Below are 144,179 nucleotides of genomic sequence, written 5' to 3'. Positions count from 1 at the left end.
CTGGGTGTCTTCATTTGAGGACTAACCTTCCTATATGGACTTGTATTAGCTCTCCACCTTCATTCCTTACTTAAAATTTACATGTTCTTTTCTCCTTTGTAATTTTTATGTTTGTGTCCTTGATCTTCTCTCTTGCTTTGGCTCTCTTTCTCCACTCCTGCTTTTTCCAAAAGTACTATCCCTTCCCGTTCCTTCTCCCTATTTTTTATCACTCCTGTTTGCCTATGGTGTAACAGTCATTATGATAAGAAACACACAACTGAAGAGCATATAGCGTAAATGCCGCTTGTTGTTAGCATTGTTTACTGTATCAGGCTAACACTAAATTCTTTGAATAAAGAAAATTATTTTTTAAAAATAAAAGTACTTGATGAGAAACCTACCTATTCTGGACTATTGTCCAATTCCTTTCTCTTTCCTCATCCCTCTCTCACAAGTCATGAAACCTATTATGTGCTCAATACCTCTAAGCTCTTCTAAGCATCTAATAATGAAAACATGAATAGTAAAAAAATCTAGCTCTTGCAAGATACTGTGTACTTGCAAGGTATTGTGGGAACTGGTGGGGCTTAATTTCTTTAATTTCTTACAGCATTATGTAGAGCAATAATAAAATTATCTCTTATGTTATAAACAAATACTTTCTAGTATAATTTTGCTATGCTGCAGAATTCAGATATATTTCTTAGAAGTTATTGTTTATTAGTTTTCCATTATTTTTTTTTTAGTTTCCTATCCAAAATCTGAGATCCAAGTACTAAGAAATGTATAATAAAAGATCAGATTATTTTTTTTCTTTTTATCTGGATTTACAAGGGCTACCTGAAGCAGACAGTAGATGCTCAGAATTTATTTGACATCATGAAAAATCATGGATGTTAAATTTGCCTGATCACTGAATAGGAATTATAATAGTTGTATTCTCCTGGAAATGTTCTAGACATTGGTGTATTTTTAAAGAAGTACAGTGACTGTTGACTTCAGAAGTAATGACCATTTATCTTAAGGAATACTTGTAACAGTGCTCGAATTGCATTGCCTTTGCATTCTGAAAGTATGTGACAGCATGCTTTTAAGAAATTCTTGTGTGCTGCTGGCCTTAGATCTCTATAATTGATTGAGTGGGTCACTGACATGTATCCACAAGTGTTTTTTTTAAAAAAGTATACTGATTGTACTAGTCTGACTAATTTTCATCAGCACTTGTTAAGCTCCTGTATTCCAAGTGTCTGATTATCTATTGAGAACAAGACCATTTTCTCATAGTATATTTTCCATTTCCAGTATGCATGCTTTTCACAAACTGTATCCATATATATCTGCTCTAGAAGTGACATAGAGATTAGAACAGAACAGAGGAAAATTGTGTAAAATTGTACATAGTAGGTATTTCCCTATGTGTATTCAAGCATATAAATTAAATTTTGATCTTCCAGTGACTTCTGCAGCTTTGAACAATGAATGTCTCTTTATGTTCTACTTCTAAATGCTTTGTAGAAGCTGTCCCTTTCCAAGGAAAGGTAGCTCCCATCAAAAAAAAAACACAAAACAACTAAATGCAAGGAAGTTTCTTTTTTCATTTTTTCTTAAAAAGGAGTCACACATATTCTATTTTCATATAAATTATTTTAAGGCTTGTATACTTTTGAAATACATAGTGAAAGCAGAAAGCATCAAGTTAAGGTTGTCCTTCATTAAGGTTCAGAAACTCAATCAAATTTTGCCTTTTAGAGAGCTAACTACCTGTTTTATATCACTAAAAAAAAAAAAAAAAAAAGGAGACAGAGCAACAGAAACAAAATTTTCACTGCATATAAATATATTATTTCTAAGAAACATTAAACAAGCTTCAGGTTTTGTGATGTAAAGCTTTATTGAATTGGATACTTCCCAAAGTTTCCAGTACTTTGGACGCAGTCTCCAGTCTTAATTGAGGCCTGTGTAAACATTTCACACTTTCTTGACAATTAGCTACCGCACACCTTGAGTTTATGTTAATAATATCCAAATTCAAGACACTCACTACCACTTAGATTGTAATACTTAACTTTTTTTTGTGTGATAACCTAACAGCTCTTTCAGGACATTGACATATATAGTAGAAATATTTCAACCTAGTCACTGTGGAACTTTTGATCCCAAGGCTTTTCACCCAGTCTATATTCAGATGTACAGGAAGATATTAATTAAGTTAGAGTTTTGGTCTAAAGTTCAGTCAATTTTGAGTACAGTTTTGATTGTATGCTGCGATGGAGAGACGGGACGCAGCTTGATGCAAGCAAATGTCAATTTATTATACAGAAGCACGAGTTTATATATACTTTCAGAAGCTGCACGTTTTAAACAGATTGGTTCTTTTAAGCTAAGCACTGCATACTAGGCAATCCCTGACTGGTGTTAACTACCAGCAATTAACAGCAAGGTGTTACCTTTCCTTGGCGCCATCCTTGGCGCCATCCGTCCCCCACTCCCCTATGCTCTCTCAGCGTGACTCATCGTGTTAATTGTTGTGTCTATTCACACTCCTTGTCCTCCCAGGGTTCGTGACCTACAAACTCCAGCACATTCCCCTCAGCTAACTGATTGCCATGCATGGTCCTAATTTCCAGCCCGCTCCTGCAATTGCACAGCTTGGTCAGCATCAGGCGGCATAGTAAATTCCTGTTACATTAGATCTATCACACATTGACTTTGTATCATGTCCTGAAATAATTAAATATATTTGGGACATACCAGATTCACTCTTGTATGTGTACTAATGTTCTGTGCATGGGCCGTGCTCATTCCCAGGGCTGTAGTAGTGCTGTAGCCCAAACAGCCAGAGCCTCAGTAGATCACTGTTAAAAGAAGCAGGCCTGTGACTAGTATTTTGCACAAGGGCAAGATAAGAAGGTATCATACTATCTTTCTCTCTTTTCCCTTACCACCATCCACCAGCATGCTAGGTTTTTGGTAATTTTGAAAGAAGTAGTAAAAATCTTGGTTTAGGCTTTGCCTGAAAACCAGTCACCACTTTATCACTCATAACTGCCTGTTCCTCCCTGGAGTAGGGTTGTGCAAGACAGCTTTTGCCTAGTGCAAACCTGAACAATTCTGCTATAGTAAATATTCAAACAATAGCTATTCTTTCAAGAGCTCCTAAAAGCTTCGTTTTACTCTTTTGTGCCTTGCCTGTGATTCTTCTGGCAGCAAACAAGTGTTGGTCTGCAATTTTTTATGTGCTCTGAGGTGACCTTCCCTCTGAGAAGACTTGGATATGGGAGGAAATTCTGTCCTCTAGAATATGCTTCTGTGCTGCTACTTTAACTCCAGAGAGCAATGGTATAATAGTGATAATAACTCATTTTGGAGTTGTGTCTTCTCAGTAATTAAGCAAACATCCCTAATTGACATTATAACCAACAGTGCCATAAATATTAATCCCTAGGAAAGGGGGAACACAAGGACTCCAAATAACTTGTCTATGATCTCACAGCAATTAAAAGAAAGATGCTAGACTAGAACTGCTGTTTTGCCTTACAGGTCACTGACAGCATTGTATCTTCAGCCTAGAGGAGAAGTCCCATTATCTAGAACCTGTGCTGTCAAATCAAGTCTGAAAATGAGTCCTGAGTGTTGCAGTGGACAAAGGAGGTCAGGTTAGCCATACATTTAACTTGAATTATATGACAATATACCTAATCGCAGCAACACCTAAATTCATGGATTAAATTCTGAAATTTAATCTCTATTCCCTGGCCATATAATCTAGGTGTGTTTCAGGAAACTGCTCCTTTTCTGGATAAATGCAAAATACTTCTTAGAAATCATAATGGCTTTCAACAGGCTAGTAGAGGAATGTTTTCTCTAAGTAAATAAGTTAATAGTTGAGGCTGCAGTCTAATCAGCTAGATGATGACTTCAAGACCTTGACTCTAGTTAACTTCTACAAAATTAGACCAGGCCTCTGTCCTTTAATATAGAAAGAATTCTATTACCTGTTACTTGCAGAAGCACACAGATGTATTTTCTAAGAATGTAAGATGCCCACTGCAGGTTATACCTAAGCCCCAGCTAAGTGTCCCCTCTGTTAATGCAAATGCCCCAGGAAAAAATATACAAATCTGTGCAAGTATGTAGTGATACTCCCTGAGTGCATTCCCAATAACCAGTTATCTGAAATCCAGGGGCTCCTGGTGACAGAAGCAGGATATTCCATTGTTTACATAAAAGGCCATGGATCCTCTTTGGTGAAACTGTCCGACCCCTTTTTGAATCCTTTAGCACTGGAGAAGTTTTGTGACACAGGAGTTCCACAAGTCATCTATGCAGAGTGTATGGACAAGTTTTCTGTAGTTTCTTTTGTATCTGCTGATTTGTTTGATGCCCTCTTGCTCTTGGACTAGAAAAAGCAGTGAAAAATATTTATTTTCCCCTTCTTTGCATCAGTCACGGCTTTATTATCTGAGAAACAGCCAGTCAGAACACGAAAGGAAACAAGACATTAAACACTAAACCCTTGAAACTTCCGTAATACTTAATTTATATCAGATATGGATATTTTTTTTTTGGACTTACAAAATTTGTTTTCAGTCTCATCTAACACAACAATTTCATATAGTCTAGCTAAATTTCCAAGACCAAATCAAGAGCTGAAAACACTGCTTTAAAATGGGCTGCAATATTTCTAGCACACAGCAAAAAATACTGAGAAGGCAGTTTGGTTTTACTCTGTGAAGACATCTGACAAGGTTTCTGGTATTTTTTTAGAAGGTTGACATTTGCATCAAATGGAGAAATCTAGAAAAAAAACATTTATACAAAAAGTGAACATAATAAAAGACAGACCATTTATACAAAAAGTGAACATAATAAAAGACAGACACGAATTGATTGGAAAGAAAACAGTTTAAGCCACCCTTTACTTCACCTTTTACTAGTGTTTTGTTTTATGATGATTTGGGAAAAATATACTTAAGCAGATGGTGTCATTAACTGAGATGTAAATCTTCATGAAACTAGTAATGAAGCCTGACATTTTCCTACAAGGTTAAAACAATGTTACATTGCTGTTTGTCCACTTCTGTGAAAGAAAATGCATTTAAGAAGAATTTGCTGAACACTAGAAGCCACTTTCTTGAGATTACTGAGAGAATGACTTATCATTTTGATTATCAAGGACTTCAGGTCTGCAGTTGTGTAGCAGCAGCAGCAACATTTTGCCTAGACCAATGGACTTTAAAAACTCTGTAGTCACTATGTGGGTGCCTTTTGCTCTCTGTCAGACCTTGCAGCACTTAGCAGCTTTGCAAGAGTTTACTCAGAACACTTGTGAGCATCACGTTTTGGAAGCATTTGGGAAATACCACAAGTCTTAGTTTGCAGGAACTCTACAACAGATAATGAGCAAGATTGATTGGTGTTCAGTGGGAAAAATGACATTTTGACCACTGCATAAGGGGCATTTGCCACACAGGGTTGATGTTACATCTCAGCTTCCACTGACAATTAAGCTACTTCTGCAATAAAAGTCTCATTTAAGGCCAGATGGTGGCATGTTTATCTTTCCAGGTAATGAAATGTAACAATACCTAAGGTGAGAGAGCATGATCTCTTTCCCTTACTGTAATGTCCCATGCCTTGTTTTGATTCCAGCCAAAAGGCACAGAGCACTTCTGACCATGACAGCTAATAGTCTCCTTTAATTTTATCTTTCCTTGTGAACTATACTGTAGAGGTTAACTAAAGTATACTTTTTATTTTCTTAAATTTTCTGCATAATGTTCTGCACCTTTAATGCAATATTCATCAAGTTGATACATTCCAAAGGTGCCACTCTGTATAATTTTCTGTGCCATTTCTTTTTCCTATGGTAGCATTTATTTCTATTAGCCAGTAAAATGGAATATTTTGATATAGCAACACTGTGGACTGTGGAATTTTTTTGCTGAGTTCAAATATAGTAATTTGTTAACAATCTATGTCAATAAAATTGATCAATAAAAAAAGACAATTCAGTAGAAGATACCTCAACAACAAATTGAAATATGTTTCATACATTCACTGTTATTTAAATTCTCCTTTCCTAACAGTGTTTTACAAGGTGTAGCAATTTTGTTGGAGCAGAAATTTAATTCTCTAGAATACTGAACTTTCAAAATATCCTTATGTACCTGGAAAATTAAAAACATTTAGTCTAAAATCTGGATTACTGGTATGAATCTGTCACACTGGATACAAATCACAATTCTGTGTAATATTACTGTGGGGCAGTTTCTAAGTTACTCGTGCTTCTTGGTCATTAGATTCAGACTAAAATTAAAACCAGGGACTAAGTCCATTTAATCTGTGATGTAAGGAACAATGTTTCTCTTTATTCCTACTCCTGGCTTTAAAATAGCTTTTATTTTTAACATCTTCTAAAATGTTACATCGTTTATTACTGTTTTTCCCTTTGCAAAAATTATTAGTCTCATATTCACTTTAAGTTTTGGGGAATTTTGTTTATCAGCCTGGAAAACATCACCTTCTTTGAGTAGCTGTCCAGCTTATTTTGGCAAGAGTTTACCTATTTCTGGCAAATCTAGTATCCTCCCAGTGAAACAAGTCTGACCACAGAAATTGTATGTGCCATTGTATCCTCTTCAGTTTGTGACTGTAGCTCATTTCATTTCTCTCTAGATGTAATCCATCTTCCCATTTGTAACTGACTTGACATGAATCTCTAATTTTATCTGTTCCACTTTATTTGTTGTTATAAATGCCCATTTCGTCTTCTGGTATCAGTGTATAATTGGGATCACTGTCTTTTTGCTGGCACTTGCAGAAAAATGCTTTGGTATTTAATTCCATTATCTTTTATGTTCATGGTATTCTATGAGTCAAAATTGTCTTCTCAGTAATACTGGGGAAAGAAATGTGCCACCATCTTTGCACTGCCCATGTGCTCTCTGACCTGTCTTGTGTCTCTTCTGGAGCCTGTCTTTCAAGTGCTGAGATTTTTTAGAGAGCTGGAGTACAACAGTAAATCAGTCAATAGGACAGCACAATTTTTTCCCAAGAGTATCTTGAACAGCTTGCTTCACTTAACCCTTTGCTGCCAGACAGTGTCCAGGATGGCAGAAGCCATCATTCCTCTTGTCTTTACCATCTGAATAATTAGGTGGTTGAAACATAAAATATTAAAGGAACTTGGATCTCACTACCACTGATTTTCTGGTCTTCACTTGTCTTTGAAGGTATATGTCTAATTGCTGAGGTAGAACCAAACCTCTTTGAAAGTTTCCAACATGAATGTATTCAGTTTATCTCACTAGATCTTGGTGTTCAATGTGTGTTCTTCTTAGAAACATAGATTTCCTAACAAACTTGTTTCTGGAGCATTTTTTCAGGTTGTTCATCTTAGAAGTACTTTTGACCTTATGTAATGTTAAACTTCAGAATTTAGTTTTAGGATCCTGTCACTACTGCATTTTGAGCTGCAGAAATTAAACAATGTAATAGCAAATTGAATGTCCATATCCTTGAAGTTTGAGAGTATTTCTCTGGCATTTTTGTGGCACTTCAACAATGTTCTGGGTTTTTTCAGTAGGGGACATGGTGAGTGGCAGAGGTGGTGGTGGTGTGGGTGGGAAGGGTATTTGTTTTTGTTAAAATGCTGTTTTGTTTTGTTGAAAAATGCTTTTAACATAGTTGGATGACTGGTCTTATATGCTACTGAGTTTCATCAGAAAATCTGTTACTGATGATATATGGTCCATGTTTTGATAGATACTATAATTTTGTTTTACTTCACTATGATTCTGATTCCCAGACTGATTCCCCCCACAGGGAGGGAAAGGAGGAAAGAAATAGGAGCACTGAGATGACTTTTTAAGGGTTTTTTTCAGATCACCTGGAAAAATCTTCTACTGGAAGCACTGGCATTAGCATTGGACGAAATGTAAGCTATTTAGTTTTATCTCATAGTGTATCAAGGATGTACCTAGCTTTCGACACTTCTTCTTGTATGTACAACCCTCTTCCTGTACGGCTATTGCACACTGCAGAATGTGTGCATGACACTTTGTGTTTTTCTGATATAGGGGTCATTTATGTCTCTTTTGCATCCTTTCCCATGTGTAAATGATAATGTTGGATAATGATGGTTTGGTGTGCTCTTCTGACTTTCTCCTGTCAGGAAGTGAATGAGTTCCTTTTCCAGGACAGACTGCAGACACTCACTCAGATATATAATATAGCAAAGCATAAAAACAAGGTTTCATCTCAAGCAATCTTTGTTTTTCTCTAATAATTTATTGTGATAGAAGGCTTTTAGAGTTGTCTTAGTTTTAGTAATGAATAATGGATGGTGTAATTACACAGAAAGAGCATTTAATTATGTTTTTTTCTTTGCACATTATGACCTATTGGCTACAGTTATTGAGGCTCATTAAACTACAAGAGACAATAGCACTCGCATAGTGTGTCTTGGACATGCCAGAAACATTTTATACCATTCTGTACTGCTTGACATTGCCTTATTATGTTTGAGTGACTGCAAGAAAATATGAACTCTGTTATAGTTAAAATTAAAAATTCAAAACTAGTTAATATTTGAAATAAATCTTACTTCACAATCCTAGCATTGTTCCTGAATGCTAGCACTTTATGCTCTTTCAGTATAACTTTCTAAGGAAGAAATTCCTTTCTAAAAGGAATAATTATTTCTTAATGGGAAAACATATGAAATGTTAAACACATTTAGCTAATACTACTCATAAGCCATAAACCACCTTTTGCCCCAAATTAACACAACCCTCGAAAAACGTATAGGATAGCAAACAGTTAAAGAAATGTGAAAATGTAAATATGTGAATCAAGGACGATTCAGAGTGACAGGTATCAAAATTGGAAAATTAAAAGGATTTTTTTGTAGAGGGAACAACCATGTGGATATCATTACCACTGTTTCATTTTCACTAATACAGTAAGATTTTGGGAAGTGCATGCATACACACAGGAAGGTGGTTTATCTACTTGTCAAATTATTTAACCCACTAGTTATCAAGGGACCTGATCAAATATAATTAAGAGTTGGTTATATGGTCACATCCAAAAGGTAGTGGTCAATGGCTCAATGTCCAAATGGAGATGAATGATGAGTGGTGTCCCTCAGGGCTATGCATTGGGACCAGTACTGTTTTATATCTTTATCAGTGTCATAGACAGTGGGATTGAGTACACCCTCAGTAAGCTTGCAAAGAACACCATGGTGAGTGGGGCAGTTGACACACCTGAGGGACAGGATACCACCCAGAGGGACCTGGACAAACTCCAGAAGTAGGCCCATTTGAAGCTCATGAAGTTCAACAAGGCCAAGTGCAAGGTCCTGCACCTGGGTCAGGGCACCCTTGTTATCAACACAGGCTGGGGGATGAAGAGATTGAGAGCAGCCCTGACGAGAAGGACTTGGGGGTACTGGTGGATGAGAAAATGGATATGAGCCAAAAATGTGTGCTTGCAGCTCAGAAACCCAACTGTATAGTGGGTTGCCTCAAAAGAATCATGGCCAGCAGATTGAGGAAAGTGATTCTCCCTCTACTCTGCTCTAGTAAGACCTCACCTGGAGTACTGCATCCAGCTCTGGAGTCCTCAGTGTGTTGGAGCAGGTCCAGGGGAGGCCCAAAAAATAATCAAAGTGATGGAACACTTCTCCTCTAAGGAAGGGTTGAAAGTTGGGGTTGTTCAGCCTCAAGAAGAGAAGGCTCTGGGGACACCTGATTGTAGTTTTTCAATACTTAAAGGGGGCTTAGAAGAAAGATGGGGACAAGCTTTTTAGTAGGGCCTTTGGTGGTAGGACAAGGCATAATGGTTTTAAACTAAAAGACAGTAGATTTAGCCTAGATATAAGGAAGAAATTTTTACAACAAGGGTGGTAAAACACTGGAACAGGTTGCCCAAAGAGGTGGTAGATGCCCTGAGAGGTGGTAGATGCCCCATCCCTGGAAATGTTCAAGGTCAAGCTGGCCTGTGCTCCGAGCAACCTGATATAGCAGAAGATGTCCCTGCTTATTGTGCAAAGGGTTAGATTAGATGACTATTAAATGTCCCTTCCAACCCAAACTGTTCTATGATTCTATGGCATGAAGAATGAGAGGGGTGGGAGGAACATTCTTGTACTGGTAAATAATAATTCATTCACTCATATCAGTGAAAGTGCTGAAGGACTGATAAAAAAATAAAAAGCCTTGCGGTGAACTGAGGACCTGAAATATAATAAATGGCAAAACTATAGAAAGTCAATGACAATGAAGTGCTATGAGTAATACTCTTCACTGTCTGCCTGAGAGAATCTGATTTGATTTCTGGATTTGTTCTTTTTCCTTATCAAGCCACCAAGTGACTGCAGGATTCTAGCCAACATTCCCTTTCCCTAAAATAAGCCTGTGTCTTTGGATGTTGTCCAGCCTTTGCTGAAAGCATAGTGACAGCTTTATTTTTTAACACAGTTGGTGCCCCTTTAGTATTTAACCCATACATGATAAAATACTGAGTACCTTGAGTGTGAGAAGAGCTACACAGGAACTAAACTATGATTTTTCAGTTACTTATTGGAAAGGATGCTGGAAAAAGAAATTCCATTATCAGTTAAGTTTTTATCTAATTTCTATTCTTACATTGTAAAACAAACAAACAAGAAAAAAAAAAAAAAGGTGTAAATATCTTGGAGTCTAATCTTCAAATTAGACAACACAGACTGAAATCTTTCATTTGCCACTTGAATTTTTTTCATTACATACCACAGTAGTGATGGGGATAAAACAGACCATTTAGTAGGAAATGCCATTTATGTTAATATGAAACAGTAGTTTAAAGTAGTTGCTTCTAGCACTGCATGTAGATTGCATGGAGAACTACTGTTCTCTAATGTAGTGCTAAGGATATGAAGGCTGAACGAGGATAAGAATTTCCTCCATTTCCACAAATTTGCAGATATCGAATCAGATAATTATTTTTTTTTACTTCAACATGTTCTCCTTGAGAAATAATGGTTTAAAAGAGCAAGATAGTTGTACTTACTAGTTAATTTTAGGAAAAAGCACTTTAAAAAGCCTAGGAGAATGTCTCATCTGATCACCTTTCTATTTGAAGAGCAACAAACCAAAGTCACTTGTACAAATATTTGGCAGTGATACTGGCTAAGATCATTAGAAGCTTTAAAATCCCAATGAATTCTTGGGGCTTGGCAAGCTGCCAATGTGACTTTCCAAACTCACAAGCCTAATACAGGTTATGTAAGACAAGATACAGACAGAAGACTAGATAATTCCAACTGCTTGACACAATTTACTCATACATTATTCAACTATACTGTCTAAGACACAGTTACTATTTGGGATGCGTTTAGTATGCTGCAGGTGCTTTAGTGCTAAACCACAACCTTCAAGTAATGACAGATATGATGCAATCTGGGATGCAGCAGCTGCTAATAAGTATTAATGTTGCATAGGAAAAGCAGTTCTTTTTCTTGGCCTTTCAGGCTGGATTTCATTAGAGAAATGCAGCAGAAATATTCAATTAAACAGTTCTTTCAGAAAAATGACCTGGTGCACCTTATTCTTTGAGTGTTTCCAGTGTGCAACTGGACCTGTATAATCTCCTGTCAGTCTTGCCAACTCCTGTTGAGTTTTAGCTTTTGTCTTGCTTTCTTTAAATATTTTTCTTTTGCAGGCTTTTTAACAAACTGGATTAATGTGCCATCACCATCAGCGGTGAGTGAATATCCCAGCCACACCACAAGAACCACAGCAGAAGGTAAGGAGACCACACTGGGAGCTGTTGCAGGGATCTACGTACTTTCAGTCAAATTAGTGTTGTCTTCACAGTGTGTACTTGTCTTTCAGTTTTGTGTAATTTTATAAGCAGTGGATGAAATGCCTTGTTATATTGAAGATGTAGCAATGATGACTTATAAATCTCCCCTTCTCCCATCAAGCCTTCACTATATGACTGTATTGCATTTCCTATAAATGAAGAAGGTCTTTTCTAAGGGTCTGAGACATGATGACTGACCTTAGGAACCCAGACTCCTAGTCCAGACACAACAGCTACTGTCAGGCACATTAAGCAGTCCTTTGCCAGTCCCTGCTTGCCAACTCGCTTGGGAAAAGTTCTGAAAGTGCAATTCCAGAGTGACAATACTTCAGAAATTTCTGTTATTGGGTCTTGTGAGTCTATGAGAAGCCTGTCATTTCCTCAGAGGTTTTAAACACATTTAACTCACAGCTTAGTGTCTTGGTTAAAGGAAGATTTCAGGTCAGAGACAAAACAAAACTCAGATCCTTCCTTTCTTCCTTTCTCCATTCAAAATGGAAATAGCTTCCATGTGTGGCATTCTGAAAAAAAATCCTCTGTCAATTAGCATGGCTATTCCTTTTGGAGTCTGAATTTTGTATAATATGTGTATATAACTTGTTTATTTCCTAAATAATATCTTTATCAAAATCACATGAATTATGGAATCATCTATTTTGTTCAGTTTTGCTAGCTTTGCTGAGCATGGTGGGGTGGGTGAAGGATGCTAATTTTAGCAGAGATCAGCTGATGTACATTGTTTGTTACTCCTGGATAAATCTGGTCATGTGCCTAAGTCCTTTCAAGTACTAAACATGATAAGTGATGGTAAAAAACTTGTTCCTTGTGATTTTGTGGCTGTAGAACTACTCTTTTGCTGTGTCTTTCTGCTAAATATTTTTTCTGAATCCTTTACTTACCAGTCTTCTCAGTCAAGGAAGAAAATCTAAAAAGTTGAAAAAAGTGTTCATACCTGTATTGTTTAAGTCCCCCCATATTCAACTGATACAGAGCACAACCTTGTCCAAAGCACTGCAATATATCTATATATACAAGCAGCATTGTGCATATGGGATGGGCAGAACTAAAGTATCTCACTTTTTTTGCTTCTCTTGTAATTGAAGAGTGCCAAATAGAACACAAATTTTTGGACAGCAATTGTTCGTACCCTTTTCTAGCCAATATATTATAAAATTGGAAAATATTCTTTTTCATTTCTCAGTTACCAAGAGGCTCAGTTACCTGTAGGAGGGGAAAATAGTAACTTAGAGTGAATCCTTTAGACAGAAGTGTATCCTAGAGGGCCATAAAAATTGGAGACTTGATGTCTTGCCATTAAAAGGTGTCAAGCCTTTTTATCTGAAAACTTTGTTTAATACAAAGTCCAAATTCTTGAATTAAAAAATAAAAAAAATAAAAATCTGTCCTTCCTTAAACCTTTTAAATGCAGCTGTCTGTCATGAGATTCATTTGCTGCTAAAACTGGAAACACTTTGAGCCTGAACAGATACCCAGGATGCTCTTTCTTTCAAATGGTCTCTGTAGAGTCCTTAACTGTAGATCAATGTTTCTGAATTTTTATACAGGCTTTAAGGGAAGTATTGAAAGGAAATGCTCTGTTTCCTAGGGCTGGTCATGAGCCGTTCCATTTGGAGAGATTTTAAAAAGTAGTTTCCTTACTGGTTTGTCAGTGTCATTACCTGAATGACCTGTTAGGCTTAAGTTGATGTATCTCATTCTTTCCCCTCTGTCCACACTGCTGGACAGGGATAATATCCCCAAATGCTTTGTAAATATGAAAAGAACTCCCAGTGCTAGAAAAACTGCTAGAGAGAGCAAGCAGAGCAGATACAGGTCACCAAAAATGAGGGGATTCTCAATAAAAAACGAGGAGTGTTACAGAATAGGAGGGAGTGTTCTTCATATCATTTAAGACCACATTTGAAGGGCTTTCTTAAATCAAGGTTGAACCTCATTAGGTATAGAAATGCAAGATTTCATTGAAACTGTCATTTTCATTTTGCTTCTGGCCTGATAATTTCAGGCAAGCAACCTGAAAAAAGGGAATTGGGCAAAATACTTATTTTAGATTTTTCAAGGATTCTGAAAGTCTTAATGCTCCCAATTGTTCAACTATGATCTCATCAACCTGGTTACCAAGAGATTTATTTTCTCTTCCAGTTCTAAGAAATAAACCCTCATTCTTGTAATTTTCTTTGATGTTCTTGGAATGCTAGCATTCCAAAATGTTATTCTAGTAGCACATTACATCTTTCCTTACTGGTTCATACAATCAATTTCTGTAAAATATTTACATAGGAAATCCATAGGATGTATACAGCCAGTTTCTGAAATCACACATCAGGTTTCAGTTAGCAACATAAATCACTGAGGAAGTTACACAGAATTAAAAACAAAAGCCTGTGTAAATACAAATTTAAAACAGGATTCTTGAGTACACACCAGTTAAATCAGAGATTCATGCCCACTGACAGCACTGTGTAAATCTTTACCACTGTACTCCCTGATAATTAGTACTAAATTGTAGAAATTAATCTGAATTAAATCATTGTTACAGCATCCTGTCTACAGTTTAAAGTACCTGGGGTTTTGTGTGGGTTTGGCTTTTTTGTTTGTTTGTTTGTGGGTTTTTGTGGATTTTGTTTTGGATTGCTTTTTTCTGTGTTTGGTTTTTTTTTTTTGTAGGTTTGGGTTGGTTATTTTGAGGGGTTTTGTTGGTGCTTCTTTTTTTTTTTTTTTTTTTTTTTTTTTTTTGTAATATAGGCAACTTTATATTTAGGGTGTACTGAAGTAGAAGTTGATACCCAGACCTTTCTGAACTTCAGTCTTTTGCATACTTACAGCTCTGGGTGTGAATGTAACGGCTTGGGCTGATTTCTATGGCATTGAAATTTGTGAACTAGTAGAATGATTTAATTTCTTTTTATCTTGCATTTTCTTCATCTTTCCTCTCTTTTTCATCCACCTCTCCCAGCAGAAATAGAAAGAAGAAAATGTAGAAAAATATGACAATAACACTTGTGAGTACCTGTTTTTGATGGGGTTTTGCACAGTTTAAACTTCTAGAGGAGGCGTGATCAGTATCCAAAACAGAAATCTGTGTGAAATGGGAACTACAGTGAAATATCACATTACAAATAGGAAGAAATATGGTGAAGTTACTCAAAATTTTATGAGCATGTAGTCTGCTTCATGATGCGATACTTGCTACCAATCTCCAGTGAGCTCCACAGGAGAAAAAATATTTTATTTCCTCTCAAGTCTCAGTATTAACAGACCAATACCCTAATAAAGGAACAACATTCAGTGCTTGTTGTTAAGGGAGCAAGAGAAAATCTGATATGTCCTGCTGTATTGTCGCAACTGAAATCTTCATAAATAATTGCATTTGATCATTAAGAGAAATTAGCTTTGAGATAAGATCAGAGAAGTACAATGTATTTAACTTGTGCTTTAAATGCAAGCACAAATTAGTCAATTGATATTTGTTCATACAAGAAGCTTGGTGCTGACAGTTTTGTTCTGTATGACAAATACAACTGCAGATAAATGACCTTGTTTTACAGCAAAATTAACTGCAATTAAAGAACAACAAAATGTAGAAGTGTGGATCACAGCTCTCTGTTGAGTTATACTGAATAATCTGAATATATCATTACCACTGTTTCATTTTCACTAATACAGTAAGATTTTGGGAAGTGCATGCATACACACAGGAAGGTGGTTTATCTACTTGTCAAATTATTTAACCCACTAGTTATCAAGGAACTTGATCAAATATAATTAAGAAAGAAATCTCATTAGTTGCAACAGACAAACAGATACACACATAAGGATGACTAAGAGGGAAATAGTTTTGACCAAGATCTCAGGGAGTTGTTAAAAAGAAAGAGAAAAATTATTTATTCTTTTTTTCTTTTCTTATTTTTGTTCCACAAAGAAGGACATGGAGATTCACTGTGGTGTTCCCAGGCTCAAATTTCCCTTCTACCTGAGCCACACACAGAACTTCAAATCTGTTCTCCCGAATTCCAACAAATGCTCTCTCTAACTTCTACATCTTGGGCTGTTCTGCTTGAATATCTCTAAATAATTAGTCTGAACAAATGGGCAAGAGTTATGTTTTCCAGTCAATTCTTTCCAGTTTAATGAATCAGCTATACACCATTTCTGAGTCTTGTCTTGTCAGCTTCCCTTAATTCTGCCCTGGAAGTATATGAAAGAACAGTTTATTCTTCTTAACTGTTAGTAACTTTTGCTAAGTGATCTCACAGGATGCTTAATATGAACAACAGTCATATTTTTTCAGCCTTGATTTACTCTCTAGGTAGATCAGTGAAACACATTGCTGAACATATTTTCACAGAAGAACAACTTCTAATTGTAATCAGTCTGGATAAGCTTTGAACCAGGTTCTTCAAAAAGGTGAGAAACAGTTGTTCATGACCCGTTGACTGTCTTCACAAAGGGTATCCAAAGATGTCGCGAAGTTACTGTGGATTAGCCTTTCAAGTGGACTAATTAAATTACGTTAAACCTCTGTGTGGTGATGCTTAATCAGAATTACAGGATTTCAGTTCTGTTCAGTTTAGTTTAATGTATTCTGAAGTGAATTACACGAAATCAATTATTCCATTTAAATTTTGAATGAACATGTTTATATGAGTAGTAGATGAGGTTAAGTAATCTATTTCAGACTCTCACCTTTAGTTAAGTAAGTTTTTGACAATGCCCAGGTAGCCTCAGTCAATTTCAGAATTTATGTAGGCAAAAGAAAATTTAGCTCCTTTCTTTTACCTTTCTTTATTTTAGAATATTTTAGAATAACTACAGAGAATGTAGAACTCCTTTTTTTCTGAAATTACTTTCTCCCTCTGACTGCTTCATTAAATCAGATCAAGGAGTTACTGAACATATTTCACAAATTAAGAATTACAGTAATGATGTCTTAGGTGCTTGATTTTAAAATAACTAAAGAAATATGCTTCTTACTTAGGTAAGTAACATTCACCAAAGTTGATACTCAAGGAAAAAAAACCCACCACCTTATTATTTTCTTTTTTTCCTTGCAGAAGAACTAAGTGTAGAATATTCTCTCAGGAATTTTCTCTTAGCCAAAACCAGTTTTGATTCAGGGAAATGAAATCAGTTTAATTTATTTCTAATTAGCCAACTTTTCATTACTGATTCCTGTGTTGAAAAATAAAAACAAACAAATAAACACTTAGGGTAAACAGCTTCCATCTGGACACATCTCCTCCCTGCTTCCTGGTCTCCAGTGCCCTCACTGCAGGTTACACTTGGTCCCTTTGTGGAGGCGACAGGTGGCACAGGAGATGGGTGTCAGTACATTGTGGTTCCTACTCAGCTGCTACAGCATGAGTTCTCCATCAGCTGCAGTGCATTTGTGTTCATGCGTCTTCCTGGGTCTCCTCTTTGTCCCCACTTTGTCTTTTGCTCCCGCCCTGCTCAGGGTGGTTAGCTTTGCTTTGATGTTTTTCCTGCTTTACTGATCCTCCTGCTCTGGCATTTTCTTGCTTCTCATTTGGCCCTGCCCTGACATTGTCTCTTGCATCTCCTCCATTCTCCAACATCCCTCCTTCAGCATTGTTACCTTGATGTTTACCAATGTTACTTACATCTCTTCATGGAGACACCATCAACTCATCACATTGCTTCAGTTTTGGCACACTGTGTGCCTATGCTTTCTGCTGTGGAGACGCCTGGAAGCAGATCTGTCTGGCTCAGGGCAGCAACTGGCCCCTTCCTACACAGGGTCCCCCTGTCCCTCTTCACTACTAAAACCCTGACAGTTATGTCCAGTGCAGTGATGGGCTCCTAAATTTCTTGTTTGGTTAGACTCAGACAATAAACTTGTCAAGATTGTTCCAGTGAAAGATCTTTAGAGAGCCAAAAGGTGTGCACTGTAAATAACAGATTTCCTGTTATTATTCTGCACCCTTTTATGCCTGAGGCTGTTCTGCTTCTGTCAGTGACCAGTTTAATAACCCATTGACCATTTTTTATAGCCTTCATCAAGACAAAATTTTCTTGGCTACTAACATGCTGGTGTTTCCAAAGTGACACAGGAATGTCCCCTTACAAACAAATAATAAAGGACTCACCATGTCTGAGACGTTTGCTTGCAAAAACGTTATCTGCTGGGAAAACCCAGTCTATTAAGATGTCAATACAGAAATCAATTCAGATTTTTTGACTTTTTTGATTTTCACTTAGACCTTGGCAGTCCCCACCCTAAACAAAACCAACAAACAGTTCCTGAGAGGATGGTCATTGCCCACATCAGGCTTTCATTGCGAGTGGATAGTTAGCTGATGAACTAAATCAAGAAGAGAAATTACCTCTTGCATCTCATCCTTAAGTTAAATCACCTGAAATTATCATTTTCCTATTAAAAGGTGGAGGAATATAAAATTAAATTTTGACCCACCAGTCACAGAATACCTGAGTGAAATACCAAGGCAATATGCCTCAATCTTTGCAAGTAACTATCTGGCAAACCTTCTAAAATATGACAGGTCAGTAACTTACTGTGGCTATTGATTGGTAAAAACCGTGCAGGACATCCTAGGTCACTAATTTTTTTCTAGTGACACAATTCCAGCATCTCCAAATATCCTTTCTACACTTATTTAATCTATATATAAACACTTTTTTGATGTTTACTATAATAGTTCACATAGCTGTGTAATCATGAACATTTTATTTCAAATTAAGGAACATGTATGCTTAATTTAAGCATGTTTTTTACTTCACTGCACGCAAGTGCATCCAATATAGTAAGAGCTAGACTAACCGCACTAGGTATTCAGGTTTTTCACAGCTTTCAAAGACCTTTACAAAACCAGTTTTTAAAAGTTGTCCTGCCCTTCTCAGTGAGTGATTCTACCAGTTTGTAGGGCAGCAGCCAAAGACGGTTTTGCAATGAAAGCTTCCAATGTGTGAAGGAAACTAAGTATCATTATGCAGATCATCATTTAGCAGACACTCATATCTGAACAGATGGTGAAATCAATTAAAATGGATATGTAAACATATTTTCAAAGATCACAGCACCCAAAAGGAGAGTGCTAGAATTTATTTATCTTAAACAGTTTTTGATGTCTTAAAATAAGACAGAGATAAGACTACTGAGACAAAAAATTTCACTGATAATTGCCATTTTAGATGTTTAAATCTGAAGTTTAGATCCTTAAAATCTCTTCATAGCTGCAGAGATTCCAGAATTTACAAAATGCCAAATGATAATGCCAAAAGGACCCTTATAAGCTACAATTTCTTACAAGGGGCATACTTCTACCTAACTAAATTTGACCACTCTTTCATGCTTAGTTTACACTGAGGGTCCAGTGACATTCACAGCTTGCTTCAAAGCTGTGACCAGCACTACCTCTGTCTCTCTAGACAAAATTTGAGACAATGCATGTTTTTCTTACAAACTATAATCCACCTACAATCCACCTGGAGAGCTCACCTGGAACATATGAGACCCAAGACTTAACTTGTCCTTTCCTGCACTTCCCTTCTTTTCCCTACCTTTCCTCCTTGTCACCATCTTCTATGATCTTGTTTGCTAAATTCTGATCTTAAAATAATTCACAGGCCATTTATGACTGACTGAAATCATAAACCTGTATTTTTCTTATGATGATAGACTTTAATTGTTGCACTCTATTTTGGAGGAAAGCAAGACCTTGGCCTTGTTAAGAACACTCAAGGTAGTTGCATGCAACTACCGTAGAATCATCTTATCATAGTATATACTAAAAATCATGTTTATTATTGCCAAGCACAGCCAGGCTGGAGTTTGATTTAAGGCAGCAGGTTTAAACATTGAATTACCTCTCTGTGTGGTAATAGCAGATGACACAAACCTAAGTCCTGTTTCAGGCTTGTACTTACCCTACTTCACTAAATGTGAAGCCACATCTATATCACATTAAGGGCTCTGAAGGTTCAAAGTGATGATCACAGAGGTGAAAAGTTTATAGCTTTGATGAAAGCTACTATACATGGAATGAGAGGTTTCATTTAGGCTGTTAATTCTTATGAATGAATGAATGAAAAAGAAAATATATTTATTAAAAAAACCCTCTTCTTATTTGAATCTGAATGACCATTAACTATTTCAAGGAATGGGATAGTTGCTCATATTTAACTAATGCTTTACATAAAGAAAAAAACATAAAACAGTATTTTCACTTAGATTTCTTGTTATTCTTGGAGAGTAAAGCAATGACATTTGTTGAAGATAGCTGTCTTGTCACTCGCTCTTGCTGGATTACAACACTTTTTTTTTACTAGTATACCAGGATTTTTGAATTAGAAGTGATGCCATTTATGGTGTGAATACAAGTTCTTACATTCTTTAAAGCCTCAAGGCCACAATATATTTTCCTGAACAAATGAAGACTCCATTCCCCTTCCATTGCTTCACTTCCTAATCCCCAGGTCCTGCCAGAGTGCCTCTGAGAAGTAAGCAAGGACCAGCTTTTATATGTATTCAAACAAAGGCACATTAAAATCATGCACAATGCTCATGTGTCGGTACAGACAATTTAGTGACCATGAAAGTCTTTTGGAGCATAACCAACTAAAACTTCATTTCATCTGTACAATTTCATTGTCATCTGAAACATGTCTATTTAACAGGAATAGAGGTTATCCTTAAACCCATCTTGTTGTATTCTTTTCAACTCTCACTGAGCCAAGAGTCCCCATGTCAACTCAGAGCACCTTTTTTCTATTCCACCTGCTTTTTTTCCTTACTACCCTATAGTTGCGAGAACAGCAATTCAGAAGTGGGCCATACAGTTTATGTATGGAAAGACAAGGTAGACAAATAAAACCACTTTAAGTAATTTTTCCTCTTGGCAGTGGTCTGTGTCTGCCTGTGTCTAAAAGCAGTTACCCTGTGCAAAAGGAAATTAGACTTTCTGATGTCCATGATGAACTCTGTATTTATGAACACACACAGACACACACACACACACACACACACACTTGTTTATATAAATGGACTGTAAACAGAAATCTTAGATTGAAGGAATAATTATGAATTAAAATAACTCAATTTATATGGCAAGTTAAACAATTTACCTTTAAAATATATTGTAGAATAGTTCATTGGAAAGAAAGGTAAACAGTGAAATCATGTTTTTCCTACTGTTCCATTATAATCAAGATTAAAATCAGGCCATACAGTTTTATCATTTCATTTGTCACAGTATATGTTTACTGCAGTCCTCACTGTACCCTGAGGAGCTTCCAGGAATTTGCTGAGTAATGTAACAGTAATTGTCTAAGGTTAAGACATCTCTTGATCAGATGATCAAGATGATAGGAAAGATTGCAAAGGCTGAAGAATGTTAGGATTCTAGAAAAGTAGTAAGTAGTAATAGCAACTTGAAGGAATAAATCAAGAAGAACCCATTAGCTGTTAAAATCTTCCCAGTCTTAAAAAAGAAAAAGATTATATTTTAAAGCACACTTTTCTGCTGACTTTTATATTTATTTTTCCTTTTCCTAAAGCTTCCAGGTTTCTTTTGTATCTGACTGGAAAAATGCAAATCTTTCATATCCCATATATCTACTGTAGCTCTAGCAAAGTGCTATTGCAGCTCATCTGAGAGCAGAAAATTACAAAAAAGGAAAAAGTATGTGTCTAAAAAAGAGCACTTTACTGCCTGATGTTGTGGAGAACTTACAATGTGTATTGTGATTATACTACCAAAAAATCTTTCTTTGGCATGTGCAACAATCTGACAAGATAATTATCAACATATATTTTTGGAAAAAAAAAAAATATAAGCAAATATTTGTACATACAAACAAGAGATGGTTAAATTTTAGTTTGATTTGCCTGTAATAATCAAGGCACAGAAATGCCACTGTAAGTTTACACTTGTAGCCAAAGGCTGGAAGAGAAATAAGATTAACAACAGATAAAACATTGTCTGCTAGTATGTCTTTTTATTAGATTTATATCTGATTGGTTTGATTTCTGAAATCAGATTATGCCAAGATGTGGTGAGATCTTTGCAGCAAAAGGCTAACAGTTTTCACCAAAATAAACCTAACAATCTAAAACCCCAAAGATGTGGAATCCTTGAGACAGACTCCTCACTTACTGTCAGTATGAACTGAGCCACAACATTTGTCATGGAAAAAGGAGAGTATTTAGATGGCAAAACTACTATACAGTAGTTCCCGAACAGCAGAAGTTAAAGGAGTTCTGGTGTATTTCACCTCACCTTGTACAATACAATGAAATTATTTTTGCAATTACTGCAATGCAGCTGGAAAAAAAGTACTGAATTTTTACAGACTGAAAATCTGCTGAAAACAAATGCACTGAAAATGCAGTGAAACTAAGCAATAAATTCAATGTATATTTGAGTAATTGAACTTTGAATGTGCATGGCAGATGATTTCTCTAAATATTATGAAGTTATGTCACATAGCATCAAGACAAGTTTTCTCATTCCTCTTTCCAGTCAAGAAGTTTCTGTCTGCCTACAATTTAAGGAATTGACTTGTCTTATTTGTCTATTTAAGTATGTTCCCTGGAAAACCATAACGTATGGTTTATTTTTTCTATAAAGTTTGATGATTTGTGACAAATTTTTAAATTAGGCAATCTACAGGGATTTGTTAATGGGAAGATACCACTTCTGCTTTTCCAAAACCAGTCAGGGATAAAGTTAGTCATGCCTAGCTAGGAGACAGTAAGGTCACAAAATATTTGTAAATTTGAAGAAAAGGTTAGGATACTTAAAATACATAAACTGTGAACAAAAGGATAACAAGGTGAAGAAAAACTTATTTGTTAGTGTATTTTTGTGTATTTTTTGTTCATGTAAGCACTTTATTCATTTGTATCTTTTTATTTGTGCTGTTAAAACCTGTTGGTAAGTTCAGAAACTTCCTTTAATTGTCACTGAAAAATTACTGGACATTGTCCTGGCCATAATCGTCAGCCATTCTTCCTGACTGTCATTGGACTGAGAAAGTAAGATGGCTCAAGAAACTATGTTAGAGCCTTAAAACAGGTACCTGTACAACCTCGTACCCTTCTGAAACACGCAAAAATGCCATAAAGTTTTAAACAATTTCTATGGATGTGTTTCTTTAATAGAGTAGGCATCTTCATCTGCCTTGATTTAATGTTGATTTTCCCTTCATACTGCAATTATCCAGCTGGCAAACACAGAATGGTCTCCTTAGTTATTCCTCACCTTAAATTTATAGAGATTCTTTCAAACTCAGTCTGGCAACTGAAATGTGAAGCTGCTTTGGAAGATCAGGAAGAAAATAGCTCGTAATACTTCCACCTGTCATTTCTCAATGTGTTTCAAAATAGAACTGCATGTATGAGTAATAATTCATTTACATGAGTGAAATGCAAGTTATGGTGCATGGAGTAAAGCAATCTGGGTGTGTTCATATTGCCTTGTAGCTTGAGCTCCTGAGGAGAACTTTTGAGATCAGATTTGCTGTGCCATCATCTATCTGCACATGCAAGATACTTTCCTAGGCAGAAGTGCATACCATCGTAAATTTCCAGGAAGTAATTTGAGAATGTGAGTAGAAGCAGATTATGTAGCTGTTTCTTGGATCCTAACAAATCTCATTTACGTACTTTTAAAATTCAGTGTCCTGATTAACTAAAATCAAAATGAAAGAAAGTATAACCCTCTACTGACAGTAAACATGATCAGACTTCTTTCTCTTTGGACAATTAAACCATATGATAAAGAGCTCTTGCTTTACCACATTTGAAAGAAAAAACATTCTTGCCAGGAATCATATACTGGCTGTAACTTTTAAAGGTGTTCTGAAAGTGTTTTGATAAAAATAGATCAAAGTGGAGATTCTTAGACAAAAATGTGCTCAGAAAGAAGTACTACTTCTTACATCAGAACATTTTTTGTTGTATTGCATTTTTTCCCTATGTTAGTGAAAATGTTATCTCAGGCTGATTGCTCCATGTCCTGACCTGCAAATGTAAGAAATTTTAATTGAGATTTTTCAGTGTAGACCAAAACCTGTTTTGAATCATCATCATCTACGTGAATACCCCAACTTTTATACTTGAAAGGTGTGCACTTAAAGTATTCAAAGGCTTCTATTTTATTTTGAATCAAAAAATAAAAATAAATCATAAGAAGAATGCAATTATTATCTGCTGTTGTGTTCTATTCACAGAACTTGCAGCTTAAGGCAATGATCTGTATCAGCTTTACAAAGGATTACAGCAGTCACTTGGTGGTTTGTAAGACACCGGAAATTCAAGTGGTTGCTTATTTTCAACTTGTAATAAAAAATGCTCAAGGACCTGCTATTAATATCACTTTATCATTCATGTCACCATTATTAGTCTGCCTTTAACAATATTGTAAGTGCTATTTACCCACAAACTGGTGCTTGAACAGCTTCTATAATATGTGCCTCCCTTAAAAATAAATCACTATTAAAACTTTCATATCCCCAGACATGCAACTATACCGTTAGGAAGTCTGTTTTCCTACACGAGCTTTTTCGATATATTCACAAAGTCTTATTATTCTTGACACCACCAGCATTTAACACCATTTGAAAGATTTCAAAATGAGCATCTGCAGGTGTAATTGCTAAATGAAATCTTGTTCGACTTTTTGTTACCTCCTGGAAGAACTACATTTTCGTTTTGCAACGGCTATCCTGTAGAAACAGAATATACTGCTCAAGGGTATTTTGCAGACAGATGGCATTTTCTGCACAGTGTTTTTACAAGATGGAATACCCTGATGATTTTGAAACTCTAATGTTACGTTAATATATCTGACAATGTAAGATGCTTTTGCAACCACATGAACATTTGTGGCAAACCTAGATATGTCTTATCATCTCATTTTTCAAGCTACTAAAGGATTCAGAGATAAATTGCCACACATCTTCTGCCCCAGGGACAGTGAACTGTAGGTGTCAAAGCAAAGAAGACTAATCAGTCACCTTTCACTACCTCAAGGTCAGAGGAACAGGGTTTCTGTAGCTTGCATAAAGTGATCATCTATGCTGTTTTATGACAGAATGTCCCTCTCCATCCCCCACACACTACCCCATACCACCAGTATGGACAGCCATGAGGAAAACACTGTGATACTGAAGTTCTATTTTTGCAAAGTGCTTTGGTCATCATCAAGTTTTTGTATTATTATTTCCTTCATGGAATCAGCTGTTCACGTAGTCATCTTTGCTGTGTTTTGGTAAGTGGACAGTTTGCCATTGAAATCTTTATCTTCACATGCATTGTGTTGTGTTTTGGATCATTTTGATGCATGTCAGGATTCTGCAACTTTGAAGGCTATAGCCATCTTGTACTTCTATGCATTTAATGTGCATGTGTGGTAAATGATTGTCCAGCCTTATTCAAACTTTCCTCTTATGATGTCTTTGAAATGGTTTAATGCTACATCAAGGCTGAAAATAAGTTCTTCATAATTTCTAATGCACTGTGTGATGTCTGTTCATTCACAGCTGTTCAAAATTTCACCCAGTGTAAGCTTTATCCCAGTTAACATTACTTTCTTCAAAGTATCCTGTAACAGTCGCATTTTGCACCACTCAGTATTTATGTAGTCACAAGTATTGCTCAAGTAAAAATTTCACAACTTAATAATTAAAAAACCCTCACAGTACCCCTGTAATTGTCACACAACTACAATGCAGAGGCACATATTCTTTTTTAAATGGGTTTATTTTACCTGTGAAAGTACCACATCTCTTCAACCTTGGCCAAGTGATTCAAAACAGATCATCCACAACGATATTATCCTTTAAGAAGGGTAGTTGGGATGAGTATGTTAGATTTTCAAGAGAGAAGGGGCTCCCTTTTGTCCTGTAGGAGAATGAAAGCAAAGTTTTGGCAAATGCTCCAAAAAGACTTCTACTTATTCTGGAATATGGCCAAACCTTATTAATACAGTTCTCAAAAATATCATCATGGAGCCAACACTCCCTTTCATCTATGACATCTGTGAGGTACGTAACAAATTAAACCTACTAGCTGACACCTTCATAATTTTTGGTACTATTTTGTTCTCTCTTCATTTAGTCACTCATACAAACAGTGTCTAAAACCCATCCAAACTGCAGTGTCCAAACCTAAAGTAGTTTAAAAGAAGAATCCAGTAAATCTGTAATTAAGCACAGAAGAAAATGTGAATATGTTATGGATCCATGTTAAATCAAGAAAAGAAAGGAAATTCAGACAGTGATTAAGGATGAAACTGGCTTGGAAACCAAGAATTTAAATAGCTTTTTTCCTAACATGTGGTTAGGATTATTTCATTGTATACTGTGGTTGTAACAAGATTTTGGGACCATCATTCACTCAGTGCATTCGAAACACACATAAAAGCATAGTACATTGTGGACTAAGTAACAGCAAAACTTCTGAATTAATTGCATTTTTTTCCTTTTGCACCTTGAGTCATACAAGGCAAGTGAATTTCATTTGTTCTTTTTAAAATATGGCTTTTTAATGTGACATTATGAAAAGAGACAAAAAATAAAAGAGCTCTATTTTCCTCAGGACTGTGAAAAAGAGAAAATACTTGACTCAAAATGCTGCTTTTATTATTGTCCAACTTCTGAATTCTCTGTAAAAGTTCTGTAAAAGGTGTTGAGGTTTGTTTGGTTGGGTAAGGTTTCTCTGCACTCCTCAAGCAGTCTGTGGCAGACCTGAGCTGTAGAATGAAGAGGTCGATGCCTGTATTGATTAAATTTAAGCTGAAATTTTGCCTCTGGGAATGTAAATTAATCAGATCAAATAACTGATTATATATTTCAAGCATTAAAGCTATGCAACTGGCTACAGGATTTTAGCCAAATTGTAGAATAAGCACAGGCTGTAACACATTACTGGTGTATTGACAGTGAATCTGAGAGTCAGGATTTCTAGACTCTGTAGCTGCTCGGTGTTAAATTAGGGACTCTAGACATCCCAGGAAGGATGTTTGGCCAGGAGAGGACCTTCCTGCTCATACCCAGAGTAGGAAGAACCTGAAAACTCTAGACTCTTAATCTCATTCAAGGACACTTAGGAAGACTCAGAGGCCTTGGGACTTCCAAGCACCTTGAGGAGCCTTGGATATTGCAAGAGCTCTGTGGCTATCAAGGCAGAGGAAGGTTGCTTGGCAGGACTCCCTTAGAGCTTGAGAATCTGAATATCTTCAAGTCCTTGTGATCTGCTTGAGAATGCACAGGTTAAAAAAAAGAAGAATCTTTCAGGCCTTTTGTAGTTGGTGTAACTAGGTACCTGCCAGGGAAACAGCGAGCTTTGAAAGAACCAGTACGTCCTGGTTTCAGCTGGGATAGTGTTAATTTTCTACTTAGTAGCTGGTGCAGCGCTGTGTTTTGGATGTGGTGTGAGAACAACATTGACAGCACACTGATGGTTTTGGTTGTTGCTGGGGAATGTTTATACTAAGTCAAGGACTTCTTGGGCCCTGCCAGAAGAGGCCTGGGGGGACACAAGAAATTGGGACACAGCCAGGACAGGTGATCCAAACTGACCAAAGGGATATTCCATACCATATGATGTCATGCTGAGTATATAAACTGTGGGAAGAAGAAGGAAAGGGGGGGATGTCCAGCATTATGGAATTTGTCTTCCCAAGTAACCGTTACACATGATGGAGCCCTGCTCTTCTGGGGATGGACAAACACCTGCCTGCCCATGGGAAGTGGTGAATAAATTCCTTGCTTTGCTTTGCTTGTGTGTGCAGCTTTTGCTTTACCTATTAAATTGCTCTTATCTCAACCTTAGAGTTTTACATTCCTTTCCGATTGTCCTCCCCATCCTCTGGGTGAGGGGGAGTGAGCAAGCTGCTGTGTGATGCTTGGTTGCTGGCCAGGGTTAAACCACAACACAGTATCACCCAACAGAAGTCTGTACCAGCACATACTAGTACTGGGCCAGCAATTCTTATCACACAGATTGCATGCATATAATGCTTTGACACGCATATTTTTGAAACAGAGCCCAAAAAGCATGCCAATAAGAATGTATTAAAAAAATATGCATTACGTCAACCAAAATCTTGTTCAATGTCCTGTCCCACACAATGAACAAAAGTCAATTAAAGGAGAAAAAGTAATAAGATATTTACCCTCCAGCTTCCCCAGTTCAACCACTTCATGTCACTAATAATTCTGTGGGCTCCCCATCATATCTGGTTGTCAGTAGTCTCTTTCTAAACCTACAGAAGTGATGAAATTTCTTTCAACATACTGTCTATCTTTTGAACCATATTTTTTCATTTTAATGTAATTTTTTGAGATGAGTTGAACAGGACTGTAGGCAGCATGTGAGAACATGCATTCTAAAGAAATTGCCTATTTTGTTCTTTTTTTCTATTCCTGGTCATGGTTAACACATATTTTACCTTTTTGCCTGCTGAAAATTCTGATATTTTCAAAGAGCTACCTACAAAAGCTTCAAGAGATCCTTCATTCATCATAATAAAGCAGAGTCTGTTATTGTGACTGGGTGTTGCTGTTTTTTCTTTTAATAATTACCTTCTATTATCTCATTTGAGTTAATTGAGTTAAACTTTATCTTCCAGTTTCTTGAGGCTTCATCCAAATGTTATAAGGTTCTTCTGCAATACTTCACATTCAGCTTTGACTCTTCTGCATGATTTTGTATTCTCAGCAAACTGTATCACATTGTTGCTCATATAATCTTCAGATTTATCTGTGAACATATTTAACAACAGAGACCCAAAAAGATTTCTCTAAGAAGTCCCTGTAACTGGGAAAACTGACCATCTATTCCCACTTTTTGTTTCTTACCATGGGAAAATCTTATGTAGTACTTCTGATGTCTTAGTTTATTTAAGAACTTTTGTGTAGAATACACTGAAAAACCAAGAATAGTCTATTAACCAAATTACCTTTTATTTTCTTAGCACTTTATTGTTGTCTTCGGGAATTGTAGTGCATGTATTAGACATGTCTTTCTTCTACAAAAGCTGTGATTACTCTTTGTAGCATTGAGTATTTATCTTAGGTCATCTTTTCCTCTTGTTTCTACTGCTTTGCCCACTGCGGAGCTCAGGCTGATGTACAGTTATCCAGATCATTATCCAGCTTTCTTTCACAAGCTGGTATTGCTAATGTCACCTTTTATCCCTCTAGCACCAATTCCAGTTTAAGCAATACCTTTAACTCACTCATAAAAAATAGTTCCAGAAAGGGAACATGCTCACCTTCTCTGTGATGAAAATCAATACACAGAATGCATTTATTTCTTTTTCTAGCAAAACTTTAGTTTTCCTGCATATTGTCTATATATTTTTCTGTATCTGCCTTATGTATATGCCTTATATATCTGCCCTGTCAGGTTTTCATTAAACTGTGAAACAATGGAAATTAAAATGAACATATTCCCCTTTCCCACTACATCATGTATTTCTGATTCTGGAAGTGGTATGAAATCCAATGCTAATCCCATTAAAATTTTAATCTTGTAACTCAGAATGTGAATGTGGCTTGTGGTGGACTTTTTAGGCAAATACAGCATTTCCTTAAATGAAATTAATGATATGTTGATTTGGTTCAGATCTACTGTGGAAATTAAACCTGATCAACAAGACTTTTTAAATTGAAATGGTTTATTTTGCAAGGGTAAAGACAACCTAGCGATGAATTTGGGTCCATTTTTTAAAGTACATTTCAAAGTACATTTAAGGACAGTATCAATTTTATAACGCAATTGTCACCACACAAAAGGATGAGCAGACTGTAACTCTCAAAGCATTCTTGAATTAACTTTTAATGATCTCAGAAATGTTATCACCTTTAATTTCTCCCTTTCTGTATGGCAGGTGAGTTTCTGAACATTTTGAAAGTAAACTGGTATGATTTATGAAGATTGTTGTTTTATTATTTCCACAAATGCCATCATCTGACTGTTCCTTAGATTAATTACAAAATTTAGGGATTATCTGGAAATTATTTACGTTCCAGCAAGCATGTTCTGATCACAGGCACTTGTGCTTGGTACCTTAATATCATATGCTGTGGACAAAGCACAAAAACCTTTGTGCTTACTTTGCAATTTATCTTTCTTCTTACTTATTAAAGCTTTATGCAGGAGTGGGCTATGAGAACAAAATGACGACTAGAAGGAGCAGCCAAAATGGGCAAGGTGAGCACTAGTGAGGGGCATTGCCTCATGTGCTGCACTAGGCAGCCAGGAAGGACATCTCCAGGAAGGAATGCCTGACGCCCCAAATGTCTCAGGTATGTGGTGTCATATTATATCCCACACCACAAACAGCATAAATGGTATAACAGAACTAGAACTGCAATACTTTCCATAAACCACTAAGAAATCACTTAAAGTATCTCATATAAGCTCACAAGTGCAGCAGTTTGGCAGAGTTCCTCTACAAGTAGTTGAGAGGAAGGAACTATGAGCATTAAACTCGCAGTTTATGTTTTGGGATATCTCTTTTTTTTGTAGTCTTCTTTTGTGATCTCTGTTTAAGCCACAGACTAGACTGATTATAATGTTAAAGCGCAAAATCTAGTTCGCTTGATGGGGAGTAAGCTTGAACTGAGCAGCACCGCTACATCCAGAGAGAGCATCGTAAGCCTAAAATCTCGTGATGCTGGCCTGTGGTATTTTGTTAGTATATGGTGGATTTGCATCCAGAAAGATTCAGGTTGGATAGCATAACTGTTTGTAATAATAGGGTTGCTGAAGCATGGAAAGAAATTGCCCATTGAGACTTTGCTATCTCCTTCACTAAAGAATTTGAGGACTGGCTACACAAACATGTATCAGGAATGGCAAAGATATCTTGCCTTGTGCCAGAGAACTCAGTGACCTCTTGAAGTCCCTCTCAGCTTTATTTTCCTATGATTCTATGAAGATTTGAAAATAAATATAATAAAAGCTTCGAGAACCTCACAGATTGCAGTAAAGGAGCCACATAATGTTTTGAATAGATGACACCAATGCTGTCTTCCTGGGACTTTTGCCAAGTAAGTGACTTTGAACGACATCTTTTCTGAACACTTATACTACTGAATCCCTCAATTTATTTCCAGTGAAGCCTTTATTCGTAAATCCATATAAATAAATAAAGCATCTGAACAGAAGGGAACACATTCTGATTGTTAAGAATTGATCAGTAAGTTATAAATGTTAATACATGTAAATAGCTTTATAAAGAACATTTATCTGATTTAGTCCATTTCCTTTTTGACTTTGGAGACCTCTTTCAATTCTGATTGCTGTGCTGATCATCTGATTAGTAACATGTATGCACAGATCTCAGAGAACTGTGTGAGTCTTTTGGGGCTTTCAAGCTTTTTAATATTGTTAATGGAAAAAGGCAAGTTTTCTGTGGTCAAAAGCTCATTTTGGTATAAATTTTAAAGAATAAATCTAATCAATAGTGTCAATTACTGCAATGTAATTTAGTTATGGTAATACGTATAACATTGAAAATTACCTTTTAAAGTACCTGAAAATATAAATATAATATACATTCAGAAGTTAGGTGTGCTATATGTAAGGTTATTTGTTATCCTAATAATATCCCTTGTTTGTATAACAATAGTACAGACCTTAATTAAATTATCACAATCTGCTTTTTTTCTAAAAAGATTTTTTTTTCCACAAGAGCAAAGCAATAGCACCATCTAGAAGAAGTATACTTTCAGTTGTGTGTTAGTCTTTTTATATTTATCTTTTTCCTCTTTCTTTCCTGCTGGGCGGAAGATAGCCCTAATGTGCTTCTCAGTGTCTTAATTTAGTCAAGTATTGATAGACCTTTATTACTTTTATTATTTGTATAAAGTATTAGAAAATTAATTTAAATTCAAGTCCTTCTGTTTAAAATAAGATCTCTATAAAACTTTTCAGTGATATAATCATCATAAAGAACTAATTAGCAGAATGTTTTTCCTTTAAATCAGACTGAGAAATAGCTGAACCATTCTTGACATTTTTCTCAAGTATGAAGATAGAAGGCAGAAAAAGCCTGCAAATAGATAAAGCTTAGAAAAGTAAAAGAAACTAAGAATGGACCTTAAAATTGAAATTGCTGAAAAACTTGGGATAAACCTTGATGCACCATACAGGATTTGCGCTCATCAGTAATGCTGGGCCAGTATCAACATGTCACAAGACAACAGTGCAGCTTGTAAAAAATTCTGTCTCATATAATACCATGATAATCCTGGTAAAATTTTCTCCCATAATAAAGATGATAACAAAATTTTATCTGTAGGCAAAGAACAGTCACTCAAGTGTGCAGTATATCAAAAGCAAGTTTCACTGATCCTGGATCAGTGAATGGTCAAATCATTGAATGCTTAAACTCATTCTTTGAGCAGAGAATGACTGACTGAACATCCCTCTCTGGGTATCTGCTGATAATACAAATTAAGGAGCCAAATTCAATAATGATTTTAGTATGGACATGTATGCTTCACATTTGGAGTTTCAGTCTCTATTTCTGCATCTGATCCTACCTAACACATGAGATGAAGAAGCTCCATAGACCGTCCAACACAGTTTTTGTTGCGCTAATTACTGTGACTAACTCAATTGAGTATTTGATATCTCATTATCTTCAGTATGCAGTGGAATGATTTGCTTTCTTTTTTTTTTTTTTTTTTTGTCTAGCTTGCAAACATTTTATCTTGTATTTTAGAAGGGCTAGGATTTTTTCAGTACAGCAGTTTGATGGAAAAGGGTTGTTTGTTTTTTTTGTAATTAAAATATATTGACTTGTTGGAGTGAAACTTATGGCAAAGAGCTAGTTTCAAGAAAACATATTTTGGGAAAGGTTTCTTGTGTCCAGCATTGTTTTTTCCAGGAAAGTAAGTAAAACTTAAGTAAAAAAAAAAAAAGGCCATGGTCAACATCTTGATAATTACTTAGGGTACAGCACCCCTAGATTAAATCTATAGTCTGAATCAGGAAAATAACAATACTTGAACCAAGGTTTTCCAGATTCAAGATACAGGTTTCCTGTCTAACTCTTTCAAAGTGTGTTAGAAAAGACAAGGTTAAAGAGATGAATGTTGTAGCTGGGAAGAAAGGGGAGTATTTTTCTGTCCTTTCCTTCATAGCGGTGATAAAATCTTCCATCAGTTTCTTAAATTTTATCTGATGCTTTTACAGGCTAGACCTATAATCTACAGCAAACTTTTGATTTTTACTTATTTAATTACTTAATTCTTTTACAAGAAGAGTAAGCCTGTTGTCTATGTCTTCCTTCCTAAAATTTGAATTGATCTTTTAGTTCTCCTGGGCCCTGGCCATAAAGTAGCAACTGAATTTGAAATTATAGGGAAAGTCATGTACCATGGAGAGAGAAGGAGAATCCTAGTCTGTTGTTTTTGTCAAAAATATGTGCCTTTTATGTGCTCTTGCACAAACTGGAATTTTTTCCACATGGGAAGTTTTGTGGTGATACTTATTACATTACTGCAGTTCAGCTACAAGGTAGGATAAGCATGATAGGCATAAGTGACATGGCAGATCTATGTTGTGCAGATGAACTTTCCACAAAGATACCTGTGCTGATACAACCATGTGGCACATACAGCGTCTTATTCTAGAAAATAAACCATGTTTCTCATGGGTGCCTTGTAGAACAAGCTTCTTCAGGCCATGGTGATTAACTTGATGGAGATTCCTCTTTGGCAGCGAGCAGGATCAGTGCTAGTTTGGGAGCAGCCATGCTATCCACCATGGCACGCTGCAGACATACCTGCTGAGACTTTCACTGCTTGATGGAAAGACAGAATCACCAAATGGGAGACTCTAAAATTGTAGTAGAAACCAAGTTGCCTAAAACTTTAGTTTCTTCACATGTACAGTGCCTTCCTTGTAAATTTCAGACAAGCTGGAGAAGTTGTAAATTAACAAAGCACAGAAAGCACTGCTCGACAGTTTCAGAGGAGAAGTGTTCTGGACCTCCCATCTTCTGTCGACCTATAAGTGGCAATTGTCATAACTGCACAACTGAGGTCTGGCATCTTATGTAATATGAATATGGTGAAAAATGCTATTATGTACCAATTGATTTTCATACTCAGCACAAGTTTGAAGATAAGAGAATCAATAAGAAAAATGGCACAGCATAAATAAGAAATATAGTATATAATTGCTCTAACTTCTGATTTTTTCTTTTGAGTCTGTACAAATAGCAGGAATAGGTATTTGTTATTTTATTTTTATTTTATTATATTTCAACTTACATTTAAAATATATTAAATGTAACTGATTTAGATTCTTTTTACTCTAAGTACAAAGAAGCAGGACAATAGTATTTAGTGTTCTTTTAATTAAAATAACAGTTTATTCTAACCACTAGAATTAATTACTTTTTGAACTGCTTCTCTTCCTTGCTAATAATGTGTGATAGTTTTAAAACAGAATACCTAAACTTATCATAGAATCACAGAATCATATAATCGTTTATGTTGGAGAAGTCCTTTGAGATCACCAAGTCCAACTGCTAACCCAGGACTCCCAAGTCCACCAATAGACCACCTCCCTGAGCACCGCATCTATGTGTATTTTAAATATCTCCAGGGATGGTAAATCCACCACCTCCCTGGGCAGCCTGTTCCAATGCTTCACCACCATTTCAGTGAAGAAATCTTTCCTAATATCCAGTCTAAACCTCCCCTGGTGCAACTTGAGGCCCTTTCCTCTTGTGCTATCACTTGTTATCTGGGAGAAGAGACCAATCCCCACCTGGCTAGAGCCTCCTTTCAGGCAGCTGCAGAGAGCAATAAGGTCCCCATGAGCCTCCTCCTCTCCAGACTAAACAACCCCAGTTCCCTCAGCCGCTCCTCACAAGACTTGTGCTCCAGACCCTTCACCAGCTTCACTGCCCTTCTCTGAACATGCTCCAGCACCTCAATGTCCCTCTTGCAGTGAGGGGCCCAGAACTGAACACGGTATTCAAGGTGCAGCCTCACTAGTGGCCAAGTACAGGGGGATGATCCGTTCCCTTGTCCTGTTGGCCACACTCTTTCAGATACAAGCCAGGATGCTATTGGCCTTCTTGGCCACCTGGGCACACTGCTGGCTCATGTTCAGCCAGCTGTCAACCCCCACCCCCAGGCCCTTTCCCCCCAGGCAGCTTTCCAGGCACTCTTCCCCAGGCCTGTAGCACTGTGTGGAGTTGTTTTGACTCAAGTGCAGGACTCGATACTTCTTGTTGAACCTCATACAATTGGCCCCAGCCCATCGGTCCAACCTGTCCAGATCCTTCTGTAAAAAACCTTCCTGCCCTCCAGCAGATCAACACTCCCATCCACCTTGGTGTTGTCTGCAAACTTACTGAGGGTGCACTTGATCCCCTCATCCAGATCATTGATAAAGATCTTAAACAGAATGAGCCCCAGTACTGAGCCCTGGGGAACACCACTTGTGAACGTTTGCCAGCTGGGTATAACTCCATTTATTATCACTGTTTGGGCTTGACAACCCAGCCAGCTTTTAACCCAGTGTGGAGTACACCCATCCAAGCCATCAGCAGCCAGTTTCTCCAGGAGAATGCTGTGGGAGATGGTGTCAAAGGCTTTACTAAGGTCCAGGTAGACAACATGTACAGCCTTTCCCTCATCCACTAGGTGGGTCATCTTGTCATAGAAGGCGATCAGATTCATCAAGCAGGACCTGCCTTTCCTAACCCCATGCTGGCTAGGCCTGATTCTCTGGGTGTCCTGCACATGCTGTGTGATGGCACTCAGGGTGATCTGCTCCACAACCTTCCCCAGCACTGAGGTCAGGGTGACAGGCCCATAGTTCCCCATATCTTCTTTCCTGCCCTTCTTGTAGATGGGTGTCACGTTGGCTAACCTCCAGTCTTCTGGGATCCCTCCAGTTTGCCAGGACTGTTGATAAATGATAGAGAGTGGCTTGGCAAGCTCCTCTACCAGCTCCATCAGTACCCTCGGGGGATATTATCCAGATCTTATCCAGCCCCATAGACTGTGTGTGCCTAAGTGGAGCAACAGGTCACTAACTCTTTCCTCCTGGACTGCTGGGACTTCATTCTGCTCCTCCTTATCCCTGTTTTCCAGCTCAGGGGGCTGAGTACCCAGAGGGGAGCTGGTCTTGCTATTAAAGACTGAGGCAAAGAAAGTATTAAGTACCTCAGCCTTTTCCTCATCCTTTGATAAGGATATTGTTCATTGTAGAAAGCTGATGCAGACTACACTGAGTAAGCTGAACTGTAATCTAAAATCCTGTCGTGTCCCAGTGCATACTATTTATTTAACCATGAAGACCTCTGTGAAAATTTGCATATGCGCACTGTGAATGAAAGGGAATTCAAAGGATGTACATCAAAGCTAATTTTAACATTATTGACCTAATGATACTAGATTTTGTCCTAGCTATGACTTTAAAGACAGCTGATTATTTTTCCATGAGCCCAACCTTTGGAAAGAAATAGTTTGCATTTTACAGAATATATGTACTGAAAATCTTGGGGTTTAACATATTTTTCTTAACTGTGAAAAAATGTTATAGGACTTAAATGACAGGACTTGCATTTTATACTAGAAATAAAGAAAATTTTTCACCTGGTAACAACTTACTGATGACAATAATAGTCAAGGAAGGAACCTGTATTTATAATTATCTTCTTGGAGAAATTACAACCTTAACACCTATTAACACTTTAACCCAAAGAGTAATACAATCATTTTGCCTCATTTAGAATATTTTGATGCCAGTCACCTGAAACTAAAACCTCCTTTTATGCAGAACAAGAAAAATACCCCAGATAACTTCAGGCATTAATAAAGTAGACTATAAGGCAACTGACTTCTGGAAGCAGTAAAAAGACCTAAGTAGAGGACAGATGTGGCATCAGTGTGCCCTGTGCCATTATAGACAGGGACTGGTCTGAACCACATGCAATACTGTGGTGTTGTAACCCCAGCCCGCAGCTCAGCCCCACTGAAAGCCACTCGCTCACTCTCCCCATAGTGGGATGGGAGACACAACTGGAAGAGTCAAAGTGAGAAAACTTGTGGGTTGAGATAGACAGTCTAACAGGTAAATCAAAAGCTGCTTATACAAGGAAAACAAAACAAGGGATTCATTCACCACTTCCCATTGGCAGGCGGGTGTACAGCCATCCCCAGGAAAACAGAGCTCCAGCACGTGAGTGTTGTGGTTATGTGGGAAGACAAATGCTGTAACTCTGAACATCCCTCCCTTCCTCTTTCTTCTTCCCCACAGTATTTATTGCTCAGCACAATGCCATATGGTAGGGGATGTCCTTTTGGTCAGCTGGGGTCATCTATCCCAGTTGTGTCCCCTCTCAGTTTCTTGTGCCCCCCCAGCCTGCTTGTTGGTGGAGTGGGGTGTGACACAGAAATGCCTTGACTCTGTGTAAGTGCTGCTCAGCGATAACAAAAATATATGTGTGTTATCAACACTGTTTTAGTCACAAATCCAAAACATAGTACCATACAAGCTATTATGAAGAAAATAACTCTATCCCACCCAAAACTAGTACAGAAACACAGGCAACAGTCTCCTCCAGACATTCAGAGTGCTAATGAACACTCCCTGCATCAGCAGTTGCCAGCTCCACTTGTGTAGGTGTTGCTGGTAACGTGACTCTTTGGAGTGTTTTTTATGTTCTCCCCAGGTCAACTGTCCCTGTTTGCGGGATGTTACCACTTGAATTTGCTTGTATGGCTGAGGACCTCAGTGTGATTCTTTTTCCACTCACGGTCACTGTGTTTAAACCCAAACACCTCCTGGAGGGTGTAAGCTGGGTGGTATGTATGATCCTGAACGAATCCTACCCTGGTGGAGGTTGCCTCTGAGTACTTCTGTCACATGAACTCAGGTCCTCAGAAATATTTAGGTTTCTACTGACAGATGTTGATCTGATATTTAATAGTGAAGATTCCTAGATTTTTAAGTATTTTTAATTAAGCAGGTTTACGTAAGTTTTACCTATAATGTTATCCATTAATATTCAAGTATCTCCATTAGGAGTATGTCACACTTACCTTTATATATGTACTCTTCCCATCCCCTGCCAACCTTACCTTTTCTCCCCACCTGAAGATGAAAAATAGAACAATACAATGAAAGTTAATCTATGTGTTAATCTAGAAGTAATTAAAATAGGACTTCATTTGGACTGATAAATGTATATACATCTTCAGTGAAATTCTGTTGATTTACACCTGTTGACCAAGCTAGGCTTCTGGTTCTAATTCAGTGTACCTGTATAACTCTTCCTTTTTTACTGTCATCTCAATCTAGTTTTCAGTACATCATTTATTTACTTGTAATTTTGCTGTATGCTACATATATAACTCATACTAGATATAGAAAAGATGCTGACTTGACAGTTAGCAAATTGCATGCAGCTTTCAAATTCCTTTTCTCTAAAAGATTATAAATAAGTGCCCTTTTTGAACTAGGTCTACAGTAATGAATATTTTCATCTTATCTAACAATAACTAATTTGAATCCAAAAATGTGTGACATGCCACTGCCTCTCTCACAATCTGACAAGGATGAAAAGTTTGGTAAGATGGCACAATTCATGCTCTTCTTTCCATGGCACGATCTTACAAAAATGCCACTTAAAAAATAAAGATGACCTACCCTGCCTCCCTAGTGTAAAAAAGAGTATTTGTCTTAAAATGTAAATTGAGTCTTATTAACAATCCCCTGGAAAAATGCATTTAATCAGTGTTCCACTGGAACACTAATGAAATAAAAATCAGTTGAACTTCCTAACTAATCCTTTTAAGATTCCATACTATTAGGTAGGAGAAACCGTGCTGTTTTGTCTTAATAAGGAGGTCATTTCTTTTGTCAGTGCCAAAGAGAATATTTAATGAGCTTCAGGAAAACATGCAAGTATCTTTATAACTAAATTAAATTTTTCTTTAAGGTGCCATGAAGAACAAGTACATACAGTCCCTACATATGTCACATTATTTTTAAATACAGTTTTCAGGTGGGACCTCCATTTAGTATTTGGATACATTTACCCTAAATACAGCTATAGGAAAAGGAGCACAGGGAAAGCTGCAATGGGGTTGCTCAGCATAAGTGCAGGTGAATTAGCTAATAGCTGATGTCGCCAGAACAAGGCTATACAGTCTACTTCATCTGCATATTGTGCTAAGGTCCCAATGGCATCGATCATTAGGCTATAATTTATTACCACAATACTTGTCTACCTTATTTCCAGACATTTTCTATTCATGCATGGCAGACTAACAGGCAAATGAATGGTCTGTTATTGTATCTGCATATGACTAAAGATGATACAAGAGGAATTTTCTATTCTCCTGTGACTCAAAAGGGAAAGTTCTTCAGAAAAGCAACAGAAGCAAGGCCCAGAACTGTCTCACTTGTGTGAGCAGAAACTTCCTGCAGTTCATCAGCAGCTTCTGTTGGCTGTCTACAGGCACTGGACTCCTCCTATGGAGTATGCAGTCACTTGATTTTATTGAGAAAACCATCCTACAACTCACAATTCACTCCTCCACTTTGGAGCCTTGCAGTTTATCAGATGCTTTCATTTTGGATTTACATTTTCTTCAGATAACATCATGTAGGGAAGATTTTTTCCCTCCTTTTTAGGATTAAGCAAAATTTCTGCACGTAACTCCTTTTAATTCCAGTAAATATGGAAATTAATGCTCTGACTTGTGTAAGTATTCATACTTGCAGTGGCATAGTTCAAAAAAGATGAAGTTAGAAACCTCAAAGTTGACTTATTTCTAACCTTCATTACACAAGATAAAGCAGTGCTGTTATGAATACCAAGTTCTGAAATTCTGCACATGCATGTTTATGCATATATGTAACATTTGATTTTAGAAAGCTTTGAAAGTGAAAATACAGTTTAGGATATAAAAGTGAAAGCATAGATATTTTACATTTGAGAGATTCACAAACTTTTGTTTGTGTAAGTATGAATCATAGGACAGTATATTTTCCCATCCAAGGGATTACTTTCAGGATTTAAAGACAGGTATATGAGCATTTTGAACTGTTCTCAATAATTCTTTAAATCCTTTAATATTATATTGTTCTTGAATGTAACAGTCTTTCTTAGTATTACATTGCTGATTTAATAATAAAGTAATTACAGAAGAACGGTTAAAATATTTACCATAAATACATAATGCTGTATTTGTAATTTATTACTTCATAATAGATTTCAGATAGTTTTAATTCTTTAATGCATTTGCCCAATGTAACGTTCTGATGAAAACAGTGTTGTGTTTGATTTTGCAATAGATCTTAATTTATTATACTGATTAATGATTGTATGGTGGTTATCAAGTTTGAAGGGTCACCCCTAACTGTAATATCAAGATCTGAGTCTTCTATCTCAAACATGGACCAGTCAATATTATGTGGTACCCAAATCTAGTAGCATTTTCTTCCTATAATATTAATGATTTGATTTACACTGATCTAAGTAAAACAGATTTTGTCTTTCATGCAACATGCCCATTGTGTGGAAACTAGCTGGAAGTTATCCTTTAGAAAAAAATGCAAGTAACAAGTTCTAAATAAGTTTTCATTGTGTGGTAACTTAGAGAAATTATCTATTTTAAAATTAATTTTAGCTTCTGCCAGTTTGGTTTTCAATTTTCCATTGAGGATATTCCAATGGTTTATCTTCCACAGTTCTCTAGAAATTCTTAGTTTGTGATGGATGATTCAGAATATAACATTGGGAAGGGTTTACCATGAGATTCCTGTACTCTTGCAGTTGTTTCTTTGAAAACTGATTATTTCTCATTTTTTCGTGTTCATTCTTTTTTGTTTGTTTTGGGGGTTTTTGTTTTTGTTTGGGGTTTTTTGTTTGTTTAAATAGCATTAGTGATTTTGACCAGAGAGTAGTAATCACAAAATTCCTACTGGATGATTTGGAAAGAAGAAAATATTTTCAATTATTTCTGCTTAACATCTTCCTTCCAGAATATGCCAATAATAAGCATGGAATTTCTTCACCTCTTTCAGATAGCAATGTCTATGTTTAATTCATAAACCAACTCACCAACATGTGAATTACAAAAAAAAAAAAAAAAAAAAAAAAAAAAATCCCATAGCTGGTACTAAGAAATTCCATTTGGAATTACCCTTATTCTTGAGGTGGTAAAATCAAAGGTTCTTGAAACCCTTAATTTAAATGCCAAATATATCTAAGACTAAAAATTGGAATACTGGCTAGCACTTTGCAAGAATCATTTGCTCCAGAGAGGACAGTTGGCAGTGGTTTTCTTGGTCAGTGGTCTCCAAACTTTTTGGATTGTGAGCCCATTTCAGTAAAAGATTTTTAAGCATGCACTCCCAAATATATGTATATGTATTTATTTATAAATTATACACATGTACTATTGAATTAGTTTATTTTGTACATTATAAAACCTATACAAAAACTCAAAACTAAAAAGAATGAGATAAAGGTGAAATAAACACTATTTTAAAAATATTTGTACGTTGCAGCACTCTCCAAATTAGCTGGCTGCAACAAGGTCTTTTACAATCTCATACCATTACACTCTTCATACCAGTCCCTCTGCTGCTTTCTCCTAATCTCTCCTCACCTAGGGCACTCATTATCTCTGCTTCTTTCTCCTCTCTCTTCCCCAGCTGCTCCCTCTTCATTGGCTGCCCAACCCCTTAACAGAACCAGCCACAGCTGCACCTTACCTACATCGGCCAACCCACCACCCCTGAAGCCAACCCACAGCTGCATATTATCAATGATAATTAACCTAGCTTCATTCCTCTACATTTATATTTTGTTTATTAATGGTACAAAAAATATTGTCTTCCTAACACGCCAATGGGTTGTGTTGTGCTACCTATGAGTGCACAGTCTCCCCCCATTTTGGAGTCCACTGTTCTAGATAAAGCAAAGAAAAGTGAGTACAGCAGGCAACCTTGCCAATTCCTGTACTGTGCAACAAATATTTTTTTAATTCATTCCATTTCAGAGTAAGACTAATCAAACAGGAAGAGGGGGAGAAAAAAAAAAAAAAAAAAAGGTAAGCATCCTGTAGAGGAGTAGTCTGTTATCTTATTGACATTGTCAGATATCATGTAAATCAAAACTGCACTTAGTAAATTTTAGGCTAGTTATAAGTAACTCTGCAGATCAGATTTTCCTTCTTGTTTAATCTTCTTCTTTCTCATATTTAGGTATCGCCACCCTGACTGGCTTGTAGAAGGGAAACAAACTTCAGTTTCCAAGTAAAGTTTGTGAGAAGAGGTGTTCTAACCCTGCTGTGCTCAGGAAAGCCTTTGCTGGAAGAGTGCAGACCCAGAGTCCTCCTGCACTTAGAGGACAGAAGTCTGCAACTGACCAGAAAATGGATAATGAGAGAACAGATTTTATTTTTAGCAACCAAAAGGTGCCATTATCCTGATATCAAGTAGGGATATATATATTATGGCTCTCAGTAGGTGTTTCATCACAAAAAGAATGGAGTATATTTCAGTTTCTCTTATTTCAGCCTCTATCTCAGTTGAAAGAAATATTGGGTAAGTCCACATTAATAAGTAACTCAGTGCAAAAGGAGCTTATCTGAAAGGTGAAATGGTTGGTACTGAGATCTCCATGTCTTCTCTGTATCTGATTTAAGATATGTTTGAAGATACTCTGTATCTGTTTTATGGGGTATTTATTCAGCATTAGTTTTACTCTGTTCCTGTGGTCTGCATGGCCTTTAGAAGTTGGAAAACAGGCTCTGCTTCTGGAACACATCTCTCAGCTTAGTTTCATCCATAAGTAAAACAGCTCACACACTCAAAGACTGCTCCAATTTGCAACCAAAAATGTGTGAAGTGCGGGCAATTGGCAGCTTCACTTCAAAACCGCATTCCTAATCTGAACTAAAACACAAACGTAGATGTGCTGATAGGCTTGGTGATTCATTTCAGTGATTCCAAATGTCACGCTGTGTATAGCTATATTATTCCGAGCCTCTGGTTTGGATTCGCTACATTCAAGCAAGAAAAACCATTCACAAAGAGATTGTGAGAGAAAGTACATCTACGATAATATACGTCAGCACAGACTTCACACTGTTTTTAGAGACAGTGTAGAGAAGTGAAATATCACTCTGTTATTTCTTTTTTCCCACCCTCAGATGGGTAGACTGTGCTACATGTATCAGGAAGCCAATGTCTCCTCCATTTCATAACTTCACTGCTTCTTTCAGTTCAAGGAGTCTTTTGGTAGGAATGTTGGAGTAACTCATGGCTACTTTGAATCCTTTGAGTCTTTTATCCATACAAAGAGGAATTAATTCACTTAGTTATTAAGGGGCAGAGCAGGGATAGGACAAGACTATCCAAAATGGCCAAGAAAAGGTATAAATGCTGGACAGATTTTGTTTTTACAAGAAAGATTTAAATTGAGAAAGGTACAGGGACAATTTACCTAGGATGCCTCCATGTTGGGGAATTTTTAACTAAGGCTGAATAATCTCCTCTGCTTCAAGGAGAAAATAATGCAGATATATTGCTTAATTCTATTCTATGTTACAAAAGAAAGCAAACTAATTCAGACCTGAATATGAAAGAGTTTCTTTCTCTCACTAACCATCAAAAGAAAACTGTTCCCCTCTTTGATGCTCCATTGTCCCCCATTGCTTACCGAATCACAGAATCATGGAATGGCTGAGGTGGGAAGGGTCCTCTGGATGTCATCCGATCCAACACCCCAGTTCAGGCAGGGCCACCTTACAGGCAAGTTGCCCAGGACTTACCTTCTGCTATTTGTCATATAAACACACAGACTAACCACAGAAGAGGAAAAACAAGGCAGACTTTTTTTTTTTTTCCTTTTCTTGTGTTTGAAACACCAGTATAGCACAGTTCAGAGGCAAAAGCCTTTCTTCTGTCTGTTAAAGTGTCCGCTCCTTCACTTAGGTCTCAATAGGAGACTGTACACTACTGTTTCTGACAAAACTGTTAGGAATAGTTTTGTACTTATTTGCCTTTTTTCATTTTTTAGTCTCCATTTGACAGTGTTCCATAGTGTTTAAATCAGTCTCCAAATGGCTGATCTCCTTTCTGCCATGCTAACCATCCTCAGGCTGATCAATGTCTTAGGTTAGCCTAAAGACATTAGACCACAGGAAGGGAGCGTCTTATATCTTGCTAAATAAAATATTCTGGGTTCAAACAGACTCCCATAAAAATCAATAGAAAAACTCTGCTGTGAAAGTGAAAGAAAGAATCTGACAGAATGTGCTATATGAAGAGATTACGATGTAATGGGTGGTTTAAAACAACAAAACATAACGTTGTATGTACTGAATCAAAGAACATGATTGTGTTTCGTTGTTCTTGCTTATTTTTAAAAATAAGATTTCAGCTGACATCCAATAAAGAACTAATAAAATTACTTTTATAATCTAAAAGTGTAGCTGTCATTCCATGTAATAAAATAAGGCAATGTTCTTACTCTAAGGAGAATGCAAAACTTAAAACTTCCAAAAAACTTAAACCCATTTAAAAATCGATAGGATCCTTACTAAGTAAAATTCTAAGGATTCCAAACAATACTAAGATGTCATCTGAGACAATCACTTAAAGTCATTGGTTTTTTCCATTGTTGGTTTTTGGGTTGTTTTTTTTTTAACATTTCATGTTTTATTAAATATGAATCTCTTTCTCCCTTTTTTGGTTTACAGCCTAGTAGAAGTATAAGGGTATAGTTATTGGCTAATAAAGGATGTAAAAGATACATGTTAAGTGTATAAATATTTACCCATACAAAACCAGGGTAGTGAAAGGTGCGTGCTGGCTGGTGATCTACTGGCTTTGTAGAAAGAGTACTTACCAAAACTCATATAAAGAGATTTTGGAACACAATGAGCCATGAGCGAAAAAAAGACAGTGATGAAGACTTCAGTAGTTGTATGAAGTTCAAAATTTCAGGCCTTCTACGGGAGGGAGATCTAATGAGGTAGAAAGTGATTTTGGCCAGTCTCTAACTTAGAACCCTGTGTGATTGCTTATAAACCTATTTGAAGAAATTTTTAGCATCCAGCTATGTAGATCCTGAGATATCCTCTTAAGGTCTCAGTAGCAGGACATGCAATGGACACTGTGGCCATTTCTGAGTTATTTTGTGGATGTCTCACTCCACAATGATGGTGACTGATTACATTTTAACATATCTTAAACAAATCTGGTTTGTTTACATTGTACCAAATGCTATTTGTCAATATTATTGCAATGGTGTCCTTAAAATTAAGAGTGCCAATCAAAAGAGATCAAAGATCTTTAACAATGAAAACAGCCTATTTCAGAAAAGGGAAAATGTTGAACATCACTGTTACATGATGTGACACAGCACATTTTCCCAGAACAGCAAAATCAGCTGTTTTGTGCCTACTTGTTCTATAACCTTTTTTTTTTTTTTTTAAGTAACTATAGATTGAAACTTAGCCATATGGATGTCTGCATCATCCTGCAGGAGAAAAGTCTGACTGTCTACAAACACTCCTGTGACTGTTTTCAACACTAGTCTTTTTTGGTTACTATACTGTTGCTTGACTAAGGCAGAATGCACATCTGTATTACAGAAGTTTATCCTGTGGATAAATCAGGTGACTTTCTATTACTGCAGAAATAAAATTCTTTAACTTGAAGCGGGAGAGAATAGGGAAGGTCACAGAAAGTGCTGAGAGGGTTAGAAAGCACAGTAGGACAGTTTATTAGATTAACAGCTGCTTGCTTGATGTTGCTAATGGCAAGACAGATTACACAAAATATAGGTGAATACTTTCATGAAGTTTTTCTATATTCCTTATTACAAGGAGCTTACTGCAGAACCCTGTAGCTGAATCCCATTCCCTTCTGACCCAGCAGGATTTTTAAATGCTTAAAGTCAGGCTGGCTGGGGTGATGGCTGGCCGACTTGTTGAATTCTGCTAGCCCAGATCACCTCGGGTTTACCCTAATGGGCATGCCGCTATTGCTGACTGCATTCGCAAGCATCGATGGCAGATGCATTACTGCTTTCAGAGTACAGACTGGACAATTCACAGGCTGAAAAAAGTCCTGAGATTCTTTTTTAGAACACAGCGATTTACTGAAAAAAACAGAAGAGTCTCCCTCGTCAGTCACCTGGAACAGCAGCTGTGCCGTTCAGTGCATCCCAAAGGGAATAAAGGTACCCGCCTCATTAAAAAGCTGCCCTAAAACCAACAGGTCACCCGACTACCTTATTGTTGCCCACCAGGCAGCCGGCAGACCCCGGGCCGGGGGGGAAAGGCCCCGAGCTGGGGGACCTCCCCGCGCCCGGCCACGGGGGCCGCCTGCAAACGGCGATCGCTGCCGTCTGAACCGCGCTCACCCCCGCTCCCCTTTCCTCATCCGCGCAAAGGTGGATCCTGGACCGGATTTTATTTTTAATTGATTTACAGCCTCCTCCCCAACACCCTTCAGACACACACCCCCACCCCGCCCCAGCTGCGCGCGTCCAGATACACTTTTCTGTTTGCAAACGGCGAGAGCATCAGGTGCGGGCAAGGAGAAGCGGGGCCACTCCTGCCTCCGAGGTGCGGGCTGCGGCGTGGGGAGATGGGGCAGGGAAGGGGCTGGGTGTGCCCCGGGTCCCCAGGCTCTGTCCCCAACCCCCGCAGGGGACGGCGGCGGCTCTCCCGCGCCGGCTCTTCCCCAGCCTCGCCGCCGCAGCAGCGGTGCAGAGGGGGCGGGGGATCCCATCCTGCTCCCCTCGCACTCCTGTGGCACAGACCTTCCCTTCTCCTCACCCCCCGCGGCCCCAGCGGTGCGCTCCCCCCATCCCCCCCGCCGCCCTCCCCTCGCCCGGGCCGGGGGGGCTGGGGCCGCGGCGCTGCGGGAGGCAGCTGCCGGCTGCCGCGGCCCTGCAGAGCCAGCTCCCGGGGCCAGTGGGGGACACTGCCCGTTCTGCGTTCTGGTCACCCACGCCTCCTTCTCTCTTGTTTTTCTCTGAGATAGTTTTAGCTTCTCTCAGTACTCTTATTATTAATATGTTTTCCCTGCTCTGCGCTCCCCCCTCCCTTCCCGCCCTGGCCACTAGCCCTCTGCAACCTCGTCAAAGGGATGGGCGTTTGGGGTGGCATGTAGCTGTTGAGGGAGATAAGCCTGGGGGAGCGAAAGGGAGAGATTTTGCTGTCGTCTGTGGGCTGATTGAAAGAGGCAATCATTGCATCTGCGGCCGGAGGATTAGCAGCTAAACTTTTATTGCTCCCTTTTGTGCGTGTGTGTCTGTGTGTGGATGTGTAAATGGAAAAGTCACCTCTCAAAGGGGGAAATCTTTTAAATTTCCCTTTGGCAGGTGCAGTTCAAGGAAGAACTCGTGAGCATTTTGTCTGATCCATGAACTGATTAGGGGAGGGGAAAAAGATCCCTCTCCCCTTACTCTTCCTTTCCCAGTTTTGAAATCCTTCTTTCCCCCGCACCGCCACCCTCCCGCCCTTCCCCTCCCCTTCCCCTGCACTGAATGAATGGAAGAGTCTCCAGGGTTTTCTTCTGCTTCTCGCCCCGGACTGGAGAAGTGAGGGGACATCTCTCTATCCTAATCCACCTCTGTCTCGCTCCGTCCATTACCGAGAGGATTTCAGACGGTGCAATGTGTTTTCAGCCTCTTGCCGCTGCTACCACTTGATATCATGCTTACGCGCAGAGAGACGGTTTTGCAAAAATGGATTTGTTCGATTTTAAAGGATTTCTTCTCTAATAAGGATCGCATTGCACACAAATATGACTAAATCCCCTATTTGGTAAATCTTTCTTTCCCCACCCCTCCTCTTTGGGTTCCCTCCCGCCCGCCCCCACTCCTTCAGAGGAGCAAGCACAGGGAGCTGATGACGGACCCATTAATCCCTTCTTCAATGCATCAAAAGAAGCCGAAGGGCTGGAAGTCGCTGGGCTCGGAGTCCTGCAGGAAATGCTTCGATCTGCTTTTGGTTTTGTATGAAACTGGTGACTAGGGGCTCGGCTCGGCTCGCCCCGCCGCCGCCTCCCGCCGGCACCTGGATGCGCGGGCCGCCGCCGCCTTGCCCGCCGCCGCGATGCAACGCTCATGGTGGTGCTGGTGATAGCTCGGGTGTGATGGGATTGAGCCGGCGGTGATTATTTGAAGGCGGTGAGGGAGAGCGAGTGAGAGGAAGGGCTGCTCCGCTCTGCTGTGTGTGGGCTTCAGGATATTTTTTTTTTCTTCTTCTTCTTTTCCTACTTCCATCCTCTCCCCGCCACTGGAAGTCCTCCCGTATCTAAATGGAATTAGTGGAGACCGAAGCCCCTTGTGTAAGGAACAGACATGACCCATGGGCGCAGCTTCTTTCACAGTGAGTATCTCCTCCTTCCCGCCGCCCCCCCGGCCGAGCTCCGCCGCCGCGCACGGGCTCCTGCCCTCCGCTGCCTCCACAACTAGCGCAACGGGACGCCCAGACCTCCGCGGGGCGGGGGCGAGCTGCCCCCCAGCACACACAACACCCCCTTCCCCACCACTCTGCGGTGCAGCGGAGGGGAGCCGCTGTCTGTTCGGCGCTGCGGGGCGGGGGGGTACGCTCCTGCGGACTGGAGGTTTTCACCTGGGCGCGACGCATCTGATTGCTTTCGGCGTGCCGGGGGAGAGAGGGGAGACGGCTCCCACCGCCCGCGGCGGTGCGGTGCAGCCCCCAGACGGGGCTCGAACCGGCGGCAGACGGGCGAGGGGGCGCGGGGCAGTGCCGAGCGCCGCGGCGGCGGGGAGGCACCATGGGCGCGGACTCCGGAGGGCTGCGGGGCGGGGGCGGCTCCCTCGGGCGAAATCCTCGAGGAGCGGCAGGGAGGAACTGAAATGTAACAATTACTCGTCGAAGACCCACAGGGGCTTCAGGCTGCGTGGATGAGACCCCCTCTCCCGCCTCAGTTTTGCTGAGGGTCCGCTCTGCTGAAGGGCTTGACTGGCCACAGTTCCTCCAGCACCTCTCTGTGCCCACACCTGTAAAGCAGCAGCGCTATGGCCAGGCATTGCTGGTCCAACAACTCTTTTGCTAGGCTAAGCCATGTCTATGCCAAATCACAGCCTCCAAAAAGCTGTCTGGCCAAGAGATAAATCTCTTAATGTACAGCTTGTAACGGAAACTGCACAGATCCAAAAAGATGCAGACGCGTAATCAGAGTGGCACTAGAAAGCACGATTATAATTATACCCATGATTAGGTGGGAAAGGGGGAGGAGGAAAGCAGAATGCAACAAGAAATTTGGTGGAAACTTCTTTAAAATAATTCCCAAACCCAGATAATCACAATATTGTTGCTGTACTGTTAAACCTTCCCAAGTGACAGTTTTCAGCGAGTGAAGATTGGTCTCTTTGGGGTCTTTTTTTGTTTCTTCTTCTCTGTGAGAAGCACTGTTCTTTTCCTGTAGCTTGAGAAAGCAAAAAGGCAAGGGGTCAGAGAATAAATTGGTCTGCCCTGGCTGCTTAAATAGAAATTGTTGTGTTCTCTTTTCCCATAAAGTCCATAATTTTAAGTATTTTCTGGCATTATACAGGTTTTGGTGATGCTGGTGTTAATGCCACTAAATCAAGAGGCTTTCTCTCTCTCTTTTTTTTTTTTTTTTTTTTTTTTTTTTAAATACGGGAGAGCACTTAAGCTATCCTTAATCTATCCGAATGTTAGGTATGGTATGTCCAGAAAGACTTAGTCTTTTAGTCTCTTCTTGTCTATTACATTTTATTTTCAACACTATTTTTACTCATTAATAATTGATACTGGCATGATGATATGTAAGTACAGCTCCCTGCTTTGGAATAACATAGCTCTGTGACTTGGAAGCATCCTTTCTACCAGTTACAGCTGGAATCAAAAAGACCTGTGTTTTTTCTGTCATCTTGGTAATAGTATCTCTGCCACTTGGACCAACTCTTTTTGCTTCTCTGAACTTCAATTTTTACCATATAGGAAAAGAGGGGAGAGCCAATAGATAAAGGTACTTGAAAGGAACCTGTAAGAATCAGATATGAAATGTTGTTAATTGCCTAAGGAGAAACATTTCTGACATGGGGTTTGTTTGGCTGTTGTGCATCCTGTTCTAGCTTCCATAAATATGTGGGCAGAAAGAATGCCAGCAGCTGGCTCAATATTCTAACAGCGATCCACTTTACACTGTTGCAAAATTAGGTTTTGACTGGTGAGGATTACAAGCATAGATGCAGTATGTTCACTGCACGAAACACAGCTAAAGTAAACAAGTAACTTAGCAAATGGGCAAATCCTGTGTTGCCTTCAGATTCTGACACAGCTGGCAGGCAGTCCCAGCTACCATGTCTTTCCAGAATCCATCCCTAGCAAGGGTAAGGGAATGAATGGTTGGGTAGCATTCAGATCCAAGTAGAAGATGTAGTGTTCTCGCTGAATGCCCATGACACAGAAGAGTTTCAACTACCAGCTCTGCCAACATCCGTCTCTGTTAGCTGTGGGATTCAAAAAGACACAGGGGCTGTGAGCCTGACCAAGAGATAGTGAATATGCTGCCAAGCCTTCATTTTCCCAGAACTTCAGCCTTTCCCTGCTTAATAATGTAGCCATCATCCACGACTCAAACCCTCCATCACATATATGACATGACACATAGAGATGTCAATGCCACCAGAATGGAAATATGGATATATGGAGACTGGCTTCCTTTGGGATAAATATTGCACACAGTTTGCAGTACAGAAACCAAAAATGATGAAAGCACCATCTTTGAAAAGACCATTTAGGTAGCTAGTTACTGGCCTGTGGTGACTTTTGATGTCTCTTGGGCATAAGAAAAGGAAAGTGTGCCATTCGATTACATTTGTTAAAGATTGCAAGTCCATCAGTCCCTTATCGTAGTCAACAATACAAATCACAGCTGATCAATCCAAAATACTCAGAATAAACATGCAACTTCATCTCCACTTTAACTTCAGCGCTTTAACTGGCACTATGTCCAGGCTTAATGCCAAACTAGCTGGGGTCAAACCCCTGAGCAGTCCGAGAAAATGGTCGATATGTTCTGTTATGCTCTTGCTATCCCACCTTCTCCAATACCCAAAGAAGATAGAGGCGATGACAAGAAAAGGCACTGATCAGTGCATGACTTCTTCATCAGGTACCTAGCTAGTCACTTTGATCTTCCAAATCAGTCTCATTATGACTGGTGTGTTTGCCTCTTAGCCTTTATCAGTTAAAATGTTATATTTGGAAACTCCCAGAAACATAGGAGCTATCACCAGGTTGAAGTTCACCTCAGAAACATCACATTCATTCTCAAGAGGCATAGCTATCCTATTGAGGTTGGAGATAGGAGATTTCTATTTGTAAACTGCGCTGCAGATTCACTGCAGCACAAAGCAACATCCTCTTGACAAGTCAAACAAACTAGATTAATGAGACTGTTAAGTACACACAATAATTTACTCCACTGGGGATTTTCAAATGCTTTGATGGATGTGAAGAACCCAACCCCTCACTTCTTTCATACTCCCAGTACTCATTTTCAAATTTTATTATGCCATAGCAAGAGACATTAGTGAGTCCAGTTGCACTGAAACTTAGCAGGCCTTTGTCTCCCTTTGTTAAAATCAGCCATTTTTCTATTACTAGCCCAAGCTATGAATATATAAATAAATATTGCTAATTTTTTTTCCTCTAACATTAAAAAAAAAGAAAAGAATGGGAGAGAAACATCAGTGCCTGGAGATTTTGTTTTAAACCCCAAAGATCTCCTCTTTGTTTGGATACATTTACAAAGATAAATACTTATAAGGACAAATCACAAAGAAACTTGTTTATACAAAATGTGCAATTGAAAGATGCAAATAAATGTTAAACTTTTTTTTTTACAGTAATTCTATTTAATTTGTATTCTTCTAAGATAGTTGTTTACAGTTGATTTGATTACAGGCACTGTGATATCTAATGCATATTTCTCTTTCAGTTGTAGCAAGTCTAATCATCCTACATTTGTCTGGGGCAACCAAAAAAGGAGCAGGTATGTAAACTTCAGATTTTTTTTCAGACATGATATTAGAATCCGAAGTATGAATTTTAGTTATTAATTTAGTTCTTGAAATTTTTAGTAGTTCACCTACTTCCAGTGTCTGTCCTTTGTTCATTTGTTTTGAGTATTAGTGTGCCTGTACACACACAAAAATCCAGTGGTGCTTTTTTTTAACAAGTTAGCGACCTGATCCACAGCTAGATCTAAAAGACAGCCTGACTCTAACTAAAGACTGTAAAACACCCCCGCTTTAAAATTGGGAAGTCCAGTTTGGGAAAAGAACTGTCTACACGTAAGATCTTTTTGCTTGTTGAAGTAGAATTCCAAATCTGAAATTGCATATCATGGGTGCATTTGTGCAGGGTGGGGATAGAAAGAGGTTCTTAAACGCCCTGGATGCGAAGTGTGATGAGAGCCAAGTAGAGAGAGTTGCTAAGCACAGTGGGTGTCAGATCTTGTGACTGAAAGCTCAGTCCCTGCAGGATGGAATTCATTTCAGGAAATTAGGATCTGTGTCATACTTAGCTTGGATAAAGACCAGAAAGAAAAATAAATGCTTGCAGAGCATAAGGCAGGCCTCAGGTAGTTAAAATCATCCTTGGGAGATGCCTATCTCCCTCCACTGATCATAAAAGGGAGTCTCGGACAACTTGGCCCTACACATCAGAGGCTTAAGTTAGATGGAACACTCCTTGGATATAGATACATCATTCAGAGCAGCATTCACACAGACATCTGTGTGACATCTAGAATCTACTAGCCTTCCTTTTAATACCAGCCTAAGTTTTTTTCCCTCGGAAGAATCCATCTTATTTTAGCTTACTTGTTAAAGCCTGATGCCCAGGAAGTGATCTTTCCTGTTCTTCAGCCTGAATAGTCACACCTTTGCCTCCAGGCTCTGCCACTGTGCAGAAAGGAGTGCAAGAGTTTCAGGGCTGGGAAGAAAGCAAATAAGAAGGCCTGACCCTGCTTTATGATGATTAACCTAGAAGGAGGAAAGTTCTGGGCTGTGACTCCTGGCCTCAGAGTGATTTATTAATTTTACAGCAAACAGCAAGATAAAAATAATCATAGCATCATAAAATCATGTAGGTTGGAAAAGACCTTTGAGATCACCAAGTCCAACTGTTAACCCAGGACTCCCAAGTCCACCAATAAACCAAGTCATTAAGCACCACATCTACAGGTTTTTTAAATACCTCCAGGGATGGTGAATCCACCACTTCCCTGGGCAGCCTGTTTCAATGTTTCATCACCCTTTCAATGAATAATTTTTTCCTAATATCCAGTCTAAACCTCCCCTGGAATAACCTGAGGCCATCTCTTCTTGTCCTGTTGCTTGTTATCTAGGAGAAGGACCTACCTCCACCTGCCTACAGCCTCCTTTCAGGCTGTAGAGAGCAAAAAGGTCCCCCCTTAGTCTCTTCCTCTCCAGACTAAACAACTCCAGTTGCCTCAGCCGCTGCTCATAAGAATTGTGCTCCAGATCCTTCACCAGTTTCACTGCCCTTCTCTGGACACGCTCCAGCACCTCAATTTCTCTCTTGAAGCGAAGGGCCCAAAACTTAACACAACATTCAAGGTGCAGCCTCACCAGTGCCAAGTACAGGGGGACAAGCACTTCCCTTGCCTTGCTGGCCACACTTTCAGATACAAGCCAGGATGCTATTGGCCTTCTTGGCCACCTGGGCACACTGCTGGCTCATGTTCAGCCGGCTGTCCACCCCCACCCCCAGGCCCTTTCCCCCCAGGCAGCTTTCCAGGCACTCTTCACCAGGTCTGTTGCACTGTGTGGGGTTGTTGTGACTCAAGTGCAGGACTCGATACTTCTTGTTGAACCTCATACAATTGGCCCCAGCCCATCGGTCCAGCCTTCCAGATCCCTCTGCAGAGCCTTCCTGCCCTCCAGCAGATCAACACTTCTGCCCAGCTTGGTGTCATCTGCAAACTTACTGACGGTGCACTTGATCCCTTCATCTAGGCCATCAATAAAGATCTTAAATAGAACTGACCTATGAACCAGAATCAAAGAATTCCCCCATCTATCTCTTTCTGGTGAATACAGGGTCAAGTTGTTGCAAATTTTAAACAATTTCTGTATTCTAACATAATTCTGCAGTTTTTTTCCTGATTTTTCCACTCTGATAGATTCCTGTATTATGGCATGTAGGTTGCTGATACAGCACATGCTTGAGCCTTTTTGACATGTACGATGGGGAAACTCATGTCTCCCATTTCTTAAGCATGTGCTTTCCCTACAAGGTTATTATTTAAAGAACAATATAATTATGTCTTCTCCTATATATCCAAGCCTCTTCTCTGCTTTGAAAAAAGGTTTTCAGTAAGAATTATATGTTTGTACCCCTAAAGAACAGCCTCATTTTCCCCCAGGTCAGTGATCACACTCTTAGTCTCAACAGAAAAAAGCTGAGGTCACTTATAGAAAGGACTGTTTTATTCTGTAAGAGAGTTCTATGTGTCATAGTGACATAACAATTTGTAAGCTAATTATATAATGCTTGATGTAATCATTTTACAGAAAAGCAAACTACTTCCGAAGGACAGAAACCAGTGCAGTGTGGAACTTGGACAAAATATGCAGAAGGAGGCATATTCACTTCTCCCAATTACCCCAACAAGTATCCTCCTGACAGAGAGTGCGTCTACATTATAGAAGGTGACCAGCTGAAGAATCTTTATATTCTATCATGAACTGTAAAAAAAATAAATAAATTATTATCTGTGAAGAGTAGTTAAAGCCTATATGATCATGATAAATCTTTTCAAGATATAAGATTTAGAGAAGCTTTATACTTGCACTTTTTTTTTTTTTAATGTAAAAACTTTGTGGAGCAAACCAAGTAATACTAGAAAATACTTGATTTATTTCCTGACATGACTCATAAATTAGTTCAGGTGGTAAGTATGCATGAGTCACTTAATAATAAACACGGTATAATTTATTTCTGGATATTCAGAGAATGAACATAACCTAAAATACTGTAACATGACAGAAGAAAGAATATTTTAAAATGAGTGAAAGACACAGTTTTTAATGAGTAGACAGTTTCAGGCTTGGAGGTGATGTAAGAAGGGCTAGAGGTGTATTACTAGCAGGTTACGCAGTTTCTTTTCATCAGTCTTAGCACAATGGATGCTGAAGAGATTGTTGTAAAAATGAATCTGTGGAAAGTAATAGAGATCAGATATTGTCAGAGCTGAGTAGCAGAAAAGATTAATCAAGTACAAAATGGTAAGTCACTGGAACCAAGAATATTCATTCATGAGTTGTGAACACATGCAGAATACAGCAATGATGCTGCTTCCGTCCATTCTTGGTTGGAAAGAATTAATAACTACAAATGATGGAGCCAGGAGTTATAGAAATATTTATTATATTAAAGATGCAGGTAGTACCAATAGAGATTTCCAAAGCTGTATAGCTGATTCAAATTAAGTTAGCTGCTTTAGAACCACCTACCAGGCTCTATTAGAAACTAATCTGTCTTTCCCAGTCTGGTGTTGAGTTACTACAAGAAATATATATCATAAAAACCTTCCAGGGAAATGATGGATAGTAAATGTGGTATGTACTGTTTAGGAAAAAAAAACCCACAGCAAAATGACTGAAATCTCTGAATTTGACTTTAGTGCTAGGTAACCTCACTGAAGTCAGAAGAGGTGTTTATAAATCATATAATATAATTATAAACAAGCCCTTTAAAGAAAATTTATGCTTGTCCAGTGTTCCCACTTGATTGCAAAATTTAAGCAGATGTACGGTAAACATCTAAGTTCTTTCATAGTTTAGTAACTGGTTTTAAATAAAGCAAAATTAAAAATAAGAATAGGTTCAATATGTACTACTTAGTTTTGTATTTTTTGTTACACTTAGGTTGCTAGATCCAGGTCTTTTACATCTATTGATCAAATTATCTTTCTAACACGCCTGTGAAGCCAGGAAGTAAGCCTATTTTATCTTCAAGGATCTGAAACACAGATATGTGTTTTATCATTAAAGAGAGAGAGTGTGGGGGAAAAAAAATCCCCAACATTTTTGTAAACCCTAGTCCAGTATCTTGGGCCGTAAGGTGTTCTTCTTACTAAGAAGGTGCCTGAAAGCCCTTTATTGGAAAGATTTTTGTCTTTTTTATAGTAATTAAGTACTTAAAAATATAGTTAATAAGCTGAAAAGTGACAAAATACATGGTTGAAATAACCCTATTTAGAATAGGTCAAACTGGAAATTCTAAGAATGATTTAGGCATGAAAGATTTAATCAATCAACTTCTATGATAAAGATGAAATTCCACATTGAGAAGTCTGGAGCAATTTATAGTTAAAAAAGTAATCCTAAATCAGCAGACATCTTGTTATATTTTAAGGGAAAAATCAATCTGGCAAAAAACACTTGCACATAATTTCTTATGGCACTGATATTTTATGCTTCCTGCCCAGCCATAATCAACAGTTTGGATTACAACTGGGTATTTTAAAACCCATGATAATAGCAGCTCTATCAGTATATAATTTGATGAGAACTGTGCATATTGCACACCTTCCATCCTGATCTCCCCATGTCTATTTCTGTCTTCTGAAAAGATCAGGTATAGTCATGTGTGAAAACTGTCACAAAAATAAACAGAGATGTAGTAAAAAGTCTGAGAAATTATATTTTTGGAAGTGGCTGTTTTCAAGCAAGGCAAAGGAGAAACACTGAAGCACAACAAAAATTTTGTAATTACGGTCAATTATTTTTCCATATTTATACTTTTTACAACATATAAAATGGCAGGAAATGATAAAGAAGGCTAGAACATAAAAACTTTTCCCCATATCTGTTATATCCTGTGGAACTCATTGGCATAAGGTACTGAAGTAAACGACTGAAAAAAAAAAAAAGAAAATAAAAGAAAAGGATTGTTTTAATAGCAATATCTTTGAGGAAAGATAATCTATGGAGTGGATAATCCTTGCTAACCCAGGACATAAATATCCATTCAAGTTTAGAGGAAGAAAGAAACATCTCCATATGCATCTTATTCCTGTATTTATTACTGAGATTCCAATATGCTTCTGGCTGTTGTTGAATACCAAGTACTAGGGGGACTCGATACGATCTGTAATAGCATTCCCACATTGCTATCTCCCCTTTATATGTCTGAGAGAGTTCAGCATACCAGGGTTGTTTATACCATACTGACAACTGTATGATGTAGGTTAAATACCTATATGAATCACCAGATTCCTTCTTGCCTACTCGCTTTTTTTATTTTATTTTTTGCTATCACACACAATCTAGGGCAAATTCTGATGGCTTTGCCCAAGCACAATTCCTACTGACTTTAGCAGACTTGAGTGAGGACTCCAGCATGTAGTGTGTTGTAATAAAATTGCATTTCGTCTTACAATACAATATTTACCCCACATTGTAGCTCATCTTGAATATATGCAAGCTTTTTATCATTTCAAAATTACTTTGGTAAGTAAAGTAAAGGAGCTGGCAAAAATTGCCATGATCATAGACTGTGCGTTTCTAAGAGAGAAGAGGATTTCTGACTGCAGAGGCTTCTATCCTAGCAGTCAAAGCCATAAGCAGATCAAACAGCTAGAAGTTTCTTTTTTCTTTTTTTTTTTCCTTTCCTTCTATTTTAGTAGTAATGATAATTAACTATTGGAACAACTGGGAATTTTAAAGTCCATATTGGATGCCTTTCTAAAAGAAATCCTTTAGGTCATCCAAAGTCATGGACTCAGTACAAAAAATATTATGCTGTAGAGGAGCTTCTGGTGAATCCCATCTGCCTTTCAAAATGCATTGAGAATGTGTTCTTTTTTTGTTTGGTTTTTTTTTTTTTTTCTTTCAGTCTTATTTGGCATCTAGAAAACAGGAAATATCTGAGCGTACACATTATGTTCCCTGTTGGACTCAATTTCACCCTTATTTTGCATATTCATGACTCTGACCTGGCAAAATTCACAGCTGCCCAGAACAACCACAGCAGTAGCAGTGTTAGCTTTTGCCAGACTGCAGATAATTTGGCATGTGTGCTCCAAAGGGAAATTTGCACAGGAGATTTTGTAGGAGCAAAGGATTTGTTTGCCTTGAAAATATTTGGGGAGTGGGATAGTGCCACTTTACACAATATGTCTTAAGAATTGGTTTGGAAATCCTGTAAGTGAAATACTTTTAAGAATTTATCCATTCTTCAGTTTTTTAATAACTAAATGCTTATTTTTAAATACTGGTATGGACTAGAATTGCTTTACGGAGATCTGAGATAAATCTTCCACTTTATGTGTTTGTGGACGTTTAGAGTTAGCCGTTTTGAGGGTTTTCCATGTTTTCACCAAAGACCATTAAACTCTTTAATCCAAGATATTTCACGAGTGTTAGAAAATGGTCACGTATCACTGTACGAAAAATCTCTACTCAAAGTCCTTCTGTATTTCACAGTGATTTTTCTGTTCAAAAAGTTTTCATCAAAACAAGAAAAAAATCTTTTAAAAGGAGGATATAAGTGTCTTTCTTATCAATAATAGCTGGACAACTAGAAAGACCAAGGATTATTGAAAACTATTAGTAATGTAGCAGCTCTGATAGATGGGGGTAGGTGTTGAGTTCAATTTCTCATTTCCATGCAGTCTGGTAAATTGAAACAGATTTTTTACTTAACTTCAGCTGTCAGTTATGCGGACTTAGAGGCTGATAAGAATTAAAACCCTTACTGTGTGTTTTTGCTGCTACTGTTCCACTGCAAGTTGGAACCCAATGCCCTTTTTTTATTGAACGTAAAATCTCAAGACAGTACTTGTTCAAGATAATTAGAAGAAAAATATGACAAGACATGCAAGCATTAAGTAGTCTTTCAGTGGTATTAAACATTTTTGAAGAAAGATAATTGGAAGCTAAATATGGCAGATTTTTAAGACTTGAAGTAAAATAATTTTATGAGACAGCTTCAGCTTCAATATATTTCATTCGGACTTGACAACAACTTTTCCTGACACTGTAGGCACAGAAAAAGATCTGAAAATGTGAATAGGCTTTACCTGTGAATAAGGATACCAGTGATGACCACTCCATCCCTCATTTCTGATTAGATGGCCAGATTCCAATCCAGTCTGGACTAGTTGAATATTCTGGGCTTTTTAGTTTGGTTTGGTTTTTTGTACCTACACATACACTATTATTAGTCATTATTCTGGATTTATTCTCACTGTATTTCTGTAAGTTTTACTGTGACCACACTTACGCAGACTTTGCTGCAAAAGCTGTGGCACAAGATGTGCATTTATGCAATATCTGCTTCTTTTAGCTTGTGGTTGGCAAAGAAACCCTTTTCTAAAGCCACAGTATAAACTTGCAACAATACCTTTTTCACTAAAGGGAAGTTAAAGTTGGGAGTTTGAATTGTATGTTTTCATCCTTTATGGTTATTTCTAGGAAGATTTGAGTAATTTTGCTTCTTAGTAGTTTATTGCAAATAAAACATTTAACCTTAAAATATCATACAAGATGAAGCACAGAAGTGCATTTCAAAGCATGTGATGACAAGGTGCATGGATACACGTATAGCACCCCTTCTTCCCTTTGCCCAATCTTTTGTGATCAGTTACACAAACACAAAGCTTTTCTCAGGAGAGTTAGGAGAAAGGACCTCATCCTGTTTGGACTAGCTTGCAAAGCATGCTGGGACACAGGCAATACCTATACTAATACCCAGAACAGGTCAGGAAATGTTCACTTGCCTTAAGGCTGATAGGTACCATCACACATGTACAGATAACTTTTTTCACCTTCCCAGACAAGAGTACAGAAACAAATTACTTATGTGAATGGTCCTTGACTGGTGTGAGGCAGCGCATCATGCCTAAGAATGGGGTTTGGCAGGCCAAAATGATGCCAGAAGGTGATTTTAACATTTAAGGAGTATGAACGGTTAGTGGTCCAGCCCCCAAACTCATTCCCCAGCCTTGTTTTATTTAGCAGTATTGAATAAGTAAGAGATACAGTGCTAACAAATAGTCGATGCTCCATTCTTAAAGTGGAGCAGCCCCTACACATGGGAGCATTGGGAAAGGCAGAAACTCTTTCCTGAGCACTCCTTGAGCTGATGTGATTCCCTCTGATCCTCTAGCAAGAACTGAGCTTCACCAGGAAAAGTCTCATCTTGACTGTTGAAAAATAAATAAAAGCAGAGAAGAGTAAACTATAGCAATAATCTGATCATAAGGCTAGTTTGCAATGTGAGATTCAGAGCTACATGGATGTTGTGGAAACTGTGCAGTTTTTTCTCAGACTGAGCTTTCACCAAGTCAATAGATACCCGACTCTGCAGTCCCTAGGTGAATGATGAGTAGTTCTCAACAAATGTCTTTAAATGGAATAAGAGCATACAAACTATGATCCCAGATTGAAAGGTGCTGATTGCTTTCTTCTGTCCTAGTATTGCTTAGTTAAGTTTAAATCAATATCTGGTATAAATATGCAAAGCCAAGGGTAGAAACCTCTGAATAAAATTAATCAATGATATCTTCTAGTTATTCTGTGTTTTACTATAATCTAAAGGATCTACATTGGTATTCAAACCTCAGCAAGGGTAACATTAGTAAGGTCCTTACAAGCTTTATTACCTGCATTTAATTTTCCAAGTTTTTTTTCATACTTTCAAAGTAGTTTCACTTCCATGGACTGTGAATTTGGTGCAATTATATGTAAAGTTTTAGGGTTTGATTTTTCTATTGGATTTCTATGGGCATAACAATGTCCTGTAAGCTGGTATAAATAGCAACAAGCCAATAGTCAGTATTTCCCTAAATGTTAATTTCTTCAAACTGAGAACAGTAGATAAGGTTTCTTTCTTATGTTCAATTAAATATTTAAATTAAAAATCACCCATTTATATTAAAATTGAAAGTAAAGCTATTAAACTTTCAGATATCGTGTTTATTAACTTACTTCTTCAATGCTTCTTACAAAATGATGCTGTATTTACTTACATGAAATAGTTGTAAATGGGATCTGACTGCATGCTTTTGTGTACAGTTTGTAAGATTTACCTAACATCATCTTATTTAGTTAATTTTAAATAGTGTCCCTTCTTATGTGAGTAATGAGCTCATCCCAAAAGCTCCGATTAAAAATGTTTCAAAATATATAGAAGATGTGGGTCTGGTCGCACTAATAGTTTTCCTATTATTCCTGAGGAAAGAAATGGAAGGAGACCGCTGGAGTGGCAGCAGTTTTCACGTTAAGCTTACGCACTTGGCTTGGAGTTTGATCTTGCATATTTTCATGTGAAAAGAATGGTAACTCAGGCAAAGCTCATAGCAATTTCAACATCTTCTGTGTAAAGTGTAGGACACAGTCCCATGGGAGGCACAGCAGGCAGTGAGACAACAAACCCTTGTCTTAGCAGAAGGCTTTGTCAGCAAAAGACTGTATTGCACTGTGATCTAGGCACGGAAGGCATACATTTTTTGTTACGGATAGGATTAAGTGTAGGAACAGTGCATCCCAGGGATGCTACATCTCTTAACATTTGTTGGCAAAACCATGATATTTTTTTTCCTCCTTTTAAGAGAATACTTTAGTTCAACCAGTAACTATTTTGCTTCATACAGGAGATGTGAGAGAATATTTGTTGTAGAGATCACTCTGACTGTGACTAGTGTTAGTATCTTTGAATAAAGATGTTTTTTATGTCTAATTAAGTGACCATTATAAAGGTCCTTCAAGGTTTTCATTAGAATATTGTTTGCTCTTAGTTAGACGTTATTTTTGCTTCATCCTTATCTAGTTTAAGTGACAATTCACTACACTTGTCCTTATGTTTCAAATGAGATTATAAGTAATTCTAAATATAAGCAGTTACGCTCAAGCTTGTCATTGACTGCAATATGTACAGGAACAGAATTTGTCCTTTCTATAGCACAGTTCTGATCTGTTCGTTTGTTTGTTTTTTTCATCTTTGTGAGCACTAGGTAAAAAAGTATTCTGATTAACATTCCCACCCAACAATAAGAAAACACTGGTTTTCTAGGTACAGAAGTTTCTTAGAAAAAAATTGTGTTTGAACAAATTGTTCCTAAAGTGTATTTTGCTTTACATCATAGATATCTCTCTTAATTTTGCTAAGAAGTGCTGTCTTAAGCACTTTTTAAAAGGAAAAGAATAGACAAGTAAGGTAATGGTGTAAAATGTGTAAGAATATAGATTTTCAAACAAGTTTTTATGCAAAACATTAAGATGCATACCAAAGTCATAAATTTGATTTTATTTAATTTTGGTTTAGGTTTGAGGGTTCTTGGTTTAGAAAATAATGCAATAATTTTCTTTTCATCTTTAGCTGCACCTAGACAATGCATTGAACTACACTTTGATGAAAAATATTCCATAGAGCCTTCTTGGGAATGTAAATTTGACCATATTGAAGTACGAGATGGACCTTTTGGCTTTTCCCCAATCATTGGACGTTTCTGTGGACAGCAAAATCCACCTATGATAAAATCCAGTGGCAGATTCCTATGGATTAAATTTTTTGCTGATGGTGAGCTGGAATCTATGGGGTTTTCTGCTCGGTATAATTTTACACCTGGTGAGTACAAACCATCACACTTTTTGATAGAAAAATCTTAGCATGGTAGCTTTGCTAATGATGTATAATTGTGCTGTTGAATAATATGTTTAACTGGGACTATGTTTATTATTAAGGAAAGTAATAACAGATAGGAAAATGATAGAAGGTACAGATATATCTTTTGCATAGCATAAGTAAGACTTATTCAAGGAAGAAATTTTCAGTACAGTTTTGTCCAAGATGCATATATTCAGCCTCTGCAGTTTTTAAAATAATTGTTTTCAATCTAATTCTATTGTAGAAAATAATACAGAATGTTTCATAGGAAGTTATGCATTTTATGCTTGATTGTTACCCTGTGCTGCTTTTCTTTCAAAATGATCATTGATAAAGTATTCTAATAAAAAACTGTACTTATCTCAGAAATTTCCATCATTGCTTTTCCACTTCACCAATCATATCCCAGGTGAGGAGTGGAATAGTTCTCCCTTTTTGATAAAGCAAACTATTACAAGTATTGCCAGAGGAAGTGTGAGGTTCAAATAGTAAAATATATTAAAAAAATTCCTAAAAAAGATGTTGTAACTATACAATTATTCCTTGTCACTTTTTAAACTTAGTTCACCAACTAAAACAAAATTAATAATTATACTTTCCATTAATTCCCCTCCTCACACACACTTATTAACAAAATATTGCTGATTTTAAATTTCAGTTTTAGCTGCAGCTACACTGTCTTGCCCTGCACTGCTGGATTTGACGTAGTTCTGTACCTTCTTATGTATTGGGTGATGAGTCATACCTTAATATAGCTCTCTCTAAAGCACTGTAATTATTATGTAATTTTGTCAATTAGGTCACTATTGTTTCAGCTAAATTGTTGTGTTAGGTAGAGCAATATTCTTTAGAATATCTGCTAAAATTAACAGGTCCCAAGTTGTGCTTGCTTAATTATTCCAGTAGTATCATAGGAGATAGCAGGAATATTTGAATGTTCCTCTATGCGGTTTTCTTCCCTAATGCAAGGAAAATAGTTATAAAATTACCCAGCGTATTTCACTTTTCTTTTAAGTCAAAGATACTGTCTTGCAAAGGATAAACATATTTAGAAGGTTTAAACAGCAACAGAACACAGAAGAATTTCTGTAGCAAATAACCTGATATCCATATATATGTCTATTGTAAATGCAAAGACAATGAAGTATTACTGTATCCACACATATTTGTCTGTGAACAGTGAGTTAAATGTATATCTCTCATTTACCATGGCTCTGTGGGCTTTTGCCATTTTCCTCCCACCTCCACCAAAAGTTCTTTGCTTTAGATTTCATGTCCATCTTGTTTCAAAAGGTTATGTATTATGGTTGAAAAGATGTTCATAGCACAATCTGAAGCTTATTCTGTCTAAAAAACTCTCAAGTGAAAAGCAGTTTCAAGGACTATGTTTTATCTTCGTTCTTTTTCTACTGATGTAAGGTGAAATTCTGCACAGAGATCAATGCTGGTAAATTGTTATAGCAGCATAAATTATTCCGGACTTCAAATGGAATAGCTATGTCTTTTCTTTTTTCTTTCTTTCCTTTTTTTTTTTTCCTCCTCTTTTCCTCCATGGATTTCAATAGGAAGCGCTATAAATGATAGAAGTTTTCTAGGAATATTGGCCAAACTGAGAATAAGATTAAACTGACAAGTGCAAAACAGCACTGCTGCCTCCTTGATCACCATAACAGGAAGCAGTTCTCATTCCGCTTGGTTACTTTACCAGTTATTTATTTTTTAGGCATGGATAAGGCTTGACATTTTGAGATCAGTTGTCCAAATGCAAGCAGTGGGAGGGGTCACTGTCAACTTATCAAAAAGAGTGATGGCTTTCAAGAGTGTATAAAAGAGTAGCATAGAGAGGAATTGCCTCCATATATTACCACTTAAACGATCTAGATCCATCTTGGGTACTGACAACTTATGAAAATAAATTATGAACAAAGGAGAGATCAGAAGAAAAAAATCAGCTTACCTGTCTTTAAAGATCCTCAAGAAAATGATCTGAGACAAAGACTTGTTTGGAAACTATTGGTGTCTAGAGCAGCTGGACACTCAGGGAAGATGAAGTTTGTTGCACCCATCACTATGGGCACAAGCAGCACACTCTGCCTAACTGCAGCCTGCATAGGAGACTTTCTCCATTACAAGGAGGTGGCAAGCACAGCAGAGCTATGTCTTTAGTACCAGCAATCTTTGATGTTCCCCACTTGTGTGGTCCCCACCCACTCCTGACATGTTGCTCGGCTGCCACTTTTGCATTTGATATCTTGATAGGGGCTCTGGATTGTTGATAAAGACAAACGTGATGTTGAATGTATGGGTGTGTGGCAAGATTTTTAAAAAAATAAGTAAGTAAATTTGACTAAATTTGAGCTGCAACTATTTATTAGTATTTGAATAGTACCTAGAGAAGTAGGCAAAGAAATTATTTACTGTGTCTCCAAGGTGTACAAAAACAGTTAGCTGGATGAAGTTGAAAACAATATCAGTTAGGGTATCAGGAAAAATACTCCAATTAAGATCTATTAGTCTGTGTAAATGGAAAGAACCCTGTCATCTGAACCATTTTAAAAGCAGTTTGGATGAAGTCCTAAAAAAAGAAATTATTTAGAACAATCCTAAGGAACAGACTAATATTTTGTAATTACTATAACTTTTCTGTTTAATGATTTCTTTGACTCCTTGGTGTTGAAATGGTTGGAATGTCATCCACCAAGGCCAAAGCCCAGTGGCACCAAGACCAAAGCCCAGTAGAGTCTCAACAGTCTCTCAACAGGTTGGGGCTCAAGGCATCTTGAAACAAACACAAATCTCTTGCCATAAACTCTGTTCCATTTAAAGAGATATTTTTTTCAGAGCACTTTTCAGCACTCTAAAAAGTGCAGTCTTGCAGAAGAAACAACTTTAATGACAAATCCAGAACTACACACAAAAACAACATAAACACACCCAATAAGTGGAAAAACTACTGAAAATTTGGCATAAAGTTCCTTGGTAAGGGGATAATTTAGGATTTCATTTTTGTAATTTTATGAGTTATAAGGTAAAGCAAGATGTGATTGGATGAAGATGTACGTATGGTGTAAGGATCAACTACTTTGCGTATCAAAACTCTGTGTTAAGGGGAGAAGTTGCCTTTTCCTTTTGTATTATTACAGCTGAATACCAGTAATAACCAGACCCAACCTGTATGTAAAATAAATTTTCAACCATATTGTACATGAGAGTTTAGAAGAAAAATAAAACATATTTACTCTTTATGTACTATTTTAATTTATTTTTTTATTGTTAAATGCTAATGAACTGCACCATTTCTAAATGGAACTATTTGAACCTATGAAACCTTCATAGATTTATATAAGCATTTTAATGTCTTTATGCAAATCTCATATAAAAGAAATAATGTATCAGACTACAGTATTTTCAGGTTGCTCTGCTTCATTTTGAATGCAAATATGATTGATGAAGGAAAGCCACACCAGACAAGTCACATGATGAATCTTTCTTGCTCGTGTTTCAGCATTCTTTGGGCCATTGAAAGGCCTATGCTTGAAATTTCTTTTCACATCTCTGGGTCCTCAGACTCAATCTGTTACCCTCATTTTTCCTAAAATGTTATGTCTCAAGAGGATTTTTTGAAATGGTGTTGAGTCACTGTTTTGTGTAGAAAAAGTCAAGTATTACTTCAAGGGGACTTACTCTTGACAATCATTCGTTAAAATGAGTCAATTTTTTAGTGTAGACAGGGATTCAAACAGAGAGAGGATATGTTTATTTGAGCTTTCTTAGTCAGCTAGAATAATCAGATTTCTCTTTATCCTGGTCCCTGATTTTGCAGGACAGTGGCTTAAGATAGCACATCATTACTTTCAGTTCCTTCACTTAGTAGAAGCCATCTGTGTTTTTATTTAGCCTCATTAATATAAAGGTCAGTCAGTAATGTTTTCTGTTCAACTGCCTGATAATGGAAAAAGATAAAGCCCTTTATATTCTTATGTTCTGAAAAGTGGAGTGTAAACCACTGTCTAATCAGAATAACAGTACTTTTACATCCACATTGCAGTAGTACAAGTAGCTGTGGAATGTCAGAGTAATAGAATAATAACATCATTAATCTGAAGACAACAACCCAGATTCTTTCTGATTGGGGAATTTCTATATTTTATGGGCTGGTGAAAAATTTAATGTGAATTTATTAAATTAAATCACAGTTCTGAAGAATGTAGATAAGATTTTGTCAAATCATTTTGCCATCTAACGTCCATGTCTTGCCTTGTGTATATTTAAGAAAGGGGTATTTCCTAGGCATCTGGGACAGCTGAATACTTGTGGGAGCTTGCTCACTTGCTTTTCTAAATTTATTTATTTATTTTCCTGTTCTCTTCTGAACTTGGTCTGGTTGTTTCTAAGTTAACATCAGCAACAACAACTTTTAACCAACTTGTAATCCAGTTAAATTTTTTGTGAAACAATAATCTCAGAACCAAGCAAATCTGAATGAGTCAATCTTTTTCCTTAGGGATCAGAGTTGATTTGAAATTATGAGAAATTACTCATTATAACTAGTCATTTACACTTTTGAGTCAGAACCCTCTCATATTTTTTTTTTTAAATGTGATTTATTTTATTTGTTGAGATATCTACCCTCAGCACTTCAGATCATTATAAGCAGTCTTCTTGAGCTATGACATTTTAATGTCTTCATACAAGTGCACAGTCGGGCACTTCGTTGCTGTTTACAATGTATTAGGGCATCTGGTCTTGTGAATGAGGAGTTTCACTGTAATGTCTAGGATGATACATTTAGATGTTACATTGAAAATCATGATCAGCTACATGAATATTGTCTTTTCAAGGGGATTTGATTTGTATTGTGCTGTTCTATAGATTCTATTAACTTACAGGAACCACAGGATTAGTCCCAGAGTATTTCAGTACAATAAATCTGAGAATGTAATGGGATAATATGTTTATTTTAAATGTCAAGTGAAAAAAAATTCCTTATGTGGAGCAAATTAGTATCTAAAAAATCTCATGGGATTCTCAGGTCCCATATTACCTCTTGTGATCACATACTTAAATTTTTCTTTCTACAATACCTGAAAGGCAACTACAGAACTCCCTGGTTTAGAAATCCCTGCAAGCTGGGAGTATCATACTACTAAAAGAAAGAATTTGAACCCTTGGTTCCTACCCTGGTGATGTTTGCTGTAAAAATAAGGGCAATAGAAAGATAAAATATAGTTTTAAGTATTCTAACATTGGAGGAAAGAGAGAAAAAAAAAAAAAAAAGGAGCTGCATAAACTAGGGATATTAGAGTTGCATTTGCATTGACTGTGTATGTATATTGGAGTGAAAGGGTTTCCCAAATCATGTAGTGTTACCTCTCACACCGGGACTGCAAAGAGCCAGTTTCCAACTCATAGAGTAAATGTTTAAATCCATATCCCTCTATTGGTAGATCTTAAGAGACTTTCAGAGTTGACTTTATTTGGGCATTTTCTGCTTCAGCCGTTTTTATGGAGGACCTGTTCCAGGACACACATTATTAGGAATGTTCTTTTGATTTCTTACCTAAAATCATTCAGAGCCAGCTTATCTCTTTGCCTTCTTATACCAACATTACTTGTTAGCTTTGAAGCCTCTTTTCTCACCAGGACTATACGCCACCATGTAACGAACTTGGGATAGTAGTCATGTGTTATGTCAGTTTCCTTGTCTGCAAAAGCCAAATCCTTGTACTGTCTTTTTATGCCATAGGCTCTTTGTTTCCCCTGATATCAGTACCACCCCTCCTCTCTCCAAGAATCTCTTCTCTGTATCCATTCCACAAGTTGAACACAGACTTCTAGAGGAGGTTTACTAGGATATTGTACTGCAGTACAGGTACAAATAATTATTTTCTACCTCCACAGGAAATACTTCTCTTGGTATGTAGGTGATCTCACCAATAAAGGTGATTATGCTGTTGCATTGCTAAATATTATTTAAAGAGGAAGCACCACATTTCTCTGACAAACGTCTATCTTTTCACAAGCACCTGGGAGGAATCTTTAGCAAACTTAGATGTGCACTCAAGAATGATACTAGGGACCCAACATTTTTAGATTAATATGTTGAGTCTGGCTGAGCTCCACAACAGCTCTCCCAGTGCTGTGCTTGCACTGGTGGCTGGAAAGGTGGTGATAACACACCAGTGCCCTGACTGCTCCTGAGCAGTGCTCACACGGCATCAAGGCTGCCTCTCCAACCTCCCCCCCTCCTCTCACCAGCAGGCTGGGGGTGGGCAAGATCTTGGAAGGGGACATAGCCAGGACAGCTGACGCAAAGTGACCGATGGGATATTCCATACCATATGATATTCTGCTCAGATATAAAAGCTGAGAGAAAGGAGGAGGAAGTGGGGGCATTTATTATTTTCAGCATTTGTCTTCAGGAGTAACCACTGGGTGTACTGAATCCCCGCTTACTGGGAAGTGGCTGAACATCACCTGCTGGTGGGAAGTAGAGAAAAACGTCCTTTGTTTTTCTTCAATTATGCATGCATGACTTTTGCTATTGCTTCATTAAACTGCCTATATCTTGACCAAAAAGGGATTTTTTTTCCATCTTATTTTCTCCCTTCTCCCTGTTCTGGTGAGGAGGGGACTGGTAGAGCAGCTTGTTGGGCACCTGGTGTCCAGCCAAGGTCACCCACCACAATTAAGTTGTGTTTTTACACGACCATTGTAATTGTTCTCAAAATAGTTTATATTATTACTTGTTACAGAACAATTAAAACTAAATCTTAGAGGCAGGAGACCTTTTTCCTTCAATATGGTCCTTATGCTCTTTCCCTTAAGGATACAGTTTTGGCTTTATGCAAATACTATACTGAATTATCTTAACTTTAGGTCTGATATAGAGTGATTACTCTTTGCTTTAAACACTTGCAAAATGTGGAAAAAAACACTGAGTCCTGGGCATTCGTTTTCCCTATTAATCATTGATTTATCTGTAATGTTTATGCAGCACTTAGAAATGACAGAGCAGGGAAGATAATATGGAATTTGTACTGAACAGAAAGCCTGAGTCTTGCACAATTCTTTGGTAACAACTTGTTTACAATGAGTATTTTCACTACTAACATGCATATTCAGAATAGCACCTCCAAAATGTAAGTATCTTACTTGGTAGTTCTCATTCAAACATTTTAACACCTATTTCTTCAGGGAAAAAATGGGAAACCATGCCTTGTATGTAGTGAGTAAGGAGGTTTTGAATGCTCTTCAAAGTTGTTCCAGATCATTGGACTTCCCTATCAGGCAGATTTTCTAATAGCTTGTACTGGGATGCACTACTGGCCAATTGTTGTGGCCTCATCCTGGCAACACCGTTGTCTGTAATAGTTTGTCTTAGTGACCTTGGCAATGTGCATGTCTGCAGAGATTCTGATGACATTGAAGCAATTCTTTTTCTTTACTTATCTACTCCTTAAGCTGTTGAGTTTTCATCTTCATGTATTGTATCTACAGGTTTCCATATAGCAAATAAATCTTGACAATCACCTCAGTGCTTTTGTCTGATCAGCATGACTGTGGCCCTTGTTTAGGCAGAGAAACTATTTTTTATTCTAGCCACAGCACTGCTAGGCTGATTCTTTAGCTGTCCATATAGTAAATTAAGTTTTACATTAGATACAAACCCCATGTCTATAGCTCTTTTCAGTCACTCTTATTTGTTAATCTGATATTTGCATATGTTCAGCTTCCTGTGTTAGTTGATTTTTTATTATCTGTTCATTTAATGAAGTAATTCTCAGTTATAGCAGCAATAAGTAAGGATCTCTATTGACATATTTAGATTTCCATAACTGATTTTTTTTCCCCTTGAATAGTGCTTCTAGCTAATTCTCCTTACAGGAATGCAGAAAAACCCTTGTTAGAAAGCTCCCAGTTTTCTGTAACTAATAAAAAGTGTTCTTGCCCGATAATTAGTAGCTCTGATTCTGCCACAGTAATGTTTGGAAAAGTCAGTCATGTTCATGTTTGTAGAATTAAGTATTTTTGCAATGCTTAGCAAATTAGTAAATGTGTCAAATTCAAAATATATCCTCTCTCAGCCTTTGTTCTGTATAGTCATCAACTGCTCAACAACAGTTCATTTTCTGAGGGTAGTATTCGTATTTTTTGTAAAGACATCAATCCAGAGAGTCTCTTGCTTACCAATATTGAGGTGGATGTTACTGAATATTGTTTTGTATATTTGTAGTTCTAGTAGGTGCATGTTGTCACCTTAATACATCTTCTGTGATATTGATGGCTATGACCAATGTTGATTTGTTTACTGTCTGTTAAGAAATGCAGGCTACATAATTCATCTCAGATACCTCTTTTGAGCTTCTTTGCTGGTCAGGTCCAAAAGTAAGATCATGTTTCCATCAACACTGATAGAAATTTTGTCCTAAATATTTTGTAAATAAACTTTTCACTGGCTTGTTAGAGTATCTATGCCTTTGATCTGTTTTCTTTTTCTCTCATATTATGTAATATCAAAAAGCCTGTAATCTTTAGTATCATACTGCTCTCATGGAGTAGACAGATACTATCATGATTAGTCTTTCCCATGTAAGAAAAAGAAATACAAAGATTTCTGTGAGAGGTAGATATCATCTGTATGTAGTCAATATATGTAGCGCGAGACACAAACCTTGTGGAAAATCAAGAGCTTGCATCAAGCCTCTGAACACCTGGACTTCCTGCTATCTGTTTTTCCCCTTTCTTTCACTCTTTCTCTGTACGTTTATAACCTACCTCAAGTTAATGAAAAGCTCCTGTTACAATATATAACTATAACTTATACAGACATAAGGAGTTATGAACAAACCTCATCCCAGCAATGTTGACTGATGTTATGTATACAATAAATGCAGATATGTTATCCTAAAAATGATCATGACAAATTGAGGAAGCAAGAAGTTGAATTTTTAGGTCAATTCTTAAAAGAATCAAAACTTTAAGATATGAAAATCTATAATGAAGAGATGGATAACGGTAATAATGTGTTCATGCAAGAGTCATCTGCTTATTGTGAGTGTTGTTTAATGTTTGTGAATGATGAATAGATTAAAGGGGTTTTTCCCCATATAATATTAATTCACATTATGTAGAGATATTCCTTTAAAATCTTGTCGGTAGCATATTCTTCTGGCCAATGGTGTAAGGTTGACAAAAATTTCAGCCATCAAATACAGGATGTCACAAGTGCCTGACATACCTATTTAAAGTTTCAGAATTCGCTAGCCTCCTATGGTCTGTTTCTATAATGCCAGATGTATCACAGTATCTTGTAGATGCTTTATTAGTTTGGTTTGAAATAAATACAAAATTGTCACATAATTTTTGTCCTGCAAATCTTTGATATTATTTTTACATGCAGAATGCCACTAACCAGCTAATGTTTTTGTTTTGTTTGTGAAAGCCAGTAAATAATTTTTGTTCAATTTATGCTCAATGTGTAGGCATTTTCAATTTGCATGTTTTTTATTGTGGCAAGTCCAAATGCTAGGTGTCTGTATTTTATTCTCTGCAAAATCTGTTCATTTCACTAAGGTCTTTGAGCCAAATAAGAATAACAGCTACTATAATTTAACACTGTAATCCATCAAAAATCTCTGAAATTACTTTTTGGTATGCCCAAGAACAATTCCAAAGAACAGTTGCTTAAGCTTACTACACTCAAATGCTGCACTGACAAGCCACTAAATCTAGTCCCAATTTAGTAAAGAACGTCAGGAAGCCTACATTTAAGCATGTGCTTAAATCTGGGCAATCTTTGTGCTTGGGTACTTATTTAAAGGTAAGTGCATTTAAATATGTCCTCTACCTTTTCATCTATTGAACTAAGTAAAAATGAAATATTTATTTATTTTGGAGACCTGAACTACTATTTCTTCAAGTCTTTTTATAATTTAAAAACTAGTTTTCTACCTTTACAAAAATTATGTGGTAGATATATATTGATTGAGTGTTTGTCTATTTGATCAGTATCACCTTATATCACCTAATATAACCTTAAGCAGGCTCAACTTACTCACCAACTCCTAGTTTTCACTTGTTTTTATATTCTGTTACAGTAAGCTAAGTTTTTGTTGGAGTTACGACATCACAATTAGTGATTTGTCTGTCTTCCTGTGTTGTTCTTCCTCTAGATATCCTTGTCCCTAAAAAATCACCTTGGAATTGTCTGAAATGAAATTATTTTCTACATGTAAAAATGTATAATTTTCTTCAGCCATGCTTAGAATTGAGTTTATGCAGATACATTTTTCTGTCCAACTCTGAGTTTGTCAGTCAGGTTTCGAAGTTGTAAAAATAAGTGATACCAGTTCTGCAACCGTAAGCAATGACTAGTGGTTCTACTCCGTAGATTTTACACTTTAAAATTAAAGTGAAGTTTCCAGTAGATTTTTACTACATTCCTATGACTTAAAGTTGTGGTAGTGCATCCATTGCCAAATGGGCTTTTAAAAATAAAAATGGAGCCATGTTTAAGGATAATGTTTTGAAAGGGACAATTATTTATTGATAGGAAAAGAGGTTTGTGATTTTTTGTGTTATCATGTGTTCTTTTCTCTAAACCTGGAAATTAAGCTCCCCAAAAAATCTCCACAAACAAGAGGTACCTAGGGAAAACCAAAATGATCTTTAGTATCTTGCTTTTTGTGCAAAATCTCCTGTTCTCACTCCAGCTGATTTTGGAACTCAGTAGAATTCAGGACTGAGGAGTAGTTGCCTTTATCACATGCCTTTCCAATATCAAAGAAATTCAGATCTCTTGAGCCTGAGCTAGCTGAGCTGCAGATCTGCCAAAGAATGGTGTCCCATGCTGTATGTTGTTGGCAGCTATGACTATTGATCACTGGTTTATTTACTTTTTACTCAATTCACTTATTAAACAATCTACAGACACCTAAAAGTGCCTACATTCTCTGCTCATTTATTTTATCAATTCGTTTAGGATCAAACATAAAGACATTTAGGTAGTGAGATGTCTGTTGAAATAATAGTTTAAGTGAAATCACTGGATTTAGGAAGATTAAAAATTAAGTAGTTTATTTTCTTTGTGGACATGGCACTGTTATCTTTCAGTTACATTATTCATATTTGTATTGTTTGCCTTTTCTTTCCCATTTAGCTAAAAAAACCCCACATACCCAAACTTGATTGTTTGCTAGAAATTACATTCCATTAATAAAAATGTAATTTTAATTTTATTACTATAAGAAATTATATTATTATATATAAGTATTTAAAATTACTTTCAATACTTGCATTTATAATTACTGAATGAAGTCTACAGGATTCCTTAACTCCTTTTGTCTTCCTACTTTTTAAAATTTTTTTGCAAATCAGTGTTGCTGCAATCCAGTGTTTATTTAACTAGTATAGTCTGATAAAAGCATCATCTACAACTTCATATAATACAGAAGAGATTTCAGATGAACAGACCAAATTCTCCTCTGGTTTAACAATGAGACTTCTGTTCATATCAGTGAAGTTGGGTGCATAGTCAGGCACGTGAGGTTTAGTCTTGTATTCAAGTTGGCCGTGGTATATCCAATCTGATTTAAGAGTGTTTTGCAATTATGTGGACATATAGTCTAATTGAGATCCTTTCATTAAAAAAGATGCAAATCATTTATAATCAAATCAGGTTAACATTACTGTTATCAAAATTACTTCTGCCCTTTGAGAGAAATTATCAAGACAGACATTTTCTATTTCTTATTAAAAATGCATGATACAAAAAATACCAGAAATATTCAAGTACACAAATGTCTTTCACAATTAGAGTGCCCTCAAGTTATTTTTGCTCTGAAGACTCTTCTCGACTATGATGAATGCCCATTGTTTACATGATCACAACATAGTCTGCAATTCACTAGGTAAATGAGTGTCTGACATTAGTGTTTCCTCAAATAGATTTGCAGAGGGGAATTTAACTTCAGTGAGACAAAATGTTTTGGTCTGTGCTACACAGTCTAAAATAGACTTTCAATTTTTGTAATTTTTTTTTTTTTATGTTTAGGGTGATTAGATCTACCAAATGATAATGCCATTGAAAGCAATAAATTAATGGCAAAATTGTGAAAATTGTAAGAAAATACTTTTGATCAACACTTAAACATACTGCTTCAGAGATCATTACACATTAGGAATGCAGAAAGTTTATTTAAATACTTTGATGTCAAAAGACTACATCTAATATCCAGCAATTTCTGTTAAGAAAGATTGCTTGAGCGTTGAGTAAGACGGTTACAGAATCACCAAATATTTTCTGAGAATTCAGTTTCAAATAAACTGGTATCTGTAGCACATCCATTATTAATAATTTGTACTAGCATGACAGAAGCAGGCAGTGTGAAATGTGTTATTCTAGTCACATATAGATGACACTGAGAAGCCAGAAGATGTTGTGTAACAGGACTTACAAACATCATTTGCCAGATGTTATCTGATAGTTGAAGCTCAAGAGACAATGTTATCAAATCTGCTGGTTGCAGTATGTGGGTTAATAAAAGATTGTATGATACTGCTTCTTCTGCCCCCCCCCCCTTTCTTTTCTTTCCTGTAGCTCATTTATCAACTTTATGTGAAAATCGATATTAAAAAAGAATGCAGAAAATTATTGTTAAAATTATTTTGTTCTTTAATGCTGATTTCATTATGTGGATTAGACAGTTGGTTATTAACTGCTACCATGGGTCACATGGACTACAAAGTCCATACTGAAATTATATAAAATATAAAATAAATTTATAAGTTTGGGTGTTTTTTGATAAAATGCATACTGGCTTAGTAGTTTAAAAATCAGATTTGTGTAATTTGAGCTTCTGTAATTGCATTTGCTCTCTCCACAAGAATAATTTATATTAATATAACTGTTTGTATTCCAGAATATTGTGTATCAGTGATATTCCAATATACATATAGATCAATGATTTGCCAAGTACTTTTAAATGAAAGGTTTTATTTATATTTGATTATTTTTTTATATATATATATATATATATATATATATCACTGGAGCTTTAAATGACTCTTTCAAATCAAGCTGGAAAAATTCCTGCTGTTTTACAGTCAAAAACTTGATCTGGTCAAATTAAATTTAATTATTGCCTGCTTGTTGGATTAACGGCTGACCCATACTTAAAAATCACACACAAGTGCTGTGACTGACCATCATGTTTGACCTGCTGCTGCTGCAAGTGAAAACTGTCCTGATTCCTCATTTCTTCTAAATATTACCACACCAGCAAAAGAACTGGACAATCTCTAATCAGTACCCACTTTGCTGTTCTTTCCCAGTCTGTTCAGCCAGTTAATGGCAATATTTGATTTAGCCAGTTAATGACAATATTGGATATTGAATAAAGTAGACATAAGGACTTATGAACACTCCCTTCCCAAACTGATACAATGAATGACAATGGCTTTTTCATGGTGAATGTGATGCAAAAGACCAGTTTTTATTCTCCGTATGAGACTGAGCCAGTCAATCAGTGTAGCACTCAATAAATCAGTTGCTAAATTCTGCTCAGATTGTGGGCCTAAACCTGTTTCTGTGGGAATCAATACTGAAACTGTGAGTAAATCCAGTGGAAATCAGACTGTTGCTTCAGACTGGTAGCTTTTGAATAGAGGAGAAAAACTGCAAATCTGTTAAACTGTTAAATGGAAACTATCTTTTTTTAATCTAAATTCCTCAGTTATGATAATAGAATTAAAAATTATTGATCTATACTGATTATATATAATCACTGTTTAGGGATAGCTGGATCTGGAGTTTCTGGGTGAGGAAAAGTCAGTGGTAAATGAGTTTTTAAGGACATGAATCTGACTCTTTTCAAGCTCTAGGTTACAGGTCTCCAGTTATCCACAGACCCAGTTGTTTGCAGATGTTCATGACAAACCACTTTGAGAATTTAGTGAACACAGAGCATGTGGCATAAATGATACTCAAAGAGGACTGAAGATTATTAGAAGGATCTTGTTTAAAGTAGAAGTTAAAAAGGTTGAAGATGATACCCTTTGATTTAGAATTTAGCATCCGGTTGATTTTTTTGTGTGGGCATATAGCAAAACATGGCTTAACTGCTACTAATGAACAAAAATCTTTATCCATTAGTCTAAGTGGAAACGATTTGAGGCTAGTTGGTAAGAACTGTTTGTTTTAGTCAAATACATAGTAAAACATTCTATAGGGCCATCCTCATCAAAATAATAAAAGTCCCAGCTGACCTAGTGTCTTCTTTCTAACAGATTATGTCTATGCTAGGTCAGTATTAGCAATTGATCATAGTTTGGACTGTTCTCTGGCACTTTAATTGCATGAAATTAGAGAATGATCTATTTGAACAAAAGGGAATGTCATTCTCATGAAGTTGTAAGCAATAGGAAGCAGATGGGCTGTAAGGCCAAAGACCTAGCTGTAAATCCTTACTTAACCAAAAATGTATCAAAATGTTTTCCTCCTATAATCTCAGAAGTTAAATTTCATAATACTAGAAAGAGTGGAAGGGTTATTGGTCCCTTCCCATATATTATTTATGTCCCTTAAATATCTGAATATTATCTTGTATAATAAAATGTAAAATTCACAAGTTTGTGGGTAATTTAGGTAGGAATTCACAGTTTAACACACAGAGTTATCTTCTTTCTGTAACAGTTCCTCAAAGAAAGCTGCTACCCTGTGCCGTTAAAAAAAAAGAAGAAACAAAAAAGGTGCAATAATATCTCCAGGGAAGCTCCACAGTATATTCTGTAGCTAAAGCTGAAGAAAACCCATCTTCTCATTCTGCAGAGAGGGCTTTGTACATTTGGGAAAACTACTGGGGTCAATAGCTCAGTGCTCCCTGAAAAGGCAATTGCTAGGCAGGAAACCTCCTAAAAGTAGCAGCAGCAGAAGTAAAGCTCTGGTGTCACTGAAAGCTCTACTGCTATGGATGCTAAAGGGACAGGAAAGAAGACTTATTTTTCCCACAGTTGTTTCTGGGACTTCATGTTGATATGCCTTCCTCAGCAATTCATTGAGGTATGTGGCTTTTAGAGTTTCTCTTCTTGCTCACTGAAGTGTCTGTGGTGGGCACATGTAATTACAATTAGAGTTGACAAATGTTGTTTAATGAATGAATTCCACTTTTGCTTTGATAAGTTCTAGAGCAGGGGTCCTCAAACTATGGCCCGTGGGCCAGATACGGCCCCCCAGGGTCCTCAATCCGTCCCCCGGTATTTACAGAACCCCCCTGCCTCCCCCTGCCGGGGGTTGGGTGGGGAAACCAAGCAGCCGCAGATGACTGCCTGCCACTTCATCCGCGTGCTGGCCCCCTGTTTAAAAAGTTTGAGGACCCCTGTTCTAAGGTTTTTTATTTCTTCTTCAGGAAAAGAGCATTCAGGCTCCAGTGGGGATGAAAACCTAGAATTCTCCTTTTGATCCTAAGCACCAACAGCTTTCTACTCTGGACATGGAATACATTTTAAAAACATCCTGTGACATTGGATTTTAGAATCATTCAAAGACTGTTACTGGACAGCAGTACAGCATAATTCACCCAATGACTTCCAAAAATCTAGCAGTTGTACAGTAAACTAATGAATGGGGGTTTTGTATAGGTATTTCACTTGCTTCCTCTCTAAGGATCATATTTTCTGGACTATTGTGTCTGCTTCATCTCCTTCTGGTATCTTACACATCCAGATGATAAAGCAATCAGTTGTTTTTACAAACAGAACTCAGTTCCCTTCCAGTGCTCTCTGACATGGTTATTCACTTTAGTGAAAGTCCACATGGTGCTTTGCTAAGCTGTAAGAGAAAAATATTTGGAGACAGTGCAAGAAATCTCTTGTTAAAGTGAATGGTGAACTATTCACATGTGGAACCTAGAAGAGATCTTTGAGCTTCTCATGTGAGATGCAGTTATCTTTACAAAGATGCCAATAGCATACATGCCATAGCTGGGGTAATATTAGTAGATGTAAACACTATGCTAACTTTTCTGTTTGTTTTAGTAATGTGACTTAATATGCAGTCAACTACAGATTATTCAATACTATTTGAAGTAGCACAAGTAATGTGTTCTGTTGAGTATAATAGCTGAAAAAGATGTAGCACTTCAAAAGAATTGCAAACATTGCAGTGAATATATTCATTCTGTTGAACGTTCTGAGCTAAAAGTGGGAGAAAACATTTGTTCTATGATAAAAACCCAAAGGTTTCTTTATACCACTAGATTATTTCCACAAGTTCCCTCTGTCCTGGCAAACCCACTCTATGGACCGATACAGCATTAATGGCCTCTCTGAAAAGGCTATGCAGATTGAGCACTGAATGGTATAGCAAGCAATAACCATGTATAACTGGTTTCAATCTGCAGCAGTAATGCCTAGCAACCAGTGGTGGCTAAATCCTCTGAATCATTTTTCCATATACTTCTGCCATGAACATAAAGTGTTATTTCCTTGGGTTAGGCTAGGAGTCATCTGTAACAAACGAATGACAAATAGCAAGCCTTAGCAGTACTACATTGAAATTGCGTGACTAGGCCATACTTAGTATTCACCATAATTCAGGAAAAGCTCCATAACACTTTTATGTTGCACATGTTTCTTCCTAGTCAAGTTAGAGACCGTTAGTCAATCACAGGAAGCTACTGGGATATTATCTTGGGGAGACGCATATGAGGCGCTGCCCTTGACTGATGGCTGAGTCAGCCGCACTGTGGCAGCAAGGCTGCGCAGGTCAGATAAAGTGGGCCCCTGCCCTCATTCAGTCTTGTTCCACATGCTTCTGGGCAACAGAAAGATATGAGCAGTCTCTGAAATACGCATCATAGGATCATTTTTTCCCTGTGTTTCTACACACAATGTGCTGCATAAGGGGAATATGACGCCTAATGGGAGCACGCAGCTGCTAGTGTAAATATTTAACATAATAGAAATGATCTGCCAAATAATACCACACATATCATCAAAGCTCCCAGACTTCCTCTTTCTACTCAGGAGCCTTGGTAGCACTGTTGCCCATTCTTGCTCTCTCACTAGGTCAGTTCAAAGAAGTACTTCTCACTTCTGGGGTTTAGGTGCACTTACCAAATAGTCCAAACACCATTTGAGGATGAAATCCAGGCTCTCATGAGTTCTCTTACCTTCTGACATGTTTCCTACCCATATGAAATTTAGACTGGAGAAAGAACCTACTCTAAATGGTTTACAGAGTAGACAAGGAAGGCAAGCAGGCTAAGGTCTCAAAACCTTAAAGCTCATTTGTGTACATGAAAAGAAAAATCTGGGTGTGACCTCTGTAATCATGTGGCTTGTGGCAGTGGAGTTCATTCAGGCACTTCCTGTCTGCTCAGTTTGACCAATCTTAGCAAAAAGTTAAGCAAAGACATGGATTTTCTTTCCTCATCATACTGCCTTTTCATTTCCAAATACTTGTTAAAGAAACAAGTATTACCTTTTGGTATACAAATGTCTGTCTATTGCTAACACATGCAGTATCTCATCTTAATGAGGTCGCCATAGCCGTGCAGTTTGTAAATCAGTATATTAAATACACTATAAAGATGTTTTGTTTGTGAATATGAGCTAAGAATAGTAAATGTGAGAAAAAAAGCCCTAAAAAATAATAAAAAAATAATAAAATAATAATTTAGAAATAAAACTTCCGCAAGGCAGTTTGTGTTATTTCAACAATATAAGGAGTCTGGTAAAAGTAACCAGAGCAGGTTGACTGTATTTTTCTAAATATGATTTTACTTCACCTACTGCTCACAGCATTCATTTATAAAATTTCTTCCAAAGACAAATAGTAGCTTTAGTGTACTTTACAGTGAGTCAGATCACAAAGTTCAAGACAAAGTAGTGTTTCCTTATGCAGCTGCATCTCAAAAACAGTGTCTCAAACTTCTCTAGAGTACAAATCTTTTTTGGCTTATTTGTCTTCATATGACTTCTTGCTGATCTAATAGCAGGTAGAACTTCAAGGTGAAATAGCAAGAGTCATATTCACTTCTACATTTGCACTTACCACCTTTGAGTTCTTTCATGACTGTGCTAAGGAGTGAAAAATTTGAGAAGCATTTTTTTAGATTATAAATATGTAGACTCCAGAATAGCTGCCTCATTGCTCACAATATTGTTCTTGAAGGAAAGAACACAGAAAACAAAAAGCACATACTATTGCCAGCTATAATTATTACAGAACTCGTTTTCAAGGTGCCTAGTAAACTACAGGTTTTATTTGAAGATCCTTTGCTATATTTAATACAGGTACAGACAGATATTTAATACAGATATGGAAGTTTCAAGAAGACTACAGAGCTGAAAAAAAATAATCACAACAAATTTTATTTTTTGTTAACAAGACAATAATTTGTGCATTTTTGCATATCTATTTCACTTCATTTTGTTTTTTTTAACTTAGTACTTTCACTTTCCCCAGTGGAATAGTTAGGTTCCCTTTCTTTGTACACCTCACAAAAAATTTACTTTTAGAAATGCTGTTCTATTTTAGAATTGCTTAAGTGATTCTTTAAGCGTATTTTTATGCTTTTAAAATCTCTTGGTCATCATCTTCTGGTATTTTTACTGTATCATCAAATACTAGGAGGCAACCATATAAAATACCTTAGAATAATCCTGCTGTTCTGTACAGAGTTCTGCAAGCTCTGCTTTTACATAGAACTATATTTCAAGAGGACAGAACTTGTTTAGGCTCCCAGAAATCATGGTAAAAGAACCTGACTTCATAATCTTGAAAATAAATAACTGGTGTCTTGCTCAATAGTGCAATTCTCTTTACTTTTACATGAGCATTTACATGTAAAATCAGGTCTCTAGTAAGTTCTATGATGGAGAACCATGGGGATGTGTTAAAATGTCTTAAATATTGGTAGATAAAAATTGAATGTCTATAGTCATTCAAAGACAGGAAAGTGGAAAGATGTATCTACAGCTGTCTGCTCAATGAGTAAAAATGAAGCTTCCCTGTTTATCATTGGAAATATGGTTTCTACATACTGTAACTACTTGTGTATACATCTCTAAAAAAAGAGGGGTTTGTATTCACAAACAGCAAAATCTCCTTTATGTTTTAAACATCAATCCTTTGTAGTTTATAGTTTGATCATTATTTTCTCATTTATAGAAGAAAAGCAAGCAAAATACCTCAACAGTTTATCATATCTGCACCAGGATTTTGTGGTGCTTACTTCGTCTGGACTTCTGACCATACAGTAATTTCTCGTATTCTTTAATACATATACTGTAATTCAGACATACAAAATTGTGCATAATTAAGCATAACATACCAGCTCAATCTTCCATTATTTTCAGAAGAGATATTGAAACACCTGTTTACTTAAATCAAAAGAGTGAGATTTCTACTATTTCGATCAGTACAAGCAACAAGTTTGATGCTCAGTGTAAGACAATGTCCAAATGAATGTTAGATGAAAAAGTAAAGAAACTGATAAACAGAGTGTGAGAGCTTTACCCACAAATTTGTGCACTTGCAAGAAAGAAATCCTGTAACTGTTCTGTGTGACTTAAAATTACTTTTAAGAGCCTTGTGGAATCTGTCTTTGAAAACAAGTTGAACAGGTTTGATAACTGTGGGTATTTTATTCAAAATTTGGTCTTTTAAAGTAGAATTGTAATAATACTTACCAACAGAATATCTTGTTGCTAGTAATTAGTTTGAACTTTATGTATTTTCCCTCTTTCTGTTACATACAATTTACCTGTCTTTTACAGAAATAACTGAAGTAATAGAATTTTAAACAATTTCACTTTCTGTGCAAGTGACTTACACGTGTATGCATAAGTGGGTAAATGTTTCTGTGTGGATATGCCACAGCTGGGCAACCACATAAGATGCTGCAGTTTACTTGTAAACAAAGTCATTTACTTTTTTTTTAAGAGTTGATCTAGTTAACCTAAAATTGTTTTATACTTTACAATTTTCTTTATTTCACAAGTTTTTTGAGCAATCAGGTGCCCTAACTCATTAGAATTGTCCTTCTGGTTTCGTATTTAAATTCCATGCTTGCCAGCTGCTCAGAAAAGTCAGCCTTGTTGCATATTAACAGTGAAATGAAAAATAAAGGAAAGTAGTATGGTTTCCATGGGCCACATATAGAACAGATCCCAGAGTCAGCATCCAAAACCCTTAGAGGCTCCCATGAAGACCTAGTGGATCTATTTGAAACCAGTCCTAAACATTACAGATTTCTCAGGTTGGGGATATATGCTCCTATGACTCAAAGCAAATTCCATCAAAACAAGTCTGCATTGTGATAGGGATTTGTCTAACCTCTGCTATTACCTTAGATTTGTCATTCGACTAGTTATTTCAATATTAGCCTATTCTGGTGTTTAGTTGTTACAGAATCAGAGGATCACAAAATGGTTGGGGTTAGAAGGGACCTCTGGAGGTCATCTTGTCCAACCCCGTTTTCAAGCAGTGCCACCTGGAGCTGGGTCTCCAGGACCATGTCCGGATGACTTTTGAATATTTCCAAGGTTGGAGACTACACAACCTCTCTGGGCAGCCCGTGCCAGTGCTCAGTTACCCTTGCAGTGGAAAAGCGTTTCCTGATGTTCAGACAGAACCTCCTGTGTTTCAGTGTGTGCCCATTGTCTCTTGTTCCATCACGGGATACCACTGAGAAAGCCTGGCTCCATCTTCTTTGTACCCTTCATTCAGACATCTATACCCACTGGTAGGATCCCCTCTGGCCCTTCTCTTCTCCAGGCTGACCAGTCCCAGCTCTCTCAATCTTTCCTCATAGAAGAGATGCTTCAGTCCCTTAATCAGCTTCATGACCCTTTGCTGGACTGTCTCCAGTAGCTCCATATCACCTTTGTACTGAGGAGCTTAGAACTGGGCACAGCACTACAGGTATGGCCTTACCAGTGCCAAGCAGAGGGGAAGGATCACATCCCTCCTCAGCTGTTGGCAGTATTCTTCCTAATGCAGCCCAGGATACTGGTGGCCTTGTTTGCCAGGCCCATGTTCAAGTTGGTGTCCACCAGGCCCCCCTGGTCCTTTTCTGCAAAGCTGCTTTCCAGTTGGGTGGACTCAGCATACAGTGGTACATGGGGTTATTCCTCTCCATATGAAGGATTTTGCACTTCCCCTTGTTGAACTTCGGAAGGTTGCTGTCAGCCTATTTCCCCAGCCTGCTGAAGCTGCTCTGGATGGCAGCATGGCCTTCTGGTGTATCAGCCACTCCTCCCAGTACTGTGTCATCAGCAAACTTGCTGAGGGTTCACTCTGCCTCATCCTCCAGATCATTAATGATGTTAAACAGGATCGGACTAGTGTTGGCCCCTTGGTTATACCTACCGCTCAATAATGGCCTCCAATTAGACTTCGTACTACTGATCACCACCATCATGGGTCTGATTGTTCAGCCAGTTTCCAGTCCACTTCACTGTCTGCTCATCTACCACATTTTTTTGCCAGTTAAGGAAATTACAGATTATCACCATATTCTCCTTTGGGCTACTTTACAATTTCTCATTCTTCTTGTTTGCCAGTAACTCTAAATAGCCTTGTAAAGATTTTTGCATCTCGTAAGTTTCAAATGTAATTCTCTGTTTCACAGAGACATTACAGAAAAGCTTAGAGTAACTAAACCATTCCAGGAATCTGTTATTTGTGGAATAGGTTGTAATATATCACCAAAGGAGATTTCTGGATTATTTTTTTTTTTTTGTATTGGTAGGTTTTAAAAGAGACATTCAATGCTTCAGGAAAAACCCACAGAACTTGTTTTGGATGCCAGGTCTGCCATTTATATAACCTTTACACATTTTCACATTTCTTATGACAGTTCCTGGTTTTCTCTTTACATACTTCATTTCTCCATTAAGGAGATCCCCATGAAAAATAAATAAATAAATTACATGTATTGCATACCCCTCAAGGCCTATTGCATCCTACTTTTTTATTATAAGTGATCAATCTTATTTTTCACAGCAAAATTCTCCTGTCTTGGGAAGTTTTCCTAATGGGAACATAATTTTCATCAGGACTATCTGTCTATTGGAAGATCTAGTCAGTCAGTGTTTAGATATCATTAAAAGGGTTCTGACTCAGCCAGACTGATAATAACAGTTTGATTGAATTACATACAGAAGAGCTGCTAAAGAATAATCTGTTTAATGGTAGACTATTTAAAAAACCAAACATTTGCTGGGTAATTATGCTTAAACATAGCTGAATTTCCAGCATGTCTGATGATACCTTATTTACAGATTTTTAAAATTATAGTATTGATATCCTGTTAATGTTTAATGAAGTGTATTACCTCAGGTGTCACAGAATTTGGTTTACTATCACTTGAGATGTTGAAAGGTTGCAAAAAGATTATTCTTCATAACTGAGCAAGATCTACCATATTCCTAGAATTTTAACAGATTGTGCACTTCTATGTGCATTGTTACCAGTGTTACTGTATTGTTAACAAATAAGAACATAATTTTAGAATTGTTTTGTTGGTCAAATTTCATGGTCTAGATTACACTTCAGCCTGGATTCTTGCTACTATCACTCCTTTATATGAAAACTCCTTCATATGGGAGAAATCCTGTCAGGATGTTTCTCTCCTTCTTTCCTCCTCTGTACTTTGCTAATGTGGTGGAGTGTTTTTAGTATATCAGAGTGGTCCTTGTGAACTCAGCAAAAGGAATAAATGTAATGGTTACACTGGACATGATTTGGATGTTAATTTGAGGCAGTAGTCAAAGTAAGTTTCCTTCAAGTATCTTGCTTTCAGCACTAGGTATAAACATCCAAGTACATTAACTGAAATATTTAATTATATTTAGTGTTGTTGGCTATCATATCTATCTACTGACCTATAAAACTGCTCAACAATTAATACTAATTGCCTACTCAGTTATATTGGCAGTCCCTTAAGTTCATAAGTATTCACTCATGATTTATATTGTGCAACTGTAAAAGATAACTGGGAAGAACAACCGCAGCCTGGTTATAGAGGGACAATTTAAAAAAGTGACTTTACAACTCTGATTTTTGAAGTCAACACATTCTGACTGTTCAGGTTAAAAATGGCTGATCTTGCTTATAGAGCACTAGACTTTTTCAGGATATTATTTGGTTATGATTCTACTGTCCCAACTTGACTAAGGCTAGAGGAGAACAGCAGTTTTAGTAGTGGGTTGGGTTGGTGGTGGGGTTTTTTTTTTTCATTTGAAACATTTCTTCCAAACCTTCTCTTCACGGTTTCATTTATAGTTTTTACTGCACTGACCTGATCCTGAAAAAGTAAGATCAATTGCATGAGTAGACTACCTCTCAAACTCTACCTCAGTTTTTCTCTTATGCAATCTTTTTGAGACCTGGACACTATGTATGTGACTCAGGAGAAGCTTAATGCAGTGTTTATATAGAAGTGTTTATCGTTGGTTCATTGGTTTCAATATAGCAGATCCTTTCAACTTTCCAGAGAAAAAGAAAGGACAGTGGATGTATTTGTTGGGGTTTGTTGTTGGGTTTTTTTGTTTGGGGTTTTTTTTTTTTTTTGGTGAGTTTTTTTGGTTAATTGGTTGCTTTATGTTTGTTTGGTTTATGTTTTCTTCTGAAAATAAGAAAGACAGTGCAGAACATTCACTTTAGGTAGAAAAGCAGTGCAAGTGATAAAAATCTCTGAGACAAGACCAGTCTATTCTGAAGAAATAGTTTTCTCTTGAAATACTTTAGTTTGTTTAACATTTCTGGTTTTGGACAGTATCTTCAAAATGGGCCAAATTTTGTGAAATGATGATTTGGCTATGGATAGTTGTCTATTGAAGCATAGGCTTAAGACCAAACTCATTGCATCTATGTGTTATACCTGGCTGTAAAAGCATAATAAAAACCATCTCAGATGGTTAATATAATCATGTTTACCTGATTTAAGATAGCACATGTGTTAGACATTACTTTGTTAGCACAATGAAATCCATGGTAAATACTTATGGTATTTATTCCAGGAAGGCCAAGTGGATGTTGCTGACACAGAAAGTGTCTCCTCTTTGTTGGTAGGGATGGCAGAGTATTCATAAACACAGAATGAAGTTTAGAATTCTCTAGTTAAACTGAGTGTTATACTGAAAAATAGGCAAAAGGGTTCTGAATGGATCTGTAAATATATCCTCTTTCATTAACTGTATTAAAGTGTCATGTGGTTAGTTGTGTGATATTCTTGCTTGCTAGTGTATGAAGAAATATTTTTTAACTCAACCTTCTGAAAGAGACAGACAGGGAAGAGCAGGATTTCGTACCAGAAAAAAACTAGTCTTGCATTATGTGTTGCCATAGTTTTGGAACACTTCTTATTTCCAAGAAACATATGTATAATTATATCACTGAAGTGCATTGTCAAATTTTAGCACATTGACGTTATAGCCAAGATATTGAACAAAACTAATTTTGTCTTTCTCAATTTTTAAGATCCAGATTTTAAGGACCTTGGCGTTTTGAAGCCATTGCCAGGTTGGTATGTTGTTTTGTTTATTTATTTTTTTTAACTTGGAGGCCTTTGCACTCTGCTGTAGAAAATATTTTTGTTTGCTGTTCAGGTTTCATTTTTTCTGGTATTTTGTTATTCAGTTTGTGAGTTTGAGATGGGAGGACCTGAAGGAATTGTGGAATCTGTACAAATTGTCAAAGAAGGAAAAGCTTCTGAAACTGAAGCAGTAGACTGTAAATGGTACATCCGAGCACCACCCCGATCCAAGGTCAGTCCTTCATCCACTTGCTGATTTGCCATTTAATTTAAGAAATTGACTTATCTGATAACTTGTGCATTTCTTAGTACAGTCAGATCTTGTTTAATAACTTTACAGCTTGAACTTGTAAACCATTTTTTTGCCTTCTGCCGTGGAAGGGCAATTTGTCACCTCAGCCAAAATAACCTCCCTTCTCTATAAATAATGATGTGGGCAGTGTTAATGTGCATTTTGTGCCATAAATAATTTTCTTAAATTCATCTTTAATTTTGCTCATATTTTTAAAGAATCAATGTGTTTTCCTAAGCAGGAGGTAATCTTATCACCTTAATTTTCAATATATTTCAAATACTTAATATAGGGACTACTAAGGAAACACTGCTGGCTCCCTGAGGTCATTATTGTTTCTTATCTGGGAACTGTGAAAATGGAGCCAAGGTAAATTCACATTCCTCTGTATAAGACCTTTATTTCCTTTGGTTTAGAGCCACAGAAAAAAACAGAGAGTGTTCCCATTTCTCTCCCACCACAGCCAGCAAGCCAGGCATTTGTAACGAACAGGAGAGGACTGCAATGAATTTAACAATTCTTGGATTCTGTTTGAGTTCCTCCCTTATTCAGTTCCTATCTTATCGGTTACTATATGGATTGATTGTTGCTGGCTACACTACTGTTTCTCCTCTCTTTGCAACTGGAACAGCTTTGTGCCTCCCACCTACTTTCACTCTGTTAAAGACAACTCAATATTTTATTTTTTCTAGTGTGTTTTATTTGACAGGAAATATTTTAAAAGCTAGAATTTATAATCCACTACTCTCTGCCATCTTTAAACAAATAACTTGGTTTTATTATATATATAATCTCAGAACAGAGTGTCCTGGATATATTTAACTGTTTCAGCATTTGGTATTGAATAAGCAGGAGGAAGGCTTTCCAGAATAGAAAAAGTCATTAATATCAGCATTGTGAAGGTTTAGGAGAGGAGTTGAACACTTGGCTCATAAAGACTACAGATAAATTATTTCCAGAATATACTTTAATCTCTCTCTCTTTTTACTTTTGGATAAATTCAATATTCATAGAGGTTTTCGATTAAGTAGATGAGCTTCGCGCTTTGCTACAGTAAGTAGCTATAGACATGAAATGACTGGACTGATGAGTTATTATTGTATACATTATATACTTATGTATTAGTAGAAAACAGGTAAACACAACATTAGAGTTGTGCTTATTAGAATCAGCACAATTAAATCAGCCAATAAAATTGTTCTATAGTCTTAATTCCAGTTTATGCTTGGTCGGACAGATAATGTCGTGATAATCTTACCTGTTCTAACTCTAAAGTTCTATATGATTCAAAGCCCTGATAGAAGTCCTATGTTTAGTTACCTGTAGGATTTATCCAGACTTCAGTCCTGATGTAAAAATACAAATTGTGTAGCTACATAGCCATAAACACAGTGTGTATCAGAAGAATGCCACAGTACCACTGTTAATAGAGGATTAAAAATAGTTTAGCTCTTCATGAACTTCTATACTTGCATTAAGTTGTGTTGCATTTCAAGAAATGTATAGCAGCTGAAGAGCATCTGGAAGGGAGAGCAATGAGAGAGTTCTAGGAAACCTGAGGAAAAACGGAAAGTTATTCAATGTCATCTAGAAGATTTTTTTGAAGGAGCATGATGCCAGATAATAAAAGGCTTTTACAATGAGGAAGGAGAGCTCTGATGTCGATAGGATAAGTCATGGTCCTTCACGCCAAAAGAAAGATTCAGGTTAGATACTAGGGAAGCAAATTTCAAATACCAGGGAGGGCATTATGAATGATTGGTGTGGTGGGTTGACCCTGGCTGGACACCAGGTGTCCACCAACCTGTTCTATCACTCCCCTCCCCAGCAGAAAGGGAGGGGGGAGAAAATAAGATGGGAAAAAACATGTGGGTCAAGATATCGGCAGTTTGATGAAATAATAGCAAAAGCTGTACACGCAGAGGCGAGGAAAGGATGTTTTTCTCTGCTTCCCATTAGCAGGTGATATTTGGCCACTTCCTGGGAAGCAGGGCTTCAGTTACCCCAGTGGTTGCTCTGGAAGACAAACATAAATACCAAATACTACCCCTTCCTCCTTTCTTTTAGCTATTATATCTGAGCAGACATCATATGGCATGGAATACCCCATTGGTCACTTTGCATCAGCTGTCCTGGCTATGTCCCTTCCCAAGCTCTTGCCCACCCCCAGCCTTCTGGTAAGAGGAGGGGGGAGGTTGGAGAGGCAGCCTTGATGCCGTGTGAGCACTGCTCAGGAGCAGTCAGGGCACTGGTGTGTTATCACCACCTTTCCAGCCATCAGTACAAGCACAGCGCTGGGAGGGCTGCTGGAAGGCTCAGCCAGACCAGATACAACTGGTTAAGCAAGTTTGTTTGGACAGCATTGCTAGTGGTCTTAGGGTGCAGGTTAGGTAACAACCTATGAAAACGGAAAGAAACATCCCTAATCCTACCTTTAGGCAGAGGGCTGGGTACTCTCCATGAATCTTGCTGTTCCCATCTTACCAAATTCTCTGAGTAGAGAGACAGGGCAATATACAAGCACATAAATCAGTGTTTCCCAACGTGTGGGGCTGACAGCTTTTCCAGCAAGCTATAAAAAAAACCCAGTTTTCAAGGTTAGATTAATCTTAGAGGGGTAAGTCCAATTTAGCACTTGAACATTCTTAGTGTGATTTTCACATATATACACAAATATATATCTGTATGTATACACACATATACATGCATATACACACATATGGTTATGGTATTGCCATACTGGCACAAGTTGAAAATTTTTCAGATATTAAGGAAGAAATTAGTGGATAAAATTTAAAAAAAACCTTGTATGAAGTAAAATTTACAGTAAGAATGTTTATGGGCCTGATTCAAGTGAACTGGAATCTATTGTCATATTTTGCAGTCAGCTTCCTTTGTGCTTATCCAACCTTGAACTAATGACATATTCAGTATAACAATCTAGTGACATCATTCTAAGTTAAGGCATCTTGCACCTATGAAAACAGGCTCTCCTGCTAAGAACAGTAAGAACTCAGCAGATGTCTTTAAATCCACATGTTCCTGTACTCTGGGCTGCACAGTTTGTTACTGGGAATTATGCCTAAAAGGCCAGTTACTCAGACAGAATTTGGGTTGGATCTTTACATCTTTAGTTTCTTAATTAAACTGTGCCAGAATGTGGGCTGCTTGCAATTTCATTTGGCTTAAGCTCATCCAATCTAAACTGTCTGCAGTAGCAAGATGCAAGTCTTTTCCTTGGTTTCCAATTCCAGTTTCAAGCCAAGTCTGAGCTCAACACAGGAGCAATGAGATCAGTCAGGGAGAATGAACTTGAGATCTCTAAGCCTGAGCTTCAAACAGACAGTCTGGGTGTAATATTGCTCCTATCATCAGCAAGTGGAAATAGGACAAAGGACAGCAAATTTCTTGCACACATTTAAAATAGAGCAATCACTGATTACCTTATAAACACAAAAAATAAAATGCTGAAAATGCATGCAGAACTGAAACTTTCTGGAAGTTCAGAAGACAGCAGAAGGCAGATTAAACACAACTTCAAACTATACATAGACCTGGAGCCTTCTATTTAACAGTGACTCATTGCAACACGTGTGTTTCTTATAAACATTCAAAGCCAGTTCTGGCTGAGTAAGATGGCTGTGAGTCTAGAGTTCAAAAATACTGGGGGTTCTGCACATTGTGTAGAAGCTGACTTCATACACTAATCAGAGCAAGAATGAAAATGAAGATGGGAGCTGCTGACTGAATGTGCCAACCTGCCCAAAACAGTAAAGAGCTGGAGGAACCTCCCCATCCCAAAATACTTTACTGTACAACAAAGCCAGGAGAAAGAATGGACAAGTTATTGCACTGGGATTTGAAAAACTTCAGAGATATCATTAGCTACAGCAGTGGATAAGCAAAGAATCTCTATTTATGAATGGCAGAGAAGAAAATTAAAAGAATTAGTCTTTTCTTGCTTTCTGTTAAGGGTGAATGTTGGAGGATGATATCAACAACAAGCCTTTTTTTATATTGGATGTGTCAGCAGAGTTTGACAAGGCCCCCCAGGAAGACAGGACACATGTTCGTGCTCAGGTAGCGCTGCCTTTGGTGGGTGAATTCCCCATCAAGACACTATTGTGTCGTGCTTGTTACTTGAGAGGTTTTGTAGGGGCGGGGGGGGGGGGGGGGGGGGGGTAGCAAAAAAACCCCAGAATTTGACAGTAAGAGCAATAAAAGTTTTACAAAGATGATGTTCTGATGCTGGGAAACAACCATTAAGCAATACTTATAATTGGAAACTCTGGGTAGCTTGGGAAAGAGCACCCAAACTACAGACAGATAAGCATTAATTTGAATCTGGTTCAGTGGACCAGTCATCTGTTCAAGAGGAATGATCAAGAGGTATGCTTAGACTAAGCAAAAGAGATGCTACCCTCTGTGTGTACACCACGAGAAATGAAATTAAGTTGTAAATTAGTTAGTCAAAGCTATAACTAATTCTCCCACCCCACTTGAGCATGCTACTGGGCAAAGAATGTACCTTTACAGGTTATAGGATGCAAGACTTAACAAAAATCTTAAGAAACTGAAGACTTTAATAACAGGTATCTAGTTTTGACATATTACTGCAATATTCTTAAACCTGAGCTGCCTGTGAGTGGTGACATTTGTTTCCAGCAGAGCTATGGGGGAGAGGCGGGAGCAGGATGCACAGCACACAGGATGGGGCCAGGGTGAGGCCTGTGAGGAGAACTGGGCAGGCCGAGCCATGGCGGACAGGGTGCGGTGGTGGCTGGGCTCGCCTGTGGCAATGGGACCAGCCCCAGCTCAAGCTGGGCAGAAGCTCACTGATAAACAAGGCTGGGGGCAGGACGTGCTAGGCCAGGCATGGCCGACAGGCCCAAGTGGGACCAAGCCAGTTGCATATTTACAAGGGATAGGTATTGCTCCCTGGTAAAGTCTCTGTATCACTTGTCACTGCTTTCATGGTGGATCTTGTATCCATGTACCTGACCATATAGAGAGATGATACTGTCAGTTCCAGGTGCCTGACTTTGAATTAAATGGAGTCTGGAGAGAGACTGGGTTGTTAGCACGTGCATTTCCTGCACAGTTAGGAGGAAACACACGGTAAAGCAAATTGCAGGGCTACAAGTCTGTATAAACCAATCTGACCAAACGAAAACATTTTCTGTTCTTACATGTGAAGTGGAAACGTGTGCTCTTGGATGAGACCTGCAAAAAAACCCAGTTTAAGCTGTCAGTACTGGCAGACTAGCATAACTTTTGGAGGCTTCTTAATCAGGTGTAGAAGAGAAGCTTTAAGCTTTACACTAAAATTTAATAGGAGCCATTTGAGTGGTGGTTCCTGAAATGTTACAGAAAAATGAAATTTAGAGAGTGAAAAACCTAATAGCCAGAGACACTTTTACAGGCTTCAAATGAGCTCCATCTCTGACAAAGCTCTGAACCTTGCTAACATAATGATAATAATATTATGAATGAAAAAAACCCAACACACTTATACAGCATTCCTGGAACAAGGTGAACAAATAAGAAGTAGAAAATATTGATTACCTATGTTAAACCATTAAAATCACTTCTTTGAAACAGTTTTGTTAGATAAAGATGTAAGACAAGCGTGTGTGTAGAATCATGTCTGCAGAATCTCTTCTAGCAGGCATGGTAATACACGTGCCACGGTAGCACTGACAAAAAACCACTTTTAGCTTAGCATTAATCTGTTCCACTCAGGTATAGAAATATAATCAACCTCAGCACCCTCAAATCAAATAATTGTTAGGAAAAGTGATAAAAAACCTTACTGATTAAAGTAATAAAACATATGCCAAAGAGAACAGCAGAATCAGGATGTGATCTACGGTTTTCAGTGTTAAAAAACAGAACAGCACCAAGGAGCTGTAAAGGTTGTCACTTGCAAGCATTTTGCCACTGTAGGAGAGAAAAATGAGGATAGCTTGACAGTTAGAATTAATGTCAGTTATTGGGCACTCACAGAAGTCTGAAGAAACAAATAGGACAAAGCAAAGAAATCCAGAGAGCTTCACTTGTTCAGGAAAATGGTATTTTGATGTCTGAGCCTGGCTGTGAATCACAGGGTGTTAGAAGAAGTACCATATAAGACTGTCGCCCTTGACAGACAGTATTCTCCAAGCCCCAGGAGAGGAAAATATGAGGTATGGAGTTCTCTGCAAAGCATCTTTCCAGACTAGCAACTACAGGCCAAAAAATGTCAACCCCCACCCCCCCAAAATGAACAAAAAAACCAAAAAGAACATATACTTTTAACATTTTTGGGCTGAAGTAACATTGATTAAAAAAACCAACAACACATGTTTAGGATCTAAGCAACAGGAGAGGCTACTTTAGGAGACAAATTCTAAACATTGTTAATGCTGTTTAGGCTGGTATACTTGTCTTCTTGCCTTGAAGGAGATTATTTAATGTTGCAAAATCTGCTTTAACAAACTGGGTTTCAAACTGAGCTTCTCTGGTGCTGGAGGTATCATCTTGAAAGTCCTTTGTTAGTCACATAGGGTTGAATGAGATGCAGAATAAAGCAGGCACTGTAACTGATCACTGAGTGACAGGGAAAGACATCGCACCATTTAGCCCAGTCCCTGTGCTTACAAGAGAATTGACTGAACTTAGAAGCTGAATATGTGAAAACTAAATGTTACGCCCTGATGAAGAGGAGGTTTTTGTCTTACATCTAAATTACTTTTGGCAATTGAACGATGGCTTTTTGTTTGTTTGGTTTGGTTTTAGGGGACTGAATGTCTGTGCACCTATATTAAGTCTGATACGCTGGGATATGGTTTGAAGTTTTTCCTGACTGCCCTGATCAATCATGTTGTCAGCCCTAACCTTCATTGACTGATTAAAAAGCAGAACTCATCAAAATTATTCACTCTGAAGAGATTATAATCTGACCATTTTACTGAGGTGATATATTATTCATAGTTTACAATCATTTTTTTTCCTAATATATACAGAAAATTCTGTTTTCAAATTTAAATTAAAAAAATAGTAAAACTTAGACAGCATTTCCTTTTTCATTCTTATGATGGCAATAAAAACCTTAAAGGTGACAAGACTATTATTTAAAATATAATGTGACTGGGTGTAAATTACATATGTCAAATTTGCAGTGAGGCTTTATCAGTTTTGTTGTTAATGGCATTGGCATTTGCAGCGACATCTCAAAGCTCAGCAAAAGCTAATACTTGTGCACTAGCAACTTGTTCTAAATAATGTGGAACTGATCATTTGAGGAAATTGTTTTATTAAAACTTTACAACAAAAAATGTGAAAGAAGAAGATATGTTGCTTCTTTCAAATAAGATGTACTCTTCAACAAGAATGTCCCAGTTGTGCTAAAATAATGTGTCCATATCTACAGAAATGTTAATTCCAGAAATTCCCATTGGCATCAATGAAAAAATGCTTAATGAATGCAGATAGTGGCATTTGAGTTTGTGACCTCTTTTTTTGTTCATTTGTTTTCTTTAGGGGAAACAATGTTTCTTATCCATTGCTGGTAGAAGTAATGACTAAGATCTCAGTAAATGAAATAACTAGAAAAACTGATAATTTTTCTCTCACTTTGTGCTTAATTTCTTTTAGGGAGATCCACACACCAGTGAAAGTAATGAGAATATTGCCACTGAATTCAGAAAACCATGTATCAGGAACATTTTGCCTTAGATAACAGTTTGTCATAAAATCAGTTTTATTCTTTCCCTGGGGAACTCAATTTATTAGTCATTTTCTTCTGCCAGTGTGGGTCTTACAGCCAGTGACAGGAACAATGGCAAATATATAGTAATAAACCCATAAAAATTGGCATAGGCGTGCAGATACAATTAAATTATTCCAGCTATTTAAAATAAAATCTGATCCAATATCAGGTTGTCAGTTTGTGCAATCAGTTTCCAGTTTTTAAAAATGCACTGCAGTCTGAATGCATAGGTCTGATCCAAATAAGTAAATGGAAAGATACCCACTGATTTCGGAGAGGTTTTTATCAAGTCCTCATTACTTTATATAAAGTTCTAATAATAGTCATCTCCAAAGGAGACTATGAAAATGAAACTCCAAGTCATCTCAGAATATCAGGAATTTATTTTCTCTAATTTATGAAACTTCATGCCATTGAAGAAGGTGCTATTATTCTTATGAAGGGTGAACATAGAATTTTAAGTCAAATATTCTTTCCAGTGGTTCCCATACCTATCAAGTCTATATATGTTATGATCTTAGCTGAATTTATCACACACAGGAATGAACTGGTATGGCCAACAGCAGAATTCATGCTTGAGAAAAACTGAAAGTTGGCTTCTTCACTGAAAGAGTCAAAGTGAAATGCTAAGTTATTGTTCTCTTGATTCCTTCTCAGCATTTATAACTGCTACTCTAAGAAATATTTCATTATTTTATAAGGCTAGCATGCCACCGGAAACTAGAGAATGTCAAATGATAAGCTCAGAGAAATAAGACTTTGGCTGTATTGTTATATGAACAATTTATTTGAAGAGATCAGGAATAATTGATGAATGCTGGAAATGGCTGTGAGAGCTGGCATTTTGTAACCACAGTTAGCATTAGAACATTTCTGGTAAGAATGGAAAATACATTACTTCTCAATGCTGAAATGGGATACCCTATTACAAGATAAATGTTTGCCTATATATATTTATACATACATACATATGTATAGGTAATTGTATATCTATAAGACAGCAGGGTAGAAATAGAGAACAAGTGAGCAAGCATAAGAGGTTGTTCCCCCACTATGTCAAGTATAGTTTTAACATTGTTCTGCAGTTGGACTAAGGCTTTTTTTTTTTTTTTTTTTTTTTTTTTTCCTGGAGTAGGTAAGAATTCTCCTGAAAGAGTGGAATAAGATAAAAAGGTTATATATGTACATGGCATTATATCTGCACAGTCTGTCATATCTATATATGATATTTTGCAACATACAGATGGTATACATATGATAGGCATTCATGTTGGAAGCCTTCTGTGCTTCTCTGTAACACATTTATCTGACATGCTTTGTTTTCTGGAAAACAGTTCAGTCATGTGTATACAACATTTCGTATAATCAGCTGCAGAAGGTTTTTATTGCATTACCTGTGACAAAGCTGGCAAGTGCCCATCTGAAGCAGGCTGCTTCCGTTAGTGGAGGAAAGAAAAGCAATGTGTACCTTTCTCCCCATTCTAAGTGAAATTTTATGCAGAGATGGACAATGGACTATCTCAGCAGCTTTACAGGAGAAGCTGTGTATCAGGATTTCACAGTGCCTGTTTCGCTCTGTTTTGAGCAGGAGCAACTGTTCTCTAGCACACAGAAGCAGCTGTCTGATGAGTGCCAGCTATGGCCAGTTGCTAGATGTGGGTATCGTGGTGCTACCTCTTCCCATACCTCCATCCCTCATGCATAGTCTTGCTCTGGCAGGACAGTAGTGTGCTTGTGCCAGCTGGACCCAAGGAGCTGCTAATAAAAGAGGTCTTATCAAACCATGAGAGTGAGGAGTAAGAGCCCATCACACATTGGCCACCCCAGTTCTGCATTTGAGTCACTGACTCATCCAAAGTTCTTGTCTGTATTTTTCTCACTGGCCTTTTGCTGCTGGTTTTTGTTTGGTTCCAGTTAATTTCTGCACATTTTCATACACTTCCTATCAGAAGTGTAACAGTTACTAGGAAGTAGCTGGCAGTGAATGTCAGCAGTTCGGCCTTCTGGCCATGGAAGTGGCTGATGCTATATAAACAGAAAAAAGCAGGAGCCACACTGAAGATGAGGTTTACCTGGGAAACTAAAGTAGTCAGATATCAGCAAAGCAGAAATTATCTGAACAGCTGAAGAACACCAAGAACAAAGATTTGGAGCTCAGGGAGTTAAGGGTCAGGTACCTGAGCAGCTGGGGAAGGGAGGAAGAGTGTAGAGAATGAAACAGAGACTTGGTAAAGGGATGTAGCCAGTGCAGAGGGACTTCAGAAATCCATTTTCTGAAGTCAACAAATCTTCAGAGTTCAAAACAAGCCTTTAAATATGACTTCACCAAGGAAGTAGGTGACCTGCTTTATCAGGAATGGAAACTGCATGTCCCCCAGTAGAAGAGGAAATAGCAAGACTTTTCAAGACAACTTGTTTATAAAAAGTGGTGGTTACTATGAGAAAATTTCAGCAATGCTAGGTGACTGAACTCTAGTAACTTTTCATTCCAGTGCAGGGGTGGAGCAACCAGTAAATGAAATTGTAACCACTATAGAAAGTATTCCTATTACTTTGTGTGTTGCTGTTAATGTTCCATTTTGTGGAGAATACAAACAGCTTCCTTGATTTATAATATTTAAAAAACATGGTGAAAGTAGAATTCACTTAACAGCAATTTAATTGAAATATATTCCTCTGAGTTCTGGAAGATGGGAATGTTGGAACATAAGTAAGGATTACTGTAAGAAATAACATTAGAAAAAGGTGAGGCAAGCAAAATGAAGCTTACTTACTATAACAAATTTCATGTTAGTAAGAATTGTTTTACAAACATTCTTTTCAGAGAGACCAGTTGCAAAGTGTAACAAGGAATCAAAATGTATCATAATGCACTATCTGAAAAGGTTCATTTAAAGATATGAGCTATTAGTAAAAGTGTCAGACTGCTTAATAGCACATAATTCTCAAACTATATGAGCTTTAATATTTTAATGAGGTGAAGTGGTGAGTCCTGTTGCTACTACAATATGCTATGTTTGTGTACTTTGTGCAAATGCAGAGAAGGTTTTTAAGCAATTGTTCTGTCATGTAAAAACCTACCTGAAGTTAAGATTATTTGTAAAGAAGTATATCTGGTGTCTAATACAGTAGTTTCTTTTTGCTTATGTTTTCAAATGAAGATGCGTATAGCTGGATGCTGGCTATGTTTACTGGCTTTTTGTGCTATTTCTGCCCTACTTCACCTTTCCGTATCATTCTCCTGAAGTCTTCTGGGTATGCTTGGCAGTTTGATTATGTCTCACGTGTCTATTGAAAATATTACTTGCCTTCTCTGTTACTGGAATATTTGATGTTGCTTGTATTATCAATTGCTTTTAAAATGAGTGGTTTTCCCTATTAAAGACCATTTAGAGTTTTATATCAAATAATAGCATTTTCTTCTCACCCCTGCTACTTTATGAGTAGATTTAAAGACTTCTTTGCAAAGAGAAATACATCTATTACTTTTTGAGAGAACTTAGCTTGTATGTAAGAGACATTTCCTAAAAAAAATTCTAGGTTTCAAGCAGTTTCCATGAAGTATGCTTGATTTCAGCCCTGTTAAATTATGAAGATATATACCATAAAGCTTTGTTTAGAAAAGCTGAGATGGTGGCCAAATTGCTTGAGGAAACATGAAAAGATTAATGACTGAGTTTTGCCTGGCTCCCAGATTCTTACTTCCTGAATCAGTGTAGCTGAGACATATCATAAAGATGACACATATTGACTCTGGGGAGGAAGCAGCAATTATTTGCCTTATTATTTTCCATGTCAGGCAAGTAATAGAGTAATATTGTGCCAGCCAGCAAAAGAAGAAATGTCTAGCTTGTCTGTCCTTCAGCTTGAAGGACTGCTGTACATACTTCTCAAACACGGGTATGTATTTGGAGATTAGGACTTTACTGCAACAAATAATAATAATAATTAGAAAATCTAGATCTTCTGCTAGATTCTACTTTGAAGCAAGACAAAATACCAGGAAGTATAAACACAGTATTCAGTTTCAACATTAGTGTCCTTCCAGGGAAGTGGCCTATGGATCACAAGTTCCAGAAAAATAATTTTGGTAGTAGTGTTGTGTAGTCTTTCTCCCACAAGGTAGAACAAAGGTGTTTAATGTTTGTTTAGTCATTCTCAAATGTCTTTACACGTTGCCTTTGTTGTTTCATAGATCTATTTGCGATTCTTGGACTACGAGATGCAGAATTCCAATGAATGCAAAAGGAATTTTGTAGCTGTCTATGATGGAAGCAGCTCTGTGGAGGATTTGAAAGCAAAGTTTTGCAGCACTGTTGCTAATGATGTAATGCTGCGGACAGGTCTCGGAGTGATCCGCATGTGGGCAGATGAAGGCAGTCGAAACAGCCGATTCCAAATGCTCTTCACATCTTTCCAAGAACGTAAGAACCTAATCAATGCATCTGCCTTTCAGTTTGTTGAATGGTCCCAAAAACTGTTAATGTTTTCTTTATGCAGAGTAGTCACTGAAAAATGTTCCCAAACAAGCTATGTAAATTTTCAGAACAGTTTTTTATGCCAAGCATTTGTAGTGTGCAATAATTTGTAGTGCAGTAGACAGAGCTCAGGATTCAGAGAGAGCACAGGATTCAAAGACAGGAAGACAGCTATGAGTAGTCACGACCTGCCCTGTCATAAGACTGTGACTTTTGTCTGATCCCCAAGCTACTGGGCTGCTGTGTCTTTTTCCTTACACAGTGCAGAAAATAATACAGCTGTGAAGGTTTTTATCAAGCCTAATCCTTTTCTATTAATGTTATTTTTTAGGTCTCATTGTGATGGGCATTTGAAAAATACCTTATGATTGTTTTATCACAGCTGGTGGGTGTATTTGTGCATATCCCAGAATGCATATATCAATAAACATATAAGTCAGATACTTTTAAGCAAAGAATTTAGTTGTTGGGTTGGTTTTTTTTTATAGTAACAGGAGCTTTCTAAAAGTCTTACATGTTGTTTTGGTTAATACTCTTTCTATGCACCTTGCCTGCATTCATACGTTTATATGATTTCTGGACCCAGATAATAAGGAAAACAGCCTTTCAAAGAAACAAAAGGTAGTTCTACCCAGTTAAGAAAAAAAAAAAAAACAACCACCAAACAACCAAAAAACCCCAATCAAACAAATAAACCACAAAACCCACTCAACAAAATGCAATAATCTCATTAGCTTAAAATAACTGACTCAGGTAATCACTTGTGAAAGATATTGATTTGTTTTCTTTGATGGAAATAATACCGGTCCCTTGAGGAAGGAGAATATGCATTTATTTTCACATGCTGATTCATGTCTGTTTTTAATGTATTTTTTGGTTTGTGCATCACATGTCTGACAGGAAGATTCCTGTGTGGCTGTCAGTGGTTGGAATGAAGGTGCACTTCTACCAAACACTTTCTTCATCTGTATTCTGTGTGTGTGTACCCTGCAATGAGGCAATGAGACTCTGTTGAAAGCAACCTCTGTAATTCCTTAATTATGGCTCTGATTAAAAATTTCTGACAGTCCATGTGCCTGAAACTGCATACGCCACTGTATTCTCACATTTCAGCCTTAGGGTGGATTATATTTTTCTTGTCTGTAAATCAGGCCAGGGTCTAAAAGATATTCAGAACCCTCAGCTGAGATGATACTGCCCTTCTGTCATTTCTGCAACTGGAGATGTCTTGAATATTCAAGATCTGATTCATTTTTTTCACAAGGCATCCTGATCTGTTACCTTAGAAACAACTGCATAGACATTGGAGGTTCATAGCGTATAAAGAACTGGAGAGTGAAGTGCTATGATGACTAACTTGAAATGAAGGTTTGAATAAGTGTGTGTTTGCAAGGCTTTCATATTTTAAAGGAAAATAAGGAAAAATGTGGGCTTTTCTCTTATAATATTCCAAGACGTTTACCTGACATGCTACATCTTATGAGCTACTCCATTCTTGTAAACAGACGATAGTTTATACTGCATGGTATTCTGACTGGGAAGTTGAAAATATTAACATGATGTGTTTTCTCTAAATTTATTCTGAATAACCATTGTGCACTAAAAGCTGAAAATTTATTAAGGGCTAAATTGTGCTTTGAGATATGTATACACAGCCTGTTCATAAATAGTAGAAGAAGCTGCATCTGTATTTTTAATGGTGTAAATTGACTTTAAAGATTTAAAGGTGATGCAAACTGTACTTTCTGTGCCATGTCAGTTGTCTGTAAGTGCTGCCTTATGCCTCAGACAGAGCTGGCTGTCAGGAGTCAGCTAGAGCAGATGTCCGGTGTGCGCACTGGCGAGACACAGCTCATAGAATGTAAACTGCAATGTCTTTCAGCAGCGTGTGGGAATAATTAGATCATCTGCATGGAAGAGAAGGAATGTCAGACCTCATTCAGGGAGATGTACATCAGGGAACAGACACCTGTGTCTCTGCTCGGGGGCAAAGAAAGAGGAAAAAAGCTATTTTGTTCACCTAGAGATGAGAAAGAAACAAAATAGAAAATGAAATTTATGTTGTGGCCATGTGCATCGGAAAAAGTGACAAAGTAAAATTCCTGCATTTACTGTTGCTGTGGGAATGACCAGGAGGTGTCATGATCTGTAGCTCCCCAAATTCCTCTCCTTAGTGTGGAGTTAAGTTGTTGAGATTGTGAGTCTTCCCTTACACAAGGCTCTGTAAACTGGAAGTGGTTTGGGTTTTTTGTGAAAACAGGCTACTTAGCCTGAGGAATGTTTTCTTTCTGTGTGAGTCTGTTCAGTGTTCATTCTTGTTATAGAGCTGTTTCCTGGGGTCTTGACATTTGTGTAGAGCAGAGAAGTCTTAAAGAAATTTTTTACATTATTATTTTCATACAGTTTGATCAGTGTGGTCCAATTACATTTGAAATATGTCTCTCTTTTGTTGGTGTCTAAAGGTGGTCTTACAAGTTTCCAAAGCTCTAGCAGTGATGTTTTGTAGAGCAGCAGTACTATAAATATGTCTGAAGGAAAGGCATACAATGACAGAGGTTGTTAAATTTCCGGTGCCAGAAAACCCGTAATGATTCTCACATCATGAAAATAGTAGAGCTCTAAGTAACACTTAAAAACCAATTAATTTTTAATAGCTGATAATTTAGAGTGATCTGATATTTTGTGATCAGCATTATTAGCTATTCCAACTGTCATTATGGGCTTTGTCTGCTTATGTCCTTACCTTTTTAATCCTTAGTATGTCTTCTAAACATATATATATATATATATATATATATAAAATCATATTTTGTGTATGGTAGTCACTTGTATAACAGATTTTAAATATCCAATAAATAAATTTAAGAATCATAAAAAGAAAAACAAGAAAGCTGGTATCATCAAAAAGTGTCTGTTGATCTAGTAAGAAGTCTTGAAAAATGGAGTCTTTTGTTTCAGCCACTGACTAACTGTTCATTTCATTTTCCATGACTGTGAGAGTGATCTCCAGCCTGATTAATGACAGACGTGCTACACCTACAGCTTCTTCAAAGAGCTGCTCCTGAGCAGACACACCTACACTTTAACCAAAAAGCAGATTCGTAGAACCAAGGCATATGGGATAAGAGAAAATCCCTCTGTATGCACAGCAGGCAAGATGTTCTTTCACCTCTGACTGCTATTTGGTAGCACTGCTTCCTTCTCCATCCCTGCATCAGAAACCCCAGACCTGAAAAATATCATTCCTTCTCTTATTTTGTTCTCCTTTTCAGCTCTAAGTGTTTTTAAAGCCCTGTCACACATGGTTTTCCTATAGCAGCATAAGTTCTATTGTTCTTATTTTCCTTTTATTGACAAAATATTTGGCTAGAAATCTAGGGCCATGTTTAAAATAGTGCACAGCTTTATGAAGTATCAACACTCAAGTCCTTGTTTACAGCCAGAATCCTTGAAGATGATCACACCAGCACGGGCAATTTTCTAATAGGGAAAATACTGCAGGTATGCAGTAGTAACAATGACTGTTATTGTTGTAATGCAAAGGGAACTACTGAGGAAGGGAACAACAAACCAATAAGTGTAACACGTGAAAAGATGGTTTCCCATTGCAAGGACTTAGTAGTGTAAATAGGCTGCAGCTTTACTGGTTTTGCTCTGTGCTTCCACACTAACACTTAAAAAAGAAAACACTGGTGTTGCTTTCTTGCTGGTGAGCACTCATCTGTGATTTTCTTCCCCTCTGTGCTATTTGCAGCTACCTCTACTGAAAAGCCCTCACTGGCTAAGCATCCCAAAGACTCTCTGACCCTGAACAAAATAACAGTTTGTGGTGCATAGTGTATAAACTGAACACAGAATGGAGCTCTGAGCATGTGCTCCTGAGTTGCCATTCTCTGGTGAGTTCATATATCAAAAAAACCCATGAAACCACATATAAGTGTTTTTTAAAGACTAGATTACTGATATGTATCTGGTATTAACTATCTGTAAAAGTTACATTTATCTTGAACAGAGCTGACTGAAGGTGGCTGAGAAAGAAAATTCAGTATTAAACACATTTCATTTTCAAGTTTCTAACAGATATATTTTAATAAGATTTTTTCATTAGTGTCAAATGAAAAAATAAGTAATTACTTAATATTAATAATTAAGATTACTTGCTTTTAACCATCTTCATAATTTTATAATCTTAATAAAGTGGAACAGTCTCTCAGCATGACTGAAGTACTTTTCCTCAGAGAAGCTGAGAAAAGAAGTCTTCCTCTGTTTCAAGGATGATCTATACTTCACGTACTCAAGAATTCTTGTGCAGAGCATGATGCAATGAGCTATCTTGAGTATATGAGGAGTAGGTGTGAAATGTCTAACAAGTGGAGCAGAAAATATTTCTCACATCTAACCATTGTTAAGATTTCAGAAATTTCCTGTTCACCCTCAGGAGAAAGCAAGATCTCTCCAAAAGGTCATGACAAGAAGGGGGGAAAAGAAAGAAGCCTAAAAATACCTAAAGTAGGGTAGGACATTCATCTAAGATTAGTGAGTCCTGGACTGAAATCCCTGTCTTGAAACAAGCTCAAAGGGTAAATCTACATGGTTGAATGAAGTATGACATAGACACCCAAGGTAGCTTGCTCAGAACTACTTCACTCCCTAGAAGCAAAGAAGTTGCGCTAACCCTGCATCGTGCTTAGAAACAGTGCAAATGCACAGGGAAGGCACTGCACTGAAGTGGAACAGCCAGGCTTCACAGCAGGTCCATGATAAATCAGCTTTTGGCCTCACCTTGTAAAAATGTTTTGACTTGGCCGTGTCTGCATTTTATACCCAAAGTATCTTGTAATGTCCAGCAAAACAATGCCCAACAAACAAAGATATTTTTATTATTATTATTAATGTCATAACATCACAACAGTATAATAATTATTAATAACACAGAGAATATTTAATTGCTATAGTGCTTTATAAATATTGTTATTTTATAGTATAAATGTGCATGCATTACTTGTGATTATTTTATTGTCTCAGTGGAAGCAGGTGGGGTTTTTTTAGGTATAAAATAGAACTGCTTTTGTTTCACGTTACTTTGTAAACATGGCATATGGAAGAACTATAAACGTTCTTTATGTTTCTCTGCCTTAGAGCTATTCAGGATTAAAAGAATTTACTCTCATCTTGCATTAATAAATGAAAAAGTATAGATTATTTGTCCCATCTGCACCCCCAAAACCTTCCAACAGTAAGAAAATAAAGTCAATTCCATTGGCTCAATTTTTATGAGTTTTGAAAGCAGTAACTTTCAAATACTAAACTCAGGGGTTTTTTAATATTGTGATGGTAACCTTCTGGAAATATGATCATTATTGCAACCTCCTAAGTTGTACTATGAACAAAATATATTTACATGCCAGATAACAGAAAAAAGGTTATTATTATAGGATTTTTTAAAGTATGTTTCCTAAACGTGTAAAAGATTCTGGGATATCATGTCCATTTCTGTTAACTCACTTGCTTATATATCTTCTAGGATAAGTGCACCATCTTGTGTTGAGTATAAATACTTGTAAAGCAGAAGATGTTACATTATAATTAATTCAATAACTACAGGTTTTTAACTTTATGTAAATAAAAATGTTTGCATATTAAGATACAAGATATCCCTACACATACCACAAAATTCTTAAAAAGAAGATATTACCATTAAAAATAATGTAGAATGAAAGTGTTTAAAACTTTTTGTTTAATACATATTATTTTATATAAGCTATAATTTTACATCAAAACAATATATTGGTTCACATAAAAACTAGAAAAATAACCTTTATTAATATTCTTTAAAATGTGATTTAATTTAAATTATAGTGTTTCCATGCTGCAAAAATCCAACAATTTATCAAAGACTTGAAGTTATTAAAATATATCAGATTGAATTATACATATAGTTCTAATTTGCTCGCTTACATTATAATCATTATGAATTGTTCATTATGCTGAACAGGCTGTTTCACTTATTTCTTGACAGAGCTTGACTCCAGGCAGCTTTGGGACACAGGAGAAATAACATATCTGCATGTTCCCGACTTACTTTTAACCTAATTATGAAACCATCTTTTCAGGGAGTCAGAAGGGTTGAAGTTGGAAGGGACTCCAGGATATGATCTAGTCCAATCCTTCTGCTCAAAGCAGGGTCAGCTACAGCAGGTTGCTCAGGGCTGTGCCCAGTTGGGTTGTGAATATCTTCAGTGATGGAGACTCCACAGCCTTTTTGGGAAACCAGCTACTACACAGTGTTTGACCAGCTTCAAAGTAGAAGTTTGTTCTTGCATTCAAGAGGAATTTCCTGTATTTCATTCAGTGCTCATTGCTTCTTGACATATCGCCAGGCACCACTAAGAGCCGGTTCTGTCTTCTTTACTCCCTCCCATCAGGTATTCATACACACTGATGAGAACCCCTCTGAGCTTTCCCTTCTCCAGGCTGAACAATCCCAACTCTCTCAGCTTCTCCTTAGGTCAGATGATCCAAGCAAGCCTTTAACAGACTTTTTGGCCTTTTGCTGGACTCACTCCAGTATGTCTTGCTGAGAAGGCAAGAACTGGACACAGCACCGCAGATGTGGCCTCACCAGTGCTGAGTAGAGAGAAAGGATCATGTCCCTCAACTGGCTGATGAGACTCTTTCTAATGCAGCCAAGAATACTGATGGTCTCCTTTGCCACAAGGGTACATTGCTAGCTTGTGGTCAACTTATTGTGTGCACCAGCACCTTTTCTGCTAACTTGCTTTCCAGATGGTCAGTCCCCAGCATGTACTGGTACATGAGGTTATTCCTCCCCAGACACAGGACTTTGCATTTCTTTTTGTTGATCTGTTTGAAGTTCCTGTTTCTTCATCCTGCCAAGACCCATCTGCACAGCTGCCCAACCACTTGGTCCATCAATAAGTCCTCCCAGTTTTGCACTGCCTGTGAACTTGCTGAGGATACACTGTCCCATCATCCAATATATTAATGAAGAGGTTAAAGAGTATTGGCCTCAGTACTGACCCCTAGGGTATATCACTAGTGAATGGCCTCCAGCTTGACTTCATGCTACTTAACAGAACTTCTTGAGCTTGGCAGTTCAGCTAGTTTCAGCCCGACTCATTGTCTGTATCTAGCGCATATCCACCAGTTTATTTATGAGGCTGCTATGGGAAACAGGGTTTAAAGTAAAGAAACATAACATCTACTGCTCTCTCCTCACTCACCAAGATAGTAATCTAATTGTAGAAGGCTGTCATGTTGGTCAAGCATAGTTTCCCTTTCATAAGTCCATGCAGACAACACTCTTCTTGTCCTACATATGTTTGGAAATGGTTTTCAGGATTATTTCCTCTGTCACCTTTTGAGGGATCAAGATGAGGCTGACTGAACCTTAGATCTCAGGATTCTCCTTGCTTTTCTTTAGGATGGGGGGACATTTAGCTTTCTTCCAGTCCTCAGAAACCTCCCCTAATCATCATGACCTTTCAGAGATAATCGTGAGTAGCCTTGCAATGACATGAGACAACTACTTGGGGTATTGTATCAGGGCTCATGTCTGTCTGTCGTGTTTGTTTAAATATTCCCTAACCTGTTCCTCTTCCACTGAGGGTAAGTCTTCCCTGCTCTAGTCTTTCTCTCTCATCTCAAGTGCTTGGAACTCCAAAAGGCAAATCACACCAAAAAAAAGATGGAGAAGAAGGCATTCAGTAGCTCAGCCTTTTCCATGTCCTTTGTCACAAAGTCCCCTGCCTCAGTCAGCCTCACACTCACATTTTCCCCCACCTTACTTTGGCAGCTGACAAACCTGTAGAAGTCCTTTTTGTTGCCCTTGACAGCCCTCACCAGATTCAACTCTAGGTGGGCTTCAGCTTTCCTGAGTGTATCACTGCATCTTTGGTCAGTGCCCCTGTATTTTTACTGGAGTCATCTGAACTTTCTATGTGTCTTGTTTACGTTTGAGCTTAGTCAGGAGCTCACTGTTCATTTGTGCAGGCTATCTGCTGCCTTCACTTGATTTTCTGCTTGTTCAGATAGACAGATATAGAGCTTAGAGAAAGCAACTTACAGAATCAACCAATTCTTCTGCAACCCTTATCTTTCTCGGACCACCCCCCATGCCATTCTTGCAAGCAGACTCCTCAACAGTGAAATTTTGCTCTCCTGAGGCCCAGAATTGTGATCCTGCTTTTTGCTTTATTCCCTCTTTGCAGCATCCTGAACTCCACCATCTCATGATCACTGCAGCCAGGGCTGTACCTGACATTCACATCCCTGACTCATTTTTCCTTATTTATAAAATTATGAGGCCCAGCAGAGCTCCCCTCATCAGCTCCTTGATTATCTGTATCAGGAAATTATCATTAGTTCATTCTGGAAACCTCCTGGATTGCTTGTGCCCTGTGTGTTGCCCTTCACAGATATCAGGTGGTTAAATGAGGTGGTGAAACCCCCCTCTAAGGACCAGAGCCTGCGAACATGAGGCTTCTTCCAGGTGCCTGAAGAAGGCTTCATCTACTTCTACTCCTTGATCAGGTAGTCTGTAGCAGACAGACAGCAACTACAATATCGATAGCTGTCAGCCAACACTGGGCTGCCCACTAATCCTGACTCAAAAACTTTCATTTGGCTCCTTGCTCCATCCAAGGCAGAGCTCTGAACATTCCTGCTGCTCTCTCATATAAAGGACATTTGTGTAGTCTTAGGGAAGACCACAGACTGACAACACAGGTCTTCTGCTGGGTGGGGTGGAGAGACCTGTGCTGCTCTATCTAGTTGAAGCTAAGGACAGCAGTAGCTTCCTTTTGTGAAAACATCCACAGCCTTTCCTCAGGTTAAAATGTTAATGTATTGAGGCATTGTCGCAGATGACATTCAAAAATTAAGCTATCAAGCGCTGCTGTCACATACCTTTTCTGCTTGATTCCATGCCCACCTGGGTAACAAGTTCAGGGAAGCATCAGGACCAGATCCACCTTGCGGTAAAAGAATCCTGTTTACTACCAATTAATTTAACTTTTTTAAAATTAGTAGAATGTCCTAGATGCAGCATCCCAAGATATGTCTTTTCAAGGGCAAAAAACCTAATTCCTCCAATGTGCAATGGGACTGACAAGTTTTCGGCTTCCCTTGATGCTTTCATTCGTTCCAGCTAAAAGCCCTCATTAGAATGGGAAAAATATATTGATTTCTTGTCCAGCTTAATCGCTCCAGGTTCAAGGGACCACAGGGAGGACCTGACTATACTAATTTTATAAACATGAACAAGATGAGGCTGTTTGTCATTAGGTTTAGGAATCTTACATTTGGGGGTTTCTCATGCTAAGTTTGCTGTTCTTAATCTGAAATTGCTCTGCCTTGCTATTCATGTAAGTTTTGATGTTTATTCACATACATCTCCTTCCTCCATAGTTTAACAGCACAATTTAGAGAAACTTAGATTTTCTTTTTTCTTCCTTTTTCTTGCCTTTCATTTCCAGAACTCCCTGCCATCACTTTGCATAATAATCCCTTCTTATATCTGCAGAAAATGTCTTTTGTACTGCTCTATTTTTTCTGTTATTTCTGAAACATTTCCTAATATTTTTCATTTGCTATAAAATATCTTGTCATTCCTTTCTGTGCAGAATGTCTTAAGTGTCATCTGTTTCTGATATACAGTTCTCTCTTTCTTCCTCTTCCTTTCACTTCCTTTACTACCTTCCTCTAGTTCTCCTTTTTGACTTCTGTCACTATACTTCTGAATTCCTTTACTTCTGCCTTGCACAACTGTCCTTCCCTCCCTTAAATTGTTCTCTTTTGGGGGTTGTTTTTCCACTATTAATCCTTTCTTTGCTGTTGTGTTCAGGGTTAAATCAGACCGGTTTTAAAGTGGCAAGAGCAAGTCATAGACATCTAGGAGGTTCTGCCTGCTCAAACACAGCAGTCTGTCATCAGCAGTTTACTTCTAAAGCCTTTCATGGCACTCTGCATGTTTTCTGGTTTTTTTGGTGGTTTTGTTCGGGTTTTTTTCTTCTTCTTTATGGCTTTATTAGCATAAACTTTCCTAATCTCGGACTTCTTTTTTTTTTCCCTTGTTCTCCTGTCACTCCCTGTGCTTTCTCCATTTGTCATTTGGGTCTTCTTTTCTTCTGCACTTTCTAATTATTATCATGTATTTTGAATGTGTGGCTGCCTAGGTCTTCGTAGGTGACCCTTTCATAAATTTTCTCCCTCTCTGTTTCACATTTTTCTTCAGAGCAGGCAGTGAGACTCTTTCTGTGTGTTGGAAAGACCCAGTTCCAAAAGCTGCTCACCTTGCCAGAAACAGATTGTAGCTAGCATGTGAAAGGGTGATAGTGCCTCTAATGGGCTCCCTATATGATGTGTCACATCATGATGTGACACAGTATCCTCCAGGCTCAGCCCTCACTGTCCCCAGATGACAGCAACAGATAGATAAGGACTGTCCTAAAACACCCTCCCTTGCTAATACGCATGTGTGCTGTTCAGTTCTTTCTGTCCAGTTTAAAGTAAAATCCTCCCTGTAACAAATTTAACACCTGACCAGGGTCACTGCAGCTTAGGAGATGGCATACCAGATCTTTCCAAAGATTGAACAGTGGGCAGAACCAGTGTGGCTGAACAGTCAGAATTCTGAGTTGGCTGAAAGACACAGTATATGTATACTGTTATATCCAAGTTGATGGTTGCATATTTGGGTGTGTGAAAAACTTTTGATGACATTTATTATTTGTTTAACAGACCATAACTGCTCTGAAGAAGCCGTTGTAGTCAGTTATGGATATCTGAACTTAAGTGTTTATTGAGAAGTGGATTTCTTAACATGATATATGGGGTCATTAAGTCTTACTATATAAATCCTTTGTACTGTTCTTAGCAAAACACTGCAACAAATTTCTCCTCTGAGCCAGTCTCTGTGCTATGCATATATGTTGTCACAGGAACTACTTTTAAAGTCGCAGAGGAGAAAATAGCCGTGAAGCATCAAATTCAAAGCATCAATAATGTGAGCGTCATAACTCCTTTCTGATTAGTTAAAGGTCTTTCTTTAAGAGTTATTTTTTACCTTTCCCTTAAAAATAATTATAATAATGCTTTTGGGTTGTTTGAGCTAAAAAAATACACAAAGAGTTCAGGTTTAACTGTTTTAACACTGATAAAAGTTTGTAGCTCTTTTTCTAAATGGACAAAGATCTGGTTTGGTTTTAATAATGAAATTATGAGGAGTAATTTATCTTTACTATGTTATATAATTTTGGAGTAGTAACTTTACAACCCTAACACATAATGATCTCCCAACACTTGAGTAAGTAGCACAGTTTAGCAATGTGTACAGTTCCTTCTGATGGCTTCCAAGCTGCTTTTTTACAGTAATAAGATAAGGCCTTCAGTAAAGCCTTCATCCCGCAGCTTTAATCTGAATGATTCTCCTAGATCATGGGTTTCAGAGACACTGAAGACTTGCTTTTTTTAATCGTCACACTTGTGATCAAAGGGGCACTTCTTTACTGTAGTCTTTCTTGTGAACATAAGGTTCTAAAAATAATTTTATACTCTGTGTATAAATGTTCAGTCACTGTTGACATGGGCACTAAAGTACATATCTTCTTTGAGTCACAGGAGTTTTCTTATAAAATTGGAGTTTCAACGATAAACTTTAAAGTATTTCCCATACACTGGATCTGGCTGGGATACAGTTAATTTTTTTCATAGCAGCCCATAGGGTTCTGTGTTTTGGATCTGCGGCTAAAACATGTAATAACACATCAATGACCCCCAGGCAGTGTATGGGGGGCTAACCCATTACAGCCATGAGAATCAGGCTTTGGGAGAGTCCATCTTTCTCAGAAAGAACTGAAAATCTCTTGCCACAGAATAATAGACAGTGTGTGACTTGAGTGCTCTCAATGCTACATGTTAAATATTATACTCAAGGAACCTGTGTTGTATAGCTTTTTCCTTTTACAGGTTACATGATCACTCCTAGATGTGTGTGTTGCAGAAAGCTACATGATTTACTACTTAATGCCAGTTTTTTCTCTCTTGTTTTTAGCCCCTTGTGAAGCCAACACATTCTTTTGCCACAGTAATATGTGTATTAATAATACATTGGTCTGCAACGGACTCCAGAATTGTGTGTATCCTTGGGATGAAAACCACTGCAAAGGTAATGTGTACAACTGAAAATGTCAAGTCATTTAGACTGCATGTGATACAGAATATTATCTGTAGTTTATTCTTAAATATGTGCCAGATGGGTCAAAGCTTAGAAAAAGTAATTCACGGAGAGCATACATCAAGTAATAGAAAAAATGAAGAGACATGAAAATACTGATGGATTTTACTTTCAGTGTTTGCATTTGTTTTGCTTGGTGTTGATCTGTGTTGGTTACGTCCTTCTGGCTGGTTATGTCTTACTGGCTAGCTCTGTGATCACTTGGTCTCTGTTTCCTGTACAATCTAAATTGTAATTGGAAGTTGTATTTTGGTTCTTTTGTCATAGTTACCTTTGTCGTGGAGTAACATATGGGTAGCAGGTGTCTTTCAGCTGCATGCAATGTCCATAAGAGCCCAGGTAGACTAAAAAGCCCAGGTGAAGTGGAATTAATGCTGTAGGAAAACAACTAAATTACCTATAATCAAGTGAAATTGAAGAGCAAGGAACAAATAGGAAATCAGGCATAATGTCTAGTTTGTAGGTAGGGACTAATGTTCCCAACCAGGTGCTGACAATGGTTTCTAAATATTCCTCTGTGTTTCTGGAAAAAAAAAAAAAATCACCATCTGTGTTGTCTTCAGGGAAAAGAATGTAAGTAACTTACATCGTAGGCTCGGGAGAGTGCTCCCCCCCCCCCCCCCCCCCGTTAATGCAGATTTTTTCCTGGAAACATAGGATATGCCAAATTTAGTAACCAATCAAGAAAAAAATCAGAATGAGGTGGATTAGCAGTCAACCCATAAGTCTGCTGAAGCCTGTAAAATCCTGACAAGCAGTGCAATAGGATAAAACACAAATGAAAACTTACTACAAGAGAACAGAGCAAAACTGTGGCATGGCATAATATCCTTCAAAGAAACTAAACATATGATTGGGAAATAATTATCTGTTCTCTACTTCTTCAGCACAGAGAAAACCAGAAAACTTACCTCATTCTTTACTCATTCTTTAATTTCCAGAATGATTTTCATCTTTCATTTGCCAAGTACTTTTCTATTGGGTGTTGTGCATTTATCCTCTCTTGTTTTTCTGACTAGAAGGAGTTTTGCTGATTCTAGCAAAAGGGTTTTTTTGCTGCTGTATTGTTTTTTCTAACTCTACTACTTCCCCAGAGTCTGTGTCAGTCAGAGAAACCCCAGGTGAATCTACAAGAGTAGGCAATGGGGAGTACTGAAAATTTAATCTTTGGTATCTAGATTATAGAGATGGATATTATTGTTTTGGTGCCAATAACTTTCATTTCAAAGGCTTTTTATTAAGCCCTTTGATATGTTTTAGGTTGCCAGGAAAAATTACATGAAACTGGGTGTTGAAACTTAATTATAGTTGTCAAGTCTTGCTATGCCTGTGAGAGACTGATGTGAGTGCTTTCAGCTTGCATTTCCACAAGGTTCAGTCACCATCTCACGTGTCTGCAGCCAGCTGAAAGCAAATCACAGAGAAATAAATACAGCAATAGGACAAAACTGGTTTTCTTTTTATTATTTTACTGTATATTTTCTGTTTTTCTTAATTCAAATGCTGAATTTTCTGGCTAACTTCCTACAAGACCCTAAGTAAAGGATAGTGGGTAGGATCAGCTTCTGGATTTTTATGGGTATTTAGAAAAGTTGCGGTAATGAATAGGTCAGGAACAAAAGGAATAACTTGCACACATCTTTTTTTCCTTTCTAAAGCCTCAGTTTGAATAACTTTTCTATTTTCTCCTGACTTAGATTTTTCATTGAACACTGTCAACAGTCCCAGGCAGCTCATAAATATTAGGACTTCACTGAAGTTCCCAATACTGAGGAGAATTTCTTTTTAAATCCTGTAAAGTCTTGCTCTTTCATTGGTCCTAATATCCTAGTTGCATGTATTTACTGGAAAAGACAGAAAATAATGAAGAGAACATCTGTAACAGTCTTAGGGGCTTTAGCAGGCAAATAGAGTTCAGAGGTGACACTAAAGCCATCTGCTTGTTATGGTGGTTGCTTTTTCTAAAAAATGCAAATAATTCTTTGATCTCATGAAGCTTGTAATATAACCTGAATATATCACTTTCCAAATGAATAGGTACACAGAAGACCTGTGTGTTGCTTACTTGGCTTTCAGGAATACTGGATTTCTTCCTTCTTTCTTTCTGTCAGTGAAATTGATTAAGTGAACTCATAGACAAGGCTCAGCTTTGCAGTAATCTGTGAACCGATCACGGTTGGGTTTATTCTTGAACTGCAATTAATGTTGTTTTTTTGGTGTTTGTTTTTGTTTTTTTTTTTTTTTTTGTGTGTGGTTTTTTTTGTTTGTTTTTGTTTTTTTCTCCTGTCACACAGAAAAAAGAAAAGCTAACCTATTGGACCAACTTACCAATACCAGTGGGACTATAATTGGGGTGACTTCTTGCATTGTGATCATCCTCATTGTTATCTCTGTTATAGTACAGATAAAGCAGCCTCGTAAAAAATTTGTCCAAAGGAAAACAGACTTTGATCAAACTGTGTTCCAGGAGGTGTTTGAGCCTCCTCATTATGAGTTATGCACCCTCAGAGGGACAGGGCCTACAGCTGACCTTGCTGACGTTGCAGATGACTTTGAAAATTATCATAAACTGCGGAGATCATCTTCAAAATGCATTCATGACCATCACTGTGGATCACAAGTGTCTAGCATTAAGGGCAGCCGTAGTAACCTCAGCACAAGAGATGCTTCTGTCTTGACAGAAATACAACCCCAGCCTGTAAAACCACTCATTCAGCCCATGAACAGGAGAAATATCCTTGTCATGAAGCATAGCTACTCACAAGATGCTGCAGATGCGTGTGAGATAGACGAAATTGAAGAGGTACCGACCACAAGCCACAGGCTGTCCAGACATGATAAAGCTGTTCAGCGGTCAGTATCAATAGATTTTTGATGAAGACTATTGTGTAAGGACCTGATTGCCCAAACATATTCACTCTTTATTCAGTAAAGACACATTTTCTTTCTTCTTTATTTATTGTTTAAATTTCTGTTTCCTGATAGCACATACCATTATATTATCTCTCTCTTCCTGTCTCTCTTTCTCTTATCTCTGCTTCTGTTTCCTGAGGGATCTTGTATCTCAGTCTTACCTTTCTACTATATATATTTTTTTTTCTTTTACTATTTTACACATACCCACATACACACACATATAGGTCAACAGAGAAAAGGTACAAATTTTAAATACCAAAGATTTTATGTGAATCTAGTTTTTGAAAGAATCACATACATGTGGTTTCCTTGCAACTGAGGTGGCCTTGAGTATCATCTACTGTTGGTCTAGCACCTCTAAATCAACACATTAATAAATATAAAATACATGTATCCATTTTGATGCATGGCATAATAATGAGAAACACAATCCTGGGGTAAGAAAACTACTTTTCTCATGAAACATTATATTTTATATAATGAATGACAATATTTGAAAAACTTTACTGTATCTGTTTCATTATTAAACACAGCATCTTGGCTATTATTAACACATCTATATATATGTATCTCAATTAGAACATAAGATAGCATAGTGAATAGAGATTACCCATATATTTACATAGAAAAATGCAGTTAAAAGGAATCTTTCTAATCAATAAAAAAGGAGTCAAGCATGATATTTTTAATAAAAGAGATATTTCTACTGTATATCGCACTTTGAATGACTGTAAATATGAATGATTAAAAGTTTACAAGTAAAAGAAAAAGCAAAAACATTTATGAAAATTTATTTAAAGAAGAACACAGAAACTTTAAATATATATTTGTTTCCTCTCTCATGTGTTATTTATGCACTCCTTGTGACTGTTTACATACCCTCCACATTTTCTTTACACATTAAGACATTGCTGTCTCTTAAAAAATAAGTTATTTGTTTATTTTAATCTAATTGCATGCCAGTGTAAATTACTTCATGAATGTTGATTAGATTATCAAGGATGTACTGTTTATTAAGTATCTATGTGCATATATTTCTTTTTTTCTATGCAAACATTATTATTTTGAATGAAATAGCCATAACATTCCAGGTTCTGCCTCATTGGGTCTCTAAGCAAACATGAGTCTGAGTACAACACAACTAGGGTCTAAGACACAAACGAGGTAAGTAAACGTAATGCAACAATTGAACCATCTCTTGCTTTCTATTTTAGATGTTATATTGCTATAATGCATGTTAGTTCTCAAGTTATATGTCAGCTTGTATGGAGAAAGCCAGGTTTGAATACTGAGAACACTGAAAGACAGATGACCAGTTTAGCATTGTGAACTAAGTAAAATCTATTAATTCCTTATTCTTGACAGCACTATAATTATCCCCTAGCTAAATATAATCTCGATTCCAAACACATTATAAAGACAGATGCTTTGCATGGCTCTGGTGTTTCATTTAATTTTTATTTATGAAAACAAAAATTAGAGTCCCAGCATATGAAACAGTATGCAAAACTTGGCAATCTAACCCAAGGCAGGAATATGAACTATCTGTTTTCAGATAATTTTATTCATTCAACCTTGTGAAATGTTGGGGGAAGGGTATGTGGTAGTACTGACAAATTTGGAGTAGTTCTACTGTTAATGTTTGCAAATTAGACTTCCTTTTTTGAGTCTTTTCTTAGGCGTTTCATTTTATATAATTTGTCATCAACACTTAATCTCAATAAACTTAATTTCAGATGTTTATAATGAAGTTATAGATAGCTGCTAGTCTGTTAAATTTTATATGTATATGTGTATATATATATAAAAGCATAGTTATGTGTATATTCATGTTTATATGTGTGTGTATATATGTATACAGCAATTTTACTGGGAAAGAATTCACTAATGCTTTTGTTGCTTCTAGATAGTTTAGGTAAATATTTTTCTTTATTTTTCCTTATAGAGAGAACATATTTTAACTGTTTTCAGACAACTACTCATGCAGTCATACGAACTCTGAATGGAAAAATCTCTAGTGAATTATTTCAGCTGTCTGAAAGACAGTGGACATCTTTCTAATTTCATTTCATTGCCTTTATCCAAACCCAAAAAGTACAGACTTATCTTACTTCCTTAGCAAGATATTCCCATTGCACAATAGCATGTTTCATTTGTAATTTGGTTGCTGGCCACCAAGTGCTCCTTAGTTTTTAAATATGTTTGGAGATTTGCTGCAAACTTGAAGAAATTAGCTCATAACCAAGACTCCCCCTTTTTTCTTCTTTTTCTAATCTTAGTTTTATTTCAGTTGATATGGTTTATGTCTGTTATTTACTTGTATGTTGTGTGATATGTGGAAAAGATTTACATTGAAATTTTGTTATATGTACATTGTTTTCATTATATAGACTGCTTGAGAATAGTGCGCTCCTGGGTGATTTTGAACATGCTACAATGAAATATGAAACTATCGTCCTTGGAAACACCAGCTAGAGGTTTTATGGACCCTCTGACCAACTATTCTCATATCATGACAAAATTCAGCAAGCAGTGTTAAGTAAAATTACTAGAAGGCAATAAGACTTTGGTTATTATGCTTATCGGTCATTTCTCTTTTTCTTTTTTCTCTCTTCTTTTCGTTGCAAGTTAAATTCCCAATTTCAGGAACAATTTATTGAAATCAGGTATTTAGCCATTCATAATCACTTCAATAGAAATGTTTGTTGGATAAGCATCTAGCAATATGACTGAATTTGACATTAAGAAAATAATCTGCATGTATGTTACTGAATATTTGAGTTGGCAAAAATCCCTTTGTTAGATGCATTGTAAAAAGCATGCATTCACAATTATTGCTGTTACTATTCCATTTCTGTGTCATATGCTTGCTACTTGTAACTTTTTATATAAAGATACATAAAATGATGTATAATAATTTCTTACCTTGAGTTTAATGGCAACGTTTTCTTTTACCAAATTATCAAACCTTGTGTAATTTGGAAGATTAAGCTCAAAATGTAGCTTCTAGGAACTTGAAACCCTGATACATCGGAGAATCAGCTGTCTCTCGCCCCTCACTTATTTAAAAGCAAAATACACTATTTTTTTAAGATCTAAATGAATTCATAACACATAAAGTTGATCACCTAAACCCAATTAAAAGGTTTATGGTAAACTTTTTGTTCAATTCTGTACTTGTAACTAGTTTATTTCCATGGCAATTATTAGGAAGTTTGCTTCAGTATAGTAGAGCAGCAGATTTTTTTCAGGTATACAAATGTTATGGCTGGGCTCCAGTTTTAGAGATAGAAATACAAACAACTTCCTTATGCAAGATAAAATTACATTCATAATTCAAGCTATAAACATGAGTAACCAACACCAAAATCAAACCCAAGAGGTTAAGTTAGTAAGGAATTATTGTAAGTGGAAAAGCCACAATTATGTAAAGTTGAAAACCCCCTCATTTAACAACTCAATAAAAATGCATAAAATCATAGATTCATTATCTATTTAAAGTGTTATCTTCCCAAATTCTGTTTCTAAACAAATTCCAGTTCCTTCTTAAACATGCTGTGCTGTTCATGGTTGTTAGGTTTTTCTGTATATAAATTGTACTGGTTATATTGAAAAAGTGGGAAGAATTCCATGTATCTTCCCAAAGCATATATAGATGGCAAAAGAGAAAACCTGAGAGACTGACATAAAAAATAAGGTGATCTATATCAGCTATTGATTGAAATACGTAGTATATAATTTACATAATTAAAAATATAGGAAATCTGATTTCTACAAAACAATTTCTACAAATTTGATTTAGGAATGACATGAGAAGAAGAAAGGTTTCAGATATTTTCCTCCTTTTATGTACAGTATATTTGCAATGTGGTTTACATAATTTGATTTGAACTTAATTTGTTTGTTATCACATATTAGCTGCAAAAACCAGTCTTCTGTCTTCTGCAGTCATCGAAATTCATTGAGTCAGTGCTGTTACATGGATTTTTAGCATGCACTAATAGTTCATTTCCAGATCAGTATCTCTTTCCAAGTCCATATACTTTACCATTTTTTTTTCCTTAATCATTCCAAGTCCTATTTCATGATCTTTTCTTCAGTATATCATGTTAAGATATTTGCCACATCCATGCATCCATTATAAAATCAAGGAAGAATGAAAGGCTTGCTGAAAGAAATGCATATACATGCACACACATTTATGTATATTTATAAATATTTCCTAATGGAGATAGTGTATAAAAATATATATATGAGAACTCTGAATATGTAAATTTAGCTTCAAATGAATTATATTGGTCACCTAGAAAAATGCTGAAGCCTTGGATTTTAAAGTTGCTACATATTTAAGTGCCTAAAACTCACTGAAGCATAGAGTTGGTCTAGTCCCTCCTAGACAAGCACACAATGAAATCCATTTTTATGATATTTCCAATGAAAGTGTTGACTGAGAGAATGTAAATGGTGAAGACATGGCTATTAATAACTATGTGGCATGCACATCCTTTCTTAAAACACTAATTGCATCAGGGAAAATGAGTGAGAAACATAAAAATCTGTGTAAATAAAGCATGTCAAACAAAGTGACAATGCTAATGCTTACTTGATCTTGGAAACTCCTTAAGAAACATGTTGTCTAGTAGCTAGATATAACCTTTAACAAAAACTCCAGTGTGTGAGAAAATGTGAATACTGGGGGAACAGGGTCAAATTATAAAATTATCTATTAAAAACTAAACAACAACAAACTCAAACCCAAATAAACATTCTAGCTGAAATATTTAATTTTAAGAAATTATATGCTGTATATAGTCAGTGTAAATAATAGCCTAGTTCACTATACTGCAAACGGTAAAGATAACTTTGGTTGGTATCACACAACAGTAAGATATCTTAATGTGATCTCTAAAATTCAAAATATTAAAATAGAAAGAGTTGCTGCTGAAAACAGTTTGCCTTTCCTATGAGTATTTTGTGTTATTATGAAGCCACTTTTTAAAAAACAGAAAACATTTCAAGCAAGCTAGTTCAAACAGACAAGCTAGTTCAAACAACTTCAAGTTCACCCAAGTTCAATTAGCTATAGAGATAATACTCAAAACCAGTATTTGACCACAAATTATAAGTGAAATTTAACCTATTTATTATACCTTTTCCATTTTATGGAAAGAAGGTTTAGTTTGTTAAATAACACAGCTACACGTATTCTGTATAACAATATAGCAAATTACTGTGGCTTATCTGAGCTGGTATTGTTAGCTTCATGCATTTTACCTCATGTTTGCCTTAAACTAAAACTAAGAATGGTAGTTAGTAGGCGATTTTGGTGCAATGTGTGTGATGTATAGCCATGTTGCCAGTACGCTTATGGGTTTTTTTTCATTTTTTTCAGATGAGATTTTATTATCACAATGCATTGCCATATTGTTCATAGTTTTTCTTTTTTCTTGTTCTTTTTCCCGTGAGTGTAGTGTTATGTATATGCTTTTCTTTTTAGATGATTGTATGAACAACCATTTTTCTCCACACTAGGAAATAAGGCCTTTTCAGTTTGTCAAGTCTTCTTTGCAGCATCATTTAAAAATCTCAGGAAGTCCATTTTGTAAACCATTCCAGTGTAAATCTTTCCTATCTTCCTAATTCTAAAAATAGCTTGAAGAAAAGAAAAAAAAAAGAAAAAAAGAAAAAAAAAAAAAAAGCTCTGAGAAATTATAGTACCTTATCCTTCTATTTTTCTCCATTCTTATACTGGAGATATTCTCCTGAACCTAGCAACAATGTAACCAATGGGAGGGAATTAAGAGAAAGTAGAAAGGTTGCCTGACCAAAAGAAACTGCTAGCACAAAAAGAAAAAAAAAAGGCAGACAAAAGAAACAGAGAAGTGTATGCTAATTAGAAGAAGAGTATGAAGGATTATTGCTCATACCCATCCACAAATTCACAGAAACATTTAGCACATGTAAGTTCTTTAGCCACCAAATAAAAATGTACTGTCCGTGTCCAGCTCCAAAAGACAGCCCTAACACCTGTGCTTTATGTAACACTGTCTTGCAAACAAGAAGTTGGCCTTTTCTGTTTTCTTGTCTTCTACTTCATGTGCAACCTCCTTGCTACCAGAAAGATATTCCAGCTGAGGGAGCAGAGCTGAAGGGCTAAGTGATACAAAGGACAAAACCTGCATCATTCAAAAATCTTTTTAACACAGAAGTCTGCATCTGATCTGGAAGTCTCTTATCTCCTCACTCCTGACTCAACATTTGATGTGACGTTCTGGACCCATGGCTCCACTGCTCTTTCTCGTCATTACCTTAGCATTATCACTCTTTACTCTGATGATCATTTTACATCTTTGTCACTGCTGCCTTTCATTTCTGTCCACAGTGACTTCAGTTCTGTTTCCTCCTCCAAATTCACTGAACATGCTGAATTCCTATCAGCTTACTGAGCTTGTGTCACCCTTGCATCCACCTGGCTCTTTTCCATCTATCACTTCAGAGCCATCTTAAGCTTACCTTGTCTGTAAACAGCAAAATGAAAACATGTGATTGCAGTATATTTTAATTGCCTTTAATTTATGCAGCACCACAAAAGCTATGAAGATGCATTGGAATGGATTGGAGTATGGGCTTACTAGGGATGCTGGATTTGTATTTTAGTGACTGTGCATCAGTGTTGTCTGTGCCATCTACCTCTGAGTTGGCATGCCTACTCCTACTATAGTCATACTTCAATGTGCTGCAAAGAGAAACTCACCTCCACACCTTTTTCTCTCCCAGTGACACCTGCACCATTGTCAAGCCAAGTTTTGTTTCAAGTGCTTCTATGTTTTCTCCTCTGATGCATTTATATTAGTATGCCCCTCCACACAACATAAATCCCTGTCCTAGCCTCCTTGACATGCCTATTAAAACACGTTTGAGCTGCATAGCCTGGCAAACACTTGCCAGTGGTGCGGCAGAGCTACCATCAGCAAGGTAAGAACATCAGCTACCAGGAGAAGCAGGAGTTGCTGCTTCCCTCCATTTTCTTTCCCAGGAAAAGGAGTCGTGCTGATCCACAATCAAGCCATCTTGGTCACTATGGGAAAAAAAGAGAAGCTGCCATCCCCTTCAAGCAACAAACCATAACTAGGAGTAGAGAGACCATTTAAGCAGCCCATGATGAAAAACGGAAAGGACAAGATTGTTAGATTTCATTACCAAAGTAGCAGGCCTCACCAACACCGTGCTGCAGAATTGTATCTCTTCATTCTCAGATAAGGAGGGAAGACTGAAGTGCAATCCTTCTTTATTCCAGGGAGCAGGATACCACAACTGTGAGTACCGATTCTGTTCAGGGCTCTGGAAGGACTTAACAGCTGCTTGCATAAATGTAGGCAGAGAAGGACTCACTTGGGCTATGGGGCAGTCTTGTGCTGCTGCATGCGGTGGACAGCTCTGCAATATTTAGTTACTTAGACCTTTTAAGTTCACAGTTCTTCAGTCTGTTCTCCTCAGCTCCAGTGAGAGACACAGTAAACACACTCAAATATTTCTAAAACAGTGGCTTCATTGAAAAATGATTATTTAACATTTAATTTAGTTGGGTGTGAAAGGCATCCATGGCACTTGCTGCAGCTATTGTAAAAAAAAAGAAAAAAAAATATTTTTGCAGAGATCCTAAGTACATGTATCTGGTTAAATGAACCGTTCATCTGTATCAACTGCATCAGTAAATGAAGACACCTTCATTGCTTATAAAACTGCAGGGCCTGATTCAAGCTCTACTCACATCATCCCTCTAGGTCCTGCTTTTTTCTGAGTTCAGTGAAAATTTTAATTAGGAAAAATCAGTTTGTTGGAAGCAAATGGCTTTCACCATCTTTAGGGAAGAAATGAATACAATTTACATTGGTGAAGGAGAGCTTCATTCCTCATTTCTTGCTTAGTGCTAGAGGGGCTTTCAACATCAGTGAAAATACAGGTGAGCTGCTTTTTCCCTTTGTTTGACAAATCAGTGATTCAAAGCAAACTTAATGCTCCATGCTTAACTGACTTATGTAATTTAGAAAAGGAAGTAAGACAATGAAAGAGAATACCAGAAATCTAAGGCATATTTTTCCAATGATCAATGCAGCAACAGTATTTTTAATAGTTAGAAGACTAACAGCTGAACATTTGGTTACTTATACAAACCCAGTCCAAGCCCCCATTTATATTATCATAAAATGGAGTTCAACTGAGAAATATGAATTATTTTATATTTGTATACCAGTTTAAGATTATAAGTCTAATATTTAAAAATCTGTAACAAGGAGCTGTTTTCCTTTATTTGGGAACAGAAATTTTAAATACAACTGATTTTTGTGGCCAGAAGGAATTGTCTTTTTTTTCAGAGCCAAGACTCTGCATTTTCAATTTTTCTTGCCAAATGGAAGAAATTTTTAATTCCTTTCCAGCTTTTTTAGTCCCATAATCTACTGACTGCTTTGGTGTAGTAAACACCCTTGGGGTGGGTTTTTTTGATATTCTGAGTGTATCTGGCACCTCTTTAGTAATGACACAGTACAATACAGCTTTTCCTTCAGGAGGACTTTCTTCAACTGTAAGTTGCATGGCAAAGATCCAGGCCCAGAGACTTGTGCTGTCATTTGAGAGTAACTTTAGTGACATAAAGGATCTTGTTAATTTTCAGTGTGTTGGTGGAAAGTCTACACCAATGTAGGGAAATACTGAGTGTTAGCTGGCTAGCAATAACTTAAATCTGAAATTATTAGAAATAATATAACTATGATATCTCCAGTAATAACACCATCACATTGGTGATTGAAAAAGAGAATTATATTAACATGGAAAACTTTCAGATAATAGCAGAAGAGGGCAAAGATAATGTGACATTATTGTTACATATGCTGGGGTTTTCAAATCTGTGATTCTTCTCCTTAAATTTAGCTAGAATTCTTGGGTTTACTCCTCTTCCCTTTTTGTAAAGCAAACTTTGTACTCTGTATGTCTATGGGATGAACAAATCTTTTGCAATTAGCTTATCTTGGTGGGGAATCAAAAGGAATAATATTTGCTGTGATAATATACAAGATACAGCTTTTTTAAAAAAGGCTTTCAGATATTACTCTTTTAGCTGAATGACTTAATGTCCTGCTGGAAAATGATTCAAGATGCATAAAAATAAAAATAGAAATGTAATCCGGAAGCTCTGCATGACTTGAGCTCTCTAAGACTTTATTATTCAACTGGCTTTGATCAAAAGACAGAGACCTTACCAGGCATAAACTTTTATGGAAATCTCAACAGGGACATAAACTTTATATAGCATAAAGTTTTAAACACACATCTGTTTGGAGTATATGGAGAGAAGAAAGGGAACATTTGGGAACATTTTTAGTGGTTTGAAAAAATTAGTGGTTCTTCTAGCTCAGACTTAGTCAAAGAGACATTGCACAGGCTCCTTTTTGTAGAATCTTGTGCATCATGATGAACAAAATATTTAAATAGGAGGTATTAAATGCAATCTTTAAGAAGCAACAGAAGTAGGTGATGGTAGTGAAAGTGTTTAGAAGTATGGTGTCTGATTCTGAACCTAGTAAATACTACCCTGAAATACTGCAAAACCTAACATCTCCTTTGGTTTCCTTGCTATAAGGCCTGTAGTTTCAAGCTACTATTTACCATGGGTGTAATATCCAATGAAGTCACTAGGAAACTTCATATTGAGGCTCTTGTCTAGTTGCTGAATTGGGATCTTGTCATCCAGTCTGTGAGGGTGGCCTCACCACTCTCTGTTGCTGATTGATTACTCAGAGATGATGCTCTTTGTGAGAGACCTATTGTCATTTTTGTTAGCACTGCAAATCCCACCTCCAGCTATGATGGTAATAATAGAAGTTTGTGGGTAACGGAGATCTTGGTCTAGTTAAGCCTTAAATATTTATCTATGTTGTCTGTATCTGTCTATATTTTAGCAGTCATAGTAGAAATAACAGGGTAGCTAATTTAATTTAAAATACATTGTGTCATTGTTTGGATTTTCTTTAGCATTTCTGAGACATGTTTATTGATAAATATCTATCTGTCTGAAGTATTTCTTGTTGAACATCATGGCTTAAACATTTAGCTTGAACATAAAGCTCTGAAGATCTAAATTTTTGTATCCCACTCTCCCCTGATATTTATTAACATTTTAAAGCTCTTCAAGCCTTTTGGGAACTGTTACCACTTTGGAGCTGACTTTTGTCAGTGATGAGTACCATCTGGATCAGAAGAAAATCTTTGCATCTGAAGATCGCTCATATATTTTCTCAATGTTAAGAATAATCTCAGTACTATAGCCACATGGATCCTTCTGCTGTTAGGGGAAAAAAAAACCCCTAAACTTCCAACTAACTAGTTTTATGCCATACCACGGAGTGGAGCCACTTCTGTTCCTATTGGACAATTTGCAAATCCTGTAATGAATTTACAAGGATTGTTTTTAGACATGGATCAAGCGTTGTCTACTAACATTCTAGTTACTTTTGCTTCATCTAGTTCTGAGAATTATGAACTCTACATTCCTAAATACTTTTGAAAGGTGTTAGCCAGACAGTTCCAACACCTTCCTCTATTCTACTTATTTTATAGAACATTTAGAAACAGGAACTACACTATTGGACTCCTTTTGAGCCTAGAAAAACATTGCATAGCTATGGCATCTAGCCAGTATTGTAATCATAGTGCATTTTTTGAAAAATGGGGCAAAATTCAATGATGTAATATAAGGTCATATTCAAGTACCCAATTCACAGAACCCTGGAAAAGGACCTTTTAGTGAAAAGACAGTGTAGAGCTACTTCTGAGGAGCTTGAATTTGTCCTTTTTCATATGATGATGTCTAAAATGATAAAAAGCGTTGTGAAGGAGCAAGGGAGAACAAAAGCATAATCCAGAATTTTTTCTTTAATGATAATAGTAATGCTTATCTGCACATCTGCTGCTTGGGTGATGTATTGTTTAGGGAGAATTCTGTGCTGATACAGGCTTTCAATCTCAACATGTAATGCTGATGCTTATGCAAGCCTCCCCCAAGCTTGTTATTGAAGTTTCATAAAATTCATAAATCCAATAAACATGATATGAGAATATTACAGCATTTTGCCTTTGCTGTTTTCAACAGGAAATACATTGTAGATTAAAAATTTGCAGGAAGCTCAAGTTTGAACAAAAGTCATGAATCTCTCCCCTCCCTCCATTCATGCATATAGTGGAGTTTAACCTAGATTAATTTGTAAAACTGTGCTGCATATGTTGACATATGCAATCAGTTTTCTAATATGGCATGCTTTCCATCACTTATTATGCCTATCTCCCAGGTACATGGATACTCCATTATGAACACAAGAGCTTATATGTCCCCAGACATCAATAAGCAGTCATCAGATTGCTGAGAACTGCCGTTGTGCCCAATCTAATGCTGCAAGTATTTGGACTGATACTGCACAAAGAACCTGGACAGAGAAATACAAAGCAATGCTTTCATCCATTTCTAGAATATTTCATGCTTGGACTTACGAAATGTATTTCAATTGCTATGATGATGAACATAAATTAAAAAGATTTATCAGTTTGGTTTCTGAAGATGCTGGTAATGTTTTGTTTTGGCGGAAAAAAAGATGCAGATAAAATGTCATGATGCTTAGAAAACATCTGTTCTACTAGATCATGACTAAAGAAACTCCATGCTTACTTTATTTCTGTTTTGTTACTGGGTTTTATGTCTTTCAATCACTCTTAATGAATGTTAAAAGCTGTTAGTCAAAGATATGTAATGTCTCAAAGCCGGATCTTGCTTCAGGAAGATCTTGGGTGGGCTGTACCCTTCCTGGGATAAATGCAGCAGGAGCCAAAGGGAACGATGGGTACTTGGCACTTCCCCAGGTCTGTGCCACTGCAAAGAGAGTAGGGAAGGAAAAAGTCTTGTCTGCAAATTTCTAGAGGTTTGTGTGACTCCTTAACCTTACTGTATGTCATAAACCATAACTTAAACACTGTAAATAAAGTCTCTCTTTTGTAAAAGTACTGCTTCTGCTACCATCAAAAAGAATATGAGAGGCAGATTCAAGATGTCTGACATTCTAATTTATTACTATGTGATTGTTCACCTGCATTAGTTTTTGTGAAATAGAATTGGTCTCTCCTGAAACCGATCTGGGAGGTTTCAAGCTTAGTCTCCCACACGAAAGAAAATGGCCTTTAACCACTGGGTCAAGGAATTGGACTCTTCCTTACTCCTCCTCCTTCAGTTTCCCTCTTGTTCTAATGAATGGTTGTCCTTATACAGAAAAAGAATAGTTCTCAGAAGACTAACGTAACAAAGACCTATGCAAGAACAGCTAGAGTGTTGCACTTGCAGGCGATTAGTTTTAGAATTATTTCTGTTAAGTTACTTGAATTCACAGTTTTAGGTAACACTATATGAAACCTGCTGGTAGAAGGAAGACTCTGATATCTGTCTTTCCATGTTTCAGTTCTACTATTCCAGTAGCATTTGGAAGCTCCTGCTTGTGAAGGCTGGAAGGAAATCGCTAGAGAAGGGCTGCTCCCCAACAGATGCCTTAGATAGCTGAGTCTCCCCACCTGTCAGCTAAGTCACTCACACCGATGACCAAGGTCAAAGAGATGGCAGCCACCAGTAGCAGCTGGAGAAATGAGACCCTGAGGTAGTGCTCTTGGTAAAGGGAAATGGAGGTCTTTCCCTGCTCCATTATTACTGTTCTTTCACCATTAACAACTGATAAATTGTCTTGCATGCAGTAAAAGGGAGTGAAGGGTTCTTCTGTGAACTTAGAGCAAGTGCTGACTGGCAGAGGGACCTGTAAGCACAAGGGGATATGCCTTTTCCCCTCAACTAATTCTGCATAGTTTTTTTCAGAGAAAGGTTCAATTTTTATTGTGTTTAAGTAGAGTTACCCTATCAGCAAGGTGTTTAGACACCTCAGATTTTAGTGCAGTACAGGTTTTAGACACTTCAGTAGGACAGTCATCTTCTATCGGAAGGATCAGTGTCCAGCACTGTTATTTCAATGAATTAATAGTCAAAGTTACTTTCTTCATGAGTACTTTTTTCTTTTTTTTTTTAACCAGGTCAAACCAAACTCAGTTACCTGCCTCTGTGACAGATTTCAATAAATCTGTCTTATCTCTTTCTGCTAAAATGGGATGATGAAGGGAAGAAAACATATTTTATCTGAAGTCAGTTCCTAATTCAACTAGAGCTTCATCTTGGCCCCATTGAACTCACCAGGCTTTTTGCCACTGACTTTAATAAGGTTAGAATCAGACTCACAACATGCAGTTTCTTATTTCTTCCAGATAACCTATTAAAATAATAAATATCTCAGGGTGAATGCTTCCTTCTCATCTACCTGTCCCTTGATATTTTGTTATTGCTTTTTCTTCTGTCTTTCATTAAGTTTTAATTAAGTGTTCCTTTGTGTGTAGGTAAAGGGAGGCTGTCTTATTTTAAAACTTTTCAGGCTATGCTTCAGTTTTGATGGTTTCTAAAGAGAGAAAAAATATGAATATGATTTTTTTAGTGGATGCCTAATCTACCAGATAGGCTTGCCTGAGGACGAGTTTGGAAATGACATGACAAATAATGGATATGAGACCAAGAATTCACTCTCTTTCCTTTTTTAATTAAAAAACAGAATGCATTTGATTAATAAGAATCCTGGTTTTCATCAAGGCTCTCCAGAGAAAATAAACCTCCTTTCTATTTCATAGAATGTCCATTGTGACAACAAGATTATAATTACTGATAGTTGGTTTCATTTCAAAACTGCAATACATTTAAATCCGTTCATTCTTTTTAAATCCGTCAGATCAGTGCTTATTATTTTACATCAGTGACAACTAAAGTAATGCCAGTAATGTATTGTTCAGTATACATTGTACAGTTCATGGCACTCGTTGCTATGCTTGGCAATGCAGGTGAAAAGACTGTGATACCAGGGACTACAGAGTCAGATAAGAACATGAAGGAAGAGATGCGGGCAAAGCAAAACCTCTAAAAACATACTTAAATGCTGGTATGTTCTTCTGTAAAGAAGGAAGATTTTTCTTTGAGTGGTCGAGAGAAAGGAAAGAGAAAGGGAATTATTTAGCTTGATCTTCATTCAGATTTGTTCTAGTGACCATGTGCTTGTTGGGTTGTAGTGTGCATGCTTAATGCTTGGATGAATGTATATTGCACTCCCTTCAGGTAAATATTTGAAAATCATAACTTTGGTCTAAGTTTGCACTACAGTTACTGACTTAAGCCTTATGTGCAAGGCCAAAAAGATACTAGCTGTCTTCTGTGCAGGTAAACACAGCATATTGGTATATGCAAGATGATAGTTACAGACCTTTGTAAGGTATCTAAAATTTTTACTTGGATGTAATAACTGTCAGGGGATAGAAGGAGAGAAAGCAAAATCCCACCCAATCTACCGACTTGCTGAGTCAGTCAGAATTTATTGCTAATGGTGTGCAATGTAATTAAGTCTACTAACTTTCTTTATTCTAAAAACCTAAATTACACAGTCTACGGTGTTAAATGCATAATAGTGACTCCCACTTCTTGTAGGAATTACTGTTGGCTGCTTACAAGGTTTTGTGATGACAGAACAGTATTGTGAATTCATTATGGCCTTATTTATCGATTTTTCTAGGTCTCCAGGGAACATTACGGGCTGATTTGAAATTTCACTCTCAAATGTATATTGTAAGATTAGAACTGCTGAAAATAATCCATTTACTGTACAAATACCTTTGTCTAATTGTTGATTTTAAAACTAGTTTAAACGATGTATTGGATGACATCGTGGCATTATTTTTTTTCCCTGTGATGAGGGTTCTTGAGTTCCTCCTGCACACTTAAAGTTCCTTGCTGTAGATGTAAAGGGCAAGAAAGAATTTTTCTCAATACAGCATTGTGCTGTGAAATCCTCTCCAGCAAAGTATTTTATCTTGACTAATAATTTTTCCTTCTGTCTTAAAATCAATGTAAGGAACATTTTTTATGTGCTGTACATCTTGGACATCTTTCAGGATTTGCATTTTGGCCAGTGTCACTGTGAGACTCTAGGGGCAGGAATTTAACCAATGATCCAGGCTCATTTTAGTAGCAAACTGTATATGCCTCGAGCAAGCAGTTTGTAAACCTTGCTTGAAAAGCTTTGATGTCTATTTAAATTTCTGATAATAGACATACTTTTAGTCTGGAAAGTGATAAATGGACATCCTCGGAGAAGTTGGAAACCACATCAAAGCAAATAAATGCCTTTTATTTAAAAATGCTTTTTATTTATTGAAACTTTATTTTGTCTATATTGGCTCCAGCCAACGGCATATAAACTGCATTAATTTTCTTCTTTTTCACCTGATCCAGGTGGTGGGAGGCTTTCATTTTCTCCATCAAGTTGAAGAAACTATGGTCTGAATGAAACAGTACTGGCTAGATATTAATTTGAACAAGAATGAAGGGATAGAAAAAGATAGAGTCAAACTGAAAACAGGCCTTGTACCTCATTTGTTCAACAAGCTTGCAATTGGGTTAGCTGTTGTGTTACTGAATACTAGTTTCTAAGCTGAACTGGCCAGAACTTGTTAGATGAAGAATAAAAAGAAATAAATGTCACAGTCATTTATCTCAAATCAGGTGTTCCTTGATGTCATTCATGACTATGTGAGTTTTAGATGTGACTAAAGTTATGCTGCAGAGCAAGAGAAATTTTCCTTTTCCAGATACTGGCAAGATTTGTAAAATGACAGTTTATTTTACAGCAAAATAATCACTTGATCATTGTTTTTTCATTAAATAAGAAAAAGAAAGAGAGCCAAAACACACCATTTTCTAATAATATTCAGGTGTTTTGGAGAGAAATACATGAGTCTGACATGATTCATACCATAGATCCAAATCTGAAGTTTTTCTGTATTTTGGGAATGTCCTTGGATGATCAAGTTTGTACTTATGTATACAGTAAATAAATCTGTTCCCCTGGAAAACAGGCATATTTTGATGTAAAGATTTAAGATCTGCTTCCTTTCTCTCTAAAATTAATTTGTATAAATGTCATCAGCAGATTTTTGAGTTGCTTAAAGCTAAATCTGAGTGGTTAAACACTATTGAAGAAATGGCTCTCGTAGAATATCTGTAGTGAAGGAATAAACAGTTCTTCTTCTGCTCAAATCTTAGTTTAGTTTGACCTATTTCCCGGACTTAGTGGGAGGATGGTGACATGTCTGCAAACATTTATAGACCAGTTAATGTGCTCATCTGTTAATAGTATATCCTATTGCAATTATAGTAAACTTTCAATACTACAAAGTCAAAAGTCAAACTACATTGACTTTTTTTTATTTTGTTTTTAAGCACTAGAATGTAACTTTAGAAAGATATTTATTATAAAGTGCATAGCAGCCTGCATGATATTTTTTAGTGGAGCAATTAGTTATCAATTAAAAAGAGAAAATGCTTCAACTTTTGAGCCATTCTTGTCAGTATGAATATTCGAGGTAAAATAATAAGTACTACTAATGGTAATTTAATTTTGAATGTGAGCAACGGATAACACTAGAGATCTTTTGGAATTGTTGATATGCCCAGTGGTTTGTCAGAAATACAAATTTTAAACAGCAAAAGCACAAACTATGTTTGTTTCAGATTTTTATTTTATATAAAACTGATCACAATACAGATATATTTTTATATCTGATTTAATAACACTATAGTAATTCTATCCATTTACTGTCTGTCAGTCAAAGCTTGTATTAATATAACATTCACAATTCACAAGTTCCAAGAACTTAAGGATGTTATTACTATTTGTAATGTTAATATCTTTCTGCCACTTTTCATTATTTATGAACTGATTGTGCTTTGTTGTGCAAACAGAGAAAACACTTTGAGAAACCTTGTACCTCACTTTGTCTGTTAGTTTAAGGAGAAATACAACCAAAAACTTTACACAGTTGACTGCTATAATCTTTTAATTTGTCCTGTGTAGTCAGGTTCAATGTTGATCTCTCTAAAAGCATCAATATGCATCTGTTCTTTGTTCAAATCAGAGCCTACACTGTGTTTCAGAAGCGTGCACTGAACAACACATATTTCTTTGGCTTCACTTGTTCTTGCTGTTTTCTTATTAGGATGCCTAAGGATTTTGACTGAACTGGTGGGATTGAATATAACTAGGAACTAAAAATGCCCACACTTAAGGCTTTTTTTATCACTGAAAAAGACCTCGGTTTCACCTTTCAAATTCCGGTGGATGGCAATCTAAAATGAAATTGTTCAGCTGAAATCGCCAGGACCTTAGGCACTCCAAGCTACTGGAAAGACATCTTGTTATTAATCCTGCATTAATGAAGAGATCGGACTTAGGGCATGATCCAGAGCCCATTGTAGTCAATGGGAGTCTTTTTCCATTGACTTCAGCGGGGTTTGGATCAGGCCTTTACTTCCTAAAATGAATAAACTTCAGTAGAAGCCTGCTATAAGAAAGTGGCATCCTTTCCTGAGATCTCAGAAGATAATGAAGACAATGGTATACTCATACTTCGCTCATTAGTATGGCTATATGTATGGTTCACTGCTCATGGGGAGCACCCAATGTACCTTAAAAGTAAAACAACCCTTGAAGTTCAAGTGTTGCTGGTCACATTCAGAATACTTGATCTAGAAAGCAGAGATTTAGCTTCATATAATAAATTGGTAAATTATGAGAAACAATGCAGATAAATTTCTTGAGTATTTCTTAGTTCCCAAGGGAAAGGGGAGAATTTAAGTTTAAAACTCCCAGAACACTAGTATGTGAATCCTTGACATTCAGAAATAAAAAACAATGATATCACTAGAGATTTCACTTTCTGTCTCAATGACTGTAATGAAAACTAACGTGCCAACACGAATGATTTTTGTATGAGGAGTGACCATTTGCAAAATTTCTATTTCTATAAAAAGGATCTAAATATGCTAAAAATTGAAGGAAATGAAAGGATTTCTTTAAAAAGAATAAATAGTAGGGGGTTACAAAGTCCATATTTTGTTGTTGGTGTTGCTGTTGTTGTTTTTCCTGAATAAGTTTAAAGAATTTTCCTAAATTGAAGAGCAAGTAGAAGTTTAAATCCTCCCCTACCTCTTGAACCCATGTACATTCCAAGGAAAATGTTCTTTTTCAAGTCATGTAAATGTCTGAAATCCTGAATGCCTGAGAACACAGGCTGAACAATGACTTCAAGGCTTTTGGCTTCATAATCTTGATTACTTACATGATGTCTGACTTAAATATCTGCAGGAATGTCTCTTTGCCTGAGCTTTTTGCTCAAGATTTCCTTTACAGACAGGACTTTTGTAGCAGAAATCTTATCTTGCTCATGCGGTTGTTTAAAATTGATCTGGTGAACTATGGCCCCAAACGACTTCTCTTTCTCCACTCATTATGAAAGGTATAAATATCACAACTCAAAATTACATGTTTACATTTGAGCACATGATTTGCTTCTGCCTCCCTTCTTAATTGATACAAACTTAGAACCTTAAAGCCTTGTGATCAGTATCAACAAAAGCTTGTAATCAAAGCTAGAGGGTCAAAAGTGAAGTGGCTGAGAAAGCCTTTGGACTTCCATCAGTCCTTATTGAAACAGTGAGAGGACTTGGACGCTGTCAATTGCAATTTCCAAAGCTTTACAACAAGTGATTTGCAAAGGGAAGAAAAGGTAGGTTGAACGATTTCTGCCAGATGTTCAGAGACATCTTAAGTCCAGGCACTCCTGATACATTCTTCTCCTTTTCCTCCTTCCAAGTGAGGTTGCTTATGCCTTCCATTTCTGGCCAGCAGCCTGAAGCAATTGCTTTCTGGTGCTTTCTAGAAAATTCAGTTTAAAATTGTCATTTTTTTAACTGAGAGTTTGGTCCTCTATCCTAGGCATAATGATATGCATAGAGAGAAATAAAATTACTCTGAAACATTTGTTCTATCTGGCATCTCTGGAGTTATCTGTAGTGTTAAATTAGCACAACCTTTGACAAATCTAGTCATTTCTAGTGAACAAATAGTATGGGGCAGATTGTTGGTGCTTCTGAGGCGGTTCCATCCTCTGCCACAATTCCATAAAGATGGGGTCCCCTGGCTGCAGCGGAACATAAATGGAAATGGACATGCTTGAAAATTCTGTTTTGGAAATAAAATTATATAGTGGAACTCCTCAAGAAACTTGCTTTTGTATCTAATTCAAATTTATTTTCCCATTACAAATTAAATACATTAATCTTGTCAGTCAATGCAAATTTTACAGGAAACTTTATAGTCAAAGTATGTACCCTCATTGGGATCTATATTTCACCTGATAATTTGTTTTCTTATCAAAAGTTACTAGGTGACTCTTGTCATAATACATATCTTCCTTGATTGATGTGATATATGACCCTTTTTGTGCAGTTTATAATGTTGTGTAGGTCGAAAATTCTCTTTGAAAACTGGAAAGGTGCACTATTAAATTTTGCAAAGTTATATTCTGAGTGGCAGATTGACATGACTGTAGTTTATAATGCAACCAAACTGTAAATCTGTATACGTAAATTGTAACTACAGTCTTGAGGTTGACTTTGGGCTACTGGGTTTTGAAGGTTGTTGTTATATTGTATAGTTTCCTAAAAAATATTACGCTCATATGTTCTTTTATTTTATATAGTCTCCTCACTTGAGTGTATAATTTTCTTATTGCAAGTTCTTAGCCTTCATGCAAGAACGCTAATTAAAATTGTGACTATATCGACTGCTGTAATGTAACTCTTTTCCTAACTTGCAAGAGAACGTTGTTACTATGCCCCATCATACTCTTGAAAAAATATTGTGATACCACTGCCAAAAAGTTTTGAAATTGTTTTCCTTTATACTATGTAAATTATTCCTGTCATCTATGTTATTAGATTTTAATTCAGTAAAGATGAGCTAACAGACTGTGAAGGGCACAGACTATAAACCTTTCAACAGCTTTGGCAAGAAAAGTCATGCAAGGAAAATATGTGTGTAAATATGAACGAGGATTTGGAGGATCATCTGTGTGAGTGAGTGATGCTATAAAAAAGGATTGTATTTAGTATTATGGATGATGATTTACATCTTCAGCTTGAAAAAGAATCTGCATGTGTTTTACAGAGTGTGATAATTCAAAGTAACCAAATTACAGGGATATCAATAAACTTCTTTTCCTGTTGTCTACCTAAAAAAAAACTTTTTATTTTTCTTTTCTTCTTCTTTGAAATAACAGAAATATGAAGTGCAAGAAATCATTCATGTATGCCACTGTTGCAAAGTAAATTGTATATTGTCCCAGCTCACAGTGTTCTGCAGAAAATTTACATGCTATTGCTAGAACTTTACATTATTTACAGACCACCTAAGAGTTGCCACAGTCTTATTTTTAAAGAATCTTTTAAGTGATGTAGCTATTAAACTATCACTTTTTCAAATACATCAGGAGTATCATTGCTAGCTTCCTGTATAAAATCAATGTGTGTGCATTAGCTGAGAGCAGAGGTGAATGGTTGAACATTAGAAAACCGTTCTGATGGCAAAGATGAACTAAAAACTATGGGGAACTGAATGTCTATATAGGTTTGTTTTCTCATTGGCTAAGGTTTATCTAGGACAATAACTCAAAAGCATACAGAAAAATAGTTCATCCTCTCATATACAAAAAAAAGAAAATAAAGGTCCATATATGAAAATTAGTTAAATAGCTATTACACACAGGGATATTGGATGAAGCATTGTTGTTGGCAAACTATTGATTTCATTATACTGCATGTAATGATGAAATAAAGCTATAACATAATCCATTAATGTTGAGAGACATCTTTTAAAAGTTCTAGAGAGTGACAATGTTGATTTTGTACAGAAGCAATGCATGTTAGAAGAGAAACCATACCAAAGCTTCTTAACCTGGGAGTTTACACCCAGAAAGCCCAATAACCATTTTGATTCACAGTTGATAGTCTCAAATAGATTTCTGTCATTGGAAATTAATTACATTGCTCAGAGTTGGTATGTACCACAGTACTAGTATATAAGGAATCCTGAGTCTTGAGCTTGAAAGAAAGTCTCTGTTGCCATAGCCACCTATGCAAGCAGAAAATACTGCTCCTTAACTGAGCTGTGCAAATGTGCTGCACAGGGACACAAACACCCAGGAATTCAGACGCATGGCTGATGCAGGCCATTCACTGGTTTTGATGACTCAGCTTCAGTACTTCTGGTGTGTTTTATTTTTGAGAGGTTTTTGAAAGATCTTCCATGAATTATATGAACAGCTAACAGAGATACAGTTTTGGCACATGTAAGTTATAGGACTCATTTCGGTTTCTATACTATATAGTCCCAGAAAAACAGTTGTGTGATGTTACAGCCTCTAAAATGCAGAATCTGCAGAAGATGTTTATTCAGTCTGGCAAGCTGCATTGCTAGCTGTCAAATCTTTCCCATGCAAGCTGCTCAGAACCACTGTGAATCAACGACCACCTCTTTATTTTGACAGACACACAGACCTCAATTTTCAATAGTTTCACTGTGCATAAAAATTGCATCCTTTGCATGACTACAGTGGGCCTCTCCTATTACTCCTCTAACTATGGAAAGTCCTAAACTATCTTAATATTACTTTCCTCCATATCCTTTATAAATGGTTATTACTAATAAATTCTGGAGCTGAAGTTCTGTATTGTTGTCAACTGTTACAAACTGCCAAACAAAGCTGAAAATTGTAAATGCCATGTGAATATGATATTGAAGAAAATTACTGCAACTATGAATTTAAATTTTTAATTACCTGTTGTCGGTATTCAACTATTACTTAATCTCCCAGACTAGCAGTGAACGTGTAATGCTATTTTTATCTTTTTCTTTGTTGTTGTTGTTGTTTGTTGGTTTGTTGGTTTGTTTGTTTGTTTGTTTGTTGTTTGTTAATATAGAATAAACTACCCATATATCGTCTAGGGTATATTAGCTTGGAAATTGAGACAATGAAGGGTGGTTTAGGTTTAGACTGACAAACTGGAATTTTTCATTTCAGTCCCTGCAATATTACAATCCTAAACTCTGAGCTTCTAAGAGACAGAGAAGAAAGAGGTTTTAGATAAATTAGTTTATTTTGAATCCACTTCTACACACCACACATTGAAACTACAGAATATCATTTTGTTAGGAGATCTGACAGATGAGCTATCAAACTTATCTTTTGCTTTCATAAACTTGCCAGGTAAAAAGGAGGTAAAGGTTCCAACAAAGCCTCTTCAGTTTTTCAGGTACTTGTCTGTTTGTGTGTGTTGTCCTTAAATTTCCTCTTCGTAGTTTATGGCACTCTTCCTTCCAGGCTTCTAATTTATTTATTTTCCAGGAGTCACCCAGAGGAAAAATAACAAGATGTATCCGATTTTGCATATTGTCACAGCTCTGACACATAAGCATAGGTGTTTCTGTTATTGTAGGAGATAAAATGCATCCTTTTGCAAAGCCTGTGGAAATACTGAAAATATTGTATGCTTTCATAGTACCAGATGGTTTCTAATTACTAAGGCCACTGCCTGGAAGACTGTTTTTAGTCACTGACAAACTCACATACTATTTGCATTTAAATGGCTCTCAGATGTACCTAATAGCTTCACAATACGCTGTCAGTAGGGAAGCAATTCTACACTCCAATTCTATATAGTAGCTTCACTGAAGTAGCTACTAGTGCACTGCCTGTCTAGGAAATGAACATTTGAGATTGGGGTAAATATCTGTGGCTCTAGTGTGATGACCAGTTACCTTTTGCTTCATTCTACAGAACAGGGCTCCCCCTACCTTAATAAACAAACATCTCTCTGTAACATGACAACCTCTTACATCTCTTTCATTATAATTTTTCCCTGGCTAATACAGTCTTCCCTAACAAAGTGAATTACTTACAAGTACTAAAGATACTGTGCCTAAAAGTCTTCATTGTACTTAGAAAAAAAAAAATCATTTGTTTATATAAAGATTTCATCATAGCACTGCCAATGCAAAATCATTACGGCATTTCATCTAAAGTTAACTAAAATTTGGTTCCAAACTAAATTCTATTCAGTGAAGATTAATTTCATGGAATAGATTGCACAAAACTGCTTCAAAGGCAAAAACTTTGCTATGTTTCTTGTGAATCCTGCATTGGCAAAAATTTGTTTGGAGAATGGTGTAACATAAAAATGCAGGAATCTAAAAGTTTAGGCAACAACTGAGTTAACCCCAAACTTGTACACGGCCGATAACTGACATACAGCAACTATTCTTTGAGTATTGTTTCAAAGATTATGCTTCTGAATTTGAGTATTCTAACAAATTGTAAGAGATAATTGTTTTCTTATTTCTATAGGTTAATGAAGGTGATAGGTTTCTATTAATTGATTATGTAACTCTACATCCATTATATTAACCCAAACGTAATCCTTACAATTTTTCTACATATAGCAGTTTTACTTGTTCACAAATTTATCATATTTTTTTTAAAGTAGTTAATTTTATTATTAGAATTCATAAAGAAGAGAAAAACACTAACTCCTTACAGTTCTATTATCCCAGTTAATGGTACATACTATCAATTTCTGCAAGCTTTTTAAAATTTCCAGTGATAGACCAATGTATCTATCTATATTGCTGTAGCAGGCCTACATATTGTTACTGTTGAACAACTGCAATGTCAGCAAACTGAAGGGCCATACCATCATTGTTTCAAACCTAATGGAAAGACATGTATTATGGACAGTTTTTGCGAGCTGTCAAATGAGGTGAGCAAGTACGGATGTTAAAGGAACTGTAAGATGCACAGTTAATTGTTTGCACATAATGTATAGTTACTCTATGTATTTTTTGTAGTTTAGGGTTTTAGCCCTGAGAAAGAGGAGCTTCTCTGGGACAAAACCTCAGTCCTGCTGAAGTCAATGTTACAAGGCTCACCGAGCCCAACAGGTCAGATCTCACCTCTGGTATTTACATTCACTGTAGACCAATGTAAAATTTAGCAACAGCTCTTCTGTATTTCTCTGTTTGTTTTGGTGGTGGGGCTGTGAAATTAGCCATATCTGAAAGCAGACACTTGGGATGGGATTTTTTTTTATGAGTGAATAAGCATGGATCATATTGTGGATCAGGAAAACCAGCTGCTAGAATTTCCACCACTCACACCTTTAAAAGAAATACATGCTTTGAGAGGCACATTATTACTGTATAGCTGATGGCAGTAGTCCTACATCTGGCAGTTCACATGACACATGATGGAGGCCTGATCACAACTGACAGTGATGGGGTTTTTTTCTCTGACTTCAATATGATTCTGGAATCAAAGGCTGGCCCTATCTATAGTTTATCTACATCTTGTTTTGCTTGGTTCCCCTTGCAGTCAGCAGGAAGGCATAGGCCTCTCTAGAGAGTGATTCATTCCATCCAAAAGCAAGTGTGAGGAACTGTGTGGAGGGTGATTCACCTGAATTATTTCTGTCCATCTACTCAGAGGGGAATGAAAAACATGACTCATAGAGGCAAGTCAAATATCTCTAATGAATCTTCTATATAGGATCTTCAAAATATCATGTTGAAAACCTTGACATGACTCAATATAACAGACAGAAATAAGTTTAAATTTAGTTTCAGGACCCATACTCAAATTGTGCTCAAGTTTTCTAGCTGAGCAGGAGAGAACGATGAAAACAGTTTTCCTTAAGTCTTGCCTCCTAAATAAGGTGCTTCCTACAGTGCAGGCTGTTTTGTCTTCCAGTTGCACTTTTAAGGCCATCTGTATAAACAGCAACTGTGAAGAGCAAAACTCCATTGGTGTCTGCCAGCCAAACTGGGCAGGCATATGCTCTATATTGCTGGAAGGGTATAAGAGCAGGCATGATCCCTCCCTGCTGTCTGGAAAGCAAACCGACCTAAGAATCTACATAAAAACATTGTTTACCCAACATGTCGGTATGAGTTGGTTGGTTCTAATAAAAAACTAATTTTCAAAGAAGTATTGTGATGGCTGCCTTTAGGGAGATATACTTCTGTAGCAATGCTGTGGTAGACAATATATGGGATTGATCCTGACTTGAATAAATAATGTCAGAATCTGTGAAGGTTTCATCTAGTTTCTGGCACTCCTGCTGTTGCAAAACCCTCTGCCCAGGGAAGGAGAAGACATTCTGGTAGGTATTAAATATGGTATAGTGAGCAAATAGAGAAAAGGAAGGGAACAGTAGACCTCAGATCCCGGTCCCCTATCAGGAAAATATCTCTGTCCAGCAACATAAGCTTAGTGTATGTCTTTCATCTGCATGCACCCTTGGCAGGGCTGGGTGCTTAGAAGACATTCAGAGGAGTGGAGCAGCTCATTTTTGGGGAACTTTCAGCAAAGAAGAGCATTTACTGGGGTTGTTCTTCTGAAAAAGAATGAAACAGTTGTTTCCACACATTAAACTTGTTTCCTGATCAGGGCAATGGAAATATTATATGAAAAGTTGTAGAGTAACAATTGCCTTTATATTTTTTGGCCATATAACTTCTATTAGTTTCTTCTGGATTATTATTAATGGCCATATCAGACCAAAGAGAAGTTATATGAATTCAACAGAGTCCTAAAGCAACACCCCAATTAGGCATGCATGCTTGAAATTTTGAAATCTGTAAAGCATATCAGTAAAAGAACTCCAAACTTCTGGAAAATCTTTACCAAAACTATGCCTTGAACTACTTAAGGCTGAGTTGCATAGAGAAGAGTAGAAAATTGTCATTCTTGGGAGGTTCTGGTTGGTTGATTGGTTGGTTTTGTTTGGGGTTTTTTGTGGGGGTTTTTTGTTTGTTTGTTTCTTTCCCACTTGATTAGTTCATTCCACGCTACCTGAGCCACTGGTATTCATAAATTTTGAAGGATTTTGAGATTTACCTGTTCAGGAACAGCAACACAATAAATGCTAGCAGAACCTCCATGGAATTATTAGCTTTATAACAAATAGCTTAAGCCAAGGAGTATAAAAAGAAATCTTATCTTTAAAGGTTAAAAGAAATCACAAATTAATGGAAAAGAATGGCTGTTATCTCAGTTTTAAATACAACCTGTATTAATGGCAGACAAAATGAAAGCTAAGGCTCATGTCTTCCTCATTATGGTCTACAAAACCTACTTCTGATACCTTTATATAGATCTATCTCTCATACAGAAAAATATTATAGAATATTACTGTAGATTGCAATAAAACAAACCAATGCATACCAAACATTTTTGAGATATCAAATGTTTTTGAAATAACGGGACTGTAACAGGCACAGATTTACAGACCCATAAGACAGCTTTTGGTAATATTTTACCTTTGATCCACAGCAGAAGATGTAAGGATCTGAAAATCTTGATAGTCTAACTGAGTAGAGAACTGTTTGACTTGCAGTTTAAAAACAGTAAAAAAAACATCCTTGGCACTACTTGGCATCGATATTAAATCAAATCAAGGAAATGCGTTACACTCAGTAATCCTGAATATGACTATGGGAGAAGTGGCATGATCACTACGACAATTCTCTAACTGAACTAAATTTGAAGTGTTTGAAAAAGTTTTTGGCTAAGCTTATGTTTTAGTTGGTGTACACATAAGGGACCTTGAAAAGAAAGAGTCAAGAAGTTGTTTGCCAGTAGGGCAAGGAATATACTTGAATGAAATGTAATAAATTTGGTGACACTCTGGGCAAAGTAATTTGCCAGCTAGGGAAGACCTATGAATAGCATGAATTACAATCAAGAAGGGAAAAAATACGCCCTTGGTTCAATACTGTAGCCATGAGTGAAGTAACTGACCACTGGGGCTATGACCCTGCCATGTGGGTCACAGCACTTTACAGCAAAGCAAGTACTGTGTTGAAGAAGAAAGAAATAACAGGAGTTGAGAAGTTATTGCTGGGTTTGAGAGCAACAGCAGTAGTTCTTGGCTCTGTTCTTACACCCTTTTGAGCAGAAAGCGTGAATCTACAGGGTCTTTACTACTCTTCAGCCCCTTTCATGCTCAGCATCTCACTTTTAGGGCAGGAAAATTCAGTTCTGGTTTTATAATCTTCATTGCCACCTTCTTTCTTAGGAAGAAGCAGGGTTAAATTGTGAAAGCAACCAAGGGACTTTTGGATATCTAGATCCATAAGCATTTGCAAATATTTACTAAATGGCAAGTTTTCTGCCAGGTCTGCTCTCTATAAATTAGAAAATTGTTTAAAATGTATTTGCCTGGTATGCCGTTCTTCTACATTTCTTTGCTAATAAAATGGCTGTCATTCTTTAATCTTGTAATCTCAAGCAGTCTGGTGTATTAAAAAAAAAAAAGAAAAAAAAGAAAAGTGTATCTACTAGAACTATTTTGCTATTTTAAATCAAGCTAGTAGAACAGTGTTATCAGCTGAACCTATTAATTTCATTTTTATTATATCAGCCTACCTGAACCTGTTTTTTTCATTATCATTTTTTCCTAGTCATCTGTCAATACTTTCTAAATTTTAGAAATTTCTTCTAACCAACAGAACAATATCACATTTTTTCTATAATGAAGAAGGAACTGTGTCTCTATATGAAGTATGAAAGGGTGTGGTTGGTGTGTAAACTAACCAACAAGCAGACCACAGGCTAATCCACTTATTCCTTCAAGTACCATTTACTTCTGGACTTGTTTTGCATCAACAGCAATTGTTACTGTCTTATATAATTAAAAGAATAAATCTTTTTCCTTTATAACATTGTTCACAAAATTCAAAGCCACTTTCAAAGCTGAAGGATGATTTCACTTGTTCTAAGGAATCACTTCCCAGCAGAATTTAATATGTATGTGTGTGCATGTTTGAGCTAGCCTGTTGCAGAATTTCTCTGTTGCCTTTGTCTTAGTTACTGCTTTAGTGAGATACATGTCTGAGTGTAGCACTATGGCCTGGAGAGAAGATCAAAAAACCCTTGTGCAGATCTGGTAACTGAATTTATGGAGTCCTTTCCGTATGATTTTTAAAAGCTTGTTGAATGCAACGAACACACCAAAATTACTATTCCTCAATAAACACTCAAAAAAAAAACCTCCAAAAAAACCCAACCAAAAAAGCACTCAATAAATTGTATCTGTATAAAACTGGAATCTAAAAATCATCCACAGTTATCAGCTAAGGAAATGTCTTTAGGTCTGAAATATCATGAACAAACTTTTTATCACCTAAAGCAGCAGTTCTGAAAGGAATCCAAATACCTGAATTTAAACAAACACAGAATCCAGGTACTATTAACAGAGTTTTGGGCAGGTTGATTTGCTTTTAGTAATTTGTTTTCCTTTTGATATGGTGTGGTCACGCTACAGTAATCAAAACCTGCAGGGAGTCAATAGCGTATCGTCACTGATGGCAGGATTTATGATGAGACCTTTGTGCATCAATATATGTTCCTGTTGATAATTGTTTGAAGCTATTGTCTCCATGACTGCCTGTCCATGGATATGGAATTGTAATGCGCAGTACTGAGCTATGTTATTAAAAAACATGTTATTGTCATGATATGCCTCCCACTAAGAATTATAAGTTAGCCCTTGCCATCTGGAAAGAAACAATTTTATTTGTGGCAGAACTGCCAAGGACATTAGAGGACTCTCTGGAATTCTTTCAAGGAAATGTAAATTTGATCAGTACTGAGGGATTTCAGAGCTCTATGAAAATAAGGCAAAGCAGGACAAAGCCCACTTATCACATGAAACAGACAAAACTGAAGCTTCAAGAGCAGTTCTCTTGAGATATAGATCTTCATATATGTAATTCCACAGTTCAGATTCAGCAGGCCAAATGCAGGGTTTGTGTAAGGTAGATAAATTTATGTGCACTTAGACTCTCATAAACCTCCTAACACCCTATTCCTAGATGAGGAGATTCAAGTGTCACACATAAATCTACTACTACAACTATTGACCTAAATTATTAATTTACACCCACACTTTCAAACAAGTTTAAATAAACAACAACAGACAAACCAAGGCAAATAAAAAAAAGGGAATCAAAGGAACCAGGTTATACTACACACATTCTGGATGACTAAAATTCTGTGAGGTGATCTCGCCATTTGTTTCTGACAATTTTGATAGTAATTTTGATCTAAACTAACTGTAAACATGTAGTTTAGACCTCTTATTGACCAATGTTCAGTGTAACTGTTGAGAGGTAACTAGGCCAGAAGTTAGTATAGGTCTAGTTAACTAGAATATAATTCCTCATGGGTCATTCAGTGTCATCAGGACACTGAATTAGAATCTGTGATGACTCATAACTTGCATGTTTGCAATGCACTCTTAAGAGTGTTATTATTGAAA

General features: G+C 37.0%; 1 protein-coding gene across 3 annotated transcripts; it reads left to right on the top strand.

The window, feature by feature from the left end:
• The first annotated feature begins 47,086 nt into the window (after positions 1–47,086).
• Positions 47,087–117,710, top strand: NETO1 (neuropilin and tolloid like 1). Of its 3 annotated transcripts, none has more exons than XM_056333336.1 (11): positions 47,087–48,246; positions 51,854–51,907; positions 54,456–54,593; positions 62,269–62,517; positions 87,047–87,088; positions 87,206–87,333; positions 99,339–99,567; positions 111,695–111,808; positions 114,172–114,730; positions 115,909–115,957; positions 117,184–117,710. In XM_056333336.1, exons 1-10 carry the CDS (start codon positions 48,219–48,221, stop codon positions 115,943–115,945), a joined length of 1,578 nt encoding a protein of 525 aa, XP_056189311.1. In that variant the 5' UTR covers positions 47,087–48,218; the 3' UTR covers positions 115,946–115,957; positions 117,184–117,710. The 3 variants fall into 3 exon arrangements, with proteins under 3 accessions (XP_056189311.1, XP_056189310.1, XP_056189309.1); XM_056333335.1 differs by having other exon boundaries at positions 115,885–115,957; positions 117,422–117,710; XM_056333334.1 differs by having other exon boundaries at positions 115,885–115,957.
• Positions 117,711–144,179: the final 26,469 nt, after the last annotated feature.

Source organism: Falco biarmicus, chromosome 3 (genome assembly GCF_023638135.1).
Source record: "Falco biarmicus isolate bFalBia1 chromosome 3, bFalBia1.pri, whole genome shotgun sequence".
Classification (NCBI taxonomy): Eukaryota; Metazoa; Chordata; class Aves; order Falconiformes; family Falconidae; genus Falco; species Falco biarmicus.
Note: the sequence above shows the minus strand (reverse complement) of the source record. Positions and strands in the feature narration are given on the sequence as shown.

Excerpts from the sequence above, each read along its gene's own strand:
- NETO1 (XM_056333335.1), top strand. The coding sequence starts at position 48,219 with ATGACCCATGGGCGCAGCTTCTTTCACA. Across the intron at positions 51,908-54,455 it reads GGCAACCAAAAAAGGAGCAG|AAAAGCAAACTACTTCCGAA; the intron begins GTATGTAAACTT and ends ATCATTTTACAG. Across the intron at positions 99,568-111,694 it reads CTTCACATCTTTCCAAGAAC|CCCCTTGTGAAGCCAACACA; the intron begins GTAAGAACCTAA and ends TCTTGTTTTTAG.